The sequence below is a fragment of the Vanessa tameamea genome, chromosome 14 (assembly GCF_037043105.1).
Source record: "Vanessa tameamea isolate UH-Manoa-2023 chromosome 14, ilVanTame1 primary haplotype, whole genome shotgun sequence".
NCBI lineage: Eukaryota > Metazoa > Arthropoda > Insecta > Lepidoptera > Nymphalidae > Vanessa > Vanessa tameamea.
This window is the reverse complement of record NC_087322.1, coordinates 11107831-11252009: the sequence shown is the minus strand read 5'-3', so window position 1 is coordinate 11252009 and position 144179 is coordinate 11107831. Positions and strand designations below refer to the sequence as shown.

Sequence of the window (144179 nt, the reverse complement as noted above, 5' to 3'; positions counted from 1 at the left end):
TCTATTAAAGTTTTTACAACAGAACTTTGATATAACTGCATGTAATACTGAAAAATTTTAACTACAAATTGAAGCGATTTCGCAGTTCAAGTCGCTTATTTTAAAGTTACGAAACATTGGAATGTGATACAGCAACGAATAGCCTTGACAAGTGAATGAATGAATGAAATGAAATGAATGAAATGAATTTTTGAACGCGAGATATGTGCTTATTACTTATAATACGATTATATTAAAGAAAAATAATCGGTGTTTTATTAATCTGTTTAAGTAGCTAATGCATGTAACATAGTATGTTATGTAATCTGATAATGCAAGTAAATAAATTGATATAGCGCATCCATTAGAGCCCAACTCATATAAAAATCTTATCCATCTTAAACAAATATTGAAAATATTATTTACGCGCTATACACCTTTCGATTTAAGTTAAATAACATTTGCTAGTTAACAAATCTTAATATAAAGTACGTGTACTTACGTACGTAAGAAGTTATACTTCGTTGGCGTAATCAAATAATCTATTTTAATCGCATGCAAATAATTCATACAATGAAATAATAAAAGAACAAGTGGGACTACAACTATGACCCAGGCTTACCCGCAAAGAGCGCTTTTAGATGTTAAACTTAAAAAAACTGAATGTTAAAAAATAACAAACCTTTATTGATTCGTGTTTGTGTTCTTGTCTTATGAAATTCTGTTCAGACGATTTAAATGGATTGTAATTTGGCTGTTGATCGCCTACAGTGGACTAATGTAAATATAGTTTAAGGCAGTGCCCATGCACTTAAACTGTTCCATAACATTAAAAGAAATATGTAAACTTAATAAAACAGACTTTAGTACTACAGGAGTTTGTAGTGTTTAAAAGAAAAGTAGGCTTCTATAAGTAGCTATACGACTATTTCTTGTATGCTCAAGCGATTCATGTCGCCCCCGAAAAGATGGAGTGGGTATCGCTAGATTTTTAATGGATATTCCAAGGCATTTGGCACTGATGAGTCCTATAACACCCCACTTTAGGTGGAGGAAACGCGCTGGTGCATTTTTCCAGTGAAAAAAATAAAATAAATTTAAATAAGTAGCCACATATGCGGTGGATACACATTTTAATTTATAACGCACTGAATGATAATACTAGTTTATTAAATTGTATTTTATTATTGTATAATAAATAGTATAGTGATACATATTTTGTATTATTTCAAATAAATATTTTAAGTATAAGTATTATTATGTTATATAAATATTTGTATATTGTAAATAAATTCTAACACATAAGTAATACATAACGTATTTGAATACCTCTCAGATTGATTTTTGAATTTTGAGTTTAACACTAAATATATATGCTAACCACAGTGGAATTATCTACCGAGTGCTTTTACTCTTTATGACCAGATTTCCAGTATGATTTCTGAAACCTACTTGATAAGCCGCCTTAGAAAACATTGTTATTAAGCTTAAATCATGCTTAAAGTTACTTAGGAAAGATTTTTTGTTGTCAAAAAACAGGCTCCAATAATTTATAACAACCTTGTTAAATATTTTCAAGGTAATTTCTAAAATTTGATTGGTCATTTACATCATATTTAAAAAAATATATAGAAAGATGCTTAAATAATTTAGATAGAAGTTTCAAATCATTTGCCAAAATCTATTGAAATGTTTGATGCAATGGAAAATTCATATTGATGGTAGCTTTACAAAGCGGTTCGAATGTAATATTGCCTGCCTGCATAGTTTGACTCGATGTGAAACGAGTACCATGCTGTGTGTTTATTGTATATAACTAGGATTTAGGGCGTAAAGATCTATAAAATAATGAACAAAGGAATTTAGAAATTAAAAAAAAATACGAATTGCTTAATAATAGACATTTAGGTATTTCATTTGTCTACAATATTTGTATAACTGTACATTCTAATTCAAATAAATATTTTTTATGATATAGGAAGGCGATATAAGATATTAACCATTCCTTACATCACCAATTCGCCACCAACCTTCAGATCAAAGATGTTAGGTCCCTTGTGCCTGTAGTTAAACTGGTTCACTTCAATAAAATTGCTATTTGCCGGTAGAATATATAATGAATGGGTGGTACCTATCCAGAAGGGCTTGCACAAAGCCCTACCACCAAGTAGGTAGATGGAAGATCTCTTCAGATAATATGATAATTTACAAAATTTAAATTATATATTATTGATGTAAATCAATTACAAATATACACTTAAAGTGGTTACAACAAAGGCTCTGGATTCAAACCGCTGAATTCTTATCTCGCGCTCGGTGCAGTAGAAAAACGTCGCGAGGAAACCTGCCTGTTTAATAAAAAATAATACACGTTGAGTACAGACTACTAATAATTTTATAATATAAATAAATATATACGCTTTTACATAAACGTATTATACAAACGTTACGTATACTTCGCCTTATGACACGAATTCCTCTCGAATTCGAATCATGTTGGGATGGTGTAACAAAACAACTTTGAAAATCCTAGAAGTTAAACAAAGGACTTCTTAAGATCAGTTTATTTAAGCACTTCTCCATCCAACCTCACAGTTGTACAAGAAGGTATTGTACTCACCGTCAAATCAAGACAACTGTACATCTTTGATGCTATTCTTCATGAGCACCGTAATACCCGTTACATAAGTAATAGGTTTAAGCGTGAGATGGCCCAGTGGTTGGAACGCGTACATCTTAACCGATGATTTCGGGTTCAAGCCCAGGCAGGCACCACTGTATTTTCATGTGCTTAATTTGTGTTTATAATTCATCTCATGGTCGGCGGTGAAGGAAAACATCGTGAGGAAACCTGCATGTGTCTAATTTCAACGATATTCTGCCACATGTGTATTCCACCAACCAGCATTGGAGCAGCGTGGTGGAATGTGCTCCAAACCTTCTCCTCAAAGAGAGAGGAGACCTTAGCCCAGCAGTGGGAAATTTACAGGATGTTAATGTAATGTAATGTAAAAATAATACGACATAGACCTTATGTTTAGCGGTACCCACCGGAATTGTAAATAAGCTTACCACCGACGAAGCGAAAATCATGAACACCTCTGGTAACACTTAAATTTACAACAACATTGTTTATATGATAAGTTTAGGTTATTAAATTGTTTGTGTTCTAAGTTCTATCCTTAATTTCACACTGTTTTAAGTGTATGTGTAAATGTTAGCAAATTATTCAGAGATCTACAGCAGAATATAAAAAATAATGCAGTAGGACGATGCCTTTGATCTCGTGGAAAATGCCGACAACTTCTAGACGGCGTTAGAATGCCAGGGTTGACACAAGTAAACAATATTTATAAAATTATTTTTTATTGCAAATCAACATCGTCAGCAATATTATAATTAAAACAATATTATAACTTAATATAACAATGAAAACAATTTCGAATTCTTTACTTAAATCAGTATACTGGCCAGTGGTAATGTCAAAAAATCGATGTCATTTATATCATCTCACCGGTACAATATGGCGTCTGGTTTATGACGTAATTATCACTGGCCAATATACTGATATCATATAGTAATATAAATCAGCATGTATATTACGGAATACACCCTACATTTTTGATACAAAGTGAAAAAATAAAAAAAAACAGACACGCGTTAGCCCTGAATGATGTGTCCCGAACTACTAACATTGTTTTGTTTGCAGTTCGGGCTCGGCATTCCCGCCTCTCGCCCCTCACACCCCGCACGATTGCCCTGTCTAAACGTCTTCGTTGGACGACTGTATGGTTTTTTAGACTGTGTCTACAGTCAGTAGCCAGAACTTATCTATGACACTACTTATAACCAATATATTTCAACAAATCAAATCAAATCAAAATTTACTTTATTCAAGTTGGCTTTTACAAGCACTTTTAAATCGTCATTTAACAAACTATTTAAAATAAAGCTACCACTTTTTCAAAATCTAAAAATACAGTCATGTTAGTTAAATACAATTATATATGTATATTGTATATCCTGCCTGGAAGTCAACAAGCATTAACTCCACGCTTTTTTATCAACTATATAATCTTGTATCGAATAATATACCTTCTTTACTAATGTACTTTTTACAAATGACTTGAATCTAAGAAACGGCAAAGTTAAAAATGTCTGCATCATAACAGTAATTAAAGGATTTGTGATCTTGCAGTTTAAAAGTTGACATGATATATTTAATTTTAATAAAACGACAATAAACTGATTATTAAAAGAGGAATCCGTTTATTCGTTTGGCGTATGGCGTCATGTGTCGTGTTCTAAGAACTAGGCTAACTGGAATTCCCGGTCGCTTAGATAAATGATTATTACTGTGGAATACGATACGTTACGTAACAAGCTGGAGAGGTATTCTGAATAAAACAAATTATATACTCGATCGAACTGACTGACAGTGATATACTATTTTAGTTCTCGTCTTTACTAAGGCACTATTCACATTAAACGCAATCGTATCGCATTTTACGTGATAAAGGAAATTAAAATTTACATACTATACAATATTAGCGAACAACTATAAGTCATTCTGACTTTCAGTTCTAGAGTGAAGGTAAGTAAAGAAAAGTAAGATTTTGAATAAAGAAAAGGCATAATTAATTTTTTGTTCACTATATTCATAAGCTGAGCGACTAACGAGCAGATCTGCTAAGCAGCCAATCAGAGAACGTGTAGTTTTTTTCGTTAAGTTTTGTTGTACGCTAGAGTTAAATATATATGGAAATATCGTTTCCCTGGCCAAGTGTGCTCCTTTGAATGTTAATTTCTATGTAGTATGAAACAAAGTCGCTCTAACTAAGAGTTACTCAAGAGGAAGATTTGATATGTAATACATGCATATTATAATAGAGAAAGCCAAGAATTTCAATTGACCTAGCCAGAAAAAAAAAAAAGAATATTTAATTTTAGGTTTGTTCCTAAAACTAAAAGTTGTGTATAGACCGTTATTGTACCTGTACGGAGCTCAGCGGTGAAGGCAAACATCGTGAGGAAACCTGCATGTGTCTAATTTCAACGAAATTTTGCAACATGTGAATCCACCAATCCGCATTCCTAGAAGCGAAGAGGCCTTAGTCCAGCTGTGGGAAATTTACAGGTTGTTAATGTGTAGTGTAATGAATTGTCATCTCTTGTTCTTCAAGTGTTTAACAACCAAGGGAGCGCTCCCCAAAAGAAAGTGTCTTCAAGTGTAAGCGCCCAGATTTTGAGGTAGTAACTCCCTTTTTTATTCATCTTAATCCTCTTATCTTATTTATTTATTTGGTGGAAAAAAGTAAATGTTAGTACTCTTCCCGTTTTTAGATAGAAAGGGGGAGGTGGCATACGACGCGCGTAAGCGAACGGGCAAATGTGCCACATACCATCATAGACATGGCGCTGTAAGAAATATTAACCATCCCCAATCAACCTTGGATACAAGATGTTATGTCCATTGAGTCTGTATTTCACTTACCCTTCAAACCAGAATATAACCATACTAAGTATTTCTGTTTGGCGATAGAATATCTGGTGAGTGGGTAATACCTACCACGACTTTTTTCTTTTTTTTTTATGTTATAGGTGGCAAACGAGCAGGCGGCTCACCTGATGCAAAGTGACTACCACCGCCCATGGACATCTGCAACACCGGGGGGCTTGCACGTGCAACCTAACCTATCTCTACACAAAGTAACAAACGAACGTTGCGAAGCAAAGAAATATTTTGACGTTAGGTATTGGAAGCCTAAATAAACGAAACCTGTGCTAGCTTCAATGATTGTTAAGAACACCTCAACTCATCGTTGCATGATATATCTATAAATAATTGAACATTTCGATTTATTTCGATATTTAAAATATATACAATGGGTTTTCTATTTTTATAAATGAATTGAATATATAAATCACCGTATTATATAAATTATAAATAGTATTTAAATTATCGAGAATTTCGAAATACATATGTTTTGATATTTCAAAATAATAAAACTCATTTTATTGTATAAAAGTACAAATTCTGGACTCCATTGTTATAATAAAACGACTGATTTGTAGAGAGCAGTATTGTGGAATGCAATGGATGAATGAATGAAAATGAGTATTTATTTAAATAAATGTTTCGGGTATATATAAAAAAGTTTCGGTAGCAAAAACGACCCCTTTCAGAGTCTCTAATGTTTCAAATACGCAGTTTTTTTGTGAATAAATGTGGTATGCGCTTGGAGTAGCTGTGGAGTTATTTACGACGTAATGATGGCGTATACGCTTGGAATGGCTATCTAGTGGCTAGCGTCGTAACGACAAACAGATGTGCTGCTACAAAGTTAATATTTTAAATAAACTTTAGCTAATAAAATATTCTGTAACATTGCTCACAATGACAAACAAAACAACAATGCTCCGGATTTTATAACTGTTCATTCTAAAGAAAAAGATAATGGTTATTACAATCTAAGAAGAGGTTTAAACTTTTGTTTAGAATAAAAAAAAGGTAAAGTTTCATAAAATATTTTACGAGCATCGTAAACAATATGAAACTGAAACTACGAAACTATAGTTTACATTTGAATTAAATGCAAATACTAGAACATAAAATATGCAGAACTGTTCTAATAAAAATAATGAAATATATATCATATGTATTGGCAAAAAATACTAAAATTATCTATGCTTAAATCTCATTGTCTCTGATTAGATAATATTTGACAGACATATTGTTAGAGTAGTGTCAATGGCGGGGGACTCTGCAGTCATAATAAGTTTAGTGTAAATAGTAATTACACACGACTAAATAAATTAATGCTTCCTTATTATATGCCAAAGGAAGAAGTATTTACATATTTGTATTCTTGGGTCAAAGAAACGCATTAGAAAGACCTCAGAATAAATTACTTAAAAATGAATGTATTTAAACTTACGTCGTTCATCAGCTTCCATAGCTTATTTTAGAGCTGAAAGCAAAGATTTATCTTGATACCCACGTTGGTTGCTGATTTTAATGGCAAAGTTTATAGAAATAATTTACATCGTTTATTTCGGGTTAAAATAAGTTTTTTATTTCGTTTATAATAGTTACTCAAACTGGAAAAGTGATGGCGCACCGAATACTGAATCATCACTTAAGATTCAAACCTGGGAAGGCACCACTGGATTTTCATGGTCAAGTAAAACACCATGAAGAAACCTGCATTTAAAAATCTGCCAAATGTGTATCCAGGTCCACCAATCCGCATGGGAGCGACGTGTGGAATTGAACTCCTAACCATTTTCTCAAATGGAGAGGACGCTTAACCCAGCAAGGGTACTATTACTTAAACTATATCCCCATTTGGAGGAGGGGCCAAGAATTTTGAAACGAACATTATTATTACAAAGAAAATTTTAAACAAACAACTCTTCCTGTATATTATAATTGCGATGTAAATAAACATTATCCATGCGAAAGCACGTTCAAAAAAGTCTTTTAAGTTTATAAATATAGAGTTTGTAGTAGTTACTTCATACACGCATAAATGTTTCTTATTTAAGTTTCATTGATTCATGTTTCAGAATTTCGTTGGTTTGCCGCTGAGTTTCGTTCTTTTTCTCAAATCGGAGGTACTTTTTTCCGAATCGGTGGTAGATTTTTCCTGACAATGTTTAAGTGTTCTATATTGAATAATTTTATATTTTTTACCACTTTTATAACAGTCATCCACAAATTTAAGCATTCACAATTTAAATTATTAATGTTTTAAATTTGTGAGTTACTTTATAATTGTGTTAAAAAAAGATATTACATTTATCAAAACAAATATTATTTATAAGTAAATGTTTATTATTTTATCCGAATTTAAATCTACGAACCGTGGATAAAATTTAATCTATTTCACAATAAAATAATTATTCATATATATCATTCATGACATACTTGTATAAACTTATAATTTAATTAATATTTTCTTGCTAAGAGCATTTCTTATATTCTTTATTAATAATTTTCATTCGTGTAAAGGTTTTTTTTTTTAAAGAATAATAGCAATGCCCCAAATTAATTAAGGAATTACTTACATTAGTATTTACCCCTCCTTTTAACCTTATCACTTGTGTTAGGTTAGGTTAATAGTCCAAGGGGTCAGGATTGATCCTACGAATTTTTACATTGCTAGGCGGTCCGTAAAGCATTTTGCTATTGACGCTTTGATTATTTATTGATTTGAAAATAACAATAATGAAAATGATTATACATTTATACAATTATTATACAAGCTTTTACATCAAATAAATTGTGTCAAATGAGTCAAATGTGAAATGACGTTATATTTTCCCCAGCTAGGAAAGTTGAAATTCTCGGCCTTTCTCTACTGTTTGTTGTTTATTGATGAAAACCACATGCATTTTGCTAGTTTAAAAGATCGCACAAACGCGGGAAGCGACTTCGTTTTATACTATCTAGAGATATGTAATATACCTACTTTCTACAAATATATCAGGCAGCTATATTCTTAAAATTTTTCATTATATTATGTCTTGTAGCATTTATTCTATACAATACCGTATCACGAACACGCAACCAATCTCAGTCCTAAGAAGCCTTTTACAACCGAACGTATTCTTCTATTCTATTGTGAACGCGCACCACGAAATCCATTATTCTTAAAATATAATAACTTTAATAAAGAATTTCTAATTTTATTTTTATTTAATTAAGTCGCAAATTAGAACAATGTTCATGTTTATTTTAAATGCTAGTGTTGTTAAATACTAGTTTTCGCCTGCAGTTTCGCACGCTTTAGGAGGAGCGGTCGTATCTTTTAGACCTAAAAAGGCTATGTTCTTCGATGGGGTTCAAACTTGCTTCATACCAAGTTTCATCAAATTCGTTTCAGTGGCTTAGCTTTAATGAATGCGTAACAAATAGACAGAGCTACTTTTTCTCTTACTCGAGTTTACTTTATAATATACATTAGTATTTTGGTACGAATCTTTAAATATCAAATGGACGACCAATTTTCATTGACTCCGATCGCTTCAACGCAAAGGAAATTGATTTGCTACAGCGCCATCTAGCAGTGAGCTGCAATAATATAACAGGCTGTATAGCTTAAAATCTATTTTGATAGAATTTATTTATAAACCTATACTGACAACTGTATTTTTAAAAATAAATATGCATTATATAATATAATAGAATTAAATATGAAATGTTAAAATATTGTTCAGCTTTATTCATAATCAATACTAGTAGAGGTATAACTATGATTATCCAACCTGAACCTGATTAGGGACAAATCTACTGTTTTTAAATAATACAATCTTTACTTTTTTTCATTATTTAGGCGAAGGTACTTAACGTCGATTCCTAGCTATAAAAAGTTTTAAAAATAGAATAAACTATTTGGTTTAGAGAATTGCTGTTCTGTAAGAATCAGTTCGAAGTTTATCGCAGACCATGATCGTGTTATGTCGGAAAATTATAAGTCGAAGTTCAAGAACTAAAAACCGACAACTAAAAAATCATGCTCTCAAAAGTATGAAACAAGAGACTATTCTCATCTGAAATTGTACAAACCATTGCACTATTGTTGCTTGTTTTTTTTTTTTTGTAATAATCATGAATTCAATAAGTATTCCTATAAATTATCCCTTATTATAAATTATGAAGTCATCGGTAAGTATTTCCTTAGTTGCTTCGATTCAATTTTTAATGGATCCCTCATAACGGCATGAATCAAGAACTTTCTGATAAAGCCTCTTTTCATAATTAACTTTCTTAATGACGTAAGTTTCGAGTGATTTCGCCTTGGGCTTATTAAGTGTTGCGTTGTTTTTCTTTGTTTAATTTACATTGTACTTCGATTTTTGTATTCTTAAATTGTTAATTTGATTGCGTTTCATTTGTCTCCTCGTAATTTTTAGTTTAATAAAATTATTTTAACACAAGAACATGATACTCACAGGTCAATAGTCTTAATTTAAAATATCTGAGGCACGAGTTTACACTCTTACAACTGGGTAGGTACCACCCACTTATAAGAAATTCTACCGTCATATAGCAATACTTAGCATTGTTGTGTTCCGGTTTGAAGGGTGTGTGAGCCAGTATAAGTACAGGCACTAGCACTATCTTAGCTCACAAGGTTGGTGGCGTATTGGTGATGTAAGAGGTGGTTCATATTAAAGCGCCAATGTTTGTTAGCGGTTAGGTTATTCTATGTGATATTTAAAAAAAAACCTATTAAAAAAAACTTACATGCAATACATATAAATTTATTTAATACGTATTTATAGTGATAATCACTTGGCAAATCCTACACGATCGGATCGGATCGAAGAGTTCAAGCGCTAGACCAACGGCTTTACGTATCACCACAACCAATTTACAACCGCTGCTAATTGCTGTTGGCTGCTGCTGGCTGCTACTGCTGACTTACAGATGCTGAGGTTGACAAGAAACTTGGTACAAAAACACGACACTAAAACCACTCTGTGGAACCAGCTTTCGCCGGCGGTTTTTCCGAACCGATACGACTTGGGAACCTTCAAGAAAAGTCCTGAAAGGCCGGCAACGCACCTGCAAGCTCCCCGGTGTGTGGTAGTCACTTTCCATCAGGTGAGCCTCCTGCTCGTTTGCCACATATAAAATAAAAAAAACCTTAGGATCTTCGATCTATTTCCTCACGATGTTTTCTCCCACCGCCGAGCATAAGTAAACACAAATTATGGAAATTCAGCTTGAATGGTTTTGAACCCGCCGTAGGTTTTGATGCACATTCTAAAGAGTAATAATTATTATATTTATGTAACAATCATCACATTTCAAAGTAGCCGACCTCCGGGAAACATTATTTCAATAAATATAGAAAATACTTTATTTTTTAATATCAAATGTTTTTACCATTGAAAATAAAAATCTTTTCTAGAGATTCAAAACGTCTAAAATCAGATTCATTTTGTTTAAGCCTGATGAGAAACGGTTAGAAAATTAATTGTCTAGACAAGTATAAACAGTGTCTTGCAAATAATAATTATAATATATGTATCTTCAAAATGACGCCTTCAATTAACGTATTCCTTTAGACAAGCTACTTTTTAAATTTTGTTGCCTTTCATTGTAATTTAATTTAGTATCTTTTAAGGCAGATTCGAGCTCAAGTTGGCTTTTAATGGTTTCTCTTATTAAGTTACGTCTCCTTTTCATTGGTTAAGTAAATATTTTCTTAAAATGTAAATTCTTGGACAATTATTAAGGCAGTCGAATATTATTAAGTATAATTAAACAAGATAAATTAAAAGCTTTATTTTTATTCTAATTGCCGCTTCTTGATATTAGGCGATAATTTCCTTGTGAACGTGTGTATGATCACATATATACACACTTTAGTCCTGCTTGCCAGTCGAAATAAAATTCATGAAATTATTAAATTGATAGAAAGATTCCAAATTGCTTGGCAGATTTACGTTTATCTCGTAAAAAACAATGGAGATTATAGTATAATTTTTTAATAAAAAAACCTGGTTGCAAATAATTGTATTACATTTAAAAATAATAAAGTAAGTGTTTGAATTAAAACTTCTTCGACGAGATCAATCAATAAACATTTCGTACAAGTGGTTCAAGGGCAACATCGAGAAAAACATTTCATAGTGAAGCGATTCTGACGCAAGATTCACGTGATACTTTAGCTGTTTTCCCCGCTTTTTTCTTTCATTATAAATTAATATGTCCCCGAGTTAAGAAGCCTTTACTGGACACATTTGAAATTGAAAGAACACGTAACCTTTGATACAATTTATGTAAAACATTCAAGCCGACAATGTTTGCTTTACTACCAACGAGTTTAATGAAATTCAATTAGTCTAGTAAAATCAAATATACATTTTGATTTTGATGTGAAACATTTATTGGCACGCGTGGGTAGTAAGACTGGGGGGTAAGACTGACTCGTTTGCGGTAACGGCAAACGGCATGAATCTATTATGCTGTCAGTGTTTACAGACCTATTTTTTTTTAAATGAACAAACTGGCACTTTAACCTTTTAAACTATAACCAAGTAATAAGAATGGCAATCCAAGGTCTAAAATACAAGTATAAATATATTGACCACCATAGTGATTCATTGTATCATAACAGACAGTATTTCATATACCATTTACAATTTAATACATCAAAATCGGCTAAGTTTATTAAACAACTTAATTTTATTGAATCCTCTTTTCTCGTACTTTCCAACAGATAAAGAACATAAAGATGGTTTTATCTATGGATCAAATTCAATTTGTATTACAATGGGTATGCCGGGCGTTACATAAGGCTAAATCCTGGGTCCTATTATGTACGTTACTTTTATTAATGATATTAATAAGTTTTTCAAATATTCCATATTTCATTACATTAGTACGCTGATGACTTAAAAATTTTGAAGATTTTGGATCGACGAAGCATATATTGCTAATGACATCACTCTAGCACACGATAAATGCCAACACGGAACTTTTACAAAGAGAACACAACATCATTAAAAATATTAACGGTATTGGCAGCAAAACTATTCACTCGGTAAATTCAATAACTGATATAAGTATACTTTTTGATAGTAAGTTAATATTAGACAAAAATACCTTCGCTGTCTACGCAGTCGCTCGTGGTTTATAAACCTATGACATCAGGATTTGCTCAATAAGTATAAGCTGATAACTTTAAGCGATTTGTTTATTAAGTAATTTGAAGACTGCTTTATAATATATGTCACAGCGAATACAACTGTCCAGATAATATCGAAGAAATTAAATTCGTTTTTCAGCCTTTTTTAAAGTAAGTCAAAAATGCAACTTAAATCTCATTTAAATTGACACTGGCTATTCATCAATATTAAAACAATAATTATTCATCCTAATTTAAAAATTCAAAACGGAAAAACTATATTTTTTTGAGATATTTTCTACTTTTAAAAATAATACCGTTTTCTAGAACTAATTTCAAAGCAAAAGCAAAGGAAGCTGGTGGAATTTCGTATTAATTTTCGAACAAAAATTAAATTCTCTCTTTGAATATCTCGCAAATAGGTTTAATAAGGAAGCAAACTGAAAGGTTAAGAAAAAACACAATATTTTTAAATAGTTCTGGTTTCAAAAACTTTTCATGTGTGCATTGGTTATATTTTTACAAATTTGCGCCATATTATTTGAAGCAAATACATTTATGATATTTTTTAATTCACTACTGTAACTTACTTGAAACAAGAAGTTAGGGGGTTGATTGATGGCATCTAGTTATGTAAGGTACTAACTAAGTATAGCATGAACATACAGAAGAATGTATATCAACCGTTTTTCCTTAGTAGTTAGTTATTAATTACTCATTATGAAAATTAAAATAATTATAAAACTAAATGACGGTATGAGTTGTTGTGTGTTTTAACTTTCGAATTTAGTATTAAAGAAATAAGCAGAATAGTGCAAACCCTGAACGCAGCATCAAGAATAGAAATGAAACTGTTGTTTCAACGCAAGAACAAAAGCAGTGCAAAGCGGCAATCAACGGCAGCAGCAGCAGCAGCAGCAGAAGAGCACTGGATAAGCAGCAATTCCTCCACAAAACAGTAGAGACTCCAACAACTCCAACTCAGCAAAAACTCTTCAGTTGAGTCTACCAAGCAACATTATAATTATTGCTTTCTAATATAACTTTCAAATGAAAAAAAAAACAAAACAATTTATTACCTATCTTGCATAAGCACTAAGAAGGACCTAAGAATGCCCTAGGCACAGATATATTGAAGTATACTTCTGTATAGTTTAAAATATTTTATCTATTATTAAACATCAAATATGTAACCGAAAAAGTTTACGACTTGTGCAATGTTCCATCGATGTTGCCGTATTATAAACAAATAATAAGAATATAAAAACATTTATTTAGATTAATATCTTCTAACGATTGGGACATCTCGACGTGTAAATAAAAAAATGTATTCCAGGCTATTGAGAAGAAAATTCAAATTTAAGTGCCGTCGGCCTTCGCCTAGTTTTCCCGTGTAGGTGGTAATAAAATATTTATAACATAAAAAATAATACGTTCTTATATGTTTGAAATGGAATGGAAATGTATGTGGTTAATGAAATTCTTGCGCAAGACCCACATCTATCCGTTTAAGAAACCGTCACTGTGGACACTAAGATCGAACTTTATATCGCTAAAACTAAAATTAAATAACCGAACCAAAAAGGACGCTTAAAAAATTGTCTTTTTAAAATTTTTGTTATGGCAAAACTGTTATCAAAGTGATACTACTTAATAAAGATCTCTTTGACTATTATAGCCAAAGACGAGCAATTTTTGAATGACGTTATTAAATGAATAGAAATGTTAAAACCTCTCTTGAGGAAAATCTGCTTTAACTATAAAATTACAATTTAAAAAAAATATTCTATTTTCACCACAGACGTGTCTTCCGTGCAGTTGTTATATCTTTACTAATCTATGCGAAACTAACTCTATCTATCTGTCTGTCTGTTACTTTTTCACTAAACCTAATTTAATGAAACTTGAACTCCAAGGATATATGTATACATTTTTTCTCCTTACACCTAACGACCAAAAACGTGAACAAAACCGCGGGCGACAACTAGTTAATTGTAATTTTACTTATGCTATTATAAAATGCTTCCGTATTATTTCCATTCAGCATCAAAAGCAATGTTTTTTTATTGTTTTAAATTAATTTTATACTTAAAGCAGGTCACTACAACAAATCACTTCTAAGTATTTTGAAATCGGTCAGACACTTATCACCCAGACATATCATTGTCTGAACTAAAGGGTTCACATTAATCCGAACTTTTTCTACTACAACAATCCAACCTTTTATTTATAAAATAAATAAACATTATTATTTATAAGTATTTATTATCGTTTTACGAATTTAACGTAAATGGGTTCGGTAGTTCTCAGCACGAGGTCTGCTATGAGGGTTGGTCGAGCCCCCTTCTGTGTCGGCTCAAGTTTGAAATTCCGGATAATTTCACTAATAACGCTCTTCATTTCCATTTTTGCGAATCGTTGACCTGAAGGATAATTAATTTATAATTAAGTTGAACTAAAATAAACATTGATTTTTCATGAAAATAAAATATTCAGGCACACAAAAATTATATAATTACGAATTAAATATACACCAAAGGCGCGGACAACATGTCTTACGTTTGGAACTACACTAAGTTGAAGTAACCGCTGTATTTTTTCGAATTGTTAATATCAAAGTTGAACGTTGCCGTTGAGGTTTAAAATATGTAATTAATTAGACTAGTGTTCGTAAGTCGCGTTGAAAATTTGTGGCTTACATATCAATATTTGTATGATTTGATTCTTTTTCCAGTATTGTTTTAAATTTACAAAATAAAAAGAAAATGGTACACATGACAGAATTATTTTATCTTTGCCTATTTGAGTCTTTATTAAATCGAAATCACAAATTCTTCGTACATTATATAACCGTATCCGTATAACCTAATATCAAATTAGAAGAGAACAGTGACGGAAAAAGAATACTTACCGATGCAATTCCTAGGACCAGCGCTGAAAGGCACATATGAAAATGGATGTCTCTTTTCGCCGTTTAGGAACCTCTCTGGTTTGAAGGCCTTCGGTTCAGGATACAAATCTTCTCTCTGCTGCATATAAAAAATGTGAACAATGACTTCATTCCCCTTTGCTACCTTAGTATCGCCTGAAACAAGAAAAAATATATTATTTTATATACTAAAATCTGAAAGGGAATAAGGAAAGGAGTGGACTGGACGCTTATTGCCGGACAAAAAACAATTAAGTTTTAATTTACTTGAGTACGGTCAAATCATATGTAGAAATTCAACAAAACAAAACGTCTCGTGATCGAACATGAATAAGAATTCTGATAGGTATCCCTATAGTCAGGTTAGCATGTAACCTGGCTAAAAAGTCCGTCTGTAATTTTATTTCTCCAACCGTTGGACCGTAACCGTAAGGTAATGGTAAACGTTAGAGTAACAAAAATAGTAACGAATTATGTTCTTGTAAATTGAATTATCTACGACCGATATATTTTTATTTCGCGGTAAAAAAATCACTTACATTCCATAGACAGCAATTTTTTTATTTTCCGTATCGAAGCATAAAATCACGATAGTGTTGACCATAGAACTATTAACTTGGTGGTAAGGCTTTCTGAAACCCCATCTATGTAGACCACCCACACGTTAGATATTCTACCGACAAATAACAATACTTATCTAGTAAAGTTGTGTTTCGGTTTGAAGAGTGAGCCAGTGTAACTGCAGGCGCAAGGGACGTAATATCATAGCTCCCAAGGTTGGTGGCGCATTGGTGTGACCACTTACCATCATGTACCCCAGACGCCCGTCCGCGAAGTTTATGATCTCATGTCTCTCTCATGTTTATTTGTAATCTCAATCTCATTACAAATAAACTAGTTATTTATTGAGTAAATAAAATTATCTTTAAACCGAAGTAACAGCACGTAGGCCTTTGTTCAACTGTAGGTATATTATACTACAATATTTATGGTGTAAAGATTAAACCGCTTTACGCTTTGATGACGAAACGAAGGAGGTCGGGGTTCGTTCCCGTTAAAAAAATAATTTTCCATTAATTAATTTAATTTGGTTTTAAACGTTGACATAAATTATAAATGTATACGACACGATTTATTTTTAGAAGTGAAAGGTTATGATATAAATGAAAACAATGTATGAATTCCCACGTATTTGATAAAAGCTTGTTATTTTAACAAATTGAAACGAAACAAATTGATATTTAGTGTTACAATAATACTGCAGCTATTGAAATAACTAATTTTATAATGTATGCACGTTTTTAACTTTCCCGACGCGTGTGACATGTCAAACATTATATTCGTGTTTTACTTTGTACGTTTCGATGAATAATATAATAAATAAACGTTCACCAGGAGGCAGACCGACTGGCAACTGGGTCACCTGATGGTAAGTCGTCACCAAAGGTTCATAGACATTGGAGTTACATGAATAAAACTATCCCTTACTGTATCTTGTGCCTGTAGTTAAACTGGCTTACTTACCCTTCACTTACAGGTGATATGGCCCAAAGAGCCGAGATGGCCCAGTAAGAGCCGAGATGGCCCAGTGGTTAGAACGCGTGCATCTTAACCGATGATTTCGGGTTCAAACCCAGGCAGGCACCACTGAATTTACATGTGCTTAATTTGTTTATAATTCATCTCGTGCTCGGCGGTGAAGGAAAACATCGTGAGGAAACCTGCATGTGTCTAATTTCAACGAAATTCTGCCACATGTGTATTCCACCAACCCGCATTGGAGCAGCGTGGTGGAATATGCTCCATACCTTCTCCTCAACGAAAGAGGAGGCCTTAGCCCAGCAGTGGGAAATTTACAGGCTGATTATGTTTATTATGTACAGGTGATAGGATATGTAATGGGATGGTACGCAGACAAGTTTGCACAAGGCCCTATTACCATATATTATTTAATAATTTATTATTTAACTCAAACTCAAATTCCTTTGTTCAATATAGAAGTATTACACTTACTTATTGATGGTCAAATGTAACACTACCACCGGTTCGGAAAAGAAAATACCCTGACCTGAGAAGAACCGCCGAAAGAAACTCAGCAACTTTTTTTTTTGTCAATTTTATTATTTACTCAATTGAATATTAATAGAAATAGCCAGGAGGCGATCGTTTCATTCCCAAGGTGTGCTATCAATCATAAATTCACTAATTGTATAATAACCTTTCGCACACAAGCTTACCAATTTGTATTTTTAATCAATTCAGCTACAATGGATTACGTTATTCCTGTTAAAATGGTATTACGTTAATCCTGTAAAATGTCAACTCATTCAATTAATCAAGCTCAGCTGTATAAATTCCGTTTATTCAAATAATCGTAGATATTGATAGATAAATATAAAGTGAACACAAGATTCAAAACGTTACTATGATAACCGATGACGATAATTTGTTATTTACTCGTCGGATTTAATTTAACTTATAAAATAAGGTTTGACGTCAAATTATAATTTCATCACGAAATTAGATTCACTACATACATACGTACAATATACTTACACACGCACAAACATACAATACGTGAAAGAGACAGAAATACAACTTTTATCCAATCTATATTAATAAAATTTCTTGCAGGATAGACTATTCAATGACATGAAGTTCAACGGGCGGCCATATTTGACGTTCACCGATACGTTCATTAGGTGTGTTCCAAATATGAATAAATGATAAATCGTTTTTGTTTATTTTAATTTATTTCACCCGAGCGAAGCCGAGTTTTCATCTATTTACATAAAATTTTACAGAACAGGAAACGTGAGGATTTCACAGAATATTTACTTAACATGATCTTAATGATTACAATAGCTTTCAAATGTGACAGAAGAAGTTTGTCGACTCCCCAACAAAGAGGTTAATATGCGAGTGTCAAAGGTTTTAACGGATAATCTGACCTACTTAAGTCGTCGGTACTTTTATTAGGAAAGTTAAACGAAGATCACGTTTAAGTCGAATTTCATTCATTAATTCAACAATTCCTAATATCATGGACTATTGCCGTGGATTTTAAGATTTGTTCTACACTGAAACTACCCTGACCCGCGCATTTCACCTGAAATTATTTATAATTCAAATTTAGAAGAAGTAGTTAAATGGCCATTTATAACCTATCCTATAAAAAATTTAATGATCAAGTCAAAAACACATTGATTAATAAGGCACATTACTCAACTAAAGATCATACTAATGATAAAAATTATAAACTTAATATATATTGACTTCCAGGCAGGATATTTGTACATATATATTGGAAAAGAGAAACTACTAAGTTTCTTGCCGGGTCCTCTCGGTAGAATCTACTTTCCGAACCGGTGTTAGGTTTACATTTAATTCAAAACAGTAACATGACGATTCAAAAGTGCTTTTATGAGAGTTTTTACAATTTCAAACTTTTAATATTCAACTCTATAAAAAATTAGTAACAACATATCATTATATATGTCTTAATATTATGTATGTGGTTAGTATGTACATGATAACAAAATGAAAAAAAAAGAGAAGTAACTGCTGAAAATAAAAAATATAAAATAAAAAAATATAAAAATATCGGTCATTGAATTCCTTAAGCTATGAGCTAGTACAGACTTCATTCGAAAAAATATAATAATATTGCGGAACGACAATTTAATGTTAATCTTAAAGAAACTTCAAAAACATATTCCTTATTTATTCATTTAAATTAAATCGAAAAATTATTTCAAGCGTCAAATTTCACAAACTATCAACGCTAAAAGCAATTTCATATTTCACAGTGCCGACGATTTTATTAAAAAAAGAGCTAATACTTTTATCAATAGGATATTGATAAAATCGATTCATGATACGAAACGCGAAACAATAAACAACGGACAAATTTATTTTTATACCGAGTCATGTAATATGGTACAAAGTACGTAGTAACGGAATTTTATTTAACAAATAGCGCAATGAGAGCCATCCAAATGTAAGTAATTTTCTTGGTATTCTTTTAATAAGTCCGCCTTATATAAAAGCAGGACCCCAATGAGGAATATAAGGCATTTCACTAGAAATTCCACGATTTGTTTTACTCTCCACGTGAAACTAAGTAGACAGTTTCTTAAGTAAAAGTTATGGTAGAGAGCGACGCAATGGATGTATAAAAAAAATGTAAACAAAATGAAAGTAAATTGTTTTCGACAAACTCCAATACTATCTGAACTAATGTATACTATTTGATATTAAAAAAAAAAATCATTTAAAAGAGGTTTCATCATTTTTGCGCCAAATGTAGATGAGTGACTTGTAGTTCACAATGAAATTAAATCAAAGCAAAACCTGTCATAGGTTTCTCAAATTCCTAAAAATCTTTTGAATAGAGACCCACTAGTAATAATGATGTGCTGTCGTCCAGACAAATTACGGTTACGGCGGTCAATCTCAAGGGAGGCCAGCCAATCACGCAGGACATGTTAGAAGTGTGTGCAAACAAGTCACTCTCTGCTCCCTCTCTTAGGCACGGGAGTGTACACACATCCAACTTCCGAACTGGCTATTACTGAGAATTTCTCGATAGAAAAACTCAATAACTTTTTATTGCCCCAACTTGGGGTTTAAACCGAGGATCTCAGAATGCTATCTATTATTATCTAGAAACTAGGCCAACGAGACAAATCATTGAGCATAATACATTACTCACCCAACATAAAATCCTCGACGATTTCTCTGCCAATGAAAGGTACGCTGGGGTAGAGACGTAACATTTCCTTAATAACAGCATCAAGGTACTTCATTTCGTTTAACTCTGACCCGCTCGGAGATCGGTCAGAATCACCCAGTATGGCTTTGCATTCATCGAAAATAGACTCCTAGAAATTTAAAATATTTATAATAATAAAAGAGAATTATTTTTTATGACATTTCCAGTCTTTGCAGTTATTATAAATATTAAAGCTATTATTTTGATGAATATATAAATTTCGACGATTCCCACGAATATAATTCTTTGACTTTTGATAAATTTCACGAAAGTCTGAAGATATATTCTGTAAGAAGAAAACCGAAACTCACCGTAAAGAATGAACGTGAAATATCAAAATATGATAGACTGACTATAAGAATAATAAAATTTATAGAATACACGTATCAAAATGACGTATCACTGTAAATCGGTTGTCAACATTTCACGAATAAGACACGAAGTGAATTCTTACAGAATCGCACTGCAGAGTTTGGTTCCGATTTTATATATAAATAAAACGTATTTCTAAAGTGAAATCGTACTAAATATACATTCATTTGTTTTTAAATCTTCTTGGCTGCTGGATAATATAGATTATGTTACTCGTAAATCCTACTGGAAGCACAATCCATATTTCTAAGTAAGAAGCCGTAAGAAATACAAGTTAAATTATTTTTATACTTTAAACGTATTTGAAATATATAGACATCAAACCATATCGACGGTATTTATATGTCCATTATAGCAATACGTACAATTCATAAAAAATAAAAATCGTTTTTTAAATATAAAATACGATATACAAATTACAATAAAAAATTACGTTACGGTATATTTTAATTTCATTAATTAAAAAACGATTTTGAGCTCAATCCGTTGTTATATGAAACTTACTCTCGCACTCTACTCGTATTAGCAAGTCTAATATATATATATACATATATATATACCACAAGCGGTGTCCGCGACTTCGTGCGCGTTTGAATTGAACAAAATGGTTATTGTTGTAGCCTAAGTTACTCCTTATTACATCAGCTATCTGCCAGTGAAAGTCCCGTCAAAATCGGTCCAGCCGCTCCAGAGATTAGCCGGAACAGACAGACAGACAAAAATTGTAAAAAATGTTATTTAGGTATATGTACCGTATATACATACATATGCATTTCGTAAAACGCGGTTATTTTAATATTACAAACAGACACTCCAATTTTATTATATGTATAGATTAATTCAGGTCATACAACAAAATATTTGTCTAAAATTTCTGTGAAAGTATACTACATTGTAATATGTACATTGGTAAGATTACAAGGAAGTGATTGCGTAATCTTACTAATATTATAAATGTAAAGGCTTTCGATGAATGGATCTTTGTTATTCAATAGCGCAGTATGGTTGATCGGATCGAAGTTAAATTTACGAAGTTAGATTATAGTCTGGAATAGCACATATAGTATATTAAGATAACATAACACAACATCTTAGTTCCCAAGGTTGGTGGCGCATTGGCGATATAAGGAATGGTTAATATTTCTCAGCGCCACGACCACTTACCATCAGGTGGCCCATATGCTCGTCCGCCAACCTAAACCATAATAAAAAAAATACTATATATATAGTATTTTCCACAAAAGACCAAAGCCAAGTAAACAACATTTGACTTCGAATTGACAAGATCTCATTGTTCAAGAGCTTGGATAATGTATGATATTCATTATGAATTTTTAAAACAAACTCGACGAAACTGTTTTTGGAATTTTGTATGTAAAATTAAAGTCGATATTAGTCGTTATGTGAAGGAGTGTTGTATTATTAATAATGACAAGAACTGTTAGTACATAGTAGTGCAAAATATAGCTGAGGAATTAATAAATAGCATGGAATACTAAGAATTGTTTATCTTTATTCCTTCTTTTTAGAGTTTATCTTCAACCCGGAAAAATATACCTAACACCCGCATTACATGAGGGTCAAATTCTTCAGAATCCTTCTTATAACTTCGAAAATCGGAAAGTAACTTCTGTAATTGTCTATCTCGTCAGCTTGTGATTTCAAATAATGTATGTAAGAAAAACAAAAGTTATTAAACTTTTTGTAATGGTAGTAAGTGAAATACTTAATGAAATATTTTTATCCAGAATAAAAAAAAAACAGAAATATGTATATCGTAAAATTTTGTATCTATAAATTAAACAGCGAGCAATAAGCTCGTTCAGTTTCGCTTATTCTGTTAAGCCGTGTATACATTTTTTAATCTGAGCTCTGCTTGTTAATTGAATTTGCAATTTACAAAGTGATTAATTATTTTTTTTATATAATCACTCATGAAATTGATATGCGTTATTGTTTCGCGAAAGAAATTATATTAAACCTGAAGGACCGCAGAGTAATAGTCTGCTAGCATGTTGCATGCATTTTCTAGATAGCGTCAAACAGCAATACTTGGTATTGCTGTGTTCCAGTTTGAAGGGTGGGTGAGCCAGTGTAACTACAGGCACAAGGGATATAACATCTTAGTTCCCAAGTTTGGTAGCGCATAAGACACGTAAGAAATGGTAAATATTTCTGATATTTCTGATTTTCTATTTATTATGTGTTCATGGCATCACCTGGCTCTTGGGAGAAGCATTTATATTTTTTATGAAAACGAAGAAAATCGATGATAGAGGCCTCTATATATTTCCAAAGACTCATTAAACATTATTTGAAAAAAAAAAAACACGACGCTTGCGTCACCTCAAAAACACACACAAAATCAATTTAACCTTTGAGTTCTAAATATTTCTTAAAAGAATAGCTTAAAAGTAGTAAGTACCTATCTTATTCAGTATCTACCAATTTTTTTTCCGCTTTCAGAAAGTCATGACGAATTGAATGGGCGCAAGTAGGACCAACACCATATGACTATTTACATCTAGATTTTTTACATCCTTACAACTACATCCGTTAATAATAGAGAACCTCATGGATATTCTTCGTTTTCAGGATGAGTTTATTCATCATACCCAAGATATAAGGAATTAATTTTGTACCTTTTTGTTTTACAAATTTCCATGTCCGAATATATTTTATATGTATTGTTTATTCCGGGGTTTTTCAATACTAAAATATTTTTTATCAATGCAAAAATATATGCGTGGGTTATGCTCTTTTTTTTAGCTATTTAAAAAAAATCATTTAGGCGATAGAACCGTATAAAAAAAACATTTCGTTTCATTGAATTTGCCTGAAATTTAAAAATAAGTTTTTATATTTTCACTTTTAAAGCTTTTCATGTCCGGGAAACATATGTTTAGGTTTACGATTTAATAATATCACACAAAAAATTTTTGTGCTTCACAAAGATTGTGCTTCACAATAGGCATTATTAAAAACTATAGGTTAAAAGCTTCAAAGGTAATTATTATTTATACAAACGGAACGTTACAGTTTCTGAAAAAATAGGCAAATATAATAGATTTACTAATGTGATTGAATATTGGCTGATTGGTCGCAAAAAAAAGCTTTCCATGATTCAACCAATGACGATCTATAACGCAATAATCATTGGCCGCTATAGACCAATGACCATGAATCTTACATATTTCAGGTACTTAACTGGATAAAGATTATTGCTGTATTGCTTAAAATCGCTTCGAAAATAAGCCATTATTTCTCATAAAAAGTAAAGGATAAAAATAGTTGTTGTGGGCTATCCCTAAGAGATAGATATATACCATCGCGGACTTTTTTGAAGACCTTTTTAAGGTGTACAAAACTGAAATACATTATTTTGATCTAACTCCTAAGGGTTCAGCCAGCGTTTGCAATGTAAGCGCAAAAAATAGTTTATTTACGACATCTAATATATACTACACATAATACATATAAACATTTCTCTTGAATCAATCTATCTTTTAAAAAAACCGCAATAAAATCCGTTGTGTAATTTTAAAGATCTAAGCATACAGAGGGACAGACAGCGGTAAGCGACTTTGTTTTATACTATGTAATGATTCAAACAGTGACTGCTTTTAGCATTAAAAAATATATATTTCGAATACAGTTTATCCTACCTGTACATCAGGATGATCAGCTAAAAGCATCAATCCAAACGTTAATGCCGTTGCAGTAGTATCATGACCCTGGAAAAAATATATTTATTCTCATCTTTGTTTATCATCAAGACAAAACTTAATTCTACAAATTAATATGAAAGCAGAAGACAATCCTTTTAATTGTAATCATAAACAGTAATGATGTAATCAAAGAAAAGCTGTATCTAAGTTCTTCAATTAAAATTGATATTAAGTTTCCCTGAGCCCTAATTACATCGATAGATGACTTTCAACGCTAGGATATTTATAGTTGTTCTAAAAGCGTGATAGCTTATTTTCTACCTAACAATAAAAATATAAGAAAAAAACTATGTTTTTTTTGGTTTCATCTACCTGAAATTATCTTTATTCAACATATTTATAAATAGTGTTTTATCGTATATAATATACGACAATCACATAACATTCTTTTTTTTACCTAAATAACCGACAAAGTGAAATTGATAACGAAAGTTGGAATGCGAATATAAATAAATGCTCATTTTATCGAAGTTACTTGAAATGTATCCATACGAAGAATAAAAGTCATTTATAATCTATTTAATATTTAATGACCCAGTGTAACTACACATAACATCATAGTTCCCAAGTTCCCACCAACATTGGTAATAAGATGAATGATTTTTCTTACAGTATCAGTTTCTATGGCTGCCATTTGCCAGTCTGCCAACCAATATGACATAAAAAAAAAATGTAAAAAGCAATGACATCTTACAGCGTAAATCTAAATTGAAAAGATTTACTGTTTTTTTATATTGCGTGGAAAAACATATTTATGAAAAATAAAAAATATTTAAGGACAAGAATTTTATTAGAGAGAAGAATGGGACCATGGGCATCCCTTAAGAATTAAATTATTATTTTATATTACACAATTAATTTAGTATAGAGCGTAATTTAATATAATTTAGACCCGTGTTTATCCTGTACGTAATTATGTTTTTTCTTATTAAGTATATCTTGTAAATAAAGATTGTTATTGTTTGAGATTGTTTAACTGTTCATCTCCTCTGAGGTCAAGGTAAATGTCGACATTACTAGTACATTTTCAAAGAATAAAATGAAATCAACATCCTACTACAGTGATGACAACAAAACGAAAACTATAGTTTTGCTCGTAACATAGTCATACACACTCATAGTCTACATTATATTACGTACTTACCTCGAACATGAAAGTATTGACTTCTTCTCTGATACCCTCCAGGTCAATCTCATTCCTGATTCTAGCTTCCAGAAGTAAATCTAACAACGCACGTCGGCGACTATTAGCTTTTTCATTAAAATCTTCCCCGCGGCTTTCATAAGACATGCTCCTCTCCTTTATTACGCTATCCGCAAAGGAATGAACATTTTCCAAACATTTGGCAAACTTTTTACCTAATGGATGCAAACTGAAAATGAAATCGTTGTGAAGCCAAATCGTTACAAGCCGTTCCATAACAAGTTTCCCAATCTCCAAGACGGCATCCTTGTATTTCAATTTAGCTTCAGTTTTGTCTGAATCGAGCCGAACTCCCATTGCTGTTTCTAAAATAAAATTATTATGCATTTCAAACTATTTTATAGAAAGAAAAAAAAAATTAAAAAGAAGTTTCGCTGTATATATTGGTGATCTAGCGTCTCTAGGTTCTGAGAATTTGTTACAAAAAATATTCATTCAGGAAAAATGTATGTACACTTAAAAAGAAAAGCATTATCTAAATACAAATTTAGATGCAAATCGCCTTGTATCCATTTCCACATCACACAACATAAAATTATATACAAGAATTGCTCATTTAAAATAAATTATTTATTGGTTTTATAAGAGGTACAAAATAATAACGTACGCAAAATAATATACACCTTTAACTGAATCTATACAATTATTGTAACTAAAATTTTTAGGCTTCACTAACGACTTTACCTGAGAATATCGCTTAGATTCAGTGTGATTAGATGACAATGCTGTCTTCTTATTTCGAACGAAAGAGAGAGAAAGATAGAAAATACGCACAACTATGATCGAAAAACATTAAGTTGGTTTATTTTAGTATGAGCATAATATTTCTCAAGCTTCTGAGCTTGCGATGTCAAAGGATGTCAAAGATTTTACGTAAAATTTCCGAACATATTTTTAAATCAGAGCCATTTCGTGACTAAAAATTTTGAAATACGCTTTTCAATAAAATCCAAGTAAATAAAAAGATTCAAGTTCAATTTAAGTGAATCAAGAAAATTAATGAAATACTGTAATGCTTGATATATTATTTATATATATTAGAAAGAAATAATTATGGTTTTTTTTTAAATATTTTATATTTAAAAACCAGAATGAAATACATACAGGTTTACATTACTCAAATGAAACGTCAATTTATGGTATTCAATTAAACAACTTACCACAGATTGTGTAAAGTGTAAAGTCACTAATCAACGGACTGACATCCACAACATCAGAACCCTCACTGACCTGTTTCTTCAACTCTTTAACCAAATTTCTACTCTGTTCCTCAAATACTTCCATAAAACATTGTAAAATATCAAAGTGGAAAGTGGGTGTCAAAATTTTTCTGCGTTTATTCCATTTAGCACCTAAAATGTTAAAAAACCATAGGAAAACGTCCTTCGTTTTTGAAGGCCCAGTAGCACTTACTTAACCTTAACCGATGATGCGCGCACTACTGAATTTTCGTGAACTTAATTTGTGTTTAAAATTTACCTCGTTCTCTGCGATGACAGAAAACATCTTCACCAGTATTTCTCGTATGGAAATCTACCACATGTGCACTCCCGACATGCATTTAAGCGGTGTAGCGAAAAGCCATTTCGTCGACAGAAAAGGAGATCTTTGTTAAGCAGTCGAATTTAAACTCAACAAATTCTCAACTTTTGGTAACATTGATTAGTTAACAATATATTTTAGAGTATGAGTATTTAAGGTATTTCGGACAATGTAGTATGCCTCGGGGTCTTTTGATCTTATATTGGTCTTATGTGTAAAATCAAAACATCAAATATTTACTTATTAGAATTAGATGTCAAATAGTTTAACAGTTGAGAGATAAGAATATCGAACAAGAATATTGTACTTTTCATAGTATAATTATTTGCTGCGTTAAAAATTCAGGCGTTGATTGAGCTTTGACATAGAACAAAGGCGATCTAACTAAGCAGTGTGCATTTATTACAGGCTAGTTAGCATTGCATTGTATTAATATAATCTGCCTGTGGAGAACTAAAGCTAGCGAAACGGACGGCTTAGAGTGCTCTCAGAGTGATGGTGGTATTAGTAGATTCCTTTGCAAGCAAATAAATGCTTAAATAAATGTATGCGTAGATACGAGAATTGAAACTCAGTTGACCTAAATCATCTGCCTTTGGGGTCATTTTCGTCCCATAAAGAAAAACTACATATAAAACACTACAAATAACGATTGTACATAGTACCTTTAAGAAAAAAAAATATGTTTAAAATTATTGAAATCGTTTCTATAGAAAGTTCTGGACATAATGGGTAAAGAGCATATGAAGCTTCTATTACTTCAGGCTATTCCTAATTTGGTCTTTCTCATGAATCATGATCAACTCTCCATTTCAAAAACCACTACTAAAATAATGAAATAACTAATCATGATTCGTATGACATTTCCTATAGGATAGACTTTTTCGATTTTAATATGTTTTTAGACACATAAATAAATATAATGTTAGTATATAAACCCAACCCTTTATTCCGAAGGTTTTTGATAGTCACTGGATCGATTCCGCCTTTTGGACTATCTTTGCAAGTACTCTAAATCCACAAAGCCATTCAACCAACTACATAGTGAAATTTTTGAATAGACCTATCGTGTATACACTCAAATGTGTGCACTCACACGTTTACGTCAAGTTACGTAAACGTGTGAGTACGTTTTTATCAGCCCACGCTTTATTTTAAACTCCGAGCCAAAATCGCACTACACGAAACATAGAGAAATATAGATAGACGTTTCGAAAGAGCGCTTTTAAAAGCTACGTTGACTTTTCACTGTCATCTTCCTAATCTATAGCACAGAATTTTTATTCTAATTTTTCACAAAGCGTCACAAAGTGCCTTGCAAAATTATTTTATTTTTAATTAGGTGCAATATATTTTTTTAATTAGAACTTCGATTGATTGTCACCTCATAGCCATCGATGCCAGAAATATTAACCATTTTCAATAACGTCAATTCGCCATTAACCTTGGGAACCAAAAAAATTTGTCCCCATTTGTCCGTTAAAATTAAAAAGGAAAGTAGCCTCGACACCTTTAACAGCTTATTCAATGCTGCTCTCAAACACCGTTAGTTATATACATGTGTAAGGTTTATTTTAATAATTGTCCTAAATTTAAAGTAGCTTTACCGGGTGAATGATTTTTTTTATCAACTGGGCACACTGGTGGCCGCTCGGTAGGGCGGGGCATGAAAATAAGATGGCGGTCGGTTACGAAGCGCGGGAAGCGTGATTTTGAAAAAAAGTTACCGAATTGTATTTGAAGAAATATAGTCCTGGTCAGCTTAATAATTGCGTTTAATTATAAAATATAACCTTCGTCGACACATTCAGTGACATAAAGGGGATTTATTTTTACATCTCAGAAGTGGGATAAACCAATAAAAATGTAAGTACACGCCTGCAACTTAATTATGACCTAATAAGGCCGATTGTTAAACTTGGTAGTTTGTTTTCACGATTAGAAGTATATTATAGTGATATATATTATCCGAACCAAACGCTAAAGCAAAAAAAAAAAAAATGTTGAAACCGTCTTGTTAAATAGACTACCTACATGGAACGCATGATATGCACGAAATGCCACTTACCTTCGAAGTTCAAGCTGATGTTATACTTCCCATCTAATTTTAAATAGTTTTATCGTATAAACTAAGAAAAGTTTAAATTGAAAGAAAAAAAAAGAAAAAAAAAGACTGTATATAATAATGGGTATTCTTATTGTTGTGTCTGGGTGTTTATAAGGTGGATCAAAATTTCGTTATTTTTTTTGCGTAGGACGCATACTTTTCATGATATTAAGGATTTTGTCTTTTCAACAAAAATCACGTTGCCCGATTTTATATCTAATGCACACAATTTCCGGCTACGAGTTTCAGATGATTTCGGAATCAAACGATGTTGGACGGACGGCAGAAACTCCCCGACGCGGCCGATCGCGCTCCAGGCGCAGCCTCACTCTCGGGCGTGATCGCGACTCCAGTCGACGCAGCCGTAGTTACTGCCGCCGGCTGCAGGATCGCGAAGAGGCGCTGAGGAAAGAACAGAAGCGGGTTCACCAACTGGAGTTTCAGCTGCAACGAGAACTAGACGTGGAGCAACGTCGTCAGCGGAGCGTACGCCGCGGGTCGCCACAAAGGGCGACGCGGGAGAGCCGCAGCCGCAACCGAAGCCGCAGCCGTAGCCGCAGCCGTAGCCGCAGCCGTGGTCGCAGCCGTGGCCACGAACGCGGCCAACACCGCAGCAGCAGTCGCGTACCCGAGCGAGACTACCGAGGAGATTCTAAAAGGTCACGTAGCCCATCCTTTTCTTCTAAAGACGTAACTCAAATAATTAAGTCTATTAAAGATATCTTTCCGTCGCAGCCGAGCCATAGCACACAAATTTTGAATAGAGATAGCAAAAACATCATACCGGAGTTTAACCCTTCGGAGAAAAACCAGCGTATGGATATTTGGCTAAAAAAAGTTAATGAATGTGCGATGGTCTATGGCTGGGACGAGAAGAGCACAGTACATTTTGCTATGCAAAAATTGTCCGGGTTAGCTAAAATATGGTACGAAAGTCAGAGCTCGATTTTGTACAGCTGGTCGGAATGGCAAACCAAATTGTTAAACGCCTTCCCTTGCGAGCAAAATTATGGGCAGTTACTCGAAGACATGTTAAAACGCAAAAGTAGGATTAACGAACCCATCCAAAACTATTTTTACGAAAAACTTTCACTACTTAACCAATGCGATATAAGCGGCAGGCGTGCAGTCGATTGCGTTATCCACGGTATCAGCGATAGGACCACAAGGTCCAGCGCATTAGCGCTACGATGCGATGAACCTGACGATCTACTGAAATTCCTAATTAGCAATAATAGAGATCATTACACTCCTCAACCATTGTTTTTGAAGGATCGTAATTTCAATACGAATGACGATAAAGTAAATAACCGCTCTAATATGAAAACCAATCCTGGGTTATTTTGCTACAATTGCAAAGAGAAAGGGCACCCGTTTTCAAGATGCCCAAAACCTCTAGTGAAATGCAGTCGTTGTGACAAAGTGGGACATAAAGCTGAACTTTGTCGTTCCAAACGAGAGACGGGATCGAGGGAAACCGACGGGGTGGCGAAAACCATGCTCATAAGTAGTTCAAAGTCTAACAATAAATTTACGAAGGAAGTAATTGTAGAAGACACTCCATACCAAGCGTACATTGATCTGGGCAGTGAGGTGACCTTAATCGCACAGTCGTGTTTGGCAAAACTCGGGTTGTCTCACGACCAGATTCCATCCACTATGAAAGGTTTCGGCAATAACCTTGTGAATTCATTGGGCTCTGTAAATCTAAACGTGTCTATAGATGGTGTGGGGGCGACAGTCTGTTGCCGCGTAGTAGAGGACCAGTTCTTAGAGAAGGACTTGCTTATAGGACAAACTTTCACTGAACAACCTCAAGTAGTTGTTTTTAAAGACGTGAATAGACTACATTTTATACACGTTGACTCAGAACTACCTAACTTTATTCAAAATGATGACAATGGACGGCTTCAGAAGGTCAGTATTGTAGCACGCTGTAATCTCCAAGGAACTGCTAGCGTCAAGGTCAAAACTGGAACGTTATTCACCGGCAGTATGATAGTTGATACAAAGGTAGTGGGCAAGCTAGGTGAGCAATACATTATTCACGGCGGAGTTTACGAAGTCAGAAACGGTTCATTCTACGTCACAGTGCAACCCTGCGCCGTCCCATGTCAGCTTCAGGAAAACTCAGTGGTCGCCAGGGCCGAAAGAGTAGAATTAGTTTATAGACTTGTGAGCGGGGAGATTTCTACAGCTATGGGCACTCGCAGCGAGTCTACCTCAGCTAAGAAATTCGACGAAAGTCTAGTACAAGTAGACGAGATGGTTTCCGATGAAGCCAGGATCAAGCTTCTAGACGTGCTGCGGCGCCATGAACAGTGTTTTGCGCATGGCTTGGCAGACCTTGGATGTACTAACACGGTAGAAATGAACATAGAGTTGAGCAGCCAGCGCCCTGTAGTTTATAGGCCGTATCGCCTGTCTCACTACGAGAGAGAGAAGGTTCGTGAAATGGTCGACGAGATGTTAGAAGCGGGTATCATTCGAGAGTCAACTTCTAACTACGCTAGCCCAATAATACTCGTGCGGAAAAAGAACGGTGGCGTACGACTATGCGTAGATTACAGGCTGCTGAATTCCCTGACCATAAAAGAGAGATACCCTATTCCGATAATAGAGGACGAAGTGGCGAGGTTATCGGGACAGGCGTGGTTCATTACTCTTGATCTGATGTCAGGTTATTATCAAGTACCATTATCGGAGGACAGCAAGCATTTGACTGCTTTTGTGACCCCCGACGGTCACTACGAATATAATCGTATGCCATTCGGACTGGCAAATGCTCCAGCTGTTTTCCAAAGGATGATGAACCACGTTCTGGGACAGGCTCGGTTTAATAAAGCAACAGTGTATTTAGATGACTTGTTGATTTTTGGTGAAACTCCGTTTGAATGTATAACTCGTTTAGAAGAAGTCTTAATATTGTTAGAAAAGGCGCAGTTAAAACTGAATTTATCTAAATGCAGCTTCTTGCAAACCAAAATTGACTACTTAGGATACGAAATTAGCGCGGCTGGCATGCGTCCAGGTTCTGCCAAAATTCAGAGCGTAGCGGATTTTGCCTTGCCACAAAATGTGCACAACGTGCGCCAGTTTTTAGGACTTGTGAGTTATTTCCGGAAATTTATACAGTCATTTGCCCAGATAGCATACCCACTCACTAAGTTGTTAAAGAAAAATGCAACGTGGGAGTGGACGACTGAGCAGAAAGACTCATTCGATGTCCTGAAGTCCAAACTGGTAGAAAGGCCTGTCTTGGCATTGTATGATCCTACAGCCGAAACAGAACTCCATACGGATGCGAGCAAAGTAGGTATAGGAGGGATATTGCTCCAGCGTCCAATGGGCAGTCAAAATGCATTTCATCCCGTGGCGTATTACAGCCGCCAGACGACCCCAGAAGAAAGGAACTTCCACTCGTATGAGTTAGAAACTCTTGCAGTTATATGCGCATTGAAGAAGTTCCGGGTTTACCTTTTAGGGAAGCCATTCAAAGTGGTTACTGATTGCAGCGCACTGCGCTCTACGTTTGAAAAACGTGACCTGATACCCCGGATTGCCCGCTGGTGGATTGCCTTGCAGGAGTTTGACTGTCATATCGAGTATAGACCAGGCACAAGAATGGGTCATGTGGATGCCCTTTCCCGGAATCCTACATACGATACGGACACTACAGACCACGTAAGATATCCACCAGTACTGGCAATTTCCGACGAGGATTGGCTGCTGACTTTACAACTAGGGGACCCTGAATTGTGTAGGATTAGGGATATTGTCAGTAGTAAACTAGATCTCAAAGGATTAGCTTACATAAGAGACAACTATGTGTTAAAGGATAACAAGTTATTTAGGTGCCTTGGGGGCGATAAAGAGAACGTCAGATGGGTGGTTCCGAAGGGTGCCAGGTGGCAGCTGTGTAAGATGAATCACGATGATATAGGTCACGTTGGTTATGAAAAAACCCTGGAACGCATGAAGAAAAGTTACTGGTTTTCAAAAATGAAACGGTTTACGAAAAAGTATGTCAGTGCATGTATAGATTGTGCCTATGCTAAGAAGGCTGCCAATGGGCGAGAGGGTTTGTTACATCCCATAGAAAAAGTCGCGATTCCATTTCACACGTTGCACGTCGACCACCTTGGACCCTTTGTGAAATCGAAAAGGGGCTTTACACATACGCTAAATGTCGTGGACTCCTTCACTAAGTTCTTGTTTATCAAGCCTGTACGGAGTACTAGTACTGCAAATGTTATAAAAGCGTTGCAAGACATTTTCGACATATTTCGAGCACCTGATAGATTGATTAGCGATCGAGGTACTTGCTTCACTGCTCATGCATTTCGAAGGTTCTGTCTTGAGCGAGGCATAAAACACGTGTTGAACGCAGTGGCAAGTCCTAGGGCCAACGGTCAAGTAGAGCGCTACAACAGGACCATACTTGACTGTTTGACTGCCCAAAATTTACGCGACAATGAGAAGGATTGGGACAGTAAAATTGGTAAAATTCAATGGGGCTTGAACAACACCATACAAAAAACTACAGGAAAGACACCAGCTGAAATCATGTTCGGTACGGCAATGTATAGTGAAGTCAAGCCAGCCTTAAACGCAGTCGTGAATGATACTCGCGATACCACTAACTTATCTGATCTCCGAAATGAAGTCAAGGAAAAGATCGATGAAGCCCAAGCTATGCAAAAGGAGCAGTATGATCGGAATAGGCATGCTGCTCGTACATATAGCAAGGGTGATCTAGTTAAAATAACAAAGGTTGCGTTTCAAGGTAAAGGTCAAAGCACAAAGCTAATGCCTTCTTACGAGGGGCCTTTTAGGGTCATTAAGGTTATAGGGAACGATCGTTACAGGGTTGCTCCAATCGCGGGTTTTGTGGGTATGAAAGGAAAACGCAAGACCACGGTTGCCGCCGACAGAATGAAACCATGGATTCATGTAGCTTCGTTAAGTTTAGATGAAACAGAAAACGAACAAAGCGATACTGAATCAATTGAATAATTATGCTCTCATGTCTTCAAGTTCCTTCCGGCCAGTTTCAAACTACCCAGAGCATAAATACAATTTTAGTTTAATGTATGTACGTTGTGCATTAAATGAAATGTTATGCGAGGATGTTGTTTTGTGTTGTTTCAGGTCGAGCGCGAGCTACAGACACATTCGCGCTTGGCCTGATGCCGCACAAAACAATCGCAAGAATTTATATTTGGAAATTAGATAGCACGCTATTGTGATTTAGACCTGTCTAACTGTTGTCTAAATACATATTCATGAATTTGAGATAAATTGTGTAAATATTACTTCGAGTTTTGCTAAATAATTTATTTTATATATAGTGATTACAAAAAACCGTTCAGATTTTAAGATGATTTTACGATTATAAAGTTAGTTATAAATGGTTACAAGGTTTCAAGGATTGTTATAAGTGGTTACTAGGATAGTTATAAGTGGTTATAAGGTTACAAGGATAGTTATAAGGTTACAAGGATAGTTATAAGGTTACAAGGATAGTTATAAGGTTACAAGGTTACAAGGATAGTTATAAGGTTACAAGGTTACAAGGATAGTTATAAGTAGTTATAAGGTTACAAGGTTACAAGGATAGTTATAAGTGGTTATAAGGTTACAAGGATAGTAAAGTTATAAGTTTCTATTTAGTTACAAAGATGAAAATAAGCTTTTGTTAAATTATATAGCGAAATTATTAGTTCATTTACACGCATTATGTCTCTTGCTAATTTATTGATGATGAATAAATTTGAATTAACGGTTAGCTTATTATTATATATTTGCAAATACAAAAAAAAATACTGTAATTATTATAACGAGAACTATAAAATCGAATACTGTATAGTATATTATTTGAATGCCTCGTTCTGCCAAGTGTAAGGTTTTATATGGTTCCACCTGGTGCATGCATGAGGACATGCATGTAATCAGGATGGTCGAGTGTAAGGTTTATTTTAATAATTGTCCTAAATTTAAAGTAGCTTTACCGGGTGAATGATTTTTTTTATCAACTGGGCACACTGGTGGCCGCTCGGTAGGGCGGGGCATGAAAATAAGATGGCGGTCGGTTACGAAGCGCGGGAAGCGTGATTTTGAAAAAAAGTTACCGAATTGTATTTGAAGAAATATAGTCCTGGTCAGCTTAATAATTGCGTTTAATTATAAAATATAACCTTCGTCGACACATTCAGTGACATAAAGGGGATTTATTTTTACACATGTGTCACATTTTCTCGGTTAACATTCCCGTTTTCTAACCTCTGGGCCGTTTCGACTTAGAAATGTAGTGCCCGGGTGCAAGCAGTGCTCTTATAGATTTTTTTTTATTATTTAATTTACAACATCCACGGGCTCACAGCTGCCCGTGCCTTTTTTTACATTTTATTTTTATACATTTTAGCGTTATTTTATATTTTTACTGAACATCAACAGATCTTCGCTGGACTTCTAGCTTGTTGTCTTCTTGGAAGACGTGGCCCACACTGACATTTTTTTTTATTTAAAGTAATATATAAATAATCCATAATAAATAATATATAAAAATACTCTATGTAGTAGTTTCTTTTTTATCCTAATCACTGCATCCAGCCTCGGCAACTCTGATGTCGCGTTTATGTACAGATGCCTTGCTCTTATAGATTCAAGACTATCATAATTATCGATATTTACCTGTGCTAATTAATAAACCAGTGCCGAGCCAGGGTTCGATGAACATATACGGCTTATTCTTTTTTATATTCCGAGAATGTGTCAGGACTGTCTGCAAAATAAAAGCAAAAATTCCACATTTTTAGATTTTATGTCAAATGGTACGGTTAAATATATCGATGAGGTGACGAAAAATAAATGTTATATTTAGCGGTTATTACTTGATAAACACAAGTTTTTTATCGAAATTCAAACGTGCAAATAACCCGTGTCGTCAATTTAAATTAACGAACAAATGGTAATATTCAACAATCATTTTTGTTTTAAAATATATGTGTTCTGTAGAAATGATCTTCTAGTATTCTTTTACTAAGGTTATTGCAATTTAATTAAAGTAATCCTTTACTGCCATTTATATAAAATTACTAGTAAATTATTCCTTAAAGGAGTTGTTTGATTCTCAAAGTAATGAGATCTACTGACTGTTCAACCATGGTGGTATAATCAAACCATATTAGCAATCAGCATTGATATTATTATTAGTGCTCACAAATGTATGTGAAAAAAAAGTGCACGTCCATTCCAAGGGACGGTAAAGTACACTGCCGAGACTTCCAGAAAATATTTCGACGGAAAAACCCAATAACGATTTTCAAAGGTGTTTGAAGGATATCAGAACCTGCGGCGTTATATGCTAGCCACTAAAACAGCAAGGCAAAAATATATTCAAAGACAAAATATTTTATTAATATCATAAGTGAGCTGGCTATTGAGCCATGTTGTCAAGTGATCACTACTGCCCATAGACATGAGAGAAATCCTATGAGATCTAACCATTTCTTACATAACCAATGCGACACGAACCTTGGGAACTGAGATGTTATGTCCTTCGTGACTTTAATTACACCAGCTCACATACCTAACAAACTGAAACACAACAAATCTAAGTATTGCTGCTTGGTAGTTATACTATGAGTGAGTGGTACCTAGACGAGCTTGCAAAAATTCTCCCCAATAATTGATTCAATATTTTTTACAAGTACTTTTGAATATTCAATCGCTACCGAGTACTTAATCTATATATATAAACGCGAAATACCACTCACTGATTAATCACGAAATCTCAGCAAAATATAACACCTACAAACTTGAAATTTGGCAGGTACGTTTCTTATAGGGTGTAGACATCCGCTAACAACGGATTTTACGAAACTCTAACCCTAATTTGTAAAAAGGTTCAACTATTTTAGTATAAATAAGCATCTGATTTAAGAAAATATGTAATAAGAAACAATCCGGCGAAACTTAGCGTAATCGCTCTTAAATTAAAAAAAAAACAATTGTGAACGTACCTCGATGTCCTCGACATTGTAAACATGAAGTATGTATCGATTTAATACTTTGATGACGAATCGATTACCATATTTTAATCTAAGTTCCAATAATTTGTCGAACATCTCACCTTAAACAAAAATTACAAGCTATTAAGACGATCGAGCGTTTTTAATAATGTTGATTTCCTCTTAATTGATTTATCAAAATCCTCAATCGCACAAGTGTCTACAAAAACAAGTGCACATTTTATTGCCGCAATCTCTTAATCCGATACGACCGTAAATGGTTCTGGACTGGAAACAACGGATTTTTGGAATATTTTATATTCAAAATCAAACTATACTTTATTCAAGTGGGCTTTTACAAGCACTTTTGAATCGTCATTCAACAAACTATTTAAAGTAAAGCTACCACCGGTTCGGAATGTAGATTCTACCGAGAAGAACCGGCAAGAAACTCAGTAGTTACTCTTTTTCAACATCTAAAAATACAGTCATGTTAGTTAAGTACATATATGTTATGTCTCCTGCCTGGATTCCTCCCGCTAGCTAGCTAGCTGAGGCCGGATGAGCTCTGTCGCTCAGTCGAAATTATTACCGAACAGAAACGAATATGTATAACTACAAATTTCATATCATACTTTACAATTTCATATGTTACGAGATATATTTGAATAAACGTGTTAAAAATACGTTCGAGGTGAATTGTACATTACACTAGCACAGTAAAATAACCGGAGTGATATTTTGAATTGAATCTATTGTATCTCACTCCTGAATTTCTGAAAACAGTCTTATTGCGAAATCCTATTTTAATATGTTTTATTAAATGTACGTGTGTATTATTTTAATGTCATAATTGTTTAAACTAACGTTCACATCTTCCGACATTTAATCGTGTTGGTGAGTTTCGAATTTGTTCGTACACAATAACACTGAGAATAACTCATTCTAAAGTGTAAATATCTTATTATCTCTAAACTTATTCCTCGTACCGGAATACAATTATCTAATTGGGGTACCAATAATAAATTGTATATGTGTGTGCTGCATTTTTAAGGACGTGCGTTGTCAATATTGCAACTGTCTCAAGTATGTGTATTTTTCTTTGAAATAACCAAGAGTCAACACGGAAAATACATTAGTTATATTAGTGGATCTCTTTAACACGTGTCTTGACATAAATGTATGTTTGTATACTGGAAATGACCATTCAATCTTATTGAATTAAAACGATAAATCAAACAAAATTTTAAAAGGTTTATTGAAAAATAGTTTTTTATAATAAAAAAGTTGAAAGTTTCCTTTTTCATTTAATAAGGTGTATTGGTTGCACGTATTACAGATTCTAACCGATTCCGTACTAGATCCATACGGGTAATTAAGCGCGCTTATGGAATATCGTTTAATTTTTGTGAAATCGCTGTTCTTAGTGCTGCCACTGTTGTGGGCACAGAATTTCTCGCAAAAACAACTTTTTTGGGCTTAAAATCCGGTCTGTGTGTTGGACAATTCGTGGTACATATTCCAAAACGAATAAGAAATGACGCCAGGAATTTAGCAATAGAATTACGAAACTTTGTAATAAATAATTATTTCTAATTACATATACACATACACTAAAATCTAAGAAATTAGACAAGAGAGTAAGCATAGGTTGTATATAAATTTGGGCATGAGTAACACAAGATTAAACAAACATCGTATGAGCCGTAAGTGAATTGATTTCGTACAGGCGGTCGGAGTTTCATTAAATAAGAAATTTTGATAGAAATGAAAGGTATAATGAACGTCTAGTGGATAGCAGCTACTAGATGAAGATAACTGTCATTTAAATTTTGACGCCTAAAATCTCTCTATTAAATACATATGTATTTAACTTATATTTGAAAGACCCGTATCTATATAAGTTGTGTGTGATTGATAAATTAAACAAAATAATGAATTGCTTAATTGAACATAGTTCGAATTATAGATCAGCCCTTTTTAAATTGCTCGTATTATAACCGTATTTATATAATGTAATTCAACTAGTAAAAAATAGTACTAATTGACATTTCTGCTTTCTTGGTCGAATCTTTTTTCCGACCCAGTGTCAAATGTAAGAGCTCACTGGAATAAATTTGAAAGATATTTTGATTACTATATGTTATACTTGTGCAATAACGCTGAACGCGCTACAATTTCCGTGAGCTGCAGTTCAGTCGTGTCATTCGAAAGATCTAACTACTAACTAACAGTAGCAATGAAACTATTATTTCAACGGAAACATTATATTTTTTATCGTACAATTGAACAATAGGTTATTATGTTCTGGGATAAATTATTTTATTCCAAAATGGCCATCGCCACTACTGACAATGGCGTGTAGTATTTACCATCTGAATAAGCCTTAATAATCCACATTCAATAGTCGCCTTTCCACTTAGAGTTAGTGTACACAACCTTTTAATTGGTTTAGCTACTTGCATCAAAGAGCAGCTTTGTTGATCATGGTATATGGGAAGTGTATTTGTAGCATAAATTCTGTATTAAGCAGGTGTTCTATACATACAAAGCTATTTTGAAGACAGCGATTAAACTATAAATATTTAGTAAACTTACTAATAAACGAGAAAACAATTACTCGTGACAAGGGAATTAAAGTCCTAGTGGTAATTTATTTAGTAAATAAATTACCACTAAATAGATAAAACTAGATATATCAAAATTATAAATGGGTAGAGTTTGTTTGTTTGTATGTAGAGGGTAATCCTCGGTACTAAATAGAAACTACATTATTCTCATTGATATAGGGTATAAATTATATGAATATCATATAATATTCATCATCATTACATAGAATAAAACAAAGTCGCTTACCGCTGTCTGTCCCCATGTATGCTTAGATCTTTAAAATTACACAACAGATTTAGATGTGGTTTTTTTCAATAGATAGAATTGATTCAAGAGGAAGGTTTAATAAATGCACAATATAGTAGAGAAACACTGATAATTTTAGAGGTTTCTGAAGTGATGTCGTAAATAAACAAATTTTTTTCGCTTACATTGCAAACGCTGGCTGAACCATATAAAATAGATCAAAATAATGTATTAGAGTAAAAAGGTTTACAAAAAAGGTCACGATGGTATATGTCTATTTCTTAGGGATAACCCACAATAAACATTTTTTGTCCTTTACTTTTTAAGAGAAATATTGGCTTATTTTCGAAGCTTTATTAAGCAATACAGCATTAAATCTTATCCAATTAAGTACCTTAAAAACAATGTGCATTTAATATAAATCAATTCCCTTTACAGCATGTAATTTAAATGAATATTTTCGAATTCAGCGATTTGGAAAATTGACAATTTGTAAATTGTGATCACTTTGCTAATATTTTTTCCAATAAAAATGCTGAAATTTATGGACTAGTTGGTAAATTATTCTAGCAAATATCTTCTAATTTTGGAAATGTATATATTGTAATTAAGACGTTAAAGTAAATAAATAAACTATGCAACCGATACATATATTTAACGGAATATTATAATAATAAATTAATGTAGATTTTTTATGGTATGGTACTTGTACTCGTATAACTACTATTGTATATGTGAACCAAGCTTAACATTTAACCTTGCATAAACAAGTTTTATATTACAGTATTTAATTCATTGACAGATTCATTGGCAACTAAATCTAATCTGTATATAAGTAAATTAACGTATACATTCATTATTCCTACACTTTGTATTATCAGTTATAAATATTATTTAAAATAAATATTCTATTTTCAAATTTGTCCAAATTACTATTTTGTTTATATTAATTTAATAAAAAAAAACTATTGGAACTTTTTAAGAACTCTTATTCGAATAAATATTTAGAGTAAGTAGTGTGTAGTAGTAGCATATTCCAATAACAAAAGGATTAAAGATGATTAAACAACTTTGACCTAAAATTGACGTGACCTAATTGACGAGATTTAATATAAACTACGGTATCGTGATGATTGTAAAATCGTTTTTAGTGCCGGCGAAGTTGTTATCGAAACTTTGAAACTAAAATTAAAGTTGATATAAGTAGTTCAATGGACTTTATTAGAATTAATATTAAATTATATTTTTTGTATTGAAAATTAAATTATAAATACGAACGAAAACGAAATTATTATATTTCAACATAATAGTTATTTAATACTTGGTATTATAAAAAATAATTATTAATGCTTTTGATTTATATTGATCTAATAGATATTATGAATACTTTTCTTATAAAAACAGACAATCAAAATATGAAAACTTGATTTATGAATTGCAACAGGATAAAACATAAATCCTACTTTTAAAAATGACTTTGGTAAAATTAAACTTACCTAATACCTAAACATTAATGCGCGTGTGTTTGTACGTTCGTGACGTTCTTGGCGTTATTAGCTCGAGGTGGTTTCTCGTATAATACCGTCAACACACTATTAGTGTCGTATAATTAGATGATTATTTGCTAGTGTATAATACAAACTAATTTCATATTATTTTTTTGTTTTCTTACTCAACTCAACTCATGAAATTTTGTATACACGTAATCCTGACTACATTACTTCAAGTAATAAAATAATATACGATAACTATCATCTGCCAACTCCTCACAGAAAATAGTGAATAAAGGTTATAATATAAAGTATCTATTTCTTTGTTCCTTTTACTTGAAACAGCTTATTTTTTTTTTTTTTTTCATCAGAGATTTTCCCACAGAGAAACCAAAAGGTATTAGTTATCTTCAAATTTGTTAAAGGAGATTACGTTTAAATTTTTAAAAAAATATTTAAGTAAGACTTTAAAATATAATATTAAATCATAAAATGATGATTTACAATTTACTCACTTTGAGATAATCCCAAAAACGAGAGAGCACTCCCGATTATTGGCCATTTCGGCGGCCCAGGAACGCGATTCAGCTCATTTTCTTCTGTTTTGAGAACTTTCCACAAAACATAACAAACTAAAATAGCCAAAGCTATCTGCCAGAGCATTTTAATCTCTATTTCATATAACCACAGTATACTTTGCTTTAAAATATGGTGCTGTTCTCATCACAGGATATCTGCAAAAAATGGTAAGATTAAATTAACAAATGAAAAGATTTTTTTCATTATATACAGGAGCATTATTTTAAGTCAATTTTTCTATTAACGTACAATTTATTAAAAACTATATTTACTACATTCACGATAATTATCTAAGCTGTTTTTTTATATTAATTGTAGCTTCAACAACCGATGTTATTAATGCAAGTACCCTAACCTAGTAGGTAACCTAACCTTAACCTGTGTTTGATATACGTGTTTAAATCCTTTTTTATAAATTTAAAGACACAGGATAATCTAAAACAAGAGTTAAGACGAGGCGAGGTCACCAAATACACAATCACTTACGTAGATGACGGAGCGTAAACTAAACCATTTTTATACGACCGGTCTTGAAGTTCTATTATTATAAATTCATCTAAACCAATGCGTCGCTTCTATTTAGAAATCATTTATAGTGATAATATTACATATTCTTGTGACACAATTTCAACAATACATACAAATAAAATCGAGGTAAGTAAATATAAGGAAAAAGGAGTTACTGAGGATATGACTAGAGAGCAGATGTAGATATTAATAGAAGAGAAACACACTGCGACGATCCCAAGTAAATAAAAAGAGGAGAGAGTGAGAGGGATCTACAGAAAAATTGGAGCAAATGTGGTATGAGTTAATACTTATGAAACCAACCGAAAATAAAAATAAAATACTTGGTGGTTGGTCTTTGTGCAAGCCCGTCGTAAGGTACGACCCACTTGTCAGATATTCCGCCAAACAACAGTACACAGTATTGTTATGTTCCGGTTTGAAGATTGAGTGAGCATGTGAAATTACAGGCTCAAGGTATATAATATCTTAGTTCCCAAGGTTGGTGACATTGGCGATGTTAGGAATGATAAATATTTCTTACAGCGCCATTGTCTATGGGCGGCCCATATGCACGAACGGCAAAAAATAAAATTTGTAAATAAATTTTTGCTTGATTTTCTTTGTTCAAGTTCAAATGGTATAAAAAGGTATATGTTTGTTAAGTCTGATATAATAAAATGCTATATTGACAACATTTTATATATCAATAGATTTATTAGTATTTTTTAATATATGTATGTTGCCTAAGTAAACCCTTTTTTGCAATAAAGGTAGGCTGACGGGCTCATGTTAGGTCTCTTGTACGTGTCGCTACTGACTCACTCGTCTTTCAAACCGAAACTTTAAATTTAATTTAATTATTAGCCGATGTAATAAGGACTAACTTAGGCTACTTTTATTCTAGAATTATATATGTCACCGTAAGTTTAAAAAATCGTTAGATTACAATCTGACGAGACAGATTGTAATCTGTCGAAATATTGTGAACTATGAAATAGGATTGCAATTTAACGCATTATTTTTCGCTATATTGTAATCTGTCGAAGTCAAACTGTTAGATTACAATCTGTCCCCTGATTGGCCGGTCTTATTGTAAGAGCGATCAATCATACGTCACCATTATTATTCGGTAGCTTACAATCTTTCGAAGTAAATTTCAGTTAAATTATAAAAACTCTAACCTAACCTAACCGAAATATTATGAACTATCGAAATTATTTATATTTTATTGCGAATTGAATAAACGTTCACAATCTATTACAATTGCGCGAAATAGATTATAATCTAACGGTATTTGCAATTTTACGATGAAATAATATGGCGAATGCCGGGGAGGCGGGGGGCACATAACGTTCAACCAATCAGCGCGGGAGATGCATTCCGCGTGATAAGTCGCGGGCACAGCTAGTTAAAACATACAAAACATTGCGACGGAGTTTTAATGGAGTTAGTCTGCAGAATGCTAATAAGCTTGAATGTTATAGATTCGTAGATTCAAAATGTGAAGTTTTATTGCGATGCATCATTACTATGCTATACTATAGTATTTATTACGGAAATTTATGACATAATTCTAGTAGAAAACGGTGCAATTTTCCATATTCAATCACTTTTATAGTATCGTGATCGGCGTAAGATGATTTTAAGGGGACTACATGAGCTAAATGCAAGTTTTATAATGCAAAAAAGTATATAATCCAATGCAGTAAACCAAATGAAAAAAATATATGATAATCTTCAGGATACATGCTAGTTATTTGCTATTATGAAAACATGATGTAATTAATTTGGTACGATAGAAAAAAATCACAAAGTTACCTCTAAAAAAATCTTTTAATAAATAAAAACTATACTTATATACATTCAATAATTCTGGTTTTTTGTCAGATTATTCTACAAGCAATATATTACTCAACCTCTGCGTCACTTTTTTAATAACTTCAATAGATTTTTTTTAAATCAGATATTCTTATTTTCGAACAAAATTCGTACGCATGTGTGCGTAAACGCCGTGTACAGACATTGCCGGCCGAGGCCTGATGCTATACAGACGTGTCGATCTTTTCGTTACGAGCATCATTACGTTACGAAATATTTTTTTGTAATTTTAATTGTAAATTCATTGTTTCATGTTTTCTTATAATAAATATTATTCTTTCTTGTAGATAAATATATTAAGTTAAAATAATGTAGTAGTAATTAGGCATTTGTTTTTTATTATATTATTTGTCATAAATTTTAATTGTGTAAATATGGGAAATGAAGTGAAACGCGTGAAGAAAACTAAAAAACGTTTATATAAATTAAGCGCCGAACATACATATGAACGATATTAAAAGGTAAGAGTATTTTTTTAGTAAATATATTTTTCTTTATATATTATGAATATTGAAAACATCTATTAGAAAAAATGTGCAATCAGTTCGCATAGAATCAGATTTTTCGAGCTGTTCTTCAAATATTATGATAGAGTATTTGGTGAAAGTAAGGATAAAATCAATTAAGAATGACTACGTTCGATCCCCATGATCTCGAAGCAATTTGATATTTTTCATTAAAAGTACTATGGGGCATATTTAGATACATATTTTTTAAATACATAATTTTATAATTAATAAAAATATAATTACTAACATATATTTATTTTTTACAGAATAAAGAAAGTCGAAAACAATAACACGGAAGCTATTTATATTGCGTAAGAGTTTAATTTTATCGATTTTGTTTATAATAGGAATTAAAGTTATGTATGAACTAATTTTAATAATAAAAAAAATAATGTAATTGTTGTGAACCAGAGAACTAGAATATTTAGAAGTGTCATTTGTACGTAATTCAAAAATTGTAATTTTTAGTAACGTCCGCCATATTAGATTGAAAATGGAAGCAATTCATGAATCGTGGACTGTCATCGAGACTAAATATGTGTGCCAACTTTCAGCTCCATAGCTTCAATGGAAGTAGGTGTAATATTGATTGCAAGATTTCAGGACATACGTACATACATTCATACATACAAGTGAAATTAAATAAAATATTTTAATAAAAAAATTAACACTAAATGTTTTTTTTTTGTAGTACCAAATCCAAATATTTTAAGTTTAATTAAATCAGTTTTATTTTTTAATCATTTTCGAATAACAGTCCAAAGCAAAACAAATAATTCTAATATCCTATCTATTTTTATGAGATTTATAATTAAACCTAGTATGATTAACCTAGTTAACCAATGATTCAACCAAATCGACTTGACGACATTTTTTTCTTGTAAATATTTAGATGTTTTTGTTTTAATTGAATTTTTTTTTTTCTTTGTGAACCGATATTAATAAAACGAACAAACACTACGCTATATGTTACCCCACGGTTACTACACTACAGGTTTCGAACACTTACGATTTTATTATATTATATAAATAGATTTTATTATAGAAATCAAACTTTTATAAAATATTAAAAATTGGTATGTTTTAATATTTAGTATAAGAACTAATTGTGGTAGGTATAATAATATAAATAAAAGAAAAAAGGTTAAAACTAACTGTCTATTTTATTGTGTACAAAATATAAATAAAAATATTGTAAGTTTAATTGAATCAGTTTTTTTATAATCATTCGTTAACTAACATCGAAAGAAATAAAAACAATTATGTTGTCCTATCTATTTTTTATGAGATTTATGATTGATCTTACTTCGCTCGGTTTGGCGCCATCTATTAGAATATTTGGGCGTAACCTCGCTACCTCGCTTAACCCTAAGTTCACGGGCTTGCCGTTTCTGTCGATTTTGTAAGTGTGTGCGTGCGATTCTCAAGGGCACTTAGCTCTTGTAGTCCTCTTAATTATGATCATGTCAGTAACAGTTTCGTCTGAAGAGCTTTACACTCTTGTTCTATAAAGTTCTCTGATGAATAATTAACATCTAATTACTTAAAATTGTATTCAGTTCACAGATTGTTCTTATCACAATCGTAGTGCGGTTGACTTCTTTTTTTCTAAAACATCTATATAATTAAATTCGCATTTCCAGTAAAATAAAGACACCATTCAAAAGCCCATTACAAAATCATTAGTCTATTGGTTTTCTTATAATGTCGGTTGGTACGTCAACCATTCATAGCTGCAAGTCATATCACAGTTGCGTTCTCTTTTTTCTGTCTCTTACAGGACGACAATCAAAGCCGTTAAGTTTATAGGCGCATTACCAATGGCTTTAATTGCTTTCCAGATAGAAGAGTGCCAATTTTTTACTGAATTTTTACTGAAGAAAACACCGTATTACAACCAAATATATTATTTAGATCTAGAAGACAACCGATTGACATCGTTAAACACATATTTTATCATTAGTTAAATAATAATCGTCTGTATTTATTGAACACTAAACTAAATGTTTATTTAACATTTAAGATTACTCATACATGTGTTAAAACATCCCACCAATTCGGAAAGACATTCTAAAACAGATTGTATCATTGTTAATACTTTCTAATTTTCGTTCACAGTGTTTTTTATATATATTGTAAGTGCTGTCTTTTGTACATACATACCGAAGTTGACCTTCGATGATTGAACTTGATCTTTTATTTTGGTTGCCCGGTAGAGTTAACTGACATATAGGCCGTCTAGGATAAGGCCGTCTCGCATGCATTTTAGTTTACCTCTATGCAATAAATAAAAATTGGCAGCAGATTATTTAGAGATTTCTGTCAGTCTGCCCGTTGCGATTACAACATCCATAATTATTTAGTTTTTAATTTCAAATTAAAAAAATACGTTTGTGTCTCTCCTCGTTTCTATTTAAGTCCTTAGTCTTAAGTTTAATCAAATATTATTCTAATTATATTAATATTACTAAACGACTTTTATTGTTTGAATTTACAATTCACCTCTTACTCAAAGGTGAAGAAAATTCTAAGAAGAACTGCATTCGTCAAATTAAATTCTGGAACATGTGCACCAATTAACACTGAAGCACTAAAGTTGACCGGTGACACTCCAAAGAGGAGAGATTTTTTTTCCAGCGTTTGTAGACTTATTACTGGTCATTTCCTAAAGTACTAAAATTAAGTTACAGTAAGAATTTAATAGAAAATAGGTTTCTACCTAAATATATTTTTATATTTAAAATAGAATGTCGATGACTCGGTAAGCGAACATTTGCCTGCGAATATTAAAAAAAAAAACAATGCAATGTATTATAATATTCGTTAGACATTGACGCGAATAAACGACACTGTAATATTTTCTAATTATTAATTTACATATACTTAAAATAATATAATAATTTATAATAGGCTATTTGACTCGTTTTTAAAATCCGTTTTATATTATTTAGTAGAGGTTGGGGAACCCATTTTATATTATTTAGTAGAGGTGGAGGAAAGGATAGTGAGGAAGTTGTTTTTTTTAATTCTTGTACATATTTGCTGCAAAAAGTCAAATTAAAAATTCCATATTTAAATAGCGCGCGAAAACGCTACTTTCATAATATGGCGCTGTAATGGGGTGGGTAACGTCACTTGCCTGTATTGTAATCTGTGGAATATAATATAATCTACAGTAGGCAAACGAGGCTTAAGAAGCAAGTGACATCATCATAAAACCGACCAATCAGGAGCGTTTTTTGTCACGTGACAAACGTTTAAAAAAATGCATTTTTACTTATGGATTTTTGAATAAATTATTTATTATTTTCAACTTTCGTTAATAAATAACCATTTTTTTTTATGTTAGAGGTGGCAAACGAGCAGGAGGCTCACCTGATGGAAAGTGACTACCACCGCCCATGGACATCTGCAACACCGGAGGGCTTGCAGGTGCGTTGCCGGCCTTTCAGGAAAGAGTACGCTCTTTTCTTGAAGGTTCCCAAGTCGTATCGATTCGGAAAAACCGCCGACGAAAGCTGGTTCCACAGAGTGGTTGTGCAAGGCAGAAAATGTCTTAAAAATCGCGCTGTTGTGGATTTTCGGACATCTAGGTGGTGCGGGTGATATTTTGAATTTTGGCGAGATGTCCGAAGGTGAAATTTAACAGCCGGGATTAATCCAAACAATTCATCGAAACATTCCGTTCTATTTATTTATTTTATTATCTTTCAAAATATGAGCAATAAAAAAAATGTGCTACTAATGTTTAATTTTATTTATTTAAAAATTGTTTACCGAAATCATATCCTCTTTAAGCAAAATTTCGATAATGTGGATGCTTTTTTTACAATACCTGCAGACGGCGTTAAGATTGAATCCGATACTATGTTTGATATAATACAATACATACATAATGATATCCAAACCACACAATAACAGCATAATATACTTCAATGTGTATATTGTCGATAACATTGCTAAATATACATATATGAATTAAACATATCAGAAACAAATCGCTTCAAAAATCTCTGCAATTAGATATACCCGTATCTTTTATAGATAAAACATACTTATATTGATATTGACAATACTTAAAATTAATATTGTAACTTAATTAGTGCTGCAATTTTTTTTTAACACTAGTTAATATTATTAAAATAAATTACACAACAATATTTAAATACTTTTCAATATCATTAAATATTGCCGGAAAACAAGACGTATTAAACTTGTTCATTAATTCGATTATTATTAAATTAATTCACGGCGTCACAAGTATGACCTTCAATAATAATATTATATACTATGTATATACTCACATAACACGAAAAATGTAGGATACCTAAACTTCTTTACGAAATATATTACACATGTAATGTATCGGAACAAATAATTTTATCAGTCGATTACTACACGAGTGTCGCAATTGTTATTAAAAACAGCACTGACCGTTTATCTATATGTAAAAGTCGGTTAATATACAAGATAACTGTGGTATGAGACGACTCGGTAACGAGTGCGAATGAACGAATTGAATGAAAATCATACGTAACAAATCTATACATAGAAGAAAATCGTAACTGATCGAAATCTGTACATGGAAGATATTTGTGAAAAATATTACTCGTGGTATCTATTAACGCAATAGATCACATTTATATGATTTTTTAGAATTTTTGTTTGTTTATGTATTCGTTTTTTACCGCTAATCTCGGAATCGGCTTAACCGATTTGGATGCGGTAGTAACCTTGGGGTAACATATAGCATTTGTTTTATTAAAATCGAGATGTTATGGAACCAGGGCTGATAAGGTTTAAACCTTTTTAAAAAGTTACATCATCCCTTTGCATTTGAAAATAAATATACATACTGTAAATATAAATGAGTGCGGCGCAGATGATTTAATGTTTATACCCCCGTTCCTTCTCATTCCAAAAATAAAGTCGTTTACTTTTAAGCGAGTCCAGTGCACACGGTTAGCTGGGCTTATGTGGCTCTGTCGTGTGTTCGCAACTGCAAAAAATCTATTCTCTTATCCCCGGCACTACGTGTCATGTCGTGTAATATACATTACGCGGTTAGACAAATATTTATTGGGAACTATAATGCCACGACTGACTCAAAGATGCACAGATATGTCAACCATATAATACTGATCATTAGAGGCTTAAAATCACGCGATCGGAGTCGCGGGCACCAGCTAGTATGTCTGGGTCACGGCCATACATAATAATTGTATGGCCGTAACCCAGACAAACGTTTCTTAGAGTCATCGAAAGAATAAAAATAATGTACTACACTATTGTACACCTTAAAAAGGTCTACAAAAAAAGTCCGCGATGATATACGTCTATCTCTTAGGGATAACCCACCATAACCATTTATTATCCTTTAGTTTTTAGTTTGATAAATATAATTATGTATTATTAGGGGTATCATTTAATTCGATGACGTCATTTCCACAGGAATGTATCATCTATGCGTGTTATCTGGGATTTTATGTAAGCATTATCGCCTATAATTCAGTAACACATTAATTTGAGATATCTCTTAAAGTTAAGGCAGCGTAAGCAATGCCAGCACCATTGAAGCATCTCATAATGACTTGATTAAAAAACCTCAAGTATTTTCTTCTTTTCCCTTACTCTTACCCCAAACTATCTCGTATTGGCGCAGCACGTCTTTCCCTTCCATTCTCCTCTATTATTCGTCGTCTGATCGTTAACATCCCCCATCACACATTGCCCATGTCTTCTTAGGTCGTCCTCTTTCCCGCCATCCATCCATTACTCGGTGGTAGGGCTTTATGCAAGCCCGCCTGGGTAGTTACCACCTACTCATCACATATTCTACCATCAAATAACAGTACTCAGTAATATTGTGTTCCAGTTAGAAGGGTGAGTGAACCCGTGTAACTACAGGCACAAGGGACATAACATCATAGTTCCCAAGGTTAGTGCCGCATAGGCGATGTAAGGAATCGTTAATATTTCATACAGCGCCTTTGACTATGGGCGATGACCACTTACCCAAAGGTGGCCCAAATGCTCGTCCGCCAAACTAAAAAAAAGAAAACGAAATTAAACTTAAGAGATGCTTAAAGAACAAAATATATCTGTACTGTTATAATAGTGAAAAGTACGAGCGTAGTTGAATTAAACAAACGGACAAACTGCATAATCCATTTTGTGTTATACTTTTAACGTTTATTTTCGTAAAAGCAATATTTACATAAACAACAATTAGTATTTCTCTAGAACAAGTGCCACGTGTGTTTGACACAAGTAATTGGGCGAAGTTTTATAACTTATATAAAATATTACTTACAAAGTTTACGATTCGACTGGAAGGAATATTCGTACTCGTACGTTACACGTTGGTACGTACGCCAATATTGTATTATTAGAAATCAGAAGCGGTTTTAATTTTTTTAAAAGTACGATTTATTACCTAAAACTAAAATTTATAATTACTTAAATAATTATTTGGAATTAAATGAGACAAATTCTTTCAAAATCAAAACAAATACCAATTTATAAAATATGATAAAACTTAAATTACGACACACGTCTATCTCGCCCGACGGATGCCAACAGAATAGGGCGAAGGCGCTGGTATTCAGCCGCTTATGTAGCAACCGCCATCATAACCCCACTCTTAACTTAAGAAATCTCCAACAGTATATTTTGTATTTTTCCAGCACCTTGTATATCCCTTATAATATGTCATATTACGTATTCTGTAGCATTATATATAAATGACAATATATATATCAGTCACGGCCGTCTTACCCCATTCCGGGGCCCTTGTGGACGACCTTTTTTTCATATTAAAACTGTATATCAGTTAATAAAATAATCTCAATTGTTTATTTTTTTATGTTGCCCTTTGGGAGGACTCCAATTATCTCGCGAACCTTAGTTCATCGTAACGCTTGTAATTTTAACAAAAACATATTTACAATATAAGCCGTTCGGGAACTGGAGACGGATCAATATGGATTTATTTAAAAGTTAATAAATTAAGGTAAAAACTAAAATTTAAAGAACGTAGGGATGTTGTGAGCTTTTCTAATAAGCAAAGTATTAAAATAACCTGTGCAGGGATGAGCTTTTCATTGTTGTATTCGTATACAGCCACCTAGTGGGTTATATCAGGTAATTGAGAAAATATTGGAAATTGTTTTATTCAAATTATATGGGTCTAATAAATATAACTTTTCTATGGTGACTTAACATAAATTCATATAAACTCGAGAAATTATTCTTCGAGCCATTGTTGCCAGTATTGCAGCCATTGAAGCCACTGCAACATGTACTGACAATATTTTTGATAAATGTGTACCTTATCATAAATTTATCATTAATACGTACCGATCATTGTGGACAGTTGACCTCATTTAATTCTCAAGTAAAAAGGGAATTAGAAATTAAACCATATATTTGTTTCTATCGATACAAATGGAATGGCGAAGTTCACAAGTAATATTATGACAAAAAATAACTATCTGCCACTAAACTAAAATTCTAAAGTTCTGTTTTTTTTCTTCATTTTATTATAAAATATTTTCATGCCATATTAACTTCTAAAATTACTTCTACAATTCAAGAATTTTTTTCACATTTAATTATTGGACAACCGTCGGAATTCACAAGAGAAGGCAAAGATTGTATGAACTTTATAATGAAAGGACATACAAATCGGTCTTTTCCTTTCGTTAACTACGCCAATACCTACTGTAAATTATTCAATCGTGTGTTCCATGGCCAAATCGTAGCACATCAGAAAAACATTATAGGCCCACCAGATAAAATAAAAATGACGACATTATTAATTGTGAAACTGGAAATGTAAAAAATAACATCTCAAATTTAATCCTGTCAATTTTCGATAAACCATTTACTTTGCTGATATTCCCATTTTTACTACTAAATCACTTATCCTCTCCGACCGTCGCTAAATCGTTATTAAAAAGAATGTTAAAGAATGTAACATAGGTACGATTTCAATTGAATACTGTACGTGAATTAAAGATATGTTATATCCTGTACAAGATAGCTTGATCCTTTTGACAGTTGTAAATTTTTCTGATCGACATAACTTTGCAATGACGAACATATTATTTTCTCAATTTAATGATTTTAAAAATTGTAAAAATGCTTCAAAGTAAAATTTAAATAGAAACACTGAAAATAATAGACGCTTGTACAATGTTACATCGGTCGGACGGTAGGGACGCGAATAACAGGCAGTAACTGCTACAAATATCGATTACAAAAATCCTTATCATTGTTGTGTTGTTGATCATTGTTACGAACGGGGGTCCTTTTGGTTGGGGTCTCTTTAGCTAGTGGTTGGGGTCTCTTTAACTGGTATAACTCTTTTTAGAAAAATAAGCTAAAAAAAAATGAATTCCAATTTGAATTACGCATTCCATCGTGGTATCGACTGTTATATATGTTATATTTTCTGTTTCTCATCACCAGCCCGCCTATCAAAAAGATCAAACTAACTTGAACAGGATATAGCGAGTAGCCCTAGCCTCCAATACGGTGTTACGTCATAGGATGTCATAATTAATTATATCACATTATTGTCTATAATGATTATAATAGAAACTATTTATTTTACATTATTATTTACTTATAAAATTATTGTTATAATTAGTTGTTTAATAATTTGCCAAACTTTAATTAATACTATTTTATTTGGCACACTATTTAAGACTGGCCAAATACATATATTTGCATACTTTCTTTTTTTTTAATTATTGATCTGTCACGAGAATGAGATGATTGCGAGGGATTGTCAAATATATTTGTTGGAGAATTATTATAAAACGTGATTTTATTTTGTCATCTTAAATTACTGAAATTACAGATATAATAATTTCATTTAATCCTTGGGGGATCTCCGTCAAGATTACCTGACCTGAAAAATAGTAAGGTAATTCTAATTTGTAAATCCGGTAGTACTTCAGACTCCAATAATTATAGACCCATCCCTGTACTACCTACTCTTAGCGAAATCTTTGATAAACAAATACTAAGTTAAATGTTCATTTTTATACACAAGCGATGCTCGTGTCGTGATAATCATAAATATTTTTAAAGCCTCGTAACAGTCACGGGACGCTTTAGGGATTTTGTGATTTATCTAAGGTAATTAATTGTGTGCAACTTGAAACACTGGTCAGATATACTAATAAATAATAATAATAATAAATATTGGACAACATCACACACATTACTCTGAACCCAATCTAAGTAGCTAAAGCACTTGTGTTATGGAAAATCACAAGTAACGACGGTACACAAACACCCAGACCCAAGACAACGTAGATAACTAATGAACTTTTTCAACATCGACTCGGCCGGGAATCGTTTTCGACTTTGGAGTGTCGTAAAAAAAGCGGAGTACACACTACTCGACCACGGAGGTCGTCAATGCACTCAATCTTCTGATTACGAATCTGACAATGACAATGAATGACAAAACAATTTAATCATTATCAAAAGTTGTTAATTTATTTTATTGTATCTGTTATTTAATAGATTAAAAATAGCGAAAGCAACTTCGTTCCAACCGGGTGACTCAAGACGCATCTCGCTTGTTATTCTCTAGCTATTACAATAAAGCACATTTTGATATTAATTTAGAGATATATTTAACCTACCGAAAATGTTTGTTATATCATTTATTTTTGTCAATAAATAAAAAAATAATTAAGTTACTCGTATTTAAGTTACTTTAAAATTAAAAAAAAAAATTATATAACTTAATTATATATATTTTATTTAACTTAATTAAAATGCTCTTTAATTAAAAAGTCCTACTTATATCATTCAATTTTATTAGCGTTTTTGATTTATTAGAGACGTAGATAGTAATTACATTACTTTCATTAAGCCTCCTATTAATATTGCAAATTAAATTTAGACTAATATATTTTTAATTTTGTAAAGACGAATAATTTAGATTTATACTATTATTTATTCTCACCAATTATGAAGATATTTTAATCATTTAGAAATTGCTTGAAAAACCCTTTTTCTATTGTACATTTTTAGGCACCAGCTGAAGGCCAATTCTACGTTTCAAAGCTATACTGAGCTGGCTCCGTTTGCCACACGTGCCTCATTACACGTGAGATGGCAGAAATAATTAGACAATTACAAACAAGGCTTACACTATGTATTGTTTTAATCAATTCTGTAATAATAATAATTTAATTTAAGTTATTTTTGAATTGTGTTGATAACATTGATATTAAATAAGAGGGTACTTTGACTTTTCTGTTCAATATTGTGAGTCACGTGATTTGTAGTGAGGCTTATATAAGTAATGGAAGCTCGGTACAGAACACTTTTACTTTTACTTTACACTTTACTCTTCTTGGAGCAGCAAGGTGCTAACATTTAAGGTACGATATAATTTTGTGATATAGTATAATTGTTATTGCTTGTTAAATTATTGATGAATATATGAATCGTGTTTTTGCAATTATCAATATACAAAGTTAGTATAAATGATTGTATTTTTAGATATTTAAAAAGAGTAACTACTGAGTTTCTTGCCGGTTCTTCTCGGTAGAATCTACATTACGAACCGGTGGTAGCTTTACTTTAAATAGTTTGTTAAATGTTGATTCAAAAGTGCTTGTAAAAGCCTACTTGAATAAAGTATATTTTGATTTTGATTAAGGTAATTGGTTTTATTGTAATTATTAATTGATACAATATTACGGTTACTACAGCTATTATAATGGCTAAATAAATATTTGTTTCATATATAATCTTTTATTATCTTATAACCTCAAAATATAATAAAGTAATAAAGAAATAGAAATTATTCTTAAAATATCCTGACATAATGTATTAAGTTTGTATAAAAAAATCTAACACGTGCATCTTAACCGATGATTGCGGCTTCAAACCCAGGCAAGCACCACTGTATTTTCATTTATGTTTATAATTCATCTCGTGCTCGGCAGTGAAGGAAAACATCGTGAAGAAGCCTGCATGTGTCTAATTTCAACGAAATTCTGCCACATATGTATCTACCAACCCGCATTAGAGCATCGTGGTGGAATATGCTCCAAACCTTCTCCTCAAAGGGAGAGGAGTCCTTAGCCCAGCAGTGGGAAATTTACAGGCTGTTAATGTTAATGCTATTTATTTAGTGTTTTCAAAAAACAAAAAACATTTTATTTTCTTTCTAATAGATGTAGTAAGTGTGTCATAGAATTTGGATCCGGGGACGTCTTGTGTCATAAAAACCTCCGAGCTGCACTCCAAGCCTAATATTCAATAAAAAAACACTGTAGGTGTAAGACCGACAAGGCTACATAGAGTTCAAGGCTAAATGAGTTCTTGTGTGACGCCTAACTGAAAAAACTACAAATACATAAAACTTATACTAGAATATGGATAGATTATGCAATTCATTTTGGAGAAGGTTTTAGTATATAATACGATATCTGAAAATATCTAAATCTTCTGTGTATGTATCAGTTACATCCTCAAATTACTCCTTAACGGTTAGACTGATTTCGATGATTTTTTATGTGCATTCGAGTGGCTTAAACCGGACAGGTGAGTGATATCTTGAAGTAAATAAAATTTCACCCAGACGAAGTCGGGACGGATAGCTAATCTTATATAAGTAGCTGCACTTCGCAGTTTCAAACGCTTTTAGACTTTTTCCGTGTTAAACGTCAATTTCAGTTTCTTTTAATATGACGGCGCATGATGCGCCTTGTTTATTCATACTGGTTGGAAAAGAGTGTCAATGTCGCGTCGATGGCAGCGCGGCAGCCATCTTGGATCGACAGTTACATTCAAGATTTCCCGCGCACCACGTATGCGACGAATCTCTAATTTCCAACATTATCTTTATTCTTTTGTATTAGATTCAGTGATTTATGTGTGTTTTTGTGTACGATTTATTAACGAATCGATATTGATGACTATTGTAAACATATCTGTGTAATTGATTTGTTTAATTAAAAATTTACTGAATTTACTGAATTTGTGAATCGTTCATATTGTTCATAAAATCGTTTGAATATACGCCCACTTATCTTGAATAATCCTGATATTGGCAATAAAATGTCTAAAAATATAATAAATGTGAAAAGATTTTAAAAATCTTATTTTAGTTTTCATTTTAAAAATTGGATTTAAATGAATAATCTGAACAACCAGCTACAACTAAACTACAACAGCCACACACTACTCTGAGCAGCAGCCAATAAATTCTAAATCAGTTCTAAATTAAACACCAGAAAAAAGGTATAAATATATATATGGTTTATTTTTCAATTAAGGATCGGGAGGCGCGTAACTTAAGCCTATGTTCCTTAGCTCACAGTCTTCCTGCATCTCGTCCTTCAGAAGAAGTTTCTTCAGCGCTGTGCGGCGTACCTTAAAGTAATTTTACAAATCGACGTAATATTTGTGACCGCAGTTTACGTCAAGCGCCATCAAGTGCATGTGGATACAAAACTAAGTTATAATTTGTAAAATTCCTAAAGTTAAATTGGTCGGTAATCCACGAACTTTTAGCTGGTAATGGTCGTGTGTTAGAGCTCCTATTAGAACCGACTTATACTTGCTTTACCGCACATTAAACTGATAGTATCGGTTAGTTAGTTCGCAAAGTTGGTTGGTGGCGTTGTAAAAAATGGTTAATATTTTTACGGTATTAGAACACTTACCATCGGGTAGGCCATATATGCGACCGCTCCAGAATGCAGTTCTATACTTTATATTATATTATTTACAAAGAGAAAACATAGATATTCCCTAAATAAAAGACGTGTACAATTTTGGCGACATTATCGCTACATAGCGATCTCTTCCAGGCAACCAAAGGTGTGGGTTCACCTAAACGAATAGCCTGATATATTTTTGCATACACTTTTGATACTACACAAATTAATCCAGTACTAATATAATTAACCATTGCACCTTGTTGTAAAGATACTCACCGCCAAGGTCTGTTGTTTTGCTTGGCGTAATTCCTCTCGGATGAACATCATCTCAGGTCGGAGGTGGCTGTGAGCTTGCGGGTCCATATTAATCTTCAACTTAGGATCTATACCGGCAAGCTGCTGATCACTGGGGCAAATATATAAATAGGCGACTATGAAGAAGTTTATAAATAAAAATTGTAAACAAGAGTATCTTAATATTGTAAACATAAAAATAATAAAAATACAGTCTTGTGCCAGCTTTTATTAACTCAGAATTCTATTCTATAGCAGATCCTATTTAATAAAAAGTTGATAACAAGATATTCGAAAACCAAAATGTTAAAAAAGTAAGACTAAACTCTAAAACTGTAAATAATTTTACGAATAATAATCATATGTATAAATAACTGATCCTTTGCTAAGTAAAATGAGCATATTAAGGAAAATTAAATCTTTCTTTTGCTGTAATTTGTTTAATTAGATGCCAGTTACAATCTATTGTCTCTGGCTAGAATCCCACCCAATACTAATCCATGTATAATTTAATTATATAACTCATCAATTTGAGGCAAACCAAAGACAACTATTACTTCATATTGGATCAACAACATGTGATTGTGGTGTTTAGCTAAATTTACCCTCTTCAATAATAATACATTATTTTCTATGATATTTGTTATTAATGTAAAAACGGATACTACGATAGTGTAATAATACTATCTGATATTATTTTTTAGGTTAGTTTTATTAATATTACTTATTTTAAATTAAAAAATTAAAACAATGACTAAGAATTTATGTGTTTATTTAAAATAAGAAACGTTAATAAAACTCAACCAAAAATACTTTTCGATATTATTGTATTTTAGGTGATTGATTAAATTACATATTTTTGTAATTGTTTTAACGAAGGAGTTCGTGAATGCCTCGTTGGTATAGTGACTTTCTTATAAGTCTGCAGATACCAAGGTCATGGACTGAAACCCTACATCGGACAAGTAGAAAGTTATAGATGTTTTTTAAAAATAATTTTAATAGCAGACATTTACGAAAATGAGTGGCCATCACTTTCGGGTAGAGTCGATTTGGTTAAGTTGTTTGACATGGTCATGTTCATTAACAGCCATTTCAATTAAACGCTCTCCTCTTGTATATCTCAGGTACTCTCATAATGTATTTGGACATTATTCTCAACCACCATGAGACCATCTACTCTCAAGTTGAAGTCTCTGCATTCTCAGCATCATAAGTGTCGAGCTTTAATTATCTATATGTCTAGTGCTGCTAAGACTGGGAACGCATCGAAAAATCTAGTGGCCTAATTCATGCTTGCTTCAAAACTTCTCCTTTTCTCCACCGCTTACAGAACTTGTGGGAAAATAGACCTGAGTAATGCTAAGTAAAGCTGGTAATAAATATTTGAACTTCATGGATATTATCGTGTTACTTTCAGGGTCGTAAGCTGGTCTGACCACTTCAGTCTTATTGGACCTGCAAGTGTAACTTAGAAGGCGATGTTTTCGGTTTTTTATAGCGGTGCTCAATGTCCTTCTAATGTGTTTCTCTGGTACATGTTACATTGCGCCGTTCAATTAGGTACATTTTCAAGAATATGAAGCTTACAATTATTATAAATTTAAACAATTCTAATTCAAATACATTTCTTAAACATAGAACAATTTCTTATTGATTGTCAAAATTCTACCACCGGTTAGGAAAGAAACATCTCAGACCTGAGAAGAACTGCCGAAAGAAACTCAAGAAAAACTAAGAAAATTCTAACAATTTTCATTTATAAGAACATAATGAGTGTTCAAAACAAAGCTATAAAATTCAAACTATGAATTTTAAATACTCACAAATTGGCACCGACATCTGCTTCGAGTATACCCGCTTCTTCCAAAGCTTCGGGATCCCCCTCATCTTCTGGTTTTTCGGTTGACATATTCAAAATATATGAACAAAAATTAAATAATTGAATAATTTATTATAATCTCAGCAACAACAATCAAAGCTCTAAAAAGTGTTATAATGCTCTGTTCTTATGTCTATATATAATAATGAATATAATAATTCAGTTATTTTTTCTTTCTTTTTTTTAAAGAACTGTCTATTTTATATAGGTATTGTTTTGCGTCAGGGACATTATATTTAAAAGAAGACCTTAATATTTATTTCAAAAATACAGCGCCATCTTAAAACTGAATCTCGAACTATTAACAGTCAAGTGTACTTAAAAATAATATTTTAAACGTACGACATAAATTAAAACCATAATACATGTTACTTAAAAAGAGCAAAAGCTTTCATGAATTTAAATTATTACAACTAAATAATTTTACATTATATTTTATATTATATTTAAATTTAAAGCAAATAGGTATAAATCTTTTCATTCTGTTATGTCACGTGTAAATATAGTCTACTTAGTCTGTGGTAGAAGGGTGAGTGAACTGCCTCATTGTTATTTATTGCATTTGACTCTAATAATACATTAATTAGCCGTTTTACGGGTACAGTGAGTGCAATAACATACATAACAGGTCGTGACAGCCATGCCGATGTGAGTAATATCAAAGGTGTGGCGCGTTGGTCTGGGGCGTTGTTTCTTAGTGTACCAGTGACGTTTAGTGTTACGAAAAATATTCCTACTATCTCGTCGCAAAATGACCGAGTACAAGTTAGTGGTGGTAGGGGCTGGTGGCGTCGGTAAATCCGCATTGACTATACAGCTGATTCAAAATCATTTCGTGGATGAGTACGATCCAACGATCGAGGATTCGTATAGGAAACAAGTGGTTATAGACGGGGAGACGTGTCTGTTAGATATATTGGATACGGCGGGTCAAGAAGAGTACTCCGCTATGAGGGACCAATATATGCGGACAGGGGAGGGGTTCTTGTTGGTGTTCGCGGTGAATAGTGCTAAGAGTTTCGAGGACATTGGATCATACAGAGAGCAGATAAAGCGAGTGAAGGACGCGGAAGAAGTGCCGATGGTGTTAGTAGGTAACAAGTGCGACCTTCAGGCATGGGCTGTCGACATGACGCAAGCGCGAGAGGTACGTTTGTTTGTTTATTATTATACCACTAGTGACATTTCTCTTGACTCATCAAAAAGTAATTCTTTAACTTTAACCCATGTACGAAATTTCCATACATTTATTTACTGTGTACTCAGATGTGACAATGAAACAATAACATTAGTCAATTTTGTATTTTCTAGTAAACTTGTTACACTAGCATTTTATTTATTCAGAATTGAATATGTCATACACTTACAACTTGTATTGCAAGATAATAAAATCAATTACCATCAATAGAAGTACCTACATCATTCTTATTTAATCAATGATTCACATAATCTAAAACAATCATATTTTACTTGTAGGAAAAAGTATTTTATGTATTGTATAGATACAACATATTTAAACAATATACATAGTCATAAATACTGTATAAATAACAATTATTTATGTATTTTTAATGGTATAATATCTTGAGCTTACATTATGAACAAAAAACAATGTTATATATGACCCATGATATATAGTGAGTCAAAGTCATTTTGGGTTTGTATAACTAAACTTTCCTTATCTATACTAATATTATAAATGCAAAAGTAACTCTGTCCGTCTGTCTGCTGCTCTTTCACGGCCAAACCAATGAACTGAATTTAATAGAATTTGTTAGTTTGAGCTCCGAGGAAGGACATAGACCTCTAAAATACGAGTGTATCCACAGGCAACTATAACGAGTATCTAATAAATGCATAATTCAATTTGAATATAATGCTGTCCATAGAATGTTGTCATCAATTACTATTGGTTTCATCAATGCGACATTACCTTGACAATTGAGAATTCAGAAGGGAAACTAGTGGAACTAATGTGTGTAAGTGTCAGTCATATAATGTACATCCTAGTTTTAAATAAATTCCATTTATTCTCAGTTAAAACTTTTATTTCTGGTACAGGTAAGAAAGTTTGGGAAGTATAAATTTAAAAAAAAAACTTTTGTCGAGGATAATGCAAATTTTTGTAACTATATGCATAATATTTCAAGTTGATCATAAGTATTTCTATAATATTTAAAAGAAATTCTACAAATTTTATAGAATTAAAATTATACAACAAACTCAACCTGAGTTAGTAAAGTAATCAAGATTCAATGTATTTATAAAAATATTAGGGTGTTATTTCTATTTTTGTGAAATTTCTCAAAGTGTATAGTTGACATAATCGCTGCCACAATTTTTATGAAAATGAACATTTAATTGATGTATATAAACCTTTTCTTTTATTTATTACTTGTTCCATTCAAATATTGAAATTAATAATTATGGTTCATCCTGAGTCATCTCTTTATACAGTAACAAACCAAGAATTAGGATATAAGATAAACATTAGAATTGATCTGTATCTTTTATAGAGGCAATTGTAAAAAACAATGCATAATAGCTTCATAGAAACAAAGAGAATGCTAGATTTTATACTAAAAAAAATAACAAAGCAGATTCTGGGACTGTGAAACCTCCCACCTTACTTAGATGTTATACAATGATAACTATAATTTAGTCTAAACTCGTTACCTTATTACTTGTTCTTGTATTAGTGGTTATTATCAATAACTATTGAATACAATGATATGTGAATTTATTATTATTTATAGAATAAATTAAAATAATTGTGTAATATAATAGTCGTTACATAAAGAAGCCATTTAATATTTTCTGTTGTTATATTAATAAATAATAAATAGACATACTTGTTGCTTAATTTTATAGATATTATATTAGATTTAAGTTAATGTCACTGCCAGTAGTTATTGTCCTTATAAACATGTCTAACATCATCCCACTAACTATGGTAACTCATGTTATTTCTCTTCACCCACAAAATTGCTCATTCATGTTGAAAATTGTATCTCAACAAAACATTATATTGCTTTTTGGCGTTATAATATGTGATGATTGAGTGGTTTTCAGAAAGCCCTACAACTAAATGGAAGCTTACCTACTGTTAAACTTCAAAATGTCTAAGTTTAAGATTAAATAATAATAATGGAATGAAAGAAAGTACAAAAAGACACTTATTATATTCAAGTAAAGACAAAAATACACATGAAACTTTAACAATTTCTGTAACAGTATGAATATTTATATATCACCACAATTACTTGTACTAGTGTGCTCTCACTAAAACTACAAAATGTAACTATTTAATTATTAATTAAATGTGAATGTGTGACATAGCAGCAATGGTAAAGCATATCGCTACTGCTAAACAACAGTACTCAGTATTGTCGTGTTCCAGTTTGAAGAGTGAGTGAGCTAGTGAAACTACAGGCACAAGGGACATAACATCTTAGTTCCCAAGGTTGTTGGTGCATTTGGGATATAAGGAATGGTTAATATTTCTTACAGCACCATTGTCTATGGACTGTGGTAACCACTAAGCATTAGGTGGCCTATATGCACATCCAACAACTTATGCCATAAAAAAAAAAATTTTTGCTTTCACCAACATTAGTTTTTAGTGGTTTCTAAATGTATTATTATATTAGTTATCCCTAATATTCTTATTATATCTAAACCTAAGATTTGAACATTAGACTTACTACCTTGTAATCTATAAGGCAAGTCCAAACTTCAAACACTGGATCGGGTCAATGAAAAGTTAATGAGTTTTTTATTAGGAAGTATAGAAAAAGTTTGGAATTTGGTAGGTGTCCTGTGTCAGATTTTGAGACTAGTATTGTGAGATGAGACTAGTGCACCAATTTTTGCACACATACTTAAGAACTAAGATATCTCCTATGCATTAAGCAATTCTAAGTTGAGAATAGCTCCAAGAGCACATCCCACCTAAGGTAGTACACTGTTTACTTGATTCTTCCTATAGATATACAACATAGATTACTCCCAACAAATCAATAATTATATATAATATATATACTTATGCAATTTCTAAAAATAAATAAATCTTTTGTAGAAAAATTCTAGAATTTTTAAGTTGGTTAGATATCTTTAGGTATATTTCTAAACACTGTTCATGTGTCACAATATATAACTGAAATAGAATATAAATATAGGAAGTTATATTAAGTGTATAAATTGTTGATGTGAGTCAGTTGCATCAGTTGTAGACAATAAATTAATTATATTCAACGCAAACATGTGAACACAATTTGTAACAATTAAAATATTACTGTACTTTGTTTTAAAATGTCTGTGTCATTACGAGCTGATTATTAGGAATTTAGATTACATTAGTGTTGCATATCGATAGTCCACTATCGATAGACTATCGATAGTATCGATACTATCGATAGCTTCCCAATTTCCGATAGTATTACTTTCTCAAGATAAGTAATTTAGTAGGCCAACTATAGTGTATATTTAAATAAATGAAATTAAATTTACCACAATATTTGTTTTTAGAATTAAGACATTTTGTGCGGAATAAGGAATAATGAAAAATTTAAATGTGAAAAATGTTGTCAATATTTTTTGTGATTGATTTATGAATAAACATTATAAATATTCATAACATTAAAAAAACTTTTAGGAGGACGGTGGCATTACAATGAAACTTTTTGTAATAATCTTGAGTGTAGCGATTAGAATACATTACGAATACATTACTTACATTAAAAAACTAATACTATAAAAAAATCGCTGGCTATCGATAGTCTAAAACTATCGATAGTCTAAAACTATCGATACTATCGATAGTAGCAATAGTATCGCTACTACGAATAGTATTGCTTACAGAGAGCTAGCGATACTATCGATAGTATCGATAGTATTGATCAATACGATACTATCGATAGTACTATCGATATCCTGAATAGTTTTCGAGGTGAACTATCGATACTCAAACTATCGATAGTTCTGCAATGCTGGATTACATATCCCATTTCAAAACACTAGAGTGATGCTTGTCAAATATATGTATTCAAGTAGTTGTCTTTTTTTGTTGTTATTATATAAAGTTTGCTATTAAAATGGTAATAGAATATTCTAACCTAGTTATTATTTTAACAAAGCACTTTTTTAAATTACAGGTGGCGCGAAGTTATGGTGTACCATTCGTAGAAACATCAGCAAAAACCCGTATGGGCGTAGACGATGCCTTCTACACTCTAGTCCGGGAGATCCGCAAGGACAAAGAGAGCCGCGGTAAGAAATACAGAAGAGGGAACAAACTCGGATCCCGGCGTACTTTTAAATGTACACTTATTTAAATTAAGATGCTAAGTTTTATGGATATTTCTAATTTGACTTCGATACTTTGGAGTTTCCCTTTTTATAGCTCCCTTATCAAATGTTGATAATTTAAAAATATTGTATACGGAGTGGTCTTATTTAGCTCTGCATTTGACGTTCTCATGTCATAATGGTGCCATTTATTATTAAGAAAGTTTTTTTATTCATAACACTCGGAGTAATTAATGAAAGTAATTAAATTAATTGCATTATCTTATTTCAAATGGATATATAAATATTTGCCACTTCAATTTTTATTTCAAATGCAGAATCTAAATAACACCTAATTTGTATATAACTCATAAATATCTCTTATTTGATCTTACAAAGTTATCCATCATTAATAGAAAATATCACAAATACATAGCGTATAAATAGGTATTTTATAATAAATTCCAATTAAATATCAACTACGTACAATGTTTGATAACTTAGTAAATCTCAACAAATGATAACATCTACAATCCATTTCAGTTTAAATTGTACAACATGTTTAAACAAATAAAACTATAATAAAACCACTTGTCTGGAGTTAATCTTTAATACTTATATATAATTTATTACATCGACTCGACATTGCAGGGACTATAATATATTTTTCTTCAAGTTATCCACTGTCTAAAGAAGTAATACATAAATATATTGTATTAATATAATTATATTTGAAGCACAATTTACTTGGATACCTAGCTTAGCATAGCTGATATATAGACGAGACGGATTATTCGATGATAAACATAGAAAATGAATTGACCAGTCAGAATAACCTCAAAAATGTATCATGTAAAATTTGAAAGATAGTTTGTGGCCAATAACAATACTGTCTTTGGTTATAATGGCGGGCAACAATATCAATGTGTAGTTAGTAAGTTGCTAGCTAAACAAATAGCTCATGAATATAAAATAAAGCCCGCGTTGTCCGTATTTCTATTTTTTTTTTTTATTACTACACCCTTATTGGCCGCAGTCTCTTTTTCTCTCATACTTTGCCGACCGTATTTACTTGATAGCGGAACTCTCGGTCAATTTATTCCTATGTATCGGCGCAATGTAAGCTCCTGAGTCCGTTGCGTAGAAATAGTTGAAATTATTCTTACTGGTTACCATCCTCATTAGTGTTGCATATCGATAGTCCACTATTGATAGACTATCGGTAGTTAAGGTGTAAGCGATACTATCGATAGCTCCCCATGAGCAATACTATTGATACTATCGATAGTTTTGCAAATACCATTACTTTTAACCTAAACTATCGATTGTATCGATAGTATCGATAGTTTTGTGCTGTCGATAGTATCGATAGTTTTGTGCTATCGATAGCCAGTAATTTCCGATAGTATTACTTTTTCAAGATAAGTAATTTAGCATTACAATGAAATTTCTTTGTAGTAATCTTGAGTGTAGCGATTAGAATATATTAATTGCGAAAATTAACAAGTATTTAGAAGGAGAGTAGCAGTATAGTAATTTGTAGCGAGTACAATTGTGGTGTATTATATTAATAGAATCTTCATGTAATAGGCGCGAAAAATTCTCATAATTTTCTAAACAATTTGTAAATATGTTAGCGCAGTCTGATCATGTATTTTCGATTTTACGAACTGTTACTGTTTCAGTTATTCCATTTTCTACTTTTTTATGTCTTTTACGTATTTCATGTTTTATGGTAGCTTGTAGTTGGTTTTCTCACTTCTCAGAGTTAAGAAGGTCAGGAAAGTTGTTTCGCTTTGCTAAAAAAAACAATATTCAACAACAAATCAGGGCCTTTGATTCAAGGATGCCTTTTGCTTAAAATTATTTTAACCGAAACTGTCAAAACGAATAATTACAAAGCTTATAATTTTTCATTCCTAGTTTATTCTGACAATTACCTTAATTAACAAAATCAACAATTACAAAGACAACAGACAGACAGATTTCATAAACACAAAAAAAAATTAAATTAGCGTGGCCTTGGAATTTCACACAGTTATAATTAATCAAAATATTCAACAAATAAACTTACCCATTTTGAGTGAAGGGAGTACGTTACTGCTTGAAAAGTAACCACAAACTTGACAAAAAAACAAGTACAACATGAACACTGGTATTAAAAATACAATAATTACATTACTTATATTAAAAAAAGCAATACTATCAAAAAATCGCTGGCTATCGATAGTCCAAAACTATCGATACTATCGATAGTCCAAAACTATCGATACTATCGATAGTCCAAAACTATCGATACTATCGATAGTCCAAAACTATCGATACTATCGATAGTAGCTATAGTATCGCTACTACCAATAGTATTGCTTACAGAGAGCTAGCGATACTATCGACAGTATCGATAGTATTGCCGCTATCGATAGTATTGCTCACAGAGAGTTTTCGATACTATCGATAGTACTATCGATATCCTGAATAGTTTTCGAGGTCAACTATCGATAGTCAAACTATCGATAGTTCTGCAACGCTGATCCTCGTTATAATATGTTTAGACATATCCCTAACATGTTAAGACTACAAATACTGCTGTCACTTTCTTATGAGTAGTTTTGACAAGAGATGTTAACTTTACAGATTTGTTATCTATGTAAGTGGATGAGTAATGAAAATTGTTTTGAACTCGTGTTTGTTTTTATTTTGTTTACATTTTGTATAAAGTATATTGAAATGGATTATTATGTAAAGATAGTTGGAAGATTTTTTTTCGCGTATTTTTATACTACTTGAATTTTTAAGAAGAGGGATACCTACTTTCAAATTAATAGTTATAAGCTTTCGCTATTCATTCATACGTTACTAGATAGTGATATATCAATTTAGAAATGTTAAGTGCTGATGAGTGCAGATGTTATTAGGTGAGTAAAATATATAAGTGAATAGACTTTATTTTTAAACGCTTTTTTCTTCATCTAAATTTATAATAAATTATTTGACTATGATCAATTTGTTTGCTAAGATTCTCAAAATATACGTTTGATCTTAGCAAACTATAATGCCACAGTGATCGCTGCAATCTGCAATTTGCAAGAATTTATAACCTAATAAACTAGTTTTTTTTTTTTTTTGCTAAGTTTAATGTTAAAACTTTTTAGGTATCACATATATTGGATTTACTGAGCCAGAATTAACTCTAGAATATGCAATTTTTACTCATTTCTCTTTGTATAAAACGGAATTTAAATCCACAAAATAGAAATAGACTAGCACAGATAAATAATACCTAACAACTTTATTGTGTTTTCACAGTTTTGTTTTTAAGTAAAGTATTTTGAAGAGGCAGGTGCTAAAGCCATGGTTGTGCGCAATCTTCTACTAATAGTTCTCGATTTCAGTTTACATAAGAGGCATCAATTACATTATTTTAAGTCACTGCCTAGATTTGTCTATGTTTCGAACTGATCTCGGAAAGTTTGTATACTTTAGGACATTTCACACTTTCAAGTGAATTATTTATTGTCAATAGTTATCCTATATGCGAATCGCGTCCGTGTAACGATATAAAATTCAAATGCTTATCGATAACTCACAGCTTACATAATATTACAAAACTGAGTTTGTTACGTTCTCCAAAATGGCATGCAATTATTTTATAAATATATAAACCACTGTGTTGCCATTTTAGATGTAATAATCCGCCGATGTATTTATAACAAAGAATATTATATAACATCATACAAAAAGATTTTCGAACACAATGTAATGTAACTCCTTAAAAACATTATAAAATGTATGTTTCTATAATTTCTGTTTTGTATAAAAATTAAACGACTAAATGTACGGTAAAATACTACCAGCTATTTTACTGCAACAAATAAAGTGTTTTATGACTATCTTAAGATATATCAAATTCTTAGTATATAGCAAGATATTCGACGAAGTTTTAATTCCGTAACAAATGCACGTGGAGTTCTATGAACATAGTATTGCGTTTCGGATAATTAAAATCTCGAGTTAATATCTAGCTCCGCCTTTATGCATGTAACATAGAATTGTATAGTGTAGAGGCAAAGAGATGTATCTTAGTGTATAAAAAGTGTTTCACAAAATGTATGAAATGCGTGTGCCCAGTCTGAGCTAGAGGGTGAAACGTTAACTAATTAACTAACATCGGTAGAAAACTTACCTATTTTGGGTAGAAAAAACATGTTAAGAGAGTTAATGTTAACAATCAAAGGGCGCTATTTTCAAATTATTCTGTTAATCATATTTAAAAATTACAATTAATAAAAGCAAATTTCTGATAATAGCCTCTAGCTACAGCGCCTTTTTGGCAATATATGAAAACCTTATTTGATATATTTCGATAGACACTTATATGAGATACTTCGCCTTACTTCTACTTTGAGTACATATAATCCTAATAAACTACTCTATTGAACAAATATACGTTATTCCTGAATAGATATTAATTATAAATTTTTAGTCAATATTAATAATATGTAATTAATAGTTGTTCAGAAATAATTCAAAATTCTTAATATAAGCAACAAATGATGCAACGTATGCTAGCTTCTCATATCGAAAATTATTGAAACGATGTTTAAAAATTAAAAATGCATTGATAACATTTTATATTTTCTTAATGTTTGTAAGTTGTTGAATGTTTTCTATAAGACTAGTGAAACATATACTGTGGACGGACTAACAGCCACAATAGTGTTATGTCGATATCCTTATCCCATTTTAGTATGCTACAAAGGTCGTAGGGTTTTTGTCAGTTAGTGATGTTCAAAATTAATGGATTTCTTGACAATTTCACTAAGTAGTTAACAAAATATAAAATAGTACAAAAATAAAAAAAAATCCAATAATATATATATTTTTTAGTATGATATTGAAACGGCTGACATATTTTCATTCAATTCCAGACAATAACCCTGCGACATGTTTATAAAACACTTAGCAATTAATCAAAGTCAAAGCTCAACTAAAGTTGTTTTTAATAAATCCTTTTCTACGACTCACGCGCTCCAAGAACGAGGCAAATATTGTAGCTATGGTCTGAAGTGAGTGAATGATTTTTTTTTTGTAAATTGAATGAATTTAAAATATGTTTTTCCGTTATACATAGTAACAGTTTCATTATATCTAATAAATATCAAAGTAAGGAAATGAGCTATCAAAATCATTTGTACAATAAAAGCGCACAGCCTTATGTACTATTGACCTTATACCCCGTTTTGCCAACTCTATAAAATTGTTAATATTTTTAAATATAGTTAGATTTTTTTTTTAATTAATCACTATATTTTGAATGGAATTTAATTTTTATTATAGAAAATAAGATTAATTATTTCATCGGTGACTTTATCACCTTACAAATACGTATAGTCACATAGAAAATAGGTACAATGAAAACAAACGAATTTTTATACAAACATTTAATTTTATGATTTGACAGTTTTGTTTAGGTTTAAGTTATAATAATTATCGTGTACCTTAGTTTAGAAATATGTTACATTAAATCATTTAGAAGCAAGCTGCCAATGGGAAGACGCCTGAGAATTTTTGCCATGGAAAGATGTAAACGGTTTTATGTGATTATTTTTTATAGTTTTGTTAAGATGATTTATATGCAATCTGTACAACAATAAATATTATATTTTTCTTTATATGTCATCTATTCCAATTAAAATCACCAGGTCTGATGCTACTGCACAATTGTTTGAAATAGTAGGTAATTTAATTGAATATCTGTAAAAACAGCACAACAGTCGTATGTGCTAATCGACATAAATAAAATTGGCAAAAATGACTCGTTGTTTTATTATATTCAACATCTAATTTAATTCATTAACATAAAATTCAATTCCCTCTACAATTGTTTTTATATTATTTCAAAAGTAAAGAAAAATTCTTAAGCCAAACATCGTTTATTCATTTATCTCTTTTCTTCCCTAAGTCCCGACATAAAATACAATTAAACTTGGATTGCTTTTAATGTTTTATATAAACTTATATCAAAGTATTATATAAATAGTAAATTATATCTTGTGTATATTATAAACTTTTTAAGTGTCGAGTGAATACTAAATAAAACGAAAAATCACGTTACGTTCTATACACACAATAGGTTTTATATTATGAAAAAAAACATTCGTAAAAGTTTTAGTAATGGCCTATATAATTTCAACATGAAAGTAATATTCTTCAAGCTGTAATTTTTTTTAAAAACTTGAACATCCAACTTAAATTAGAAATATATAGAATACAGAGCTAAATAATCTGACAACATGTATCAACAAGAGATCCTTTTTAAAATAAGAGCTTGTTTGTAAATTTATGTCTGTAAGTTTTTGATTGCCACTTGGAGTAATAGTCTGAGCTCTAGAATCCAGATATTCTTTAAGGAAAACAGAATACGCTTTTATTAAACTCAATGAACTTGTTCCGAATCTGTTATTGTGTAGAGGAGTCTTTATCTTCACTTTTCATCTGTCAAAATCTTAGTTTGTCAATGAAAGATGACGTTGTTACTTGTTATTAGATATTTAGAATTGTGATGTTTTTCATTATTCGCCGATAATTAATCAAATTTTTTGTTAAGAAGATCAAATAAACTTTAGTACGTAATGGAGGCTATAGACGTGTGTGTCGAAATAGAGAATGATGAGTTCTATAGCAAGTTTCTAGTAGTTAAGCCTCTGGTAGGTGAGAATATATCTGTCACCGAACAAGTAACTAAGCTGACCCAAGGCATCGATAAGTTAACAAAAAACTTAGAGACACAGGTTCTTGCTAAACACAATGATCTCCTTACCCAAGCTAGCAATATATCAGATCTAGAAACCATGTTAGCATCCGTACGTTCCCAAGTGCAAGTTTTACTGCAAAGGGCTGAAAAAATCAAAGAACGGGTCCATACTCCATTTTACGAGTTAGAAAGTCAAACGGTAATGCTTGAACGTGTTCAAGTTACATGTAATTTACTTAGACATGCAGCTAAAATACTCACTCTGTGGAGCAAACTCAATTCAGTAAAAGACAACCCATCTAAAGAAGCTATGATTTTATTTGAACTTAATGAATTAATAGGTGACTATGACTTTGAAGGGATAGTGTTACTTGAAGATGTTTTGAAACAAGTTGACCATCAGAGAAAAGAATTATTAAGGAATTCAACAGAATTATTACAGTCAAGTTTATTGGTTGGTGACAAGACAAAATTACTTCAATGTTTCAAAGTATTTCACAATTTACAATGCACCGAGGAACAAATAAAAAGCACAGTAAATTGTATACTAAAAGATACAAGAAAGGAAATTAGCATTGCACTCAATGTGCAAATGGTATCTATAGAAATAAAAAAAACAAGTTCAGGTCGTTCTGCACCCGGTAAAGCAAACATTATGAATGCACAAGATTTCAAAATCAAACTGTGGGGCAACATTGATAAGCTCTTTAAAGTTGATATTTACAATAGTTGCATGAAAGTAATAATGCTGCAGAATGTTGTGAATGAACTTCATGCTATTGGTAATTTCAAAAACATTGCAAGGAGCTTTTGGCATGAGCTATCAATAATTTTCAGTAACGAGTTAGAAAAGAGTTCCTCAACTGTAAATCAGTCTGTTGAGATTGATTTTCCAAAACTTTTAAAGTGTTTTAATGATTTACTCTCAAGGTTAAAATGTAAAAATTTGGAAATGAATCGTTCCTGCTTGAATAAATGGGAGAATTCGTTTTTGTCAAAATCCTTAGGTAAACTACTTGAACCAGTGAGAAGTATGTGGCACCTAAACCAGGTGCCCACTATGGATCAAATAGATAATGCAATAAGAGTTATAGCAGAAGCTTTGAGTATATCACTCGGTGACAAGCACTTAAGCATAAGTTTAGCTAATAGTGTAGCTAAAAGTATCAAACAAATGAATGTAGAGGCAGAACAAAGAGTGTCAATGGAAAACGATGTTGCCCAAATTATAGAGGCACCAACAAGCTCACAACAGAAAAATGCTGATCTTTGCAATTCATTACACTATTTCTCGTCACAAATTAAGCGAGTCCTTGCAAATATGAATTCCATGCTACCACAGGAAAGTGTACAAATAGTCCAGAACAGTTTGAAAGATATTTCAAGTTTACCAGTACTCAATCTATTTGCTGAATCTATCAAGAACTCTCTCTACCTTATTCTCGCCACTATGCATGATGAACCAGATTTAACTAGAGCTGATGATCCAAATAATAAGAATGTATCATGTTCTCCCTACATGAAAGAATTGCAACACTTTGTATCCAGGTGTAAAGAGATTTATTTATCTTTGTTTACTGAGAAAACAGCACTTAATCAGTGTTGCATCGACATTTCAAAATCCTGCATCGAAAGATTTGTTCAACATGTGTGTAATGTCAGACCATTGAGTAAGTATGGTCGTGCTAAACTTCAGGCAGACTGTAAACATTTGGAAATTTCATTGTCACCATTGGTAAACGATGTGACAGAGTTGGGCGATCATTACCGCCAATTGAAAGCATTAAGTCTGCTTTTAGAAAAGACACCTCAAGAAGTTGCTAAAAGTCAGCATGAAGGAGCATCCTTGCCGTACTCTTTAGTGATGATGTTTCTATTCTCCCATGCGGGTCCTCAGCTATTAGCCCCTCATACATGTGCCGGATGGAATATACAGAAATTGATTCAATGGTTAGATTCACATAAAAATGAGAGAGACAGGCTTGAATTTGTAGCGGGTTCTCTGCAAAGATATCAAAATCACATTCGACAGAACCAGATCACCACATATGATGAGGTGTACCCAGTGTTACTACAACTTCTTGAAGATGGTAGAAAAGTTATGAAAAAATAAATATGCACTATAATGAAATATTTTTTTAAAATAAGGATGTATGTATATTAGAATTTAAGAAATTAAACACCACCTTAAAATAGACTATTTATTAAAATAAAATTTGTTGAAACAAAACAATAATTGTTCTTATTAACGGGATACTGTCCATGAGATTGGCTTCAGTCTTGATCAAATCTGTTTACTGCAATTCACCAACTCTTCTCTATAAAATCAAACATACTTATATTCATCATCATATGCATTTATTTTAAAATGGCATGACTGATAATAATAACTGACGTAGTTAAAACTATTAGCCTCTTAAACTGCCTTCGCACAAGTTGATTAACCGTAAATTTAAGTTATTTAAATTGAAATACTATTGGTTATACATTTTTTGTATTAGTTTAATTTTTTTTTTGTTGATCAACATGTTAATAATGTCATGTATACTATTGGACGCGCTGTCTGATACTGAGATTTGGCGCACTAAGTTATGTTCAATTGACCATGAATTGACCGTTGGTGAAAGCAGCAAATTATTTGTGTTCTTAATAAATTCGAAACTTTTTTTTTAGTGTACCTAATTTGTTTACATAATTTAATAATTATTTATGATTAGTAATTGATTTATTTCGTATTTTCTTAAAAACAAATTATTTCACGAAAATTACATGAATGACTCATATTTTAATATGCCAGTTCGCTTACTCTGTATTAGATTTACTTAAATCGACTAAACTATGTCGATTGTAATGCTGGGAGAATTACAATTTACTACTGATATGTCATCATAGATTAACGAACATACTTAAACCAGACAATTATGCCAATAGCGGAAAAGATAAAAAACTATTTATCTTAACAAGTACTATTAAAAACTAAAATTTTTACAAAATTACCGAATATTAAATTTAAATTTATTGATACTGTTCAAAATCAGCTCTGGGCATAAATTTTCTCAAGTACCTTAGTATTCAATTTATTTCGGTTTTCTTCGAGGTACTAACCTAAATCTGTTGTTATAATTACTATCTAGTCTCCTTACTACAATATGACCATCATTGAATCAAATAATTTCACTATAATACTCGCAGAGAAATCACCACCTATAGAAAATTATTTTTCGATAACACTTTTACTTTATAGAAAGCCTAAAAGGTAATAGAAGTGTTAAGAACTCAATAAACTTATATATTTTTCAACAAACACTACACGCATTTTTTAAAACATGCAATATATATTAAAATAGTTTTCAAGATAAATATATTTAGGCTTTTAAAGTAAAGGGCAAAAAAAAAACAAAATAAATACTATTTTTTTAATAAAAATCATACAACATTCACCATATGAATATTAAAAAAAAAATAACAAAAGAATTTACTTTAATTCTATACATGTTCAATTTATTCATTAAAAAAATATGGACAATTTATACGATGTAGGCATGCAAAGTAATATAATAATGCAATTCACACATGTGATTGACTAACCAACGAACGAAACAAATGTTTATGAAAATAACTGACATTGTATTCAAAGTATATAAACAGCCGTCGCAATAGGGTATTCTACTATGTTTGAAAAAGTACTTCAAAATGTTGATTTTCCTAATATATTACGGCAAAATAAACACGCTGTCTTGCCATAAAATTAAATTAAATTTTAAACTTTTTATGACGTCACATTTTTAAAAGCAACAGTCGTGTATGTACGACCTGTACTCATTCAAAGCTAACAGCTATAAATATTTGGTATTATTTGGAAAAATAATGAATTACAATCGCTGTCGTTAAGAGTGTAATGTGCAAATACTAGCATTAAAACTCCAGAAAAGTGCCAGATGATACTGAAATGACAGTTCCTATGTGACGCCACACTACGGCGGCTCGTGTTTTAAGTCAAGTGATATACAGACTAAAAATTACGACTTTTAATTTTGATATAAATTAATAATGCGCTTTTATGACTCAATATCAAAATATTTAAGTATATTTTAATTTTTATCCAATTTCATAATTTAATTTTCAATGCTGAAAATACCCTATTGTTGTCAAATAAAATGTCATTACATTTATTACTCCAGAATATGGAAAAATTTAATAAATATATTTATAAAATGGTTATAAATCGGTTTTTTAATACTATCATCATTGTATATATATTTTTAGATAATGTATGATACTAAATATATCATTATATGCGTGGGATTTGAATACTCTTAATACGCTGTAATGAGATGTACATACTGTATATTACTTTTATGCCAACTGTAATTTAACATTGAAATAAAACGACAAAGTAATTGTGTAAGTATACCCCACTACACTTCTTCAAAATATATGATATTCATTCAACTAATGATTTAAACAACAAAAAACCTTTACTTTAACGACGCATTTGAACGCATTGAAATGTTTTGCTCTTTTATAGACAACGTAAACTTGCAATGAAAAAATATTAAATGTATAATTAAATATAGATACTCAAACTCTATATTAACATTCGCACTATAACAAACAATATAAATGTTATTTATAAACATTTTTACAACCTATATACATTTTAAGATTTTAATTAAAAATATAGGTAATCTAGAATAAAATTACTTAGTCTTAAGACTCTTAAAACTAAAATTAGGAAATACGAAAGTATACTTAGAAAGGCAGTCAATTAAAAATTTGTGTATGTATTTGAAACAATTTGCACAAATATCGATATTGACGTCAAATGATTGAATACTATTAATGGTAGTAAACAGTATTGACAGGTCTCCTTTGCCAAATGTAAAGGTTGCTAGGAAGTCTTGCTAGGATGTCGGTCCACAATTCGAAAAAAAAAATCGTTATGACACCTGGGAACGCAAATCGAACGATGACTACAAATATGTATAAATCGATATACTATTCATTGGATAAGTAGATATTCGATAAATAAATCAGATAGATTCAATTGTAACATTCATTTGCGCATCATTATCATGCATATAAACATTTGTTTAATCGTTTTGAGCCTCTTATTAAAAAAAAAAAATACCAAAATAATATTTATAACTAGTATTTTAATTTTTTGCGTTGTGAAAATTGCACAAATTTTTGGTTTATTAAATAAATAAGAAGTATATTTTTATTATTTCACATCTGTCAAATGTGTCATGTGATATATCTATTTCCGGGCGGGTACGACTGACTCTTCTGCCATAACAGCAAACGGCATGACACTATATTTTGCCGTTATGCCCATTTCTGCCTCGATTACTATATATTTCGCTGACAATGCATGTGAATATACGTGCGTGTACTGCACACACAACACATTTCGACGTTTCACATCCCGGCGTCCCGCGACGGCCACCATTTTTATACGGTTAAAATACTATTTAATAAAGTTTAATTTTACTCCTGTCAAATCAGTATAAATATATCGAGGACTTGTATTGCTGTATCTGTCTTGTGATACTTTATGTCTTTATAAAAGGCATTACATTCTAATTATCCACACCAAACTAAGACTAACTACAACTACATAAAGTACAATTTGCAACAACTATACTCGGAAATATTTATATCAAATCTAAACCTTTTCGTCTTCGAAGGCGATCTTGAACACTTCTTCGTAGTCGCTGACGAAGTGAACGTCGATGTCATCTTTGATGAACGAGGGCAGGTCGTCGAAATCTCGCCGGTTCTCTTCCGGCAATATGACGCACGTGACTCCCACTCGTTTCGCCTTCAGGGATACAGGACGATCTCATCATTCGGTCGAAGCGGATTTGTTTTTTGTCCCAATGATACATTCGAATAATTACAGTAGATTCCCGACGGACAGAATGAAAAGACTTATTACTACGACTTGTTATGTATATTTAATAAATTTATGTATCGTGTAAATTCTGTTCAATCGGAAGGGACCCGAATTACTCAAATTCGGTTTCGAAATGTAAATGCGAAGGATGAGTAAAATCGAATACCAAACGACGACCAAAAAGCAAACGGAAAGCGAGGGCGCTCACCGCGATGATCTTCTCCTTGATGCCGCCGACGGGCAGCACGCGGCCCGTGAGCGACAGCTCGCCCGTCATGGCCACGCGCGGGCGCGCCGGCCGCCGCAGCGCCAGCGACAGCAGCGCGCTGGCCACCGTCACGCCGGCCGACGGGCCGTCCTTGGGCGTGGCGCCCTCGGGCACGTGCAGGTGCAGCTGGCTGCGGCCGGGCCGACGGCGGGCGTTAAGAGCGTCGAGATTGGTGGACTAAACGTAGTGTCGCGGTCTCCACCGGTCGCTTTACCTGGTGTTTAGGAAGTTGTTGTCGGGATAGTACTCGGCGAGGTAGTTCCTGGCGACGGTGAGCGCTATCCGGGCGGACTCCTTCATGACGTCGCCGAGGTGGCCCGTCAGCTCCAGCGTGCCGGGGGTCGGCTTGTCCTCCTTCATCGGGTTGCGGATCGCCGTCTCTATGTACAGCGTGCTGCCACCTGGTGTCCAGGTTAAACGCTCGTTACTAAATATATTCACAGTAACAAAAATGATTACCTCTTATAATATATGAAACGTTCCTTATATTTTTGTTGCAATTAACTCAAAATATAAAAGCCAGGAAACGCGCCACTTCTGGGCAAAGGCCTTGCACTAAGAGACAACACGATTTCGATTTACTCCACCACGCTGTTGCTGTTCACTCCCAAACTACTAAACCAATAAATAATTGAAGAAAGTTGGTAAGAACCAACCTTAAACTTCCGAGGAGGAACATCTCCTTTTTATACCTAGCAACGAACCTAACGATCAACCCCTAAAAGCGAGCGAAGAACCGACAAAATCAAAATATACTTTATTCAAGGAGGCTTTTACAAGCACTTTTAAATCGTCATTTAACAAACTGTTTAAAGTAAAGTAAAGTAGTACCACCGGTTCGGAATGTAGATTAATTGACAATTTAGACAACTAGTTTAAACATAAAATGTTGATTCTGAATTATATAAAATATATCAATTTTTAATTTAAATTTTTTAGGTGAAATTATATTTATATGTTTGCATGCTATTAATATATTATTTGTTTTATTCCAATCCCAATTAAGTCCAAAACTCACCCATGGCCGTCCAGGCCAGTCCCATGATGACGCCTGGTGGCGTCTGGTCGTACATGCGGTCGTGTTTGAAGGTCGGCTTCCCGACCAGCTCGGATAAATTGCTGTCAGTCACCACCATCTTGTCAGATTCTTGCTTCACTATCTTATACGCTACTTTACGAGCAATCTGGAAGATTCAAACTTTGTATTAAATATATAATTCATTGTTATTTTATGAGAATTACGTTCACATATACACATCTGATATGAACGCTTTTATAAAATGAATTTCGAAATTTTATTTCATCATATAAAAATAATATTATAAATGCAAAAGTAATTTTGTCTGTCTGTTGCTCTGTCACGGCAAAACGGCTAAAACGTAATTGAATATTTGGTATGAAGTAGCTTGAACTCCAAGGAAGGACATAGGTTACTTTATTATGCCCAAGAACTGACGACTAATTACCGACCGAAGCCGCAGGCGAAAACTAGTATCGTATAACTATTTGATCTACATACTGTATAAGTGTGAGTAAATAAATTAAATAAAAATAAAGTGCGTGTATTTGCAGTTAAATTTAAGCAATCATAGTTGTCGGTCGTACCGCCAATGACAACAAAGTAATTAAAAATTAATATTTTTTTATTTTGACATTGCTTTGTTTTTTTTTATTGTAACAATGACGGAGTATCATCTACCTGAGCCTCATTTTTCCAAAATTTAGAATCAATGTATCTTATATTTTTGTAAGTAATTATGAATGAATTTCGACCAATGAGCGACTAGTATGAATTAATAGATGCCTCAAAAATATTTATAAATGGTTCAAAAATATCTCAATCAAATCAAATTTCTTTACTCGGTACAGAAGCACTACACTCACATATTGATTGGCAAACTAAACACTACCACCGGTTCGGAAAAGGAAACACCCCGACCTGAGAAGAACCGGCGAATGAATGTCAGCGGATCTGCTTTTTGTCAATTTTATTATTTACAAATATCAAAAAACAAAATAGCCAGGAGGCCGTCGACTCGTGCCCGAGGTGTGCCTTGGCGTACCTTCTCGATGTGCTTCTGCAGGTTGCGCACGCCGCTCTCGCGGCAGTAGGACTTGATGAGCGCGGTGAGCGCGGCGGCCGTGAGCTCGAGCTGCGCGTCGGCCAGCCCGCAGTTGCGGCGCGCCGTCGGCACGAGGTACTGCTGCGCGATCGCCAGCTTCTCCTCCGCCACGTACCCTGTCGGCGCCCATGGGAGGCGGTGAGCCGGTGAGCCGGTGTCGACTGCGCTCGTCACCCCTCGAAGAGACCTCGGCCGGATCGTCCCCCCGGCACGCGCGGTCCCCACTCACCGGACATGTCGATGAGCTCCATCCTGTCGCGCAGCGGCTCCGGGATGAGGTCGACCACGTTGGCCGTGCATATGAACAGCACGCGAGACAGGTCGACGGCCACGTCCAGGTAGTGATCTAGGAAGTTGGCGTTCTGTTCCGGGTCCAGGAGTTCCAGGAGAGCTGACGATGGATCGCCGTGGATGCCTCTGTTGGAAGTGATCGTGAAATTAAACTTATTAATTATACTCGACTTAACCTGTATAAAATTTTAGTCATAAAGAATTGTGCGTACTGTGATCATGAAACGTTGTACAGTTTGATAAATAAAAGTATTTAAAGTCAAAAACTTGCCAAAGAAGAATGTAAAAAAAATCTAGTAGAACTGAAATGAACGAAAGCAGTTCCAAGAGGCTTTTGTGTAACAGGATACGCTGAACACTAAACCCGGAAAACCGATCTGCTAGATAAGGATTTCGAATAGATTTCGAATTTGCATATTTTATTGATATATTTAGTTCCAGCAATAGAGGATTGAATTAATAAATATAAATGTTTTTATATCATAACCAACGAGCGTCACCTAAATATACTATTTCAGTCATGTTATTCTAGAAAGATATCAGTCAAACGCCGTCGCATATTATTAAATTACTGCAAGATTCACATAAACAAGGTTGGATTTAAAATAATCAGGTTATAATCAGATTACACATAAATAGCTCCTTAAAATAAAATAAGTTTGGTTTAATGGTGATGTAACACAAAAAAGTTAAAAATTTTCAAGCAAATTATATAAAAAAATATTCGATTTTACTGACTTTATAGGCATAAATAATTTTACAGTTACTCTAATTCACCTTTTTGATTTATAACAAGATGAATTCACTTCATTCAATTCACTGAAGAAGTTAAAAAACAATGAACATCAACTTACTTTCCAATTTTGTCCACTTCATCGATGAGCACGAGGGGGTTCTCCGTGCCAGTCTTCTTCAGGCACTGCACCAGCTTCCCCGGCATGGCGCCCACATACGTCCGTCGGTGGCCTTTTATCTCGGCAACGTCTGTCATCCCCCCCACCGAGAATCTGAAGTACTGCCTGTTGAGGGCTCTGGCGATTGAACGAGCTGAAATAAAATATATTCATTTTTATGAATTTGTTCATATATGGCGAATATAGATCCATTCGCTCGAAGGCACGTCCCTTTACGTTAAATTAAATTCGGTGTGTGTTTGAGTGACGCTCTGTAAGGGATATGACATATCGGACTCCATATTTGGTTTGGGTTAAAAAAAACCTTATCGATACATAAAAGCATTCTTGTTTATATATTACCTATACTAGTTTTTCCAACACCGGGTGGTCCATGGAAGCATAATATCTTTCCCTGAGTACTCCCCTTGAGTTGTGACACGGCAATGAACTCCAATATCCTCTTCTTGATATCCTCCATTCCGTAATGATCTTCGTCGAGGATAACTTGAGCCTCTTCAAGTTTGAGGTTCTCTTCGGAAGTCACCCCCCAAGGTAAGGAGGTCAGCCAGTCGAGGTAGCACCGTGTAACACTATCATAAATAAATATTGTTTTTAATGTGCAAGAGCAAAGATTTTAAATCACTTAGATATTATAACAAATGACTGACATATAATCCTACAAAAAAAACCGTATAGTTTTTTTTGTAAATATAAAAATAGGCATATGGCATTTTATTTTTAATGTATGGTCACACTGATTGGTGTACAAAAATATAGCTATATGTTTAAAATTAAATAACTCGTAAGAACAGTACGTAATCGGTGCCTACTAGTTAAATACAAGTTCCTACTACAATTCAATAACTTTTATTCAGTTTATCAAGTGTATTTTCATACTTGGTTTCTCATGGTACTCATTAAGCTCAATGTTTGTTTTGCATTTTAAAAATTATATTCAGTTTAAAAACATAATTAACTAAACATATGATCGCAGTCAAAATTCAATAGATATTTACTAAATGGAAGCATAGAAATTAATAAAACAAAACTACCACAAACAGTTCAACATTTCCAAAGTTATGGAATAAATTCATGAAGTGAAATATGGGAAGTATGATCTCCTCACTCACTTGAACTCCGAACTGTGGCTCTCCAGGAAGTTGAGCTTGTTGAGCTCCTCGTCTATGACCGTCTGTACGGCTTGCGGGACTTTTTTATCCGCGAGGCGCTCTCGAAACTTATCACCGATTGCATCTTTATCGTCTTTTTCTAGACCGAGCTCCTTTTTTATCACCTGTTGATTTTGTTTTTTTTTTTGGATTATACAGTTTCTCTATAGAATAACATTTTAAAATTATACCGTTAATTAGAAATAGAGCACATTTATTTTTATAACAAATACCACGACTACAGTATTCTGTAGTAATTTTGAGAAAAACATAAATACACTGACAAAATTGAGCATAATTTGTTGTGAAATATTACTCCTAATCAACTACGAAGTGAATATGAGGCCAACCCTGTTTGAGCATAGCACCAAGATCTTTTGAAGTCTGCACGCAAAACCGCCTCTAATTCGGTTGGCCAATATTTGCCACCAATGACTATAACACACAAACTTGGCCTAAACAGGCATTGGCCTACCCCAACGAGTACTTATGACATTTACGATTATAAGATTTTTGTAATTTCTGGTACATTTTATAATAGTTGGAACAAAATGGGGCGAAACTTATTTACCTTTAGCTGTTCATGCAGTATATATTTGCGGTGTTGTTGTTTGACTTTCTCCTCAACTTCCTTGCCTATCTTCTGTTGCAACTTCGATAGTTCGTATTCTTTCTTCAGCAACGATAATGACATCATCAGACGTTTTGGTATCTAAATTTTAAAGAATCTGATTATTACTGAAATAACGCAATAACGAAACATTTGTAATAAGATTAAAATTCAAAATCTAAAATGCTATTAATTTTTTCTTTACAGAAAACTTATTACAGTTATTTTCGTTGAAGTAAAAAGCCAAAAATTTAAAAATTCGCCCCAAAAGAACTGATCAAAAATGGACAACATAGACGACATAATAAAATAGGATTTGTTTATGACAATTTCTAGAATAATTAAACAGCATAAGTCGTTTTAAATTTCAAATGGATCAATATCAAGAATCCTTGCTATGTAGACTGGTACGGGTAGTTTTGGAGAATATAGGACTCATAAAAAGGGAGGCCATAGAGGGATATGTAGCGCAAGACGCACGTCCATCTCCTCGAGCACGGCCTGCAGCTCGTGCGGCTCGGCGCCCGTGAGCGAGGCGCCCAGGTCGCTGAGGTACACCGGGTTGTCCACCACGCGCTGCCCCTGCGCCAGCATGTGGTGCAGCGACTCCCTGCGCACACCATTCGCAGCTATATATACTAAGATGGCTTTTACAGGCACTCTGGGATCGTCATTTTACGCCACTATACTAAAAGTTAACCACCGGTTCGGAATCTAGATTCCACCGACATGAACCGGCAAGAATCTCAGCCATTACTCTTCTTTCAACATTCGCAATACAAAATGATGTTAGTTAAATGCAATTATATATCCTGCCTGAAAGTCAACAATTATAAGCGCCACGCTTTTTTATAACTACATAATCTTGTATTGAATAATGTGCCTTATTAATGTTTTTCTAACAAACGCTTTGAATTGATGTATCTGTAAAGCTAATAATATATGCTGAATTCTATCATAGAAACCAAAAACCTTGCCTAAACTTAAATGTACTTCAAAATATTCGACTAAATTCAATTACAAATTAATTCTTCACTCATTTAACATAATTATAATTAGCCTATCGTCCGATCAGTTACATGTAAATAGGATAAGAAACGTATTTCCTCATTTGTAACATTATATAGAAGCGATTTTTACATTACCTGTAGAGTGGATTCATGTTGATGATGTCCCGGATGGTCTTGATAATTTCCTGTGTGAGCGCTTTCACCTCCTCGTTCTGCTGGAACTTTTCGTGCATTAAATTCTCAACTTTGACCATCATGACTTGATCGGGTGGAGTTTTCTTCGTTTCCTTCTCCCCCTCCGAATCGGAGTCGTTGCGTTGTCGTCTCGAATTGCGATGCTTCCGTCTTCGTCTCTCTGCATCTGATTCTTCACGGGTAACGTTAAATTCGACGTTAAATACCGGAAACTTAAGCTTCATTTCTGAAATTATTTATTTCAGAATTGAAGCTGCAAGTTTTATCACAGCCATATTATTATTAACATATTAGAAAATAATGTAAGTTAGACACAATTATTCCTAATATCTATACAATATATATCACATAAAAAATATCAAGCAAAAATTAAATTGTAATATAGCATTTATTAGAATTATCTAGGAAGTTGCCTGCATACACAATTACACACCTTAGTTGTCTTAATATGTTTTTGTAAAAGCTTTAACCAAAAGTTATTATTATATATAAATATATTTTATAATTTACATGCACGCAGAGTGTGTGATCTCTGTAAATTTGCCATAAGAATTACTAATACCTTTTTCAACTTCAAGTATTAGGATAATTCGGCCAAATGTTACAACAGAACTATAAATCACTTCTATTTAGTGTATTGACAACATTCACATTTTTTTGGATCAAAGGGCTACAGTACATGCAAATATCTTTATCATTCTTTTGTTGTACACGATTATTCTAGACAACTGACATACATATTGACAACAACTACACAAAGTTTCAATTAAATCACAAAATAGATACGAAAAGACTTCATAATCATTACATTATAACAAAATTTTAATTAATTTCAGATAATATACTTTACTATGAGAATTACACATCATTACAAATCAGAGAAACAATTAAAATCTATATGCTTGTAATATATTCTTACCAGCTGGTCCAGTTTCAACTTCATCCTCAACAAACTGTCCTGTTATCTTTATCCGACGATGTGCCATTACAACTAGACGTAACTTATAGTCCATGTCTTGCATTTCATGGATTTGTGCAAACACACCAACTTGATGTAAGTCATCTAAATTCGAAACAACATCAGATTTCTCATCTTCCTTTTTACGTAAGAATATACCAATATAGGGCTGATTTAATTTCACTTTTCTTCTTATTAAATCTATAAGAGCAGGATTTGAGATCTAAAATAATGAAAATTAACGTTAAGACGAAAGTTTTTAGTTAAAAAAAATTTTGATATAGATGTATAACTCACTTCTATTAATTTTATAAATCTTGGGAAGACTGGATTTCTATTTATAGCTATGACTGGAACCTGAGGCCAAACTTCTGGCACTGCTACCGTTGCTGGCAACTGGCTGGAAAACAGTGGGGTCTCGTCCTTGACATCCACAATAGGTTCATCCTCTTCTGGATCATTTTTATTGCCAGTCGAATATTGTCTTCGGTTACAAAACTAAAGTAATAAAATTACATATGTATATATTTTACACAACATATAAATGCTGAATTAAATATTCATTGATTCAGAAAATGTTCTTCGTAAATAAATAATTTGATTTAAAATGACAAAATTGTTAAGATTATTTTATATGAGAATTACGGAAAAAACTTTCTTAAAAAATATACCAAAATACTAACTGAATTCATAAGTAGAAAATCATTGTTGTGACTGCAAATTTGAGCATATCTTGTTCCATAGGGTTTTATACTGTTTATTAATGTCTTTTCTGCCGGCCTGAGGTGTAAATGTGATGCAATTTTTGTTACATTACGAGATATTTGAATTGACTTTCTTAAGGCCGGGTTAAAAAGGACTGTGTTCCTCACTATTGCACTAGCAGTGTGCATTTTCCACTTTATTTATTATACTGTATCCCACATAAAGAAGTTTTTCTAGAGCTGTAGATTATTATTTAATATTTATGAAAGGTTATTTTTCCAGATTATTCAAAGTTCAAGCCTCTTGTCAAATTTGACAATATCAATTTTTGACACTGCGTTTGATAAGAGTTTGATAAAACATTTTCGTTTAAAAATAAGAAAAGGAATCTATTAATGTTTCTCTATATCCGTGCAGTTATATTATTCTACCTGTATTAAACTAACATAATACACACATGTGCTATTTAAATCAATTAATTTGTAAATATTGATAGTCTTCAATGTGCTGCCTGCCGGCAATTTTTCGGGTGTCAATTACTATTTACTCCTTAAGTTTCAAGTCTCAACATTTGACATAACCAGTACCCATGGCCTCAATGTGGCTTTTTTTTGTTTTCTGATTAATTTTACGAGTACATTTATTTAGTTATATATGAAGTACTTACAAATATTGAAAAAACAGTTTTCGGTCAGTGTACTAAATACGCCTTTCACTAATTACAAATATATATTCAATAATTAACCTTTATAACTATTAGACAATTATGAAAATGGAAGCAGCAGCAACAGTGAATCTTGATAAAACATGCATAAAAGAAGGCCAAGCTGAAATCCGTTTGACTAATGAAAAAGTTTTCTACAACCCTGTACAAGAATTCAACAGAGATTTGAGTATAGCTGTGTTGAGTGTGTTTACACAAGATTTTAAAGCAGAAAAGATTGCTAAAGGAAGAAAAAATGTGAAGAACTTGAGCGAAAATATAGTTGAAGATGCTGTGGGAACTGGAGGTAATATTGAGGTCTGTTTTATACTGTGCATTACTTTTTAAATGTCTACATATTTTTAGTTCTTAAGTATTTTAAATAATAAATGAGCACTTTTACCAGTAAAATATATTTATATAGTTTGTGCATATGGTTAGGAATAACTACAGATGTGTATATTTGTAACCTTATTAACTATCTAGATATTAATTACCTTTTTGTATTACTATGAGGCGACAGATATTGAGTTTTTGTATGAATTAAGTTTGAGGTTCAGGTGCTTCTTTGGAACTGGCTGACACTGTTGTTGCTTCTGCAACTGATTTAGTTAATATTACATGTAGAAATTGATCATTAACTTAAGCCATACTGTATATGTTTTAGCCATCTTTTAGCATATTAAAAAAATATGTATTTGTATTACAGGTTCCAGTTACTATCTTAGAGGCTTTATCTGCAACTGGACTGAGAAGTATCAGATATGCAAAAGAGATACCTAATATTACTAAAATTCTAGCCAATGACCTATCAGAGCAAGCTGTTGAAACAATAAAAGCTAATATTGTACATAATGGTGTGGAATCTTTGATTGACACTAGCCACGATGATGCTTGGTAAGTCTTTATTTAATTATTTATGTTATTTGTCAGTACTTAATGATGAAAATATGTTTATTTAAAAAAAAAAAACATCAACAACATCTTGTACTATTTGCAATTTTTTTTATTATATATAAAAAAAAAAATACATTTATCATTTTACAATTTCTTTTATAAAAGGAGGTGGTTCATGAATTATATTTTTTAGCATGCTCATGTATAAACACAAGCATCCAGCAAAAAGGTTTGCAGCCATTGATTTAGATCCATATGGCTGTCCATCTATATTCCTTGACTCTGCTGTCCAAAGTGTTCAAGATGGAGGCCTCTTACTTGTGACAGCAACTGACATGGCCGTTTTGGCAGGAAACTCACCAGAGACATGTTATAGCAAATATGGTGCTATTAGTCTTAAAACCAAATGTTGCCATGAAATGGTATGAATTAAATTTATTATATATTATTATATATATTTTAAAATTATATATAACACTTATTATTTATATTTTAAAATTAAAATAACACAAAGATACAGAACCAGAAACAAACTATAAAAATATTAAAAATGGCCTCTATAGTAATGCTGATCAGTTACTTTATTTCAATTTTAAATGGACATAGTAATGTTCATTTAAAATTGAAATAAAATAATAATATAAAATATTTTTCCCACATGGCAAGTTGCTGAGGGTAGGCAGTGTAACTACAGACACAAGGGACATACCATTTTACTTCTATTAAATTATATTAAATAGTTCAGTCAAATCAAAATATAATTTAAATCACATTTACATATTAAAATAAGGAATGCCATAAGTTTGAAATATTTTTAACAGATTATTATTAATCTCTTTTAAAATAAACAATATATGTATAAATATAATAAAATTTAATTTAAATTAGTTGCTAGTTGATAATTTTGTTTATTGTTGTAGGCTTTGAGAATACTATTACAGTGCATAGAGCAACATGCAAACCGATATAGCCGTTATATTGTACCATTATTGAGTATATCTGCTGATTTTTACATAAGAGTATTTGTCAAAATTTACTCTGGTGCGATACACTGCAAGAAAAGTACAAGGTAGGTTTTTATTGAACAAACTACTCAGTGTACTTAAAGTTTAGTGTTACTTAAACTTTAGTACTAGTATTGCAATACATTTTAAATTTGTAATTAGTTTATTTATCTCATTTTCTATTCTGAAGGATCTGTGTCCTCCGCTTACAAGAAAACAATTCCAATGTATTTTGACAACCTGTCAAAACCCCGCTCCTTTCTCCTCGCCCCTCTTCACCTCACTACCACACATCACTTTGCTGTGCCTACAACTACTTTTCTTCTCACCTTATAATATCACTGTTACATAAGCTTACTTTACTTGTAATGTTTTTGAATAAAACTTGTAATAACAGAAAATTCTATCTAAGTTTTTTATTTTGAACGAAATTGTCCTGGTCCTAACTTGTTTGCCTAAACTTGCTATTCTTCTTAAAGTCACACATAAAAAAGAGATAATAAAATAGATATTTATAGTAATATTAAATTATAATTTTCAATGATTATTTGCAGTGGAATCCTCAAAAATATTATGTGTTGTTTTCAGTAAATTGTCTATGGTATACCACTGTGTGGGCTGTGACAATACGGTACTTCAACCCCTTGGAGGATTCAAGCCTAATCCAACTGAAAAGAATCCTGATCAAATGAAAGCTTTTCTCCCTCCAGCACCACCTGTCGGCGAACATTGTGAGCACTGTAACCAACGGCATCATGTAAGGATTTATTTCTTTGATTGATTGTGATAGAATAGAAAGATATTTAAGAATTTATGTTTTATAAAAAAAACTATAAGTATAAAGCGATTCAACACCAAATTTTCGATTCTGCTATTCAATATTAATAATAATTAAAAATAAACAATTCTATAGTGCTTCTAGGATACGATTTTTTTTCTTGTATTAATCAATAACTCATTAATTTTATATATTTTTTAATCCATTACATAGGATGTGATGCAAAGATTTTTATTATAATTTGTCACTTACTACTAATCAGACATGTGACTTGTCCAAGCAACTTAAAAAGTGCTTATAAACTGAACTAAGTATTATAATTTCTTTAAGTTAGGTGGTCCTATTTGGTCGGCACCTATTCACGATGAGCTCTTTGTCACCCGAGTGTTGAGTCATGTGGAAGAAAATCCTCAGCTATTGGGTACAGCCAAGCGTATACAGGGAATCCTCTCAATGGTCAGAGAGGAACTAGCGGATGTTCCACTCTACTATACACTTGATAAGTTATTTGGAAGAGTGCATTTGGAAACTATGCCAATGTTGGTTATGAGGTATGATTTTTTTAAATTGTATTATTTATTTAGAAAAGGACCCTGACTAAATTTTTGTATAAACATAATATATCGTTTTTGGTATAAGTCACTAAAATTTATGTTTGATAATAATGTTTAATAAAAATAGTATCAATATATTATTTTGTATTCTCGTAGGTCGGCTCTGCTGAACGCGGGCCACCGGGTGTCTTACTCGCACGCGGCGCGGCTGTCCGTGAAGACGAACGCGCCCGCGCGCTTCTTGTGGGACGTCGTGCGCCACTGGCGCAGCTTGCGGACTGACGTCACGCACAAGTGAGCACACACTTGCGTACATACTGCTAGTATCGCGCCACCGGGCATACCATTTAACATTGCGAAGACAAAACGATACTTAAGCTTAACTTTGCTCAGACCAAATCTTAACCTAAAACTAGTATAATTTTTAAAAATTTAGAAGCTGACTAATAGGAAAATAAACCTATCGGTTACCATATTTAAAGCATAATTAGTAATATATTTTTGCAAATTACGTCCAAGTAAAATTTTTCCAGGATAGAATCTGACCCGGTGGCTAAATATATCCTGAGCCAGGACGTCATCAGCGCGGTGGACCTGAGTGAGCGTCCGGACGCCAACCCGAACAGCCGGCGCCACGGGCGGCTGCGCTTCCAGTACAACCCCGCGCCGCACTGGGGGCCCGGCGCGCGGGCCGTCGTCAAGTGAGCACATTACGTCGACCTAGTCACAGCTTGTATGTCAAGTAAATGTGTCCATGTCCGCGTTTGTTCCAATATGGATAAATATGGAACGGAATGGAAAAAAGTGTGGAGTTTATTTAAGCGCTTTGTTTCAATACTGTGATGCTAATATCGCAAAAATTCATAGGACATTAACATTTCCTTGTGAGCCAAAATCCTGAAAGCATATTTGTTATAATCATGTCAAAATAGTATATTTTGACATGGTTTCACTAGGAAGTTTAGAAGAAAGTATTTTATAATATGTAATAATTCATCGGTATATTTTCAGTGTTGGTGAAGGAAAAATGTCTAAAGCTATACGCAATCAAAACAAAAAAAACAAGGAGAAGCGAAATGAAAAACGAGGTCATTCACCTGAGGACGAGGAATCGCGTAAAAAGTGTAACACTGACACTCTCGACACAACTGTGTAAATACAATAAACATGAACATGTTGATTGACTTATACTTATAGCAAACTAAGCTTAGTTTATAATCATAAGAATTTATATTAAAAATTATAATTCAGATGTGTTGTTTTCATCGTCGTATACCTAAAATAAGATAATCTATACTTATGTTTTTTGTTCATATTCACAAAATTCGAATTTGAATTCGAATTACATAACCGATTGAGCTAAAAAAGAGAATAAAATGTAATATATATCTGTAACTTATATTAATTTGTAAAATTTGCTACTAAATAAAAGTTTGATTTGGATTACTTGTATGATATTTTACCTATGTCTTTTGGCTCGTCTCAAGAATCATTTCGTACGTAGATTCTTAAAAGACTTATTATATACAATTATATAGTGTAGAACCCATCGACTAGACTACTAATTTTTGGCTCTCGAGCTGGTATTTTAAGAAGGCGAGGCGCAATCAATTTGTTTATAGCTAAACAATCGTTGGTCGGCTGTAATTCAATGTGCGATCAAAATTTTTTTTTTACGTTTTAGGCGCGGATTTTTTTTTAATTATAACAAACATAATCAGCCTGTAAATTTCCCACTGCTGGGCTAAGGCCTCCTCTCCCGTTGAGAAGGTATGGAGCATATTCCACCACGCTGCTCCAATGCGGGTTGGTGGAATACACATGTGGCAGAATTTCGTTGAAATTAGACACATGTAGGTTTCCTCACGATGTTTTCCTTCACCGCCGAGCACGAGATGAATTATAAACAAATTAAGCACATGTAAATTCAGTGGTGCCTGCCTGGGTTTGAACCCGAAATCATCGGTTAAGATGCACGCGTTCTAACCACTGGGCCGGCTCATCTTAAAATAATTTATTAAAACGGATGCCAAATCTGTCAAACTCGAAAAATTTTTTCTTCTTAAATACTTCGAAATTTCTCCGTTTTGCTCCGCCACCTTAAGAGAACTAATTAATTTAATATTCAATTAAAGAGTAACGCAGGAGAACAGATGATTTTCGAAATCAAACAATGAAAAACTAATCAGAAAGTATAAAACTATTATATTGTTGCTAACTTGAGGCTTAATATTTTAATTTTTATGGATATGTCATCAGGTTTTAGGTTTAAAAAAGTGTCCTATGTCCTCCCTCAGGGTTCAAGCTTGCTTTATACAAATAATACATACTTGCTTCATTCATATAAATGTCATTAAATTCGGTTCAGTTGTCCAGCCGTGAAATCGCAAGAGACAGAGTTACTTTCGCATTCATAAAATTAGTACAAATTTTTAAATACGAATAAATCATATTTCGATGGAACAGTTAAAAAACAGTAGAAATAGATATGTTTTTTATTTAAATACCTATACTATAAAAATAAACTTTAGAAAAATGTATTTTCATTTGAGATTCGAGAGTTCGTCAGCCAGTCAGACAGAAGTATATGTATGGGAGTCTTATTTCATATCATAGGTCAGATGTAACAAGATTCACAATATTTACTTAACAACCAATGTAAGACCGCGTATTGTGCGATTTTTTAAATGCTTACCGAGGTAATTTCAATGCTTTTTTTTTAATTATTAATAGTCTGAATATAAATACAATTTAATAAAATCAAACAAAATCTTTTTTTTATAAATTGTTAATTACCAAGTTGGACATTTAGATTATAATAAAAATCCATATTCAATTTTAAATTCTTAAGCACTCATCAATTTTTAATTCAAATAAAATATATAATCCAAGAAAATATCCAACTTGTGACGTATTATTACGTATCTTGATACTTTAATGTTTTTAAACCAGCACAGCTGCTTAACTTGCTTGACTATATCCATTGCCATATGACGTAATTGTCAAATGTCATTTCAGAGTTCAGACATTATCGTGCAGACACAGAAACTGTATAATCAAAATAACACGCAAAAGGAGACATGAATATTATATAGCTCTTTATTAGTAGGCGTTATCGAATGCATTTATATCCACTCGAAGTTTTCGCACGTGCTGAGGTGGTTATCGTGTAATTTGTAGTATGTTTATTGTGTTTTGAACTCGACCCCTGTAATCGATATTTGATTAGTTTTTTATCATATATAATTTTCTTTTCCTGTTACGATAAAAATGAATCTCCAGACAATATTGATTTTTATTGGGCTTTCCTACGCATATGGACAAGACAGGAAGGTAAGTGTTTGTAAATAATGTGTATGTTGTCAATTTCTTTGTTATGTCGAAAGAGTGTCATTTTTGTTTATGTAGATTTTTATTAAAGTACCTGTAATATATTTATTGTAAATTAAAATATTTTAGCTATACTTTATTATTAAAAAATAGATTATTAATATTCATGTGATGGTCTTAATCAATTAATTTAGGATAACCAACATGCTATGCAGTTGGTTTACTTATAGATAACCATGACACTCAAAAGAGACACTATACATCTTCAATAATAAAAATATAAAACTATTTGAGAAAATATCATAATACAGTCATGTAAATTACAATAAAAAATTTGAAAATATAATCAATAATATGATACTCACATACTAACATCAATGCAGCAAAAAAAAAATCTGTGAATGTGCTAATATTGTTTTCAGAGTGTCTTTTGCAGCAGTGGCATTAATACATAATTACCAATATTATTAACATAATTCATAAGTTTAAACTGTTCCAAAATTGTATCAAAATTATTAATTATTCTTGTTGTGTTTTAGATAACAGCTAAACTAAATCCAGGTTGCAACATCTGCTCATCAAACACAACACTATTATATGTGAAATGTGATGGTGCCTCAGATACGATACATCAAATATGGGACTTTACGCGACACTTGCCTACAGTGATTTTTGCTGTAACTAGTTTGAATTCTACTCTAAATGTGACATGGACCGACACACTGCCAAAGAGCATTGTACTGTCAGAAGAACCTAGCTATAGTTTTGCTACAGCCATTGACAAGGTAAGCATTAAAAATAATTACTACTTATATAATATTAGGTATTATAAATCTGATCACTTGTGTGTTTAGATATTTACTACTCAATAATGCTACTAATTTCACTATTCAAAAAAAGAATTTGGTCATTAAATATACTAGAATAATAATATACCTAGAAAATTGTTATGACCTTGTTACCAGAGAATATTATTTAAATTTTTTTCTTATACCAAATCATTACTAAATTGATGCTGAGCTGAAATATAAGAGTGCCTGCTTGAGGCACTCGTATATTTCATCCATAAAATGATAAAACAATATTATTATTTTATCAATATAAAGTGATATAATATAATTTAAACAAATTTTTATTGTTTTACAAACATAACAGAGATGTCTTTTGTACTTGGAGTTAATCATATCTGCTGCTCAGAAAATTTATCCCGGTTAATGGAAATATTTTACTCAAATCACAGAAGCATAGTTATTTATTTGATGGTAGTGTATTATGCAGGCACAAGCATGACACTAAGTTTTACTGCTGCTACTACTACTGGCACAATTGGACAGAACATTTTTGTTCCTATGTTTTTACCAATGTGCATTAACAGTGAATGAAATTAATCAATATATGAGGTCAATAGCACAAAGGTTAACAGGCTGCTTAGCGACAGTCCCAGGTTCAATCCTGAGCCCTTGAGTTATTGTTGTGCCTCCTACTGCTTTAAGCTTAAAGCTTAATTTTAGACATAAATATTAGTGATTTAAATGGAGTATTCCTGATGTACTTTATAAAAAAATAGATATATTTAATAATTACTGACCATTTATCATTTTAATTAATTTGTCTAAAGTATAATTTAGAATCAGGAAGTAATATATTGCTTATCCATATAAAACAATGATTCACTGATCTGGCCTACATTATTCATCATTTGTGAAATTATCTGCATACAAAATGTATACATTATATACCTAAATAAATTGCAACATTGCACCAGTTTCTAAATAATATAATTCTAATACTTTTTATAAGATTCATTATTACAGATGAAAATCACTTATTAAAAGAAATTAAAGCCTTGTTTGTGTAATAACACAAATCAATTGATTTGATTTATTTGTGTTAACAACATAACCATTTATTATATTATTGTCACTTTTGAGTTTTTCTCATTTGGTTACTATTTGCTGATTATTACTACAGTCTCCCAGGCATGGACCCTACTCTAACATAGCCTTCTGGCGTACTGGTGACAGTACTTATACTGTATAAACATTTTATAGTGATTTTTTATCTATGATGACTTATTTACCAAAACAAATTATTTTGTCGTTGAATGCTTTACAAAACAAGGAGATTTTTATAGAATCAGTAGTTATATGTAAGATCAATATAGATAATAAATGAAAGGTGCATAATGAAAAGAAAAATAACCCTCTGATTCCTGTGTGTGTGCAAACACAAGTTCACTTTCATATTACTTGGGGGTAGAGCTTTGTGCAAGCCCGTCTGGGTAGTTACCGCCCACACAACAGATATTCTACCGCCAAACCACGTTACTCAGTTTTGTTGTGTTCCGGTTAAAAGGGTGAGTGAGCAAGTGTAACTACATAACATCTTAGTTCCCATGGTTGGTATTGTATTGGTGATGTAAGGAATGGTTAATATTTCTTACAGCGCCATTGTCTATGGGCGGTGGTGACCATTTACTATCAGGTGGCCCAAATGCTCGCCCGCCAATGTACACAATAAAAAAAACAATCAGACGCGATAGGACGTTAGACCACATTCAGGGATTACAAACGAAGTCGCCTGCACAAGTTTTATTATTTGTAACAATTGTATGACAATGGCTTAATCAAACCAGCTGGCAATTGAGTTAGCCATATGGATAATGATTTAAGCGATTCTAGGCGCTACCCCATTGTTTTAAAAATTAGCTTAAAATGTATTAATACGTGAACTAGATTGATAAACGTATTTGTGTATCAAATAATGCATTCCATTGGCACAAATACATACATTATATTATAAATGTGTTTTTTTATCATTTCTAATAGGTATTACTTGACGTACAGAAAGAAGTAAAAATGAATTTGTTGTTTTATGATCTATTAAGCTCGTACCATAGATATTGATAACTGGTTTGAGATACAGTGTTTTTTTTTTCAAGCTTTATGAATATGATGACTTGGATGACAACGGTCACATCGACCCGAAGTTTCCCCAGAAGGCATACAAACTTGACAGGATTCGTTGGCATTTAAATGAGAGTATATTATCAGATAAGGAGGCGATGATTCATGTCTATGGTATATTAAATGAAGAGAGACGAGGACGACCTGAAATTATCAACATAAAAGTAAGTACCAAGTCGTAATGAACTATTGTATTACTTTTAAATCTATTGAAGATACTATTGTATTGTCAGTTGAATTAGTTGGTTTAGAGTTGTAAAATTCAGTTCCAATATACTAATATACTTGGATAGACTATTCCAATAGAGTAAAGATAAACAAAGCTTAGTTTTTCAATTCCATGTAATTGTATAGTAGCTCTGCTAAATTGTGCATCACAAACAGTTCTTCACAAAACTTTTCAGTATATCCACTATAATTTTACGTCGTTGCCAAAACGCATTTTTTTACGAATTGTGAATATCCATAGAATATATAAGATTGCATCCAAAGATATAATGTCAATTAAATGTCATTGTGACTGGATTCTATACACTTATACTATATACGAATATTATAAATACGAAAGTAACTCTGTTATCTCTTCACCCTTAAACCGATTTACATTGAAATTAGTATCAAATTATTTTGATCTCCGGGGAAGGACATAGGCTCCTTATTTTAATTCACCACTCGTGAGTGTAAAATGGGGGGTGACTGCTTATAATTTTAGCACGGTAAAGTCGAGGGTTCAGCTAGTATGCTAAAAATATGTATCGGTTATTTTGACGAATACATTGCAGGATTGAACGCATACATATGCAAATGGTGACGATCTTTAAATGCAATCTGACTACAGTATTGATAATATTGTATTTGATTAGTTTCACTTGAACACATTATTTATCGTGGAATGCCTCAATTCTGTTACACTGGGAACCGTAGTATTTCCGAAAAAACGCTAACGATATCTCGAATAAAGGAAATAATTCGTTACAATAGACTTGAAGTGTCTGATTTATCTTAATAATTCTGGGGAATCCTGGCCTAGTAGTATAGTCCAAGTTCGTTATCATTTCTTAATCGAATAGAAAATACGGAATGAACTTCCGGTGGCACGTTTATTGCTGGGTCATTTTCGTAATTATAGGGACCTACGAGACTGTTAATTTCAGTATAGGTTTTTATGTTTAATAAGTTTTAGTCACTTTTTTAATGCGTATAATCGTTTTTATAGAAGATACAATCTTGCTTTTTCATCTATACTTCCATCTGTCTGACTTTTTGTTTGTCTTATGCTCAGTCACGGTTAAAACACAACCAAATTTGATGAAATTTGGTATGAAGGAAGCTTGAACTCTAAGGAAGGACATATACTTTATTAGGCCTTACACCTAAAGACTACCCCTGAAAGGTGAACGAACCTATGAGCTACAACTAGTTTCTAATAAAGTGCTATAAAGGCATTTTAAATGTAATTAGTTAGTACAATAATGTATAGTGTACTTTTTACTTTTGCAAACAAATAAAACGTGCAAACGGAAGCGAATTAAAGCCAAGACTTTGCGTAACAGTGAAAGTTTAATTAGTTACGAACATTAATTACGTCGTTTGTTACTCGTAAAAATTTTTTTTTGAATAGTACATTTATTTATTAATCATTTTACTAAAAAAAACATGAATAAGTATAAACTTATTCTTCAAAACAAAAAAATGCTGTCTGAACCAATGTCTCCTTCGAAACTTTCTTAAAAAAAACCTACGCAATTAAAAATACCTATTTCTATAATTATCGCAGGAAGTCCGGCGCGGGAAGCACTCGGTATAGTAACGACGAAAGTGTAATGTTTAATGTATATTTGTTCTACATTATGTTTACCCAATGTGTACACTCTACTAATTGTTACATAATACGTATTTGTGTGTTAAAATAATTAAAGCCAGACTCAGAATAGTGAGAGCCGAGATGACCCAGTGGTTAGAACGCGTGCATCTTAACCGATGATTGCGGGTTCAAGCCCAGGCAAGCACCATTGAATTGTCAAATGTTTAATTTGTGTTTATAATTAATCTCGTGCTCGGCGGTGAAGGAAAACATCGTGGGGAAACATGCATGTGTCTAATTTCAACGATATTTAGCCACATGTGAAACCACCAACCCGCATTGGAGCAGCGTAGTGGAATATGCTCCTAACCTTCTCCTCAAAAGGGAGATGAGGCTTTGACCAGCAGTGCGTAATTTACAGGCTGTACATGTTGTATCCGTTTCAATGTTTGTCCTTCGAATTAGGAATCCTAATAAAGTTATGGAACACATTTCTTCCAGCTCGATCTAATTCCCTTCAAAGACTACGCAGCGGATCTTCCGCACTTGATCCACACGGCTAACTCCACTCTAGTCGACGTGAGCCTCGTGAACTTGACGACGAGTCGCGAGTACAACGCGTCGCGTTACGCGTTACACTTGCTACTGATCAGCTCTGATCCAGCGGTTGAGACCATGCATTACACGATGCGGAAGAGCTTGGATGATGAACATACGCCGGGCGTTTTTGAGGTGAGACTATTTTATATTTGGGATTTACAAATAAAATACGTATTACATAATATGTTTATTTATTTTATTATTTTAAGGCGAATGGACCTACCGATGGGTTAACCTTTGTACTGAACAAACACTTCAACTATTCAATTATATATACTTGACGATAACTGGTCGAATAGTGTGTACACTGGGTTTTCGTGGGTACGCCACTCCGAGGTCCCGGGTTCGATTCCCGGCCGAGTCGATGTAGAAAAAACACCATTAATTTTCTATGTTGCCTTGGGTGTGGGTGTTTGTGGTACCGTCGTTACTTCTGATTTGCCATAACACAAGTGCTTTAGCTACTTACATTGGGATCATAGTAATGTATGTGATGTTGTCCAATATTTATTTATTTATTTGTTAAAATGATCCTGCCTTATCAATGTCACTTTTCTGAAAATGTACAATAGGTACGTGTGAATGAAACTTATCACGTTAGCGCGTTTTCTGCGTGTAAATTAAGTTCTGTCCCAAAGGAGTTTCCGCAGTCTCGTTTGTTTGCATAATAACGTTGTACCGTGTCAGATCATAGAGATCAAGAGCCCGTCGCTGTTCGACGAGGGCGAGGGCGGGTACTTGCAGTTCCGGCCCGTCGCCTACTCGGAGGACGCTCGCGGCGTCGCCAGCTCCACCGTCGCGCGCGTCTCCGCCTTCAGTCGGTACGCAGCCCCACCACCACCACCTCCACCTTTCCTTTCCTTTCACGAAATTGCATTGAAATATTACTTTGATGATTAGATAATTTATTGTCATTATTAATGAATTTCTGTCATTTAAGGATCATAAATAAATATATACCGATAACGTAAAACTACAGAGCGTATCAAGACTATGACCAACCGACGCTGACTTGTCAGAACTTGTCTGATTTGTTTTCTATCATTATCTACTATATCAACATAATATTGCAGGACCGATCTCCCGCGTCATAGCACGCTGAAGCTGTTCTACTCTGACATCGATCAGGCTGACCTGCTCGTGCAGGACATGTTCGTGTCGTTCGGCGAGACGGGCGACGGATACTACAAGCAACACAATTATACGGCGTGGTGAGTACACACTATACTAAAACTGACACACGCACACATGCATGAGCACGTAACGCACACACAAACGAAAAATACACGGCTCACGAGATGTCACTGTAAATTTGTCTATTGACTTATAACAATATATCTAAAAAATAAATAATTTAAACACTTTTGAATACATCCCCGATTTTAATTAGTAGTTTTATTTATTTATTTATAATACAAAACTGTATACATATCATTACAGGACATGGTTGTCCTAATTCGATATCACAGCGCGTTTATTACCAATATTCAAAATAAGTCTATACATTATACATGATATAGTCCAATTGGCTTCAAGTTCACTCGGGCTGCAATAAAACAAATCGACGTTGAGGCAACGTGCGCGTCAGTGGCGCCTCCTCGAGCAACTTGGTTCGTCCGTTGGGCACCGCTAGCAACGACGGTCGATGTCTCAAATCAAATCAAATCAAATCAAATCAATTTTATTCAAGTAAACTTCACAACAAAGCGTTTTTGAATCGTCGATATTAAAAAACCACCACTCCCCCACACATATCTACCTATCTGGGGCGCACAGACTCAACTGCCTTAATACATTAGCATTATGGACTATACCTCTCTAAATACCTTAAATACATAGATTAAAAGTTAAAATAATAAATATTATGATAGATTATTAATGAAGATATATTAATCAAGAATTGTTAGTAGTTCATATTATAGCTGAGCCATTAGCAAATCGCATGGAATACGAATCGAATCATGAAATAAGAAAATCTAAAGTTTGTTTATCTTAATAAAACCCTTTGGCCCGATAATGCAATTACAAATTAACTTATTTATGCAATAAACAAAAAAAAAAGGAAAAATATTCTTAAATATAAAACAAATTTTCAGGTCATTCACCATCGGCTACGGAGCTCCACCAGTGGAAGGCTTTTCGTTCTTCGTCATCATGATAATATCCATAGGACTTGGAGTGCCGATTGTTCTAGCGCTCTCAGGAATCACGTACGTGCTGTTGAGGCGATACAGGCACAATAATAGCAGAACAAGGTTCACTAACGAGGATTAAAGCTTAGACTACACGATCCCAACACGCAGTATGTTATCCTCAGTATAGATACCAATTGTTTATATGTGTAACGTATTCTAACGTCGGATTCAAATAATTATTTATTGTTATTCTCATGTAATAATATATTTTGATTCGACTTTAGTTAGGGCGAGTTAAGGTAACATCGTGCCGATGGAATTTCCGACTCATTCGATCAAAATCAAAATATTCTACATTCAAGTATGCTCATAAAAGAATATTTGAATCGTCATGTTACAGTATTGAATTAATTGTAAACTTGTGGTATGTTCGGTAAGTACGTTTTACCGAGAAGAACCGGCAAAAACACAGGAGTTTCTCTTCGTATTTGGTGTTCTCCAGTCTATGGAAACAGTTTTACTAGCTCGTATTGCCTGGAGAAAAAAGTAAATAAAACGGTGCTCGAATCGCTCGGAAATTCGATCCGTACAATCTTACCTCAGCGCTCTATGTATTGATTATAGGCGGCATTTCGCTTGGCTTAGGTTATGTGTGCGTACTAAACATTTTTTGTAGACGAATAAATACATCATCCGTAGGAACTAATTCCAGAAAATATTTTCTATATTCACTAAATCGAACTAAGTGGACTGTCGTAGCAAATATTTAACTTAATTGACTAAATTGATGTGTAACTAAAATACATGTTGACGGAAATCGATACATTTTTTTTTATTTGTTTGGAAACTGAACGCCAATACACGAACTCGCTAGGCCAAGTCATTTGTTGCCATATAGACTATGCAAATAGATCTGTTAGTTGAGATAAATAAATGTATTAATATCAATATTTATGAAAACCTTTAGTACCACAATTTAAAGATGAATAAAAGAACTAATATTGAAAAAAAATAAACTTGACAAAAACTACGTACAATAAATGACGGATTTAAAATAAACGTTCTCATAAAGCTCTTTCTAATCAGAATTCTTAGTAAGTAAAAAAAAAACTTCCTACGTGACAGAAGAAATAACTATAGGATAATTTATTTGATATAATAAATCATGATTAATAATTATTTTTAGCTTAAATAGGCATTAGTGAAAATGTTCCAATCTATATATTTTGACGTTCAATAAGTGTAGCAATACTTAGCCAGCGTTATGAAAACAGCTACTCAATCTTTTGTTTTAATTCTCACGACTGTTTAGTTCGATCACACGTCTTAACGTATTTTATTTAAGAACATTAAACAAAAAAAACGAAAAAATATATATTCTGAAATTTATCGCATTATTTCTTTTTTTTAATTGTGTTGTTTAATTTCGGTTTTATTGATGAATTTTATGTTTTTTGCAAATTTATTCAAATTTACGATTAAATGCCCAAATGATAAGTTAGAGCGAAAAATGAAAATAATGTACCCACTTATGTTTTATAAAAGGAAACTCGCCCCCACTTATTCCTTTTAAACAAACAATAACATTTTTGTAAATTAAAATTTGGCCGAATTTTCGTATTGCATTTTCTGTTTTCACTGATACTTATACTTATTTTACGCCTAGACTAATTTGTATAAAATATTGTTTTGTAAATATTTTTGGTTTATATGTAAATGTATTTAAATCGATTTTAATTTTTTAAAATCCTTTACTATATTATTCTTACTTCGTTTTCATCTTTTTAAAGTAACCGTCTTATTTTTTAAATAGTTCGTTCTTCCAGTTTCGCATGTATGTTGAAAGATGAGTAAATTCAAATTGACCTTCATCAGGCACTAAAATCGAAAAATTGATATTATTTAACCAAAAATACTGTTATACTTTATCTCATTAAAAATACCTAGTATAAATATTGATATTTTGTGATAATCGAATGTTTATAAATCGAAGACCAGTATTGACAATTATTTTTTATGGAAAGATGTAAATACTATATGAATTTTTGTTTTAGTATAAGTTATAAATGTACGCCATCAAAGTTTCTATATGACGTAAAATTAAACTTATAATTTTAGAACGTTAATTATTGTAATGACCTGTTTACAGACATCTTTGTAAATTATTGTATTTCTTATATTTTGATGTGATATTTTGTTAATTGGGCTGTATAAAAATAAAGATGGTATTATTTATTTGTGTTCTTCTTTTACAACGTCCCAAGCAATTAATATATGGACGTTATAATATTTTTTGTAATTGTAATTAACTATCTTTTTTTAATTGTCATTTTCAATTGCATTGTTTCATGAAGTATCAAGATTTAATAATTAAGTTTTTTTTTTTTATTTAATACCATTTTTAAATTATTTAATTTATTATACTTTTATTAGTCAAGAGAACTGCACAAACTGCGTAATAATTATAATTAACCTCGTCCCCAGTGATAACCCGCGAATTGATGGACGCGTGTGCGCTTTACACTTTGCTCTACAATCATAAATTATATATCCGTCTTCACAATTCTACCCATTTATGACACAATTATTTATAAAGAAGAAACCCGAAGTTGGATTTATATTAGCGATTTAATGGAGACCCGTATACTAAATGTGAATAAACTTAACAATTCAATTATTTTAGGTTTTTGCATTACGTAAAAATAATACAACAATATACGTCAGAAAATTATATTTTCAAAAACGAATAATATCTTGTTATATAAGGAACAAGTCTTTAGAAGTGAGATCAACCTTAGTCACAATATTTAATTTTCAAGTCAGACATTCAAGGATGGCGCGTCTATCAAATTTAAAATTCGCCCAAGATGGTGCGACGAAGTTCAAATAAACACTTTCTTCAATATCTTCTGCCGGACTGTTATCTTTTAATAAGGGAGAGAAATTACTAGTATGTGTATTTTGTGGAGTGAAAAGTTGACGTTTTGTCATTTTCCCGCTCTTTTTAGGACCGGCGCCATTGTTACCATTCGCCTTCGTATTTGAATGAGTACCGTGAGTATTACTTGTATATTTGTGACTAGAATTCTGCTGGTACTCCTGTATTTCATTCTGTAGACCTTGCGAGATTGTTTTGTTTTTTGTTTTGCACGATTCAATGTCACCCATTGATTTGTGTCTCGTTCGTCTGCCTACTTTTAGATTTCTTTCTACGACCCATCGCCTCATTCTTTTAACAAATGGCAGCACCATGAAAAACGCGTTGGGGCTAACACCCATTTTAACTTTGGGTGTCATATCCTTCCTGTTTGCGGGCAGGTCGGCTAGTGGGAACCATTCGCAGGCCTTTATTTCGTTTCTCGTTCGCGGCTGGAACTTGGTATCGCGTGGTATGTTTGCAATTATATACAAGCGGACGATTTGATCGTGTATCATCGCTTCAATATAATCTTGTTTATTAATTAGATTGCTTATATCAAATCCAGTCTCCTCGAGTACCTTCAATGAGATGATAAAAAAATATTACATTTTTTCTGAATTTGTGAAGCAATATTTTTAAAATAATAAATAAGCTTGTACCTCTCTAGCAGCACACTTCCATGGCTCCTCATCTTCATTCACTTTACCCTTAGGGAAGCCCCAGGATGCCTTGGTCCAGTAAGACTGTACGAGCAGCACATGGGACAATTCAGTGTCAAGGAGGATAGCTCCATATGTCGGTACTGTCTGTTTATATTCACGCCAGTTATCCAACACCTCATCAAGATTGCTGATATGCTCTCGTAGTTGGGGGACATGCTAGAGTTAAATAATTAGCTATATTTTTGTTACATATTAACATTAAATTTATAAAACACATTTTAGAATAACCTAAGCCAATAGAACAAATCTCACTGTAATAAAATATGTTTTATTTTCAACACACTCAAACAGATATTAAAAAGCTTGTATAAAAATATATATTTATAAAATTAAAAATGGTCTCAGCTCACAAAGAAATTACAACATGATTATTGTTTAATCTGCAGCTACAATCAGACAGTAGTTGTGTTCTTAACTTTGTGTGATTCTCATAAACATTTAAATATCATTGTTATTGCTGATATTGTGTGCTAACACATATGCAGACATTTACATACAGACTTATATACTTTCCAGAGTCATTAATCTGAAATACTTCCCTACACGGTACTTTGTGATTTTCTTAACAGAAAAATTCACTAACTTTTTATATTGGTCCCCAGAAATTAAACCCAGGATCTTGAGATTGGCAGTTTGATGGCCTACCAGACCAACATATCTGTCCATTCACAAATGATGTACTGAATAATAATTCATATTGGATACTTATTGGATTCATTTACTTTATTAGAAACATAACAAAAGTATTTATTTATGAAAACATGTATACCTGAAATATATGTGCTGCAAAGTCCCGAATACCACATGGATTGAGCCTCTTACTCTCATCAGTACAATAATAGTCCAAGTAGAACCAATGGGCCAACTCAATTTGGAAGCAGATTCGAACCAAGTTGCCTCTGTCTTCTTGAGGCAGGTTGATTATGAATCGGCTGTCAAAAGGCTTTCGATCAAAACAAGATCTTAAGGTTCAAATAGGTCAAGGTATAAGACACATGAAACATTTTAAATAGCGTACATTTGACGAGTGTCTGTTATTCAATCAAGAGTAATATAATGTTAAAAATAAAACTTTTCATAACATGTCTAAAAAACCTATTCGTTTTTTCTTCATGTTATTTACTATAACTTAACCAACAAAAAATTGATATTCAAATTCAAAGTTATTACATTCTTGAAATTATAAGTTTTTTTTTTCTAAAAAGACGTTTTGAGATTTTGTATTATTTTAAATTTGCCTTATTACCTGCATAGATCATCCAATATTTCAATAGGAATGGAATGTTTCCCCTGACGTGAACTATTGTCTGCTGCAGCCATATTCTTGATTTATTTAAAATTTATAACTAAAATAATTCTAAACAATGTAATTTAAATATAGTAGACTATTTAACAATTATCAAACTATTACTCCAAAATCGTACACTTTTTAATAAAAAAAATCTTATTTTTTTGTACCCACAGTATATACGCATTATTGTTTTGTTTGTCAATAGCAATGTTGCTAGCGCTAGAATAATATACAAAGAGTATATAATTACATAAATATGTATTTAACGACGTGTAGTTTAGAAGTCTCATGACTATAAATAAAAATAGCTGCATCAAAACTATAAACAGAAAAACTGAATAGCTTCGGAATCGGCTTAGGAATTCGATTTAATAAAGCCGTAACATAATATCAATTTTTTAAACAAAAACAATAAATGTCATTTTGTAACAAAGATTTCATAAGAATGCAATATTACCCATACAAATATTTACCCATTGTACACTCGGAGGAATAATAGGCAGTCTTTTAAATATTCCTCCGAGCGTTTGCTAATGTCATATAGTATTTACAATTTACTTTACTGTCAATTTGACAAGTATTAACCAACGTCACTTGCAAATACGAATTGTTTCGTCTAGGATATTTTAAAATTTTAATTTAAAATAACAAAATGGATATAACACCACTATTTAAGGCTTGTATTAAAACAGTAAGAACTCGTAATAAAGCCTTTGGCATTCAAAGCCCAACAAGCGATGACAAACAACGTATACTAAAAAGTAAACCAAAAACGGGTTTCATGGCAACAGCAAAGGATATATCCTCGCAAATAACAAAACTTCGAGACTTTCTGCTGGAGCACAGAGAGAGGTACTTAAGTTTCTATAATAATGTAACTGGTGACGAAATGTCCGAAGCTGAACGTGACCAGATCGACACTGGAGCGCAAAGAATAATCAATACCTGTTCACATCTTTTAAAAGAATTTAGAAATGATAATCGTAAGCTTGCAGTAGCTCAACAGACTCGAGAATATATGGACGTTGTAATTGATCTTATAGATTCGTACTTGAAAGCTGTTTGTAAAATACACAGTGAATTAAAAGCTCTGAGAGTGAAGAAAGCTTTAGATATTCGAAAATTATCAAGACTGGAACTGCCACAGACAAAGTCTAATATACTAAATCCATTCATAGAAGATAATACCAAAGTCATAGAAAAAGAAGAAAAAGAAAATAGTGAAACAGAGGAAGTGGATAGCCCTAAAACTAAAATGGACTTAACAGAAAATGAAATAGCAGTCATGTCTGATGAAGGGGAACTTAGCGCTGAGGAACTCCAGATGTTTGAATCCGAGAACATTCAGCTACTGAATGAACTAAACAGCATGACAGAAGAAGTCAGACAGATTGAAAGTAAAGTACTCCATATTGCAGAATTACAAGAAATATTTACTGAAAAGGTATGTAGACATAAACTAGTACTTATTTATAAAAATATATTTTATTTTAATTACTAATTGTAATTTTTTAATTAAAACAGTAATTGTTTAAATATAATATATTCTTAAATAATTAATTTTAGGTCCTACAACAAGAACAAGATATTGATAGAATAGCAACCACAGTTGTTGGCACAACGGAAACAATGAAAGATGCCAATGAACAAATAAAGCAAGCTATCCAAAGGAATGCCGGTTTAAGAGTTTACATTTTGTTCTTTTTACTTGTAATGTCATTTACACTTCTATTCCTGGACTGGTACAATGAGTAATTAAATATATTTTTTAAATATTGTAATTTAAAGTGTAATGTATGTCTATAAAATAGTCTAAAGTCTGAATGAAATTTATTTCTTAAATGTGGTAGAATATTATTATGCTTCTTTTAAATAAATAATGTTTATTTTTTGTTTTAAAATAATTGTGTTTATTTTATCATTTGCACATTTACATGATAAAACTATCATCACAACTTTATTTCTCGTATCTTAATATTTTTTTAATTTGGAAGTACTGACAGTTTCCCTGACAAATTCGAGTAAAAGAATTTAAATTTAAGTTGAACCCATAACATGAAATGTACGTAAATGTATGTAACTGTTAAAGATCATATCATATTGCTTAAACAAACAAAAATTTTTTTTATCAATAAATAATAATCGAGTACAGTGTTACGCTGAAATTACATTATATACACATGAAAATAACGGACAATGGCAGACGGTTAATAAAAATTTGATTTAAATTAAATAACATGAAGTGAAATGAGGCAATACTCAATAGAATCATTGCCTTTTCAAAAATAATAGCAAAAAGAAAATAACACTTGTCAAAGTCAAATCATAATCAAATATTTTGTTTTGAACCGGTGATAATTTAAAAGTAAATAGTGGTTCTTAAAAGTAATTCGTATTTTATGTATCATAACATAATATATAATAGAGCTAATTAATGAATACACTACGTCTCTCGTCAATAGTATATAAGTCTCTTGTATTGTCTAATAGAAAATTGACTTATAATATTGCAAAATATTGCTTGTCTAAAGTGACAAAGATGTCTTCTATTAGCAGTATAGCGGACTTGGGATATGCATTTAATACCGGTAATTACTTTTGTCTTATTACATTTACTTTTATACCGTTTTCGTGGTATGTGGATTTAAATATGAGTAATAGTAGTTTTCATCAAGTAACGCATAATAAATGATAGATGTATATCTTACAGAGCACGAGATTATATATACATATAATACTATTCCTTGTATGTTAAATATTTTTTTATTTAGAAAATATCTAGTCATTATTAAAAATGAACAACTGAATTGAATATTTATTTTAAAAAAACATACCATTTTAGATGGCCAGTTAAGAAAAGTCAACAATAATGGAGAGCCTGGTGATGAATCATTTCAATTTAATATAAGTAATGATCATCAAGAATGTCAGGCCCATTATGAAGTACTTGGGGCAGCAGTAACTGAGCATGTATACCATTTACTTGAAACACAGGAGAATTTAATAAAACTTCCAGTACCTAAAGGAACTACAGAAGAAGATGGCACATTTATATTTGTTTCAAAGGACTATGATAAAAAAGATGTGTTGATGGTTCTGATACATGGATCTGGTGTTGTGAGAGCAGGACAGTGGGCTCGGTCGTAAGTATATTATTCTTAACTAAATATTTAAATAAATATTACATTAAATATGAGTTCTTAATTCAAATATTATACAGCTAAAAGGCCAACTTGTAAAATCAACTTAAGAGGTTTAAAAAATTACATCTATACATTGCTTTTGTTACATTATGACAGTTTTATATATCATTCGTCTCTCCCTCTTACAGCTTAATAATTAATGATTGTATACAGACTGGTACGCAAATTCCATACATAAGACAGGCACAAGCTAGAGGTTATGGAATTATGGTTCTTAATTCAAACGACAACTACAGACAAGACAAAAAGATACCACACACTGGCAGTTCTGAAGAACATGCCAAATATGTATGGGAAGAATACATTCCACAAACAAAAGCCTCTTCAATAGTTATTGTAGCCCACAGTTATGGAGGGATATTAACTGTTACTCTGGCTGATAAACAAAAGAAACAGTTTGAAAAGAGAGTGAAGGCTGTTGCATTAACTGATTCTGTTCATAGTTATTCTGGTGTTAAAATATCGAAACATTTATTAAAGGTGAAATATTTAATAATTTTTTTTATGAATAGCATATTTGTGATTATGTTTTTTTCCTAATAAAATATAATTGTAATATTTATATTTTTAATCAATTCGGTAAAATTAAAATTGTGCATTGTTTGAATATGTTCTTTGTTATTAAAGATTTCACAAAATTGGGTAGCAAGTTCATCTCCATTGGATACTCCAATGAAAACTCCTAGTTCTGATATCTGCAGGGTCTCGGCAGGTAAACCATAACAAATTTAATTATGTACTTAGACATTGTATAGTTTTGTTTTTAAATATGGCAAGACCATTTCAATAGTTTATTAGAAGAGTTGACTATTTAAATCTGACTACTTATCAATATAATAAACTATAAACTATAATAAATAAATGATACTTATTTTTTTCATTTCAGGTCACCCAAAACATGAAATGACTTCTTCCAAGTGTATCGACTCAGTTTTTAAATATTTTGACCAAATATTAAAAGAACAAAATGACAAATAAAACAGCAATACAAATTCAATGAGTGCTCTTATAATCTTTACAATAGCTATTTTAAGCACAAAAATGGACTGTTTACAACATTTTTACACTAAACAGACCAATTATATATTTATACTTAGTGAGACTACTTATAAAATAAGTATGTAATGATAAATATATATATTATACATTTTTTAATTATCATTTTTTCTTTCCCTTTGAGTAATGCTTCATCCAATATTTAACATCTTGCTTGTCAGCTCTTACACCCAAAACTGCAGATTTTGAGTTAACATCTTTCATGACAAAGGGTGAAAATCCTGCTACATAATCAGCATCAAGGGCATTTGTTTTATTGCGGGCTAATTTTGTTGCAAATCTCTTCTGGATATGTTGATCCTCAGTAAGTATTGGATATTGAAAGTGCTGTCCACCTCTAGGTGTGGGCAAACTGAATTTTTTGCCTTTGGCTGAAAGAGGCTTCCGTCCATTTATATGAATATGCTGATTTCCCTCATCATCCACACTGACTGCCACTTTTTTTAGTGTAGAATGACCACATTTAGGACAAAACAGTTTAGTCATAACACTAGTTGTTTTAAAGCAAGTGGTGCAACGGAAAATAAATGTCCTAAGTTGCTTAATAATCCTACCATCAATTGATGTTACATTTAAACCAATCTGTTTCAAAACATTCTGCATTGCAAAATCTGATGTAATGCAAGCAATTTCAACATTTATATCCTCAAATTCTCCTTCTTCCATTTCCTTTCTCTTCTCTTTTAAATTTGCTGGTGTAATCCAATCCCCATCATCACTGTCGGATTCTTCTTCACTTTGTTCACTATCAGTTTCTTCATTATCAGATACTTTTACGATACATGCATCAGCTTCATTATCTTCTCTTAAATCCATGTTTTTGATTTGTTCTGCTATTGCTTCATCTAGTGTGTTTTCTTCAATATTTTCATCATTTGTTTCATCATTTCCTACTTTAGTAATAAACGGTTTGTCTATATTTTTAGATATCTCATCATCTTTATTTGTAATATTGATATTTAGATTACTATCTGATGTTAAGTCTGCAGTATTTACGGATTCAGCTTCTGTTTTATTTTCATTGTTAGAATTAAAACTAGAGAGTCCCGATACCTTGACAGTCTTTTGCATTGTAGGTTCAGTTTTGAGATGACTAGTACCTAAAATCTCCTTCTCCAATTGATAGGTTAAAGCCATGATTTTGATATCGGTCGCTGAGAGACTGGTATAGTCACCAGTCTTTTTGGAAAATTCTGTGATAAATTTGATGTTTTCAGTAAAAACATCTTTAACCTCTAAGTCGTATGGTAATACCACAAGCTTCCTGCGCTGCCTGTCGTTCGTGATTTCATCGATAACTTCTTGAATTGTATATATTGACTCAGCAATATTTTGTAAATTGGCCGCTTTTATAAAAGCAGTAGTATCCACAACCAAATGGTTCACTTTCTTTGACATCGTTGTAGCTTTATGTAAATAAAAATCAAAATAGTAATTAGTTGCAATAATTATGAATAAGCCATAATAAAATAAGTCATTTATTTTATTATTTTTTATAATTCCTTATTGTTTAGAATAGAATAAGACAAAACAATCCACGTGCGTTTTGCTCACAAAATTAGTATTATTGACATTGACATTTGATAGTTTTTTTTTTTAAGTATAAATGGCAAAGATAATTTTTATCCAGATATGTAATGTATAACAATAAGAATATGGTCTACGTATTATGAGAATAGTATGGAACTTGTCAAAGTATATAAAAGTAATTCGAAAATTAGGGACAATAGAAGCAAGGATCGCTAACGCATCAAAGAATTTCTGAATAATACATAATATCTGACTCTAGCAAAGTCAAAGGGGTTTGGTCACGATTTATGCGGAATTTGTCTCTGTGGATTGTAGGTCTTTGATAATGCAAATAGTAAATACTTCTAAGAGTGATCTCTTTCATAATCATTATAACCAAAAGTATACAGTAGTTTTTGGCTCTGCTCTTATGCTCGCGAAATGGCAACACATCTTATAACTGAAATAGCTACCATAACCAATTTTTGTCACTTGTTATTTATTCTCCAATATAGTGGAGTAAACAAAGTAAAATATATTAAAAAACCTAGTCATCAATGGTTTATTTCGTATTGTTCTATTTATTAGTATAAAATAAAATGAGTTCAAAGAAGGGCAAGCGTAATTTAGGTAATAAGCATTTTCCAATAGCCGAGTCTGTAAGTATAGCTCTGAAGATACAGTTGGATAAGTTTTTAAACGACGAAAATGAAACAGAACTTCAGTTTCCTACGTTTTTGTCGGCTCAAGAACGAGGATTCATTCACGAGACTGTCGCCAAGTTGGGGTTGAAGTCTAAATCGCGCGGGAAAGGTTAATTTTTATTATTTTCTTTTTAGTACAACATAAAACTGCTTCAATATCGTTTTTCATCTACCTTTATATTTTTAAATAATATTCTTTATTAATTCGTTTTTAAATTTGATTTCATTCTTATTCTTATTATTAAATTAGCTTCTCCATAACAGTAGTCATGGTTCTCTTTTATAACCTATTGCTTAGTATTTGAAATATTGAGCAACATACTAAAAATGATATTGTTTAAATTTAGGTGTGAATCGGTACTTAACTATATACAAGCGAGTGGGATCAACTATTATTCAAAATGATGCAAAGCTCATACTCGACTCAAACATGCGTTGTGTTATCAAAGAAGTCTTCAATGCATTTCCGATAACGGCCAAAGAAAAGGAAGATTTGTCTTTATCTCCTGAAAAAGAACGGGCTCCTCAGCTTATTCACAAAACACTGGGGCAATTGAATAATGGTGTGGCACAGGTAATATAAATAGTAAAAACGTTTTTTTCCATAGATGTACGAAAGGATTCATAAGATAAAAAAAATAATCTTTTTTTATTTTATTATTATTTATTACTTATTTTATTAAAAGAAAATAGTTTAAATTCAAAATGGTATATGCTAATGCATTTCCAGTCCTGTGCATGCAATCACATTCACAGGACTAGTAAAAAAAATACATTTTTTTTTTTTTTTAATTTATTTTTTAGTATAACAATGATATGTATGTTTTAAAAAAGAACTTATCTAATACTTTAAGTGATTTAAATTTTTGTTTGATGAATGTAATTGTGAATGAAAAATATATTTAGGCTGCACAAAATGTTAATGGCACAGTATGTAATAGATACTATGGTGAAATGGATAAAAAATATAATAATTATACTTAAAAAAATATATTGTTAAAAGGTAATTAAGAGTTTTCAATTAATTTTATTTAAATGAGAAATTATCATATTTTTTTAAGTGTTGTTTTACAATTAATTCGTTAGTTTTTAAATTAATTTCAATCAATTGTGCAATCAAATAAATAATCAATAATTTTGATTCTAAATATAAATATTTGTGTATATTTCAGATACCGAATACAACGTATAATCCAGATTTACTGAAATTTAGGGAAAAATTGCCAGTGTATGAGCAAAGACAGGATTTACTGAATGCAATTTTACATAATCAGGTTTGTATATTCCATTAGCTTGGAACATTTAATTCATCTAATTGTATAAAATATTAAAAAATTTAATTTTGAATTGCAGGTAATAATTGTAGCAGGTGCAACAGGATGTGGCAAGACTACCCAGCTCCCTCAGCTGGTGCTAGACTATTGCCAAGAGCACAAGCAGCCAGCCAGGATATATTGCACTCAGCCTAGAAGAATTTCTGCAGTTTCAGTTGCAGAGAGGGTAAAGTACTATTTATATTTAGCCTGATACTTTAAATAGTTAATATTGATTTGTATTATTAATATTAATATTGATTGTATTACTTTAGACCTCCATATACAAATATGTTATCAGAGTACTCAAAAAAACTTGTTATAAAATGTACATAGATTGTTGTGAGGCAAGTAAACACCGACTGAAAGAAACAATATGCATCAACATAAAATTGATGTCTTCTTTTACTTCAGGTGGCTTATGAGAGAATGGAGAAAATAGGTCAGTCTATTGGCTACCAGATAAGGTTGGAGTCGCGTGTGAGTCCTCGGACTGTACTTACATATTGTACCAATGGTGTACTGCTACGGACGCTCATGGGTGGTGATACTGCTCTTACTGGTCAGTATATTAGAGCAGTAAACATTTTTGTGAGAAAATGCCCTACTGTCATCATTTTTGATATTACTATGAAATAAAGGAAAGTTAATACTATTATCAGCCTAAGTATTTAATCAGTTCATTTCATTATCTCTATTGGGTGTCTGTGCTGCAATAATAGCAGCTACCTGTGCACTGTGACAGTGTGTGTATGTGCAGGTGTGACGCATGTGCTGGTGGATGAGGTGCACGAGCGCGACAAGTTCAGCGATTTCCTGCTGGTGGCTCTGCGGGACGCGCTCGGACGACTCAAAGACCTCAAGCTGGTGCTCATGTCCGCCACCATGGACACACAGATATTTTCCAGGTACTCTCTAGTTAAAGGCAAATACAGATTTAGTATGCACTTTTATACACTCACTTCTAGTTTACAGTTAAACCTAATAATAAATCGGAAAAGCTAAGTTTTTATGTTCTTACAAGAACACTAGTACAAATTTTGTTTAAAAAAAGGTTCCAGTTAAAGTTAACTTAGTTACTAGCCATATAAAAATTATACAGACAAGAATTTCAAATTACACTTTTAACTTCTAATCTGAAACGAAGAAAATATTTTTCCATGGAAACAGGTATTTCAACAATTGTCCTGTGATAACCATCCCCGGCCGCCTCCACGAGGTCCAACGTTACTACCTGGAGGATATCCTGAAGATGACCAAGTACACCACCAAGAAGATGGTACAGGTTGAAAGGGAACTGAAAGCTAAGCTCAAAAGCGGGCAGAGTTACTGGTCACACCTCGAAGGTAACTAACGACAGCTTTTGAAATTTAAATATATTATTTGTGTATTTTAATATATTGTGAATCGTGAAAATTAAAACTTTGTCTTTATGTGACACAAGCTGTTCAATATTTTATCTCACTAGATATTTCCTTCTATTCCGTCTGTAGTAAGACAGGTGGTTCCTCATAGGATCATAGGCCTGCTGCACAAAATACTACCACAAAGTAAAAGCGAATAATTTCGGATTTCAGGACAGAAACAGAGCCCGGAAGAGATCAGCAAGGACGAAAAGGAAGCTATCGATCCGGGTCTCCAGGCCGACATGGACGAATTCCTGGACGAATGTTTCAACGAGGGCAGCCTGGTGAGCCAGCGGAGGAGCCGACGATGAGTCGACAGTTAAAACGACCGACGGCAGCTAACCCGTGCGCCCGCGTGCCCGCAGGACTCGTTCAGCCAGCTGCTGTACATGTTCATGTCGGAGGGCGTGCCGGCGTCGCTGGCGCACTCGCGCTGCGGCCGCTCGGCGCTGGCGGGCGCGGCGCTGCGCGGCCTGCGCGACGTGGCCGAGCAGCTGCTGCGCATCGGTACCCGCGTCGGCGCTGCGGCCGCCTTAGCATATAGCATATAGAGCTCGAGTTCGGCTTAGCCCATTTTGAGATCATTTTCCATTTTCGAATCTGGATTAGTTGCATCGACTTTTAATTTGCGCTGCCATGCTATGTGGGGTCTTTTATTTTAAATTTATTTAGGATTGTGGTCAACAGTGGAATGAAGTTACAAAAAAATACTGCCATAAAATTTGAAAATCCTATAATCACATTAATTTAATTTCTTTATATTTTTTTATCGTCTATTCTGTCCATCAAATAGCCCCCTGTAGATTAAAATTATCGTTTAATTTTGTTTAGTAGCTTCTGGTATGCGAACATTTAAAAATATAATTTTATATAATTCTTTAATATTTAATGATGAATAATAGTGGGTTACTTGCCACTTGATATAAATTTAAAAATAATTCAAAAGAGCTTGTAATCTTAGGCATCTCCTCCAATAGATACTCTATTAATTCAAATTTTCTGATCTCCATCAGGCGCCGATCCGACACTGAAGGACAAGAGCGGGAAGACGCCGTACGATCACGCGGTCGAAAACGGCCACACAGAGTGCGCCAAGCTGCTGGCGACTTTCGACCGTTCGGAGGAGGCTAAGAATGGCCAGGAAGAGGATACCTCGGCCGATGACTTCCTGCTGGACGTTTACAACCACGCCTTCTCGGAGGAGCTGATCGATCACGATCTGATGCTCGCGCTGGTCAGGCACATACACATGAACATGCCCAAGGGGAGTATTCTAATATTCCTGCCGGGGTACGACGACATCGTGGCCCTAAGGGACTTGATTCAAAGCTGTACAGAAATGAACGTTATGAAGTACCAGATTTTCACATTGCATAGTAATATGCAAACGTTGGACCAAAAGAAGGTGTTCAATCCTTTACCAAATGCGAGGAAGATTATTATTTCGACCAACATTGCGGAGACGTCCATAACGATCGACGATGTCGTTTACGTCATAGACTCCTGCAAGGTAAAGGAAAAGTATTATGAGTCAAATGGTGGTGTCTGCTCGTTGCAATGTGTGTGGACCTCGAGGGCCTGTTGCCAGCAGAGAGCGGGCCGCGCCGGCAGGACCAAACCCGGCCACTGCTTCCACATGTGTTCCAAGCGGAGATTCAAAACTCTACCTCTCAATTCCGTACCAGAAATACTGCGAGTTCCTCTACAAGAACTGTGCCTTCACACTAAACTATTAGCCCCGGGCAACACGCCGATAGCCGATTTCTTAGCGAAAGCTCTAGAACCACCCTCATTTTTGGCCGTCCGCAATGCAGTCACTTTACTGAAAACGATCGGAGCATTAACCTCTATGGAAGATTTAACGGAAATTGGTCAACATTTGCTAGATCTCACAGTCGAACCAAAGCTGGGCAAAATGCTGCTCTACGCGTGTGTCATGAAATGCCTCGACCCGATCTTGACAATCGTATGTAGCTTAGCCAACAAGGAACCGTTCCAGATATCGATGAATCCCGAAAACAGGAAAAAGGGCGGATTAGCCAGAAAAGAATTTGCCGCTGACTGCTACTCTGACCATATGGCGTTGCTCAGGGCATTCCAAGCCTGGCAGGCCGCCAGAGCCAATGGCACGGAGAAGGCTTTCTGCGCTAAGTATTTAATTTGCGGTGCGACTATGGAAATGATTGTGGGCTTCCGATCTCAATTATTGGCCCAACTTAGGGCTTTGTGCCTCGTCAAAGCCAGAGGCTCCGGTGACATTAAAGATGTGAATATTAATTCTGAAAAGTGGCACGTTGTTAAAGCCGTCCTTGTGAGTGGTCTCTACCCCTCTATAGCAAGAGTAGACAGGGACTCGAGTACGTTGAGGACTTCTAAAGAAGTAAAGGTCGCCTTCCATCCAAGTTCTACCTTACACCGCGGAGGTGGAGTCACAGGGTCGCAAAAGTCGGTCCAAAATCTGCCGACTGATTGGGTTGTTTTTGAGGAAATATCGCGTGTTGGTCGCTTTTGTTTCATTCGTTGCAATACTTTAATAACTCCACTAACAGTTGCTCTATTCGGAGGGCCACTAAGACTCAAGAGCGGGGCGTTTACCCAGAGAGCAAACCCTCCAGGTCTATCGAGTGATTCGGATAGTGAAGCAGACGAAAACAACTCGTCTCCGGACACGGCAGTGTTGACGCTCGATGACTGGATGGCGTTCACGGCCGACGCGTCCGACGCCATCAGTGTTTACTATTTGAGGCAAAAGCTTAGCGCTCTAGTGCTCCGTCGCATGTCGAACCCCGCCAAACCTATGAGTCCGTTAGATGAACAAATTTTAAGTACAGTGGTGCACGTCATCGGCGCCGAAGAGAAAAACATAGGACTGATTCAACCGAGCGGCATCGGACAGAGGCCCAAGCCTTTGACGTTAGATTCTCCCAATTGGCGAATGCGCGTAGACGAAGAACAGTACCGGCACGAGAACAAATACTATCCACAGTACGGTCAAAACGACTACGGAAACAACTACTACCAGAATAGTTACGGGTACAGGAACGGTCAAAGGCCGGGATGGAGGAACGACGGCATGCCGCAAGGGTTCTCGCCTCAGTCCTACAGCGGGCCGAAGAGCCCCATGTCCCCCAACGGGAAGCTGCTGCTGGCGAACATCGAGAAGTACGCGGAGGCCAGCGACGGCAGCGTGCGCTACTTCGTGGCCAAGGCGGACGACGTGCACGCCGTGGAGGCGGCGCAGGCCAGCGGCAGCTTCGCCTTCTCGCAGAACACCGCCAAGAAACTGCAGAAGGCCCAGCAGGTATATATGCATATTGTTTTGCTTTATTATTTTTGAATATTTTATCTTATCGTTTGAAGACGACATCTCGACGACGACGGCAACCTTAGCGACGCTCTTCATTCTAAATTCATTAGAACTAACTTTGTCCCAGGCGGGTCACACTGATTCTGTTCCGTCCCCAGGAGGGTCACCGCGTGGTGGTGCTGTTCTCAGTGGCCAGCGCCTCCAAGTTCGTGGGAGCGGCCGCGCTCATGGACTCCGGCGCGCTGGACTGGCTCAGCGGGCAGCACGCTCCGTACCACATGCTACGGTCAGTACTGGCACCCTAAATTAATATAATAGGAAAGCAGAACGCCGGACGGTAAGGGATCATCTCTGCCTGTAACCATCGCTTTATGAAATTTCACCTCTTCCTTATACCGACCAAGATGTTATGTCCCTCATCTCTGTTACTACAAAGCCGTACTTACTTCAAATCAAAAAGGCCATAAGTAATTTTTTCGGATGTTTGTAATAAAAAGGGAATTGCTATTTAGTCTTAAAATTACTGATGAGTCGTTGGAATGAACCAAGACGAGCTCGTCTGAAGCCTAAAACTATTAGACCCTGCGAGTAATCGATGTCCGTCTTTAGACACATAGCGAATTCTCTGACGGGCGGCAGCCGCGTGGCGGGCGCGCGAGATGGCACGGAGTTGTGCGGCGCAGCGGGGCGGGCGATGCTCGCAGCACTCACGTCTCGGAGGAGACACCCGCACGCGCAGCACTCGCAACACTCGCAGCACACACAGCACACACATGGGCAGCACTCGCAGCACGCCCAGCACGCCCAGCACGGCCATCCTCACCAGCCGAGACCCATTCAGAAGCACTCCGGTGACCTATAGTGGCGTAAACGATACGGGAGACCCGAAGACGGCCTCTAGTATTCGCTTTTAAACTAAAAAGCAACGCAAAACGGTTAGGTTCGGCATGAGCTTGAAAAGGACTGAGATTTGATGTCGCGCGGTGACGGTCGCGTCATTATATATTATGTAACTTTTAAGAATGTCCTGATTTATTAAGTATTCACTCAGACACATTTTATTGTATATTAAATATTTTAAAAAAAGAATCGTCGTCACTCATCGATTTCTAAAATCTATACACCTCTATTACTTGTGTACAACGCAAGGTCGCACGACCTGATAAACTATTTGTCTATGAATGTTTAAAGAACTAAGCTTCGTTATGCTAGTTATAGCTTAGTAAATATAACTAATGGTTGTTTGTTTATATCAATATGAATCGGTTAAGTAAATGGACCAGCCGCTAGGTGACATGCGCTCTTGCCGCACTAACTGCACTAGCCGCACTAATTAAAAACAACGTTGAAGATTATAGAAAATATTCGTTAAGGTGCTCGTAGCAATGAAGCTATTACTTTTAATAAGAATAAGTAACGATTAATTTTGTGATAAAGTTAATAATTATTTTTATTAACAACTTGTTTCTTGTGAATTTAATAGTAACATTTAATATTAATTGAAAAGCATTATAATTTACGTCGTATATATATATATATATATATATATATATATATATATATATATATATATGTATACTCTATTCCAACCAAGAGGAGAAAAGCCAAATAAACAACATTTGACAGCAAATTGACGCGACATCATTGGTCGAGAGCATCATTTATCTATGATATTCACTTTGGTTTCGTAAATAATTTAGCGTTTTGAACGACATCGAAACTTATCGGAATTTTGGAAGTAACATTAAAGTGGATGTAAGTAGTTAAGTGTAATAGTGTAAACTCATAGTGACGCACAACATAGCTGAGTTATTTGCAAATCGCGATGAAATGCGTAAATATAAGGTTTGTTTATCTTTATTCCTACTTCGGCTGGAATGGGCTATATGTCTCAACCGATGCATACATCATAGACATTGAAAACGACAATAATATAGTATTATTGTCACATCCATATAATATATTACTTATAAATATATATATTAATGCAGTTTCAATTTAAAGTACTTTTATTGATGTTTTATTACCATAATGTCAAAATGAATTTAATTGTAAAACAATTTAAAGAAATTTTTAAATATTGATCTTGCTAGTTGATATTTAAATATAAATGTACTATTAGTAATAAATTGTACCCTATGTGATGGAAATAAGGTCAATTTCGTTGATTTTTACATTGTCCATTGCATGAAATTTTATTTACATATTTAGAATAATAAAAATTGTTTATTATACGAGAATAGCACTTGCTTGTAGTTCATAGAATTGTTAAGTTTTGTATAGATCCTAATATTTTTGAAATTTATTTATGAATATGTGATAGAAGACTTTGATCTCTACAAATTCTAATTATTTCACTAAAATATAATTTTGAGCGACTTTGTGTTGTATCAAAGTTGAAAATGTTTTATGCGGTGATTGGTCGAAGCTAGAGTTTCCGAGTACTGCGTAATCGGTATTACATATGTTTTTAACACTTCATGTTTTAATGCAACTGTACCTAATGCGCAGTTTATTGTTTAATAAAAAACGTAGGGTAATTAATAAAAAAATATTTTAGTGTAATTCTGATACTCAAGTAAAGACTCATTTGTTAATTTGTATCACAGCTTTTAACGAAAATGTTAGAATTGATTCTGTATTAAATAGAATAATGAGACTTTGCTCATTCACGGTTAAGATTAATATTAAATGTCCAGCTTAAAGTTTAAACTTATGTTTGTGAACTTCGTTTACGAGTTGACCAATGATAGATTAGCATTAGTGCTATTAATTGTTATAGTGTGTGCTTCTTAACGTTTTCTATAAGCCAAGACAAAAATCTGGGACTCAGGATTTGTCTGTAACTAAATGTTAATGTTGTCTGATTTTAAAAATAGTGTGAATGAAAAATAAAAAAATCTTTAATTACAAAATGCATTTTATTTGTCAAATCTTATCATCGTTAGCCACTTGTTTCTATTTCTATGTATTATTTACAAACTTCATTAATATATCATTTATTTGAAACAATATGGGTCAGTCCCGCTGCTTCTTTTAATGAGTCATCACATCCATGTTATATAAATGTATGTGTAATGAATATCAGTTTAATAGGAGACAAAGTGAAAGGAGACAAGTTCTTTCTCCACCCTTGCCTTAAGCTGTTCTTCAGGTAATATTCGTTAGTATCACACTTAAATCTATCTTTTCCCATCATCTACCTCTATGGACAGCACAAAAGTAGGTAAACTTTGTAATACTCAAACGCCTTGACTTCCAATGTTTTGTTGACGCTACTATCAGCAGCTCACTTCTGAATGACTTGTTTCTCAATCTTGTCCTGCTGCTCCTGCGACTGCAGCTGCTGCAGCGTGAGCAGCGAAACGCCGAGCTGATCCTCGCGAGTGAAAGGCTGTGCCATCTGCCGCAGCCAGCGTTTGCTTATCTGTGGACGGAAAGGGATGAAAGGTTTATTTACAAGGGTTTTGATAGGATTATCAAGTTTATGTGTTTATATGTACTCATAGTCACCGCACTTCCTAATGACACCATATGTAAATAGCGATGGAATCCGATATATGTGAAAGGCTTAAGTTTACGGGTGTTTAAAATCTTTGTAAACATGACCGCTGCAAACGAACTAGCGATTAGCTGTCAAGTATTCTCAAGTTTGTTTATTTTTCATTTGAGAGTACGGTGACTACAAGTCGTATTCATGTACGTCTGCACGTGGGCGTGCACGCGTGTACCTGGACGGCCTCCTCAGTGCTCAGATTGCAGAGCGAGTCCCGCAGATGTTCCTGTATCCAGCGCGGCAGCTTGCTGCGCTTATCGGCGCGGCTGAAGCGCTTGTCCGCGAAAATCATTATACCGTAGTCGGTCTTCCCCCTGCGGACACAGTAAGCTGCCGGTTGGACGACGGTTTACAGCAGGCGGGCGGGGGGAGGGAGGGGGGGGAGGTGACTCACCGCAGCACGCGGCCCACGCACTGCGCGGCGTGGCGCATGGCGTCGAAGGTGAGGAAGTCGTTCTCGCGGATCTGGAACTGGTCGCGCAGGTAGTCGAGGCGCGCCTTGAGGATGCGGCTCTGCGTGAACACGTAGGGGATGCCGAACATGAGCACGGCGCGGCCGAGGTGGTGGTCGAAGTCCACGCCCTCCGACACCTTCCCGCGCGCCACCGACAGCAGCACGCCGCCGCGCCCCGACTCGCACGCCTGCCGAGCGCGGGGCCGTTAACTCCGGGACGCCCGGCGGGTCAAGCACACAGACTACATACATAACACGCAGTGCTACCTTGATGTAATTGATCAACGCAAAACTTGTCTCTGCCGAGTCTTGCGTCTCTATGAACAGCAGCTTGTGTCGCTGCAGACTCGCCACCACTCCTGGAATGGATATATTATATTTAAAATATCTAATAACTGAAATATAAAATAAATATAATTATACAGTATTTATTTGTAAAACACCTGTAACTTTGCAGGACTACGCTACTGACATCATTAACAAAAACATTTGTCACGGAGACACTATTCGCAACGGATAAGATTTTAATTTTTTTGTTATACTCTCTAAGACTTTTTAAATCTATTTTTAGTAGTGAGAAGCTACGTCCCGTTTCCTGTGCGTTATGATCGATAATAATGAATCGGATTACCTAAGCTCAATCTAATTTATCTAATCAGTTAAAAAAAGTAGTACTCGTCCCTGGACTATCTCTAATGAATATGAATAGACTACTAAAAATATATACGGGAGCAGAGCCTTATTGTCAGAAAAACAAATTTTGTTTAACATTCCAAAAATCTCATTAGTTCGAGCTCGTAACAGGGCGTGCGCGGGCTCGCGTGCCGCTCTCGAGCTCGGCCGCACTCACCCTGATCGTACCAAGCTCCCACCACGCTCTCCAGGTACATGTAGGACGTGAAGAAGCACACGACGCCGTCCGGCACACACGACGAAATCTGCAAAAACACCAACACAATCTATATGTGGGAGATAATATTTTTAATCAAGTTCCGGTCTTATACCACGGTTGCGTATTTGACTTAAACGACAAGTCTTTATAAAAGGCGCGACAATCGTCTGTTGACTAACTTCTGATCAGAAGACTCAGAAGTGCTTGTTGAACATGGCACTATCGGAATTGTTTATTTGGTAATAGCTAAGTGAGCGGATTTTTTTTTTTTTTGTAATATACTTTGATTACTTATAAATTGGTTTTACTATTTATTTTGCCTTCCTTTCTGTCACATATATATTTTATAAATAAACTTTTTTTTCATCGTCTAGTAGGCATTTACTCTCGTATTAATTATAATTAGTCTTGCCGGCAACTATTGCAACAAGAGTGATTAATAATTGCATAAACTAGTGATGTGCTCGTACCTCGACCAGTAGCTGACCGTAGTTTCTTATAACGGCAACGTCCTCTCTCGATTCGTATTTGGACGATATGGCCACCTGATCGCTGCCTTTTGACACAATCTGTAAAATTACATAAATGTAAAAAATATTACACAGAATGAATCTTGCCAATAGTACGAATGTCCAGTGACAGCGAGATATAATTTAAAAAATATAATAAATATGTATTAAAAAGTTTGACAGGGAATTGACGAATTCAAAATCCATAAATATGTTCACTAAAGGAAGCCTTGCACATATTTATGTTCACACTGGATAAAAGCATTTGCGCGTTTCGCGTATGAAGACAGAATCATTTCATCTTTAATTAAAATATGAATTTACTCATGAAAAAAGAAAAACAACTATTAATTACTATTATTATTGTAAATTAACGTCAACTCACCATGGGCAGTATACAAGGCCGTGCCAAGGTCATGGTGAAGGAGCTCATGATGACCGGGTTAAAGTCCAGGATCTTGGGATACATGTCCAGTGGAGACAATGTACCTTAAATACGTTAAGTAACTATTATTATTCGTTGTTTTATTGGTATTAATAAATAGGAACCACCTCTTTAACCTTAACGCAATTTAGGATCCTGATTAAACAAGTGGCAAAGGCTGTCAATAAAGGTACTGTAAAGTTCTCCATGTTTGATAATAATTATTAATACTTCTGCATTTTGTGTATGGTAAGCATTCGCAATACTGATATGGCGTACTCGTGCTCATAACGTTATCACCAATAAAATGTCCGCTACTCAATCCAAATATTCACCGGAAGTGATGATGACGGACTGGAACCTCGCGAACACTGGTCTCATCGCTATCGACGAATCCATGCATCTGAAACATCGCACACGTGTAAGCGCAGACGAAGAGCCTACGGTCGCGGGCAGCGGCGCGGAGGGGGCGGTACTGACGAGAAGTGCAGCACGGGGTTGGACAGCGTGTGGCGGTCGTCGTAGGGCTCCACGATGACGACGAAGCCCCGCGTGTAGGTGGCGGCCAGCGTGGCCAGGTGCGCCACGAGCGTGAGCGCGCCGAAGGCGGCGGGGTCGGCGACCTGCAGCGTGCGCAGCAGCGCCTGCAGCCGCGCGGCGCAGAAGCGCAGCGGCTTGCGCTCCAGGCACACGCGCGCCGACAGGTCCTTGAGCAGCCCGGCCGGGGACTCCTGCACCACGTGCTGCGTGCGCAGCCGCATCTTCAGGTACTCGATGAAGCGCTTCAGGAAGCCCAGGAAGTGCTCCGCGTTGCGGATGTTGCCCGGGACCACCTCTGCCGGGGGAAGTCGGGTGCGTACGTTACATTGATAGGGGCCACTACTAAAGATACCGATTTATGGCAAAAGCGTGCTTAGCACTGACTATATATGGCACTGATATGGCACTGACCGTCGAGCACCTCGTCCGGTAGGATGGGGTTGGCGAGTATGAGGTCGGTGTCCCTGGCCACGGCCGCTTCCCGCAGCCCCTCCACCATCTGCTCGTACTCCGCCGTCAGACGAGACGCGTCCTCTTGTTTTAGTCTATAGAGGGTTTAGATTAAAATATTCATAAATGTATTCCTGATTGACACGCAATGTACGACATTCTCAGATAAAATGACAGAATTAAAAATATGTTATAAGCTGGAATTGGGATTTAAACTCGGGCTGCAGGCTCATGAGCTGCACGTGTGCAGGATGAATTCATATAGCAGAACATCTTATGGCTCAGACTTTTTCATGATTTTCCTTTACCGCGTGCACAAGACAAATTTTATTACTGGTAGAGTCGGCATAGTAACCATTAAGTTTTGAATTAACTCATATATTTGATGTTCGTGCCCCCATACATTAAGGCAAAATGGGTCTTTTAAATATTTGGACTTTGGTTTTATAACAATTATGGATCACTTTAGATAAATTTATTTTGCTAACTGTACGTGTTATAGATCTCTTACACTCATAAGGGCGCGCCCTGCCCGCTAAATTATCAGGGTGTATTCGTTGAGTGGTGCTCGTGTGACTAACGTAACAATAGAATAGCAAGAAGAAAACTTAAAATATACATTATAATAAATACGCGAAGTAAGCACATACTCAGCCACAGCCTTTTCCAACGTTTGTAACGCTTGTGTACTCTTGTCTATGGTCCGTCTCGTGATCTTCACACTGAGCGAATCTATACAAACGTTGTCAATATTGTGAGCCTCGTCAAACACCACGACTGCTTCCTTATTCAATTCTTTCGACACTACTTCTGCTATTTTCGGATCGAGGAGGTAATGATATGAATATACCACAATTTCTGCATGTATTATCTGTGGAAAATACAAAAATAAAATTGAAGTACATCTAATTAATTGTTTTTTTGCACAAAAAACAAATAGTAGGGGTGAAAGTGACAATGGTAGTGGTGACCCGTGTTTACGCAGCAAACGTACGAGAAAGGAGGTAGTCCGATATGGACACTTCTAATGCCGTCAACATCTGCCCGCAAACGTCAGTCTCGTGAACAAGACATTCGTAGATAATGTCGAAATATCGAGCTCCACGCAACAAAAATAAAAAACATGGTAAATATTCCTTTTGAAATACTGGTAGTAATCATCTAATTAATGTTTAAGTATATGCCATAAATAATGTTGTATCAAATAATATAATATGTGTATATAATTTCTTGACTTAATAAATTATCTGGTAAAACTTAAAATTTCAATTATGATAATACGTACATAGTCGGCTTTAACGACCAGCGACCGACTAGTCGGAACACCTTTAATCATTATTAAAGATGGTCCGACTACTAATCGGCGACTGGTCGGCGACTATTCGACGAAGAGTGCCGACTAACTTCTTTCAATATAAAATGTATATAGGAGGAATTACAATAAATTAATTTTGGTTAAATTATCATTTGGAACTCAACAATCTATCGAGATTTTTTTTAAATTATTAAATTTCAATTCTCTCAAGCAGTTTAGCTTTATTTTAATTATCTTAAGCTCTTTCTTTTTTTACATAAAAACACCGCTGTAAACTGCCATTTTGCACAGAGCAAAGCAAAAATCAGCCGTGATCGGTTTGGCCAATTAGTTGGCCGACTAGTCGGCCAAAGTTATAATCGGCACATCTCTAATCATTATCTTTATTAATAAATTGCATACATGCGAAGCTGGGCTGTGTCGCTAGTACATATTATGAATAGAGAAAAGTTTATGAAAAACACTCACAGCAAATCTGGAAAGGAAATATGGACACCAATTTCTATCTGCCCCATATTGTTTAAGATCATCCATTGTGTACACACCATAGGGCAACATTGACTCCTTGCCTTCTCGATTGAACCCTTCATAGAACTGACCTGTGGGTGTTATTTACATAGATATTATGTATTATTTGTATTTTACCAACAAAAAAAAACATGCCCATGCAGCCTCATGAATATAAATCTCTTCCTATATAGAGAATAAACTTCCAGAAGTGGGAATCTCTGATAAATTTTACTGATTTAACATTTTCTAGCAACATTTGTATTAAAGAACTTTTTAAAAATTAGTTGTTTGAAGATTTTAACACTATTTATAATTTCATGTACGTACATTTCTTTATTTTCTTTTTTTATTTATTCAAAGAATAGCATGAAGCAGCAGCAGCAGTTTTATTTAAAGTAGCATGTCCAATTTAATGAGTTACAAAAATATTTACTAAACTATTTACCCGTTTAATAAAGATTAAAACTTGTGCTAGGACTGGTTACGAAAATAGTCCAAGGGGTCATGATAGAATTTTTTACATCACTAAGTGGCCTATATAACATTTACTATTGACCCAAGTTGAGTAAGTGTAACACTTGTACATTGAATAAAGATTCTTGACCTTGACTTTTATGTACTTACAAATAGGAATAGAGTCATCCATCTCATGTCTCTCGCGGATATAGCTCGCAGTCAGAGAATGACATTTACCATCCACCAATTTTCCCTCTCTCTCCCGAGAGACCTTAGATTGGAAAAAACATTCTTGTAACCATATATCATAACAATTATAAAAAATATGAAATACATTGACAATCTTATTTGGATTAATTATTTTATGAGTTTATTTTTTATTAATAAAATAATTAATCCTATTTTATTAACAATTCAAAACTTATGTCTCAAGCTCTAAACTACAAAGCTATACTCATAAATTAGGCTGGACATATTTTTGAAATGTCGTAAACATGTGAATGGCTCTTATTCTTTAGGTGAAACATTTGATTGTATGCATTTTCTAAAATAAGCAAAAGCAATTAATTACTGGAAATATAATTCATCTACTGAATTATAAATTTGATAAGTTATACTTACATCTGGATGTATGCAGAGATTTTTTCTTGAACTCAAAACAAGTCCAGTGATATTGGGTGTCTCTCCTTGACATTTTTCATAGTATTTTATGAGATTTTTTAATTCCTCTAAAACTTTTTCTATTTCAGGGACGGTACGAGAGCAATAGATTAGTTTTCTGAAAGCACAAGTTACACCTATATTATGATGGCAGTGACAGAAATAAAACTATATGTTTATTTGTTTTTTTTTTTAAAGATATAGTAATAATTATGTAAAATTTATTTAGTAATATATATTTAACTGTTGTTCCTAATGGATTTGCTCATCTTTCCTTGGAGTCCAAGCTTGCTTTATACTAAATGTCATAAAATTTATTCAGTAGTTTGGTGGTCGAGGTGTAACAGACGGACAGACAGACAGAGTTACTTTCATACTTATAATATTAGTAAAAATTTTTTGCCAATAAAACATGTGTTGTAATGGAGAATTCATAATATAAATTAAAAAATTACCTTTAAAATTTAATTCTTAAAAAAAAACCAATCAGTTTAAATTAAACATAATTAAACATTGTAATATATATAACTAACCTGACATGATGTGGATTGTGTATCATATAAGCAACAATTAGTGATAAAAGTGATATAGTTTTTCCAGTTCCCGAAGGCATCTCCAATAGTCCATGACCCTGCCAACAAATTTAAATACACTACAGTTACAGTTTAGAATGTTAACAATTGTTTTTTTTATTTATAGTGCACATTATTAAGTACTCTGTTAAAATTCTTAAAAAACTACTTAATGTTATAATATATATATATCTTCTTATATATAAAAATAAGTGGCATTTTTCGTTGTCACTTTATAACTCAAGAACGGGCTCATCTATCCAAACCAAATATTCAGGGTATGTTCGGACTATTTAGTAGATGATTTATGTGAAGTTTGCACAAAATCGGTCGAGTGGTTCTTCATTTATCACATTTTTTGTAACAAATGATTTCAATAAATGGCAGGTCATTTTGTTAATGGAGTTTTTTTAGACGGGGAATTGTCTGTCCAATTAAAAGTAAGTATCAATTAAAAATGAGTACACTTATCCACCAGTTTCAATAGGTAATACGTCTTAATTCAATTTATTATTTCCAAATAACCCATGGCTTAGCATTAAATACTGGCATGTAACACAATTTCTTATTTTAAAAATGATTGAACTGTCATTAGAAATAATACAAAAATCAGTTAGAACATCGATTAATTTCTTAAAAAAATATATTACTTAATTGCTAGCTATTTAAAAACGAAAATCATATAAATATTTATGTAAGTAAAAGTAGCATGTACTTTCAATTTTTAAATTTTATACAGTTTTTTAGTGCGCTGTCGGTGTTTCATGTAGTTAGCAGTTGTTATTTGAATTAAATTGTCAAACGCATTTACACAAACGGTAAGTTTTGAACTGTTGAAGTGATTACATGTATCTGTGTTTCTTAATTTGAAAAAAAACATATTTCTGTGTATTTTATTATTTTGTAATGGATTATTTTATTGACATTTTTTATACATTGACAACGAATGCAGTTATATAGGTACAGGGTGAAATTTTGTTGGTTGTTTTCCCGCAAAGAATTGATTTAGTAGTCAATACCTACTCCTTTTGTATTTTTATTTTTACGCGAAACTGAATCGAAATCTTGCGGGAATATAACCACCAATATTTCATCCCGTATATTTCCAGACACACATGTATAAATACTAATACACCATTATTAATGTAGCAATTAGTTTTCAATTTCATTTTTTCTTTTGTATATGAAGGATGAAGGATCAATGCCACGAGCCAGACGAGCAAATAGAGCGATCACGAATACGTCGTGCTACTTTGACTGAAACGATTTCTGCTGCGTTTAATTACAACAGTCAGATTGATTATAGTATATACATATGGATACATTGGAATGATGGACGTAATATGTCAACATTGTGATGCGGCAAAATTTTCAGGTGAAATGCCCGGCATGTGTTGTGCTCATGGCAAAATTAGATTGCTAGCATTAGAAATTCCACCCGAACCATTATATTCATTAATATTTGGGACATCTCAAACATCGAAGCATTTTTTGAGTCATATTCAACAATACAATTCGGCATTTCAAATGACTTCTTTTGCTCTCGATCATATACCATCTGATAATCACAAAATCGTAATAAGGACTGATAAAACACCTTTTGGAGAGCATACCAGGCGATTCAATGCACCGACAATTTATGAGGTTGCAATTGTAATTGTTGGTAAAAGAAAAAGAAAAAATAAAAAAATCTTAAATCTGAAAGTTGGTTCTTTAATTATATTATTGCATAATATTAATCCACCAAAACTGTATAATAGCACCAGATTGACAGTGAAAAAGTTATTGCCAAATTTGATCGAAGCTACAATCTTAACTGGTAAATCTAAAGGTGAAGTTTGTTTGATACCGCATATCCCTATGATTCAAACTGATATGCCATTTGAGTTCAAACGATTACAATATCCTGTTCTTTTATCATTTGCGATGTTCATCAACAAGGCCCAAGGGCAAACACTTCAAATGTGTGGTGTGAATTTAGAAGAATCATGTTTTTCATGCGGCCAACTTTATGTTACCTGTTCCAGAGTCGGTACCCCCAGCCGTTTGTTTATTCACACTCAAAATGGAAAAAGCAAAAATATTGTTTATCCAAATATTTTAAATTAATTTTTTAAATAGCCTAGCAATTAAGTAAATATATTTTTTTAAGAAATGAATCGATGGTGTAACTCATTTTTATATTATATCACTTCATACGTAGCGAAGCACGTACTAGGCTGCTAGTTTTTTATAAAATTTATGTATTTTGTGTTGTTTCATAAATATAGTTTAGATATGAATATGTAAAACTATGTTTTATTATACACATTCTGTGTAAATACTTAACAGTAAATGTAATTTATATCGCCGGATTTGTTTATTCTGTCAATTTAACTCGTTTTGGCTAAGATTACTCATGTTAATTTTGTAAATAACCTATAAAAAATATTTTCGTTAAGATAATTTAAAATAATATACCTTAGCATCAAGAGCCCTTTTCAATTCCAGCATGTATGCATATTGTTCAGGATAAATATAATCGTAAGGGAAATAAACAAGTAGCCCGTCAACAGTCAACCTGAAATAAAATTTCATTTACCCTTAATAAATAACATATAGTAAAGAATATTTTACAACAACAACAACAACTCTAAAGTGTTATACGCACTTCATTTTATTTCTGTTTAATTAAGAAAAAGATCGGCTATACTAATATTTATATATCACTGAAAGTTTTGTTTAGCCGCAACTAGTGTGACATATGACAAGTTCAAATTCAATTTCAATTCAAACATCAAAGTGTCATACTTTCAAAATTGTTTTAACTCAGAAACTGAATTACAATAATAACATAATAGACAATACAAATAAAAAAGAGAATAAAATCCAAAAAAAAAATAGTCTGTCTTCAATATTGTTAGTTGATCAAATCAAAGAGTATACAATCACTACGTGTGAAAATAAAAGAACCTTTATATATTTGAAGTCTTTTTGTTAAAATGGGTTGCATCGTTATATATTTTTGCAGAAACCAAACGCTACGGAGATCTTTAATCTTCCATTTGTTAATTTAAAGAAAAAGTTATAATTGGATAGTTGAATGAAGGGCTATTGACGTATAATTTATAAAGAAATTATAATATTCTTTTATTTTGTCAAATGTTATATATTGTCACTTTATTATGTACAATTCTTTAAGTTAATTAAAGCCAAGTTCTCTTATGGCTTTGTTATTTATGTATCAACTATTTAGCACGGTCGCAATAACGATGGAACATGGACTGCCGATATTACCCTCAGGTGGAAACCAACTGCTAACGTACAAATAACGCTCGACGAGACTGGACATGATGATCTTCTAAATTAAATCATATAAATTGTAGCGTGTACTATACTCCAGGATTATATGTAGTCCAGGGGGGGTCTCAGTACCCTGAGTACCCCCTCTAGGTATTGGAGGCCCGCCGACCGTCAGGGCGTCACGGTAGCATGCGTAAGCGATCCCATGGCGCCCGCCGAAAGACGGAGATGGTACCGCTGGTTTTTTAGTGGGTAAACCCGGCGTACCTGGGCGCACTCGGCATCCAGGGCTCCGGGGAGTCCCACACCCCCCTCACTTTCCATCACGCGGGGGAAGCGCGTAATGAGTTCTTCCAGCGAGAAAAAAAAAAGAAAGGATTATATGTAGTCCGCTGTGTGTGGCATTTACGAATTACAAGTTAATTCTATTAAAACCTAGGCACGACTCGAATCTCCGTCGACATATCCTTTATTAGAGATATATCGAAGAGCTGAGATGTGCGTACAACACCGTTTCAATGGCGCTCTAAGTCCAAATTTGTAAAACTAAGGCTATTCTAATTCTGTTTTCTGTTTTATTATAACTATAAGTTAGTGTCATGTTTACAGAGTCCTTCTGCATACAGCTCTAAAATAGCTTTCTGGCATACTAACAAATATAATAGAACAACAACTAATCAAAGACGAGATTATGCACAGACTATATTACTAACTTTTATATTCTACCATTATACTTTTCCTACAGAACCAGAAGTTATCAATATAGCTTGCTAAATTAGAAGAATGAAGTGGCAGGTTGGTCACGTCTGTTGAAGGACCGGCGGTCGTTGGAGAACGCAGCGTAAGGCATCCAAGGTGGTCCGATGACTTGTATAAGGAGGTAGGACCAAACTGGATTCTGAAGGTAGAACCAGAAGCTTAAAATGGTATGGTGTGTATGGTGCATCTTGGGAGATGTTCATTGATGGATTATGATTGACTGTTGATTCCACTGGACTATGGTTTATTTTATTGTCTTCTCCCGTCTTCCTTCACACAAATTAGCAGCTGAAAAGACAATATGTAATAAAAAATCAATGATAAAATCACAATAAAGACTTAAATAACATTTTCTTGACCTTCGTATCGGAATATACTGTGCCTTGATTAGTATTATTGTAGTTTTATAAATAAAGAATTAATATATTTTTATTTGGAAACGGTTCTTTAATATCTTTAGGTACTTACATTTACAAAATGGGTATAATCACATTATTTAGTATCAATATATAAATAATTCACATGAATATAGTAAAAAAAATAGTTAAATTCATTAATTATAAATAACAACCCATTAATTTGATAGCATATGAGTTTTGTGGAGTATGAAGATTTAGGTAAATACAAGAATAAACTCACAGTACGTAATATAAGCAATTAAGTTTGATATGAGTTTATATTTGTCTTGCGTTAATTTGTTTGTATGACCTTTGTTTATATCCAAGTGCCTTGTAGATAAATATTAATACAGATCGATATATTGTTGTATTATTAAAATCTTATTAAAGCATAAATATTAATCCGAAACATTCATCGGCGCGAGTTAATTAATAACTATTATATTTTTTAAATGTAAAACGCGTTATGACAAAAGTTGCTGTTTTAGGTGCCGGTATTAACGGCTTAAGTTGTGCTGTAAAAATAAAAGAAAAATATCCGTATATAGATGTGAGTATTAGAATTATTAATAATACTTTTGGTTGTAACAATTATTAATACTTTCGTTACGTATTTTGGCTTGATTACACAATTCGTTTTAGTTTTTATTTTTATTTAATAGTATTGTACCAACCATGTTTATAAGAATATTTTACATGAACAAAAATTGTTTTAAAAAGGAACGATTCTTTCTATAGTATAAGAGATTTCTTCCAAAAATCGTAGAGTAGTAGAGAATACTAATAAAACGAGTTTATTGGTCACGATGAAAAAGTTATTTTACATATTTTTCTCATGCGTAAAATTGTCTAGTGCTTTCGAAATAATGAAAACCTTTTTTTAATATACCTTTTTCATAAGTTTTTTCTTCACAGGTAGTAATTATAGCAAATGATTTTACTCCTAATACTACTGGTGACGGTTCGGGAGGTTTATGGTATCCATATCTTTGTGGGAGTACATCACCGCAGCTATTGAGGTCAGTAAAGATTTTAAAGAACGTCAGGTATAGTAGTTTAATTTATTATCGAATAAAAAATGTGTTAAATAGCAAAGTATGAAAATAAGCATAAATATTTATTGTAACAAAAGATAAACTGAACTCATCCAATTGTTATTGCAAAAGTCGCGGGTTCATTTTCGTTAGTATCTCCCAAATCTGTTTGTAGATGTTGTGTATATATTAGGAATATGTCGTATTAGTAAAAAGTAGTGCGATAGTCTATGTCTAAATCTCGATTTGATAGTACGCCAGAACATACATTATACTTTTTAATTTATAGAGTATCTCTAAACGTCCTTTCCTATATAAACAAAATATTTTTTTCTAAATAAATAAAACCTTTCTGTGTATAAGGACATCATTGCTACGTTAATATATATATCCCTGTTCTTATCAGGAGTATCATGTCTATCTACATCGCATGAATATATATTTTTTTTTAACTTAGGCCATTGTAAGTCGACCACCGCCTATAGACCTTGGTACTGTAAGAAATATTAATCATTCCTCATACAAAAGTTCCACCAACTTTGGGAACTATGTTTCCATTGTGCCCGTAAATGCACCATGGCTTACTCACCCTCTAAACCAAAACGAAACACTATTGAGCACTGTTTGGCCATATAATATACGATGAGTGGGTGCTACCTATCCAGGCGTGCTTGCACAAAGCTCTACCAACAAGTAAAATTATTTGTTACCGTTAAAAAGCCGTTTCCTCATTTGTTTCACTCTTGTGCTGCAGACGTAATAATATTCTTATCATAATTTTACTGCTTTTCCTATTTCAAATACGTTAAACATTCTATTGAATGGGTTGAAATTTGTTTTTAACATGCATTTATATATCCAATTTGCAGTAAGTGGGGCGGCGAGACCTACAAATACCTACACAAGCTTTGGCTGAAAGGCGGTTACGATGTGTCTCTTATGCCGATGCTCGAGCTATACAGGCACAAAAGAGAACTGCCTATAGATGAATGGGCATCATCGGTTTTCGGTTACAGAATACTCGATCAACATCAGTTAGATTACTTGAGCGGATTGTACTCTGTTAAATATGTGTGAGTTATAATTAATCTCATATTATTTGATCTAATAGAATTAAATCATAATAATATCATAATATTATTCTGGAGATCAAAATCGGATTTGTTTCAGAGCCGGTCGCACTTTCACGACTCTAGTTGTGTATCCACCGACTATTCTCGCCGAGATGTACCGACGTTTCAAACAAGTGAACGGGTTTGTGATACAATCAAATATCAACTCATTGAGGGATACAAAACTCAGTGACTATAACGTGGTTATCAACTGCATGGGTCTTGGATCAAGAGATGCAGTTCCAGACTATAAAGTGATACCAATCAGAGGACAAATATCACGAGTGAGTTAAGAAAATTTATATCAATTTTTCGTATTGTATATGTATATGACGGAGGATGAGCCTCAGTTTCAAGAAATGGACGTTGATGGGTAATGATGGCGGAACGAAGCACAGTAAACTAATGAACTCGTATATTATTTTAAATCGCTTAATTATAACTTAATTATAATTGGAGCTGCTGCTCGAGAAGTGTCACATTAACATATATAATATGTAACCCGTTAATATTTACAAGATATATTTACACATAATGTAATAATATTATGTTCATATATAAAATTGGTAGCTTTACCTATCAAAGAAAATGCTATATCCACACTAAACATACACAGAAATGTTTTTTTTTTCAGATTGAAGCTCCTTGGATAAATAATACTGTTGTAGACGAAGATACTGGCAACTATATTATACCAAAGTAATATTATAATAAAAATAATTTATTTAAGCCAAAGAGATTTAATATCTATTGATTTATATTATATATATATTAAGATTTTTTTATTATTGTAAGCAGTTTCAAATCAAACACGTTGAAATTAAATTAGAATACCTAACGTAAAATATCATATTTTTCCTTATTCTATTTATCTAGTGATTAACGTAACGAATTTTGGAAAGAAACAATTCTCTTTATTTACTGCCTCTGATCAAATGCAAAAAAAATAATACTATCTTTTTACGCGGATATAAATTCGTACATATTGTAATCTTTTTTTTTTTTTAGTGTATACAACTGTGTCTTGGGCGGGACTCACCAAGAAAATAATTACAACAGAGACATCAATGATAATGACACTGATTTCATTTTGAACGGATGCATGGAATTGATGCCGGGAATTCAAGTTTGTATAGTTAACCTTCTTAAGATTATTCCTTCACGATGAAGAAGTTTATTAGATAGCTATTATAAAGATTAAACTAAGATAAAGAGAAATAGAACATATTTTGATGAGAATTTCATAATTATTAATCTTTTAAAAATTTGGGGTCTTAGCCAGAAATAGGTTTGATTTAAAAAAAATACTCGTTTAATTGTACAGACGCTTATCACTAATGCAATGATAAGAGCAGCTATTATTTGTATGCTTATCGTGATAAGAGTCTTTTCTATTTTCGATACTAGTATTCAATTACACTTTATATTTTGATGTAAATGACGCCATGAATTACAATTATTATATTAATGTTGAATAGACCATTCATCTAATTTGTTTTTACTATTTCGAATGTTCTTCATTATTGGATCAAAATTTTGTATTGATTTTTTCAGAATTTTTATTTTAATCAAAAGAAAATAAACCCTCAAGTTAATATCATTTCTGCGAACTCTATGTGAATGATTAGATCTATAGTAGCAACTGGATTATTATTGGGGTCACTTTTAGTTAGCGTTTAGTTTTTGCAATAAATATATATACATATACTGTATTGTATTCTACTTACTATAAAAGTACAAAACATACATTATTGTATGATCTTGACAATTTTAACAACAGTAGTATTAAAAATTAAAATAATGTAACATTAATTGCACATTATCATTTCAGCACGCAAAACCTATTACTCATTGGGTAGGTTTGCGACCTGGCAGGGAAAAAATTAGACTCGAATCAGAGGAAAAAGATGGGAAATTCTACATTCACAACTATGGACATGGTATGAAAAATAAAATCATTCAGTCTCTTAACTCTTCGTCGTATATTCGTATTCGCTAATGGGTCACCTCTGTCCATAGACATTGGAAAGACTATTTATCGATACCTTACATCACTAATCTGCTATCAACCTTCGGAACTGAGATGTTATGTTCCTTGTAAGTATTGCTGTTTGGAGGTATAGCCTATTCCAATGGAAGTAGGAAAATAGACAAACAAACCTTAGATTAACGTATTTCATGCGATTTGCTAATCACTCAGATATATTGTTCACTACTGAGATTTTATGATTAATATATCTTTATTTATAATACAACACTAATACACTTATTTCCACTTTAATTTACGATAAGTTTCGTCGACGTTCAAAACGCCATTCCTTCGCAAATTCATAGTGAATATCTTTATCTATCTTTCGACCAATGATATCGCGTTAATTTGCTGTCAAATGTTGTTTTTTTGGTTTTTTTCCTGTTATGGTTGGAATAGAGTATAGAATATAATACGACGAGTGAGTGGTACTTACCCAAACGGGCTTGCACCAGGTAAACATAATTTTTGGGGCTGATAACAATAGAATCGAATCGAATTTTCACAAATGTATTCGTCTGTATTTAATTAATACAGAAACCTTTTTTTTCAGGTGGAAGTGGCTTAACTTTATTTTGGGGTTGTGCTTCTGACGTTCTTGAAATATTCGACAATTACATGAACATAATCAAGCAGAAAGAAAAATCCAAGCTCTAAATATATTATTTTATTAACATTTAAAAATATCCGCTATACAAATATATCACTATACAATCGTCAAAATGTAAACATTAAATAAAATTACATATTAGAAACAATAGTTTCATTTGTTTTCGTAGTAATAATATAAAAAGGATTATTTTTTGGTTTATAGCTTGACATTACTTATATTACTTTTTGTGGATCGTGTCATAGATGTCAGTCCTTCTCTGAACTCTAATTGGTATTTGTTTTCGGACCTCTTCTACTAAACTTAAATCTGAAAACAAGATAACTAATTATAATTAAACTACTTAAAAATACTTCTATTTTTCGTATTATGTATCAATAGGATCATCATCCTCATCATCCTCCTGCCCTTATCCCAATTTTACTTGGGGTCGGCGCAGCATGTCCTCTTCTTCCATACTTCTCTGTCGGACGTCATCTCACAAGTAACATTCTTTCTAACCATATCGTCTTTCACACAATCCATCCATCGTTTCGTTGGTCGAATAGGAATAGCAGTTAAATTTTATGCTAATAGGAATAGCATAAAATTTAACTGTAGCCTATGTCATTTCTTGGCGTTCTAACTTGCTTCATATAAAAAATCATCAAATTCGGTTCTTTGGTTGAGCCGTCAAATCGTAACAGAGTTACTTTCGCATTTATAATATTAATATAGAGAGAATAACATAATAGTTTTTGATATATCAGTTATTTAAATGCCAAGGTACAACTACCTCCAAAAATTTCAACCGCTACTCACCGAGGTCGGCGACAAGAGTGTCGGGCCTGTGATCCAGGTGCGCCACGAGGTTGGCCCACGGGTCCACGAGCGCCGAGTGCCCCCAGGCCACGTAGCCGGCGTCGGGGTCTCTCGCGGGGCTCACGAGCGCCACCCACAGCTGCTCGTCGTTGGCCCGCGCGCGCGCCAGCAGCTCCCAGTGCTTGGGGCCCGTCGTCATGTTGAAGGCTCCCGGGTACACGAGCAGCGAGCAACCTGATGTCATGCAATGACTGTAATATGTACGAGATTATTACAAATTTGTTATTTATTAAAAAAATATATAATCATACCTTGCTTGGCCATGAGGTGAGCCATTTCTGGAAAACGCAAATCGTAGCAAATACCGATGCCGATCTTGACGCCTTGGTACTCGAATGTGGTGATTTGGTCACCTGCACTTAGGACTTCAGACTCTTTGAAAGTTATTTTATTTGGAATGTCAATATCAAAGAGATGCATCTAGAAAATAAAAATAAAATTGAGTAAAAATTTGTTATTATTATTCTGTTTAAGTCTTTTCAGAAGGTTCTTTTACCTTTCTATGCTGAGCCAATAGTTTCCCACTACCATCCCACACCGTGCAAGTGTTGTAGAGCTTGTCCCCACATCTCTCCGGGACAGTTCCCCCCACAACACACACGCCTGCCTCGGCTGCAGCTTTGGACAATGCTCTGCATGTAGCACCAGAAGGCACTTCTTCAGCATACTCATCAAAATATTCTGAAAATAATTTGTAGCTTAATCTATCGTATCATATCTTATTGCAAAGTGCTGTGGTGTGTGTGATCATAACAAATATATTGAAATAGTTTAAAAGATCTCTAATGAATTGAAACAAATAAAACCTTGTGATAAAATATTATTATTAATTCAAGTATTATTAACCCCTCTTGTAATTTTTCTGATGAAAAAAGAATTATGTACAGACAGCTCTAATTTATTCTAGTATGCAAATTAAAGTGAGCAAGATAAAAGTGCTATAAAATTATACAGTTCCAAAATTTTTTTAATTTTCATTAGTTTATTTAAAAGTATAGTGGTAGAATATAGACAGTCAATAAGAAAGTGTATTTGAATTAAATAAAATATATTGTTTTTTTTTTTTATTATTGGTTATATAATAATACTAACTTGTCCCGTAAGGAGAATTGAAGCATTCTGGCAGAGCTACCAGTTGTGCACCCTTATCCTTAGCTTTGTGTATCTCACTGACAGCAGATGCAACATTTTTTGCCTTATCTGGGCCCACTGCTAATTGTATTAGAGCTATTTTAAAACCTGAAACAAGAAACATTAAAAAGTAATATTCAAAGCTCTCCTGAAAAATAAATACTTACTAATACAGAGTAACCAGCTATCCAGAACATTCCTCACTTGGTACTTCACTTTTCCTGATTAAGAGTAGTAGTACCAGCGTAGTACCAAATTAATTAATATATTATTATGTCTTTTCACATTAAATTTATCAATAGCTAGTGTATTATTGATGGAATTCTATTGTGCCTTACTCTAGCCTAACACTAAGATAAGTTAAGTGAAGATGATGATGTCATCCTTAACAGAAATCAGCCACGGGAGACATTATAGTGCTTGTTTGTGCATTAATTGAAACATTAACATTATTGAACTTAAAAACAGTTTATTTTCCTCAGCCTATATTTTAAGCAGATGGTATATATGTATATAATCCTTTCGCACACTAGGCAAGTTGTCTTGGGTCACTGGATGTTTAGTTACAAGTTGTCTTGGGTCACTGGATGTTTAGTTACAATGTTTATTTTTCGTTAATAAATTTATTTTTCATATTTTATTTATTTATTATTTACCATTAAGTATGGAAAGTTGATGATAAATAATTATATACTATATACAACTGTCTCCAAATCCAAATAAGCCAGCTAAGAATGACAGATATGCGATTAATATTATTTATAACTACTAATGGTAGAAATTTTTCTTTAATCATTATTGCAAATTTTGGGAAAACACATGAATATGTAGGTATAATATTTCTGCTCTTATTTCTAAATGTTTTTTATTGATAACAATGAATCTTGTCAGAGCTTCATTGTTATCAATAAAAAACAGAGAGAGGAGAAAAGGTAAATGGAATTGTTTTGGCTTTACCAATTTCTGTACTATAAATAGCTGAAATATGTTTGTTTATGTGTTGTAGAAATATAAATAGCTAAAATATGTTTCTTTGTGTGATAAGGGTAATGCCCAGAACTTGCTAGGCTATGACCATTCCTCGCAGAGTCGTTCATAGATAGTTATAACTATAACTTTTATTTAATTTTGTTGAACCTGAATCCTATTTGAAGGTTAATTTAATGTCCAGCAAAGTGGGTGGGTAACAGCTATTAATATATATAATACAAACATTTTTTTTTATATTTTACTTAAAAATAATACAACGTCATACAAGTTGATGTAACTATTGAAACAATATAAGATTAAAATTATATGATATATAAAACCTACTGTTTTACAACTCATCTTTTTTATCAGTATGTGTAATAACAAACAATAATACATATATAAAAATGTGATTAACAATGGGTGCCTATCTCGTGTACTCTACATAAACTGAATTTTTCGAATATAATGATGCAATATATAAATTAAATTATATATTCAAACATTTAGTAAATACCTCAAGCTAAATCAAACATAAGTACTTAATTTTTTGTTCAATAATTCATTGATAAAATTTATATGGTATTGATGCTACGATGATAGTACATATAAATAATAGGGCTATGGGATTATATTAAAAATAATAAGGCTATATTGTAATCAACATTTTAGCTATCAACATTTTTATATAATTTGATGGTGATGATGATGATAATTATCTGAAAGATTATGTAATAATAGATGGTAATAACAGATTGTTAATGGCCCACGGCTCTGCTAAGGCCTCCTTTCCATTTGAGGTTTAGAGCATATTCCACCACACTGCTTCAATGTGGGTTGATGGATATGCATGTAGTAGTTCATCTATCAACACATGTAGGTTTTCTCTGTATGTTTTCCCCTACCACCAAGTAAGAGATATGTATTATTAACAATTAGACAGTTCTAACTATTGAGTCAACTCAGCTCATTTATAATTAAAAAAAGCGATAATGAGGCATTATGTTTATTCTTACTTCTCCAGTGACCACCACATTTTTTTAATATTTTTATATAAAATATATATATTTTGACAAATCAGATATGTATATTTTATTTACGAGTAAGTGGAAAATGATTTATAGTTAATTTAAAAAGCAATCATGTTTTGTTTATATTCTACATGTTAACAATTTCTACAATTATTAATTGCGAATTAGTTTTCTAAAGTAGAATTATTTATAATAATCAATTATATAAATTGAAGCGGTACATTAAGTATGTTATTTTAAGAAAATAATAGCTACGTTTCTCTAAGTAGATTTATTCTTAACAAAAAAAGTTAATTAGTTTATACTGTACCCTTAACATGGATTTCGCGTTTTTTGAAAAATCGTGGATGCACTGCGTCCGTAGCACTCTCACACATTTTTACATATATTAAAATATTATCAGTAATATATGATTTCAATAAAACATATTACCTTTTTTCAACATATTTGAATAGTTGTAGAAAGAAGTAAATTATCACCAATTAATTAAAAAATATATTTATAGCACGAATAATTGCTATTTTGATTATTATTATAAATTATATCTTCTATCCGTGGCTTTAGAAGGTAGTTCGTAAATATAATAATAATTAAAAAACAGATCAAAGTCAAACTGAGAAGTTGAGAACTAAACGCTTGCGTCAGAAAGTGACAATTTATAGGCCAAAGAGTAAAATATCTGTCATAAGCAAGATGAAAACAGCCTCAGTAAAAAAAGGTAAATTACCTAATATCGTTTTGTGGGAATTTTTGAAATAGTAATGTCTATGGTAAATAATAAATGGGGCTGCCATAATATGTTTTCTTTTTCTTTAGCAGCCCTTTAAAAGATTAGGATTATTTCAAATTCGCTTTTAACACTACTCAAACAAATGAATAATGTTATGGTTATTTAAAAATATCTCCAAAAGTTAACTTTGAATTTATAATTTAATTATCTCAATAGATAGTTCTAGTTCATGTACTAGGTCTAAAAACTGAAAAAATACAGGTATGAGTAGTACATTTTTAGGTCTGTTTTGAAGAATGAAGAAGCCGGTGGCATCGAGGCTGCACACAATTGGTCCTTCAATAGATGCTTGTCGTCGATTGGACTCTTACAGTCACTTGTCATTCGGATAGGCTACTGTAATTTGGTTTAGATTGTACTGTGTGCGCGAACTTGCCCCTATTATTGCTGATCTGTGTTTACGACTCATGCTGACTATTAAAATTATTAACCACATTCCAAGTTTGACATTTTTGAGTTTAAAAAAAACTTTTTCAATTATTTGATAATTTTTAAAAAATATTATGCGTCAAAAATGCTAAATTTACTTTGTCATCTTTTAATGAATTTTAAGTGTAAGGAATCTGTAGAATGTACCTTACTTTGACACTGGCTGTATTGTTTTACAAAATAAGAATATTAATTATAGTAACACTATTAGCTGAACTACGAAATCACCGGATAATGGAAATAAATGGTAATTACTGGAATATGATAAATTAATTAGTAAAATGATAGAAAATAAATGATAAAATACTTGAATGACAATTTACTTATGATAAAATATTATTTGAAAACCCTTCACCGATATACGTTACAGCTAGCTCTGCCTCTAATCTCTATGCTATTAAATAACATATTAAGTAGTTTATAGGGATGAGATGCACATATATGTACCACGGTTTCGCATCTAAGTACAAGGCGGCAACGCCTCGTTAATTGCGGGGATCGTACGTATGACAGAAGTTATTAGTCGGGCGAGAACTGGAAAATACTAGAATTGGAAAGAATTACTGTATAAACATAGATACATACGTCATACATATATACAATAAAAGCACAATCGTACTTCCAAAATAAAAATACTACCATCTTAAGAGTATTGTTTCGTCAATACAATCGTGCTATTTTATAAGACATACAATTTATAAACGAACATTATGTTTAACTTTGGTAGTTGACCACGATCTAAAGTGCTACTATTTATTTATATATTAATATAGGAATTGCCACAAAAATAACACATGATCAATTAAAATTCTTTGCACTTACTTATATTCTAATCATACTTTCAATTACAGCGAATTATGGCTTGCTCTAGAAATGGGTAGATTACGTTAACATCAAAGATAAAATATTTTACGATCAACATCTATCATATTATTATTATACGTATAAAATATATTATTACAATAATTTATATTAAAAATTAATAACAAATTTACACAATGAGTACATAAAAATAATTATTATTTTTGTGATTCAATTTATAAGTTGATT

At 33.0% G+C, this 144179-nt stretch overlaps 15 protein-coding genes and 1 long non-coding RNA gene across 20 annotated transcripts; 8 read left to right on the top strand and 8 right to left on the bottom strand.

Moving 5' to 3' along the window:
* Positions 1–14874: 14874 nt before the first annotated feature.
* Positions 14875–42371, bottom strand: LOC113402194 (cytochrome P450 4C1-like). Its single transcript, XM_026642380.2, has 9 exons — positions 42153–42371; positions 37304–37413; positions 35973–36063; positions 26791–26982; positions 25571–25935; positions 24364–24432; positions 20267–20435; positions 15535–15708; positions 14875–15046 (listed from the first exon to the last, which is right to left on the bottom strand). Exons 1-9 carry the CDS (start codon positions 42298–42300, stop codon positions 14889–14891), a joined length of 1476 nt encoding a protein of 491 aa, XP_026498165.1. The 5' UTR covers positions 42301–42371; the 3' UTR covers positions 14875–14888.
* Positions 42372–57387: 15016 nt separating this feature from the next.
* On the bottom strand, positions 57388–60129 carry LOC113402199 (uncharacterized). Its single transcript, XM_026642385.2, has 3 exons — positions 59935–60129; positions 58091–58220; positions 57388–57524 (listed from the first exon to the last, which is right to left on the bottom strand). Exons 1-3 carry the CDS (start codon positions 60018–60020, stop codon positions 57423–57425), a joined length of 318 nt encoding a protein of 105 aa, XP_026498170.2. The 5' UTR covers positions 60021–60129; the 3' UTR covers positions 57388–57422.
* A 365-nt stretch (positions 60130–60494) lies between these two features.
* On the top strand, positions 60495–66544 carry LOC113402230 (GTPase HRas). Its single transcript, XM_026642421.2, has 2 exons — positions 60495–61137; positions 65144–66544. The coding sequence occupies exons 1-2, from the start codon at positions 60742–60744 to the stop codon at positions 65321–65323; spliced, it is 576 nt and encodes a 191-aa protein (XP_026498206.1). The 5' UTR covers positions 60495–60741; the 3' UTR covers positions 65324–66544.
* A 2601-nt stretch (positions 66545–69145) lies between these two features.
* LOC135193645 (uncharacterized) lies at positions 69146–69730 on the bottom strand. Its single transcript, XR_010309349.1, has 2 exons — positions 69460–69730; positions 69146–69429 (listed from the first exon to the last, which is right to left on the bottom strand). It is a non-coding gene; the product is annotated as an uncharacterized LOC135193645 (long non-coding RNA).
* A 2070-nt stretch (positions 69731–71800) lies between these two features.
* LOC113402222 (conserved oligomeric Golgi complex subunit 5) lies at positions 71801–74260 on the top strand. Its single transcript, XM_026642413.2, has one exon. The coding sequence runs from the start codon at positions 71909–71911 to the stop codon at positions 74141–74143; it is 2235 nt and encodes a 744-aa protein (XP_026498198.2). The 5' UTR covers positions 71801–71908; the 3' UTR covers positions 74144–74260.
* On the bottom strand, positions 74218–86484 carry LOC113402220 (lon protease homolog, mitochondrial). Of its 2 annotated transcripts, none has more exons than XM_064216955.1 (16): positions 86133–86484; positions 85747–85947; positions 85411–85672; positions 84432–84717; positions 83767–83896; positions 83248–83388; positions 82638–82801; positions 81868–82097; positions 81466–81658; positions 80550–80737; positions 80261–80436; positions 79216–79381; positions 78412–78598; positions 78138–78327; positions 77705–77854; positions 74218–74348 (listed from the first exon to the last, which is right to left on the bottom strand). In XM_064216955.1, the coding sequence occupies exons 1-16, from the start codon at positions 86340–86342 to the stop codon at positions 74325–74327; spliced, it is 2898 nt and encodes a 965-aa protein (XP_064073025.1). In that variant the 5' UTR covers positions 86343–86484; the 3' UTR covers positions 74218–74324. The 2 variants fall into 2 exon arrangements, with proteins under 2 accessions (XP_064073025.1, XP_064073026.1); XM_064216956.1 differs by having other exon boundaries at positions 84432–84663.
* Positions 86485–86639: 155 nt separating this feature from the next.
* LOC113402223 (tRNA (guanine(26)-N(2))-dimethyltransferase) lies at positions 86640–91301 on the top strand. Of its 2 annotated transcripts, XM_026642414.2 has the most exons (10): positions 86640–86844; positions 86915–87175; positions 87567–87754; positions 87948–88176; positions 88675–88823; positions 89347–89515; positions 89867–90087; positions 90247–90384; positions 90624–90791; positions 91102–91300. In XM_026642414.2, the coding sequence occupies exons 1-10, from the start codon at positions 86809–86811 to the stop codon at positions 91244–91246; spliced, it is 1704 nt and encodes a 567-aa protein (XP_026498199.2). In that variant the 5' UTR covers positions 86640–86808; the 3' UTR covers positions 91247–91300. The 2 variants fall into 2 exon arrangements, with proteins under 2 accessions (XP_026498199.2, XP_026498200.2); XM_026642415.2 differs by lacking the exon at positions 86640–86844 and having other exon boundaries at positions 86915–87164; positions 91102–91301.
* A 1791-nt stretch (positions 91302–93092) lies between these two features.
* On the top strand, positions 93093–101931 carry LOC113402225 (glycosylated lysosomal membrane protein B-like). Its single transcript, XM_026642417.2, has 7 exons — positions 93093–93423; positions 93960–94205; positions 96362–96550; positions 98692–98922; positions 99478–99611; positions 99864–100001; positions 100887–101931. The coding sequence occupies exons 1-7, from the start codon at positions 93361–93363 to the stop codon at positions 101062–101064; spliced, it is 1179 nt and encodes a 392-aa protein (XP_026498202.2). The 5' UTR covers positions 93093–93360; the 3' UTR covers positions 101065–101931.
* Positions 101932–103639: 1708 nt separating this feature from the next.
* Positions 103640–106078, bottom strand: LOC113402226 (m7GpppN-mRNA hydrolase). The gene is made up of 4 exons (XM_026642418.2): positions 105814–106078; positions 105337–105499; positions 104505–104723; positions 103640–104423 (listed from the first exon to the last, which is right to left on the bottom strand). Exons 1-4 carry the CDS (start codon positions 105885–105887, stop codon positions 103740–103742), a joined length of 1140 nt encoding a protein of 379 aa, XP_026498203.1. The 5' UTR covers positions 105888–106078; the 3' UTR covers positions 103640–103739.
* A 351-nt stretch (positions 106079–106429) lies between these two features.
* Positions 106430–107762, top strand: LOC113402229 (syntaxin-18). Its single transcript, XM_026642420.2, has 2 exons — positions 106430–107302; positions 107425–107762. The coding sequence occupies exons 1-2, from the start codon at positions 106511–106513 to the stop codon at positions 107611–107613; spliced, it is 981 nt and encodes a 326-aa protein (XP_026498205.1). The 5' UTR covers positions 106430–106510; the 3' UTR covers positions 107614–107762.
* A 464-nt stretch (positions 107763–108226) lies between these two features.
* Positions 108227–110212, top strand: LOC113402228 (FAM172 family protein homolog CG10038). Its single transcript, XM_026642419.2, has 5 exons — positions 108227–108446; positions 108701–109001; positions 109190–109541; positions 109689–109773; positions 109948–110212. The coding sequence occupies exons 1-5, from the start codon at positions 108293–108295 to the stop codon at positions 110037–110039; spliced, it is 984 nt and encodes a 327-aa protein (XP_026498204.2). The 5' UTR covers positions 108227–108292; the 3' UTR covers positions 110040–110212.
* LOC113402224 (RNA-binding protein NOB1) lies at positions 110145–111680 on the bottom strand. The gene has a single exon (XM_026642416.2). It carries the CDS (start codon positions 111513–111515, stop codon positions 110220–110222), a length of 1296 nt encoding a protein of 431 aa, XP_026498201.2. The 5' UTR covers positions 111516–111680; the 3' UTR covers positions 110145–110219.
* Positions 111681–112077: 397 nt separating this feature from the next.
* LOC113402219 (3'-5' RNA helicase YTHDC2-like) lies at positions 112078–119840 on the top strand. Its single transcript, XM_026642407.2, has 12 exons — positions 112078–112439; positions 112678–112904; positions 113503–113604; positions 113684–113830; positions 114058–114205; positions 114404–114551; positions 114814–114989; positions 115221–115333; positions 115415–115556; positions 116063–118350; positions 118515–118642; positions 118966–119840. Exons 1-12 carry the CDS (start codon positions 112226–112228, stop codon positions 119216–119218), a joined length of 4086 nt encoding a protein of 1361 aa, XP_026498192.2. The 5' UTR covers positions 112078–112225; the 3' UTR covers positions 119219–119840.
* A 442-nt stretch (positions 119841–120282) lies between these two features.
* Positions 120283–142579, bottom strand: LOC113402190 (omega-amidase NIT2). Of its 3 annotated transcripts, XM_064216855.1 has the most exons (7): positions 142221–142527; positions 139872–140018; positions 139276–139460; positions 139031–139199; positions 138720–138953; positions 138097–138227; positions 120283–120292 (listed from the first exon to the last, which is right to left on the bottom strand). In XM_064216855.1, the coding sequence occupies exons 1-6, from the start codon at positions 142285–142287 to the stop codon at positions 138139–138141; spliced, it is 891 nt and encodes a 296-aa protein (XP_064072925.1). In that variant the 5' UTR covers positions 142288–142527; the 3' UTR covers positions 120283–120292; positions 138097–138138. The 3 variants fall into 3 exon arrangements, with proteins under 3 accessions (XP_064072925.1, XP_026498158.1, XP_026498157.1); XM_026642373.2 differs by lacking the exon at positions 120283–120292 and having other exon boundaries at positions 137961–138227; positions 142343–142579; XM_026642372.2 differs by lacking the exon at positions 120283–120292 and having other exon boundaries at positions 137961–138227.
* Positions 121259–131458, bottom strand: Xpd (Xeroderma pigmentosum D). The gene is made up of 17 exons (XM_026642412.2): positions 131345–131458; positions 131155–131254; positions 128656–128753; positions 128084–128240; positions 127631–127733; positions 126965–127095; positions 125832–126052; positions 125143–125276; positions 124672–125026; positions 124527–124594; positions 124153–124256; positions 123729–123827; positions 123217–123304; positions 122634–122725; positions 122307–122554; positions 122088–122226; positions 121259–121783 (listed from the first exon to the last, which is right to left on the bottom strand). The coding sequence occupies exons 1-17, from the start codon at positions 131347–131349 to the stop codon at positions 121646–121648; spliced, it is 2280 nt and encodes a 759-aa protein (XP_026498197.1). The 5' UTR covers positions 131350–131458; the 3' UTR covers positions 121259–121645.
* LOC113402189 (D-aspartate oxidase) lies at positions 133505–138000 on the top strand. Its single transcript, XM_026642371.2, has 8 exons — positions 133505–133683; positions 134049–134152; positions 135037–135240; positions 135338–135563; positions 135914–135978; positions 136288–136405; positions 137111–137219; positions 137862–138000. Exons 1-8 carry the CDS (start codon positions 133600–133602, stop codon positions 137963–137965), a joined length of 1014 nt encoding a protein of 337 aa, XP_026498156.2. The 5' UTR covers positions 133505–133599; the 3' UTR covers positions 137966–138000.
* Positions 142580–144179: the final 1600 nt, after the last annotated feature.

Coding starts and splice junctions, on each gene's coding strand:
- LOC113402230 (XM_026642421.2), top strand. CDS start 60,742: ATGACCGAGTACAAGTTAGTGGTGGTAGGGGCTGGTGGCGTCGGTAAA. Junction 61,138..65,143: donor ACATGACGCAAGCGCGAGAG/GTACGTTTGTTT, acceptor TTTAAATTACAG/GTGGCGCGAAGTTATGGTGT.
- LOC113402194 (XM_026642380.2), bottom strand. CDS start 42,300: ATGCTCTGGCAGATAGCTTTGGCTATTTTAGTTTGTTATGTTTTGTGG. Junction 37,414..42,152: donor GTTTTTGGGATTATCTCAAA/GTGAGTAAATTG, acceptor TTTTTGTTTAAG/GTGAGATGTTCGACAAATTA. Junction 26,983..35,972: donor TGGTTTATTAATTAGCACAG/GTAAATATCGAT, acceptor TTAACATTTTAG/GTGCTAAATGGAATAAACGC.
- LOC113402229 (XM_026642420.2), top strand. CDS start 106,511: ATGGATATAACACCACTATTTAAGGCTTGTATTAAAACAGTAAGAACT. Junction 107,303..107,424: donor AAGAAATATTTACTGAAAAG/GTATGTAGACAT, acceptor AATTAATTTTAG/GTCCTACAACAAGAACAAGA.
- LOC113402219 (XM_026642407.2), top strand. CDS start 112,226: ATGAGTTCAAAGAAGGGCAAGCGTAATTTAGGTAATAAGCATTTTCCA. Junction 112,905..113,502: donor TGAATAATGGTGTGGCACAG/GTAATATAAATA, acceptor TGTATATTTCAG/ATACCGAATACAACGTATAA. Junction 115,557..116,062: donor CGAGCAGCTGCTGCGCATCG/GTACCCGCGTCG, acceptor GATCTCCATCAG/GCGCCGATCCGACACTGAAG.
- LOC113402224 (XM_026642416.2), bottom strand. CDS start 111,515: ATGTCAAAGAAAGTGAACCATTTGGTTGTGGATACTACTGCTTTTATA.
- Xpd (XM_026642412.2), bottom strand. Junction 126,053..126,964: donor ATTTCCTTTCCAGATTTGCT/GTGAGTGTTTTT, acceptor TATTTTCCACAG/ATAATACATGCAGAAATTGT. Junction 124,257..124,526: donor GTCCGTCATCATCACTTCCG/GTGAATATTTGG, acceptor AACGTATTTAAG/GTACATTGTCTCCACTGGAC.
- LOC113402199 (XM_026642385.2), bottom strand. CDS start 60,020: ATGTCAACCGAAAAACCAGAAGATGAGGGGGATCCCGAAGCTTTGGAA. Junction 58,221..59,934: donor GCAGATGTCGGTGCCAATTT/GTGAGTATTTAA, acceptor TATTTGCCCCAG/TGATCAGCAGCTTGCCGGTA. Junction 57,525..58,090: donor CAAAACAACAGACCTTGGCG/GTGAGTATCTTT, acceptor AATTACTTTAAG/GTACGCCGCACAGCGCTGAA.
- LOC113402223 (XM_026642414.2), top strand. CDS start 86,809: ATGAAGTACTTACAAATATTGAAAAAACAGTTTTCG. Junction 87,755..87,947: donor ACTAGCCACGATGATGCTTG/GTAAGTCTTTAT, acceptor TATATTTTTTAG/CATGCTCATGTATAAACACA. Junction 90,385..90,623: donor CGGACTGACGTCACGCACAA/GTGAGCACACAC, acceptor AAATTTTTCCAG/GATAGAATCTGACCCGGTGG.
- LOC113402225 (XM_026642417.2), top strand. CDS start 93,361: ATGAATCTCCAGACAATATTGATTTTTATTGGGCTTTCCTACGCATAT. Junction 99,612..99,863: donor CGCGTCTCCGCCTTCAGTCG/GTACGCAGCCCC, acceptor ATAATATTGCAG/GACCGATCTCCCGCGTCATA. Junction 100,002..100,886: donor CAACACAATTATACGGCGTG/GTGAGTACACAC, acceptor ACAAATTTTCAG/GTCATTCACCATCGGCTACG.
- LOC113402228 (XM_026642419.2), top strand. CDS start 108,293: ATGAATACACTACGTCTCTCGTCAATAGTATATAAGTCTCTTGTATTG. Junction 108,447..108,700: donor GGGATATGCATTTAATACCG/GTAATTACTTTT, acceptor ATACCATTTTAG/ATGGCCAGTTAAGAAAAGTC. Junction 109,542..109,688: donor TATCGAAACATTTATTAAAG/GTGAAATATTTA, acceptor TTGTTATTAAAG/ATTTCACAAAATTGGGTAGC.
- LOC113402222 (XM_026642413.2), top strand. CDS start 71,909: ATGGAGGCTATAGACGTGTGTGTCGAAATAGAGAATGATGAGTTCTAT.
- LOC113402189 (XM_026642371.2), top strand. CDS start 133,600: ATGACAAAAGTTGCTGTTTTAGGTGCCGGTATTAACGGCTTAAGTTGT. Junction 134,153..135,036: donor ACATCACCGCAGCTATTGAG/GTCAGTAAAGAT, acceptor TCCAATTTGCAG/TAAGTGGGGCGGCGAGACCT. Junction 137,220..137,861: donor CATTCACAACTATGGACATG/GTATGAAAAATA, acceptor CTTTTTTTTCAG/GTGGAAGTGGCTTAACTTTA.
- LOC113402226 (XM_026642418.2), bottom strand. CDS start 105,887: ATGGCTGCAGCAGACAATAGTTCACGTCAGGGGAAACATTCCATTCCT. Junction 105,500..105,813: donor ATATTGGATGATCTATGCAG/GTAATAAGGCAA, acceptor GCCTTTTGACAG/CCGATTCATAATCAACCTGC. Junction 104,724..105,336: donor TTGCAGCACATATATTTCAG/GTATACATGTTT, acceptor ATTTAACTCTAG/CATGTCCCCCAACTACGAGA.
- LOC113402220 (XM_064216955.1), bottom strand. CDS start 86,342: ATGCACACTGCTAGTGCAATAGTGAGGAACACAGTCCTTTTTAACCCG. Junction 85,948..86,132: donor ATTTTCTACTTATGAATTCA/GTTAGTATTTTG, acceptor TTATTACTTTAG/TTTTGTAACCGAAGACAATA. Junction 78,599..79,215: donor ACTGGCCTGGACGGCCATGG/GTGAGTTTTGGA, acceptor CCTGGACACCAG/GTGGCAGCACGCTGTACATA.
- LOC113402190 (XM_064216855.1), bottom strand. CDS start 142,287: ATGTGTGAGAGTGCTACGGACGCAGTGCATCCACGATTTTTCAAAAAA. Junction 139,461..139,871: donor CAATTCTCCTTACGGGACAA/GTTAGTATTATT, acceptor AATTATTTTCAG/AATATTTTGATGAGTATGCT. Junction 139,200..139,275: donor TATTGGCTCAGCATAGAAAG/GTAAAAGAACCT, acceptor TTTATTTTCTAG/ATGCATCTCTTTGATATTGA.